This window comes from Chiloscyllium punctatum, chromosome 8 (genome assembly GCF_047496795.1).
Source record: "Chiloscyllium punctatum isolate Juve2018m chromosome 8, sChiPun1.3, whole genome shotgun sequence".
NCBI lineage: Eukaryota > Metazoa > Chordata > Chondrichthyes > Orectolobiformes > Hemiscylliidae > Chiloscyllium > Chiloscyllium punctatum.
This window is the reverse complement of record NC_092746.1, coordinates 69,878,357-69,989,664: the sequence shown is the minus strand read 5'-3', so window position 1 is coordinate 69,989,664 and position 111,308 is coordinate 69,878,357. Positions and strand designations below refer to the sequence as shown.

At 40.6% G+C, this 111,308-nt stretch overlaps 2 protein-coding genes across 4 annotated transcripts; one reads left to right on the top strand and one right to left on the bottom strand.

Moving 5' to 3' along the window:
- Positions 1 to 1,027: 1,027 nt before the first annotated feature.
- Positions 1,028 to 85,240, bottom strand: kat2b (K(lysine) acetyltransferase 2B). 2 transcript variants are annotated; one of them, XM_072575731.1, is made up of 20 exons: positions 85,144 to 85,240; positions 74,035 to 74,564; positions 68,324 to 68,450; positions 63,115 to 63,260; positions 56,457 to 56,546; positions 53,120 to 53,301; positions 35,737 to 35,928; positions 33,046 to 33,149; positions 32,675 to 32,803; positions 31,480 to 31,616; positions 29,739 to 29,947; positions 28,287 to 28,413; positions 27,056 to 27,166; positions 24,917 to 25,060; positions 20,635 to 20,767; positions 20,479 to 20,515; positions 16,023 to 16,086; positions 15,846 to 15,930; positions 11,472 to 11,661; positions 1,028 to 1,593 (listed from the first exon to the last, which is right to left on the bottom strand). In XM_072575731.1, the coding sequence occupies exons 2-20, from the start codon at positions 74,332 to 74,334 to the stop codon at positions 1,542 to 1,544; spliced, it is 2,559 nt and encodes an 852-aa protein (XP_072431832.1). In that variant the 5' UTR covers positions 74,335 to 74,564; positions 85,144 to 85,240; the 3' UTR covers positions 1,028 to 1,541. The 2 variants fall into 2 exon arrangements, with proteins under 2 accessions (XP_072431832.1, XP_072431833.1); XM_072575732.1 differs by lacking the exon at positions 1,028 to 1,593 and having other exon boundaries at positions 1,606 to 11,661; positions 20,653 to 20,767.
- LOC140480618 (protein phosphatase 2C-like domain-containing protein 1) lies at positions 85,135 to 107,023 on the top strand. 2 transcript variants are annotated; one of them, XM_072575733.1, is made up of 3 exons: positions 85,135 to 85,258; positions 96,576 to 97,530; positions 105,334 to 107,023. In XM_072575733.1, exons 2-3 carry the CDS (start codon positions 96,585 to 96,587, stop codon positions 106,539 to 106,541), a joined length of 2,154 nt encoding a protein of 717 aa, XP_072431834.1. In that variant the 5' UTR covers positions 85,135 to 85,258; positions 96,576 to 96,584; the 3' UTR covers positions 106,542 to 107,023. The 2 variants fall into 2 exon arrangements, with proteins under 2 accessions (XP_072431834.1, XP_072431835.1); XM_072575734.1 differs by lacking the exon at positions 85,135 to 85,258 and adding an exon at positions 85,272 to 85,428.
- The last annotated feature ends 4,285 nt before the right edge of the window (positions 107,024 to 111,308 follow it).

Genomic DNA, 111,308 nt, shown 5'->3' with positions numbered 1-111,308 from the left:
GCTTGTGGAAAATACATGATCAGTAAGCTTTGCATGGTCAGGAAGGAGGGGTTACAGCCCAAGTGAGGACATATTTCAGGGAATTTGGAGGCAGTGTGGGAAGTTGGTGCAGAGGGGAAGAGGTGCTTTTTTGCTTTTTTTTTGGGTTCATTTACAATAATTTGTTTAAAAGAATAAATTGACGTCTAGGATCAGGAGTCCAGCACAAAGAGTGCTCAGGTCCAGGATATTTCATCTGGGCTGCAGATGAACTTGGAGAGAGAGGGGAAAGATCCATTTGTTGTGATCCACGTGGATACCAGTAATATAGGTAGAAAGAGGTTCTACTGAGGGAATATGAGCAGCTAGGGGTTAAAAGCAGATTTAAGTGTAATAATCTGTGAACCATCACATTAAACCAAGAGCAAATTGGCAACAGGTTAATAAGATTAAAAGAGATAAATGTGTGGCTCAAAGATTATGGGACATTGGCATCAGTATTGGAGAAAGAAGGAGCTGTTTCAATGAGATGGGTTCGACCTGAATCATGCTGGGACCAGAGGCCTGCTGAATCACATAACTAGGGCTGTAGGAAGCTTTAAACAAAATAGTAGGGGTGGATTCAGTTGCATGGAAAAAGTTAAAGCGGTTGGGGTGGGGTGAGGGCTCAGCAGAGGTTATTGAAGTTTCCAAAACAAGGACAGTATGGAAAAAGTCAGAATTCAGTGTTATGGATTCACTCATTCAAGTATATGTTAAGTATTGTATTATGTCAATTTGCTAACTAAATGTATTTGTTTTGAGGGGTCAGATGAGTGACTCAAGAATATTGCTATGTGAAAACACAATCTCTAAGATCGGGAAGCTACCATTTGCTATATAAGCAAACAGAATGGAATGTAATACTGAGTTTTCTGTCACTGACATTGAGATATGCCACATTTCAATGGATAGAAAACGAAATGCTGGATGCTTACATCAGATACCGTCTCCACTCATGAGCAGAATCTGAATTATACAAGCACTTAATCTGCTAAAGGACAATCAATGTGGTGAATGCTTATGTAATATGTTTTAGTAAGTTTTGAGAGTAAGAAAATTGTGACTTCAGTTTGTCTGGAGCTCTTTTATTGTTTCTCCTTGAATCTTCTTAAAAAAATGCAGATTAACTCAATGGATTTCATTAGAAGACAAGCTGTAAATTAAATCTACTATATATATTCCTAAAACTTGGCAGCACCAACAGCTGGAAATTATGGCAGACAACAATTTCTGTCCATGTGTCGTCTTGTAAAGCAAGAGTTTAGCATGTTACTTAAGTTACATTTAATACCCATGCCTTAAATTCTAATGTCCAGAGCTAACATGAATTGCAAATTTTACATTCTTCGTTGAGTTTTGGATAACTGCAGGGAAGTGTGAAAATCTGTGTTTAGGTAGTCTGAAGCTTCCGTACTCTGTTTCGACACCCTTATAAACTCACCACTTCATTATTCTTAGTACAAATTAAATCTTGTCTGCAGTCCATTTTAGCAGATGCCATCAGTGTCATCTTATAGTATCTATTTGGATATTGTCCTGCCCTGTGATAGCTGACATAATAATACCAGTTTGCTGGAAAATAAGAGAGATAATATTACATAATGGCTGAATTTAAAAAATCAAAGTTGAAAAAGTAATATGCCATCCTGTTAAATTGGATGTTTGAGTGGGGGGAGATAGTGATCCAAATTAAGAGAACCAATATTGGAAACTAATTCTATGACTGTACAGCACTTACTGCACAACTCCAAATGCATATGGCAACAATAATATTAACAACCAATTTAAGGTAGTCAGTATGCATTGCAATGTGTTTCAGTTACATGCTTGCCATATTCACATCGAGGGTAATATCATCTGTGAGAAGACCAAATCCAGGAACTGCACCTTTTTCAATTAAACAAAAGCAGTGACTGTTCCCTGCTGCACTCCCCATACTATTGCCTCAACCAATCAGTGGTAACTTCCTGTTTCTAAATTTAAACAAAAGCATAAGAGATGGCTATTCTTTGGTGCATTCTCAAGGTTAACACTAATCAGTGTGAACCATCCTGACCTGCTGTACTTTTCCAGCAACACATTTTTCAGCTCTGATCTCCAGCATCTGCAGTTCTCACTTTCTCCTAACACTAATCAGAGTCCACTTACCAACAAATCAACACCCTCTTCTCATGTGGTACAAGTTATTATTCTCTTTGAAATTTGGTATTGTTGCATCTGTCCTGATAAGTGTGTTTTTAACATGTCTTTTTGTTTCAGCAATATTCAGGTTCTGTACTACAAAGCACCTATATATATAGCAATATCTAGTACTCAAGTATATAATTTGAAAGTTACACCATTTATTTTTATCGTGGTACAATATATTAATTTTACAAAGGACATTTGTTTTACCGGCAGCAAGTACAAAAGTTTACAAAAATCACAAAAGTGAAGTTTACAATATTGCACAAAATCTACTACCTCCTCCTCAAAATGAATGAAGGAAACATTTAGAAAACCTCTATGTTAGTCTCTTAGTTTTAATATTCTAATTTTGTATTACTGATGATTTTATGAAAAATAAAATAAACATTTCAAATTACTTTGTTTTAACTACTAAATAAAAGCATTGATGTCAAATGATCTGACTTATTTATGTTCAATATTTTCCACCAATTAAGGCTGGCATTCATAATATTCGTGGAAAACACAACCTATGCAGGCATATCATAGCATCTTAAGTCTTAGTTTGCTTTGGAATCTGACTGAATTACATTCAAATTATGAACGTTAACACCAGATCTTGAATGAACTTGAAATGTTCCACTAGTCCAACTGGGTATCCAATATATAATTTAACAATACGATTCAAATGCTATTTCAATAGCAAAGTGCTATCAGAAATTCTACCCATAAAAAATATATAAAAGAAAATGAGAATAATTTTTACCAAGTTTACCATAGCGAATATAGGTGATCCACAAATGCAATCACCAGTTGAAACTTAAAGATTCTGAAGACAATTCCATGTTCATGGAAAAGCTCCACAAAAGGAGAAAAAATGGATTGTGAGTTAGACTACATGTACACAATCATCCTTGCACAATTTCTCCAGAGTAGGTCTTCTACTTATAGAACAAGTTAAAATGGCTTTGGATTTTAAAAGCTAGAAAATCTCTTCATAATATATAGCACAGTAAAATGAAACAGGGGATACCTTTTACAACATTTTGTAATAATTTTGTAAAACAAATGCTGTTGACAGCACTTTAAGTTTCTAAATTGAATTTTGCAAACCAACCTGGAAAGAAATAAAGCAATTTATAGAAATGGTATGAAATTGAATAGAAGTCTTTAACAAATAAGGATATATGTAGATACAATTAGATCACAGTATTTTAACTACAATATGTCAGTAGTTAATGTTATAGTGCAATATTTAAGAAAATAAATCTTAATGAGTTCTTTTATAAACGTAGTCATTGCAATATCTTTAAATTTAGGACAAATTGCTTTAAATAAAGCTAAGCACAATTTTCAGTCAGCAGTTTATATCATTTCTATAAAGAGGTACTTACTTGAATACACATTAAAGATTTGCAGACCATAATAATAAATGAAATATGTGGACAGCTTATGCTATCCCAACTCAGCATTGTAAGGATATGAATCTTCAAATAAATCACAGCAAATACCTACACTTTTGTCTACATTTGTTCTCATAAATTAAGATATCCTTCAAAAACAAATCATTTGGGCAGACTGTTGCTCATGACCACTTAGCTACTATCACACATTAATATTCAGTCACTTAAATATTTACTGCTTGAGTTATCAGGGGAAAGCATAATTACATTAATATATTTCCCAAGTAAATGGGTTTTGGTATTGTCTAGCATTACGTTATAGTTGTATTAGCATTTTGTCTACTTATATATAAATCAAGCAGTGTCAGCTGTATAGTCTTCATTCTCCACTTAGTGAACAGCTCATTGCTCATTTGGAAGATGGCACAGACTCAATGAGCAAATGCTCTCCTTCCACACTATGAGAATTTTGCGATTCTGTAATTTACTTGGGACAAACAATCTTGACTTGTGAAGTGTTATGTAATACAGGTGACCTACCCACTCTTTCCTTTCTCTCCTCACTGAGTCAATCTGGCAAGAATTCTACAGAACATAAATGCCAGCATTATCCACATGAATGGAAATTATAGAAATAAAGTTTCTACAAGACTGAATCTTTGTATTGTGTTGCCCAAAGCTATAAAAATTTGTTCTTTTGAGTACACACCTCTGTGAATTATTATTTTTTTTCAACCATAATTACAACAGGCATTAATACAAGGAGGAGTTGTTGGAAATGCTAGAATGCATAAAGATTGATAAATATCCAGGACCTGATTAGTGTATTCCAGGTTGTTGTGGGAAGATTGGGATGAAGTTGCCAGGCCCCGATCAGAAATATTTTTATCAGCTATACCAATTTATCATCAGGTGAAGTATCAGAGCGTGGCTAATGTTGTGCCATTGTAAAGAATGGAGAAGCCTGGAAATGATAGACATGAGTCTGACATTGGTGGTAGGTACATTGTTGGAAGTGATTCTGAAAGGTAGGATTGACATGCATTTGGAAAGGCAAGGATTGATTAGGAATAATTAGCATGGTTTTGTACGAGGAAAATTGTGTCTAACAAACTAGATTGAGTTTTTAATGAAGGAACTAAAAAATGTGAGTGCATGTGGATGTAAAGTCATCTGTATAATGAGGAGTTTGAATAAGATCACCTCTCCTTCTTTTAAACATTTAGGATACTGAAGGGAACAAATACGGCAGATGGTGTGAAGATGTTTCCACTTGCAGGAGTAGTTAGAATCAGGCAACACCATTTAGAATTAAATTATTTCCCATTTAAGCTGGAAGAGAACAATTTTATTCTCTCAATATTGTTAGACTTTGGAATTGTCTTCTCTAGAATGGTGGAAACAGAATATTGAAAGTTTAATTTAAGGTTGAATTAGATATATTGTTGGCCGACAATGAAGTCAGAAGGTAGAGGAATTGGATAGGAGAATGGAGCTCATTGAACTATCAGATCGCTGTTTAAGAAAGAAAGCATTGGAGACAGTTCAAAGGGATTCACTTGGCTTAATCCTGGAATATACAGGGTTGACTCAGAACTAAATAGGTTAGGTCTTTGTCATTAGAGTTAGAAGAATGAGAAGTGATCTTACTGAAACATACAAGATTCTGAAGAGGCCTGACAGAGTAGGTGTTGAGAAGATGTTTCCACGTGTGGGGAATTTCAAACTAGATTAAGGGGCCACTCATTAAAACTGAGATGCAAAGGAGTGGAGAGGGTAGTGAATAACTGGAATTATATACCCCAGAGGGTGTGGAGGTTAGATCACTATAAGTATTTAAAGAGGAGGTAGATAGATTTTTGAAATTACAAGGAGTTGAGTGCAATAAGGAGCTGACACTGGAAAGGAATTGAGACCTGGGGCAGATAAGCCATCATGTAGAATAGCAGGGCAGACTTGAGGAGCTGATCCTAACTTGTATGATTGTATGTATGCAAGATTTTGTTTTTGATGAAAATGCCAAGAACTTATTGAAATGATTTAAGACACAGACATTGTATGTGGTTTCTCCTTTCCCTCACTGTTTGGGATATAAGAAATTGTTGTGGGGAAAATCTATTAATGAGATAAAAATGTAATGTGATGGCTTACCTTCTAGAAATCATGTACTGAATTAAATAATCCTCCAGTTCAGGTGAGCATCAATAAAAATATGAAAGGACTGGTTTAAAAATAATTGATTCCTCATTAAACAAATTTATTTTAATCCCAAATTATGAAACCAAAACTTTTTTCTCTTAAGAAATGCATCTGAATGGACACAAAAAAAAGTTGATTTTAGGAATTTTATGTCAAAATATTTGCAGTTCATGGGGGAATATGACTTTTAAAGTATTATCTAAATTCTGGAGTTTGGCTGCAGAACTCCAGAATGCTGCTTTGGTTTAATCAAATGAGAACAAAGAAGCTCATCTTTGTGATACTTAAAATTTTAAACTGCTTGGGCATTTCAAAATTTGACATTTCTTAACAAATAGTACAATACATATTGGGAAGCATTTAGATCCAAAATGGGGGCAGGAATGGAACAATTCATCAGTTCGCTGGAACTGAACAAGTCAGATGTCCCCTTAATGTGGACTTTGCCACTCAACAGCCCCAGTGAAAGCTGAACCTGATTAACCTGTGTCTAAAATATTGTGACAGATGCCAGGCATTTTTGGCCAAGCTGTTACCTCTGCATATTTCAGCCATAAGACAATAGATCTGTTATAGGCCAACAATGGTAACTGAGTGGCAAAAACACAAGCTTATTCTTTACATCTTGCGTGAGCATCCCTGACCTCACAGAAATATAGGAAAATTTAGCCTGGGCTGCTCTTTGTTTAGAATAAACTGCCAATCTAACTAAACTACAGACTGCCCTAACATAGAAAATAGGGTCTTTTGTAAATCAAAGATTCTTATTTATACATTAAGTAATCCTACTGCCTGCCTTGACAGGACATTCTGATTACTTAGTGATACATTTGAGGTGGGGGAGGGTTAAATTCTCAGTGGTCAGGATGTTACGTCCTTTCCTATCCTAGTCTGGGGGTGATCTCAAAGAAGCAGCATGATGGCTCAATGGTTAGCATTGTGCCAGGGACCTGGGTTTGATTCCAGCCTTGGGTAACTGTGTGGAGTTTGCAAGTTCTCCCTGTGTCTACATGGCTTCCGCCGGGTTCTCCAGTTTCCTCCCACAGTCCAAAATCGTGCAGGTTAGATGGATTAGTCATGATAAAATGTGGGGTTACAGGATGTGGGTGGGGCTGCATCTGGATGGATGCTCTTTGGAGGGTCGATGCAAACTCAATGGGCTGAATGGCACCTTTTTGCACTGTAGAGATTCTTTGGTCCACTGGATATGGGGCTTCAAAATCCATCTTCCACATCATTGCATTTTTTTAATTCTGCAAATAGATTAGTTTTACATTATCTAAACATTCTCCTTTAGTTGTTTGAAATCTCCCTCCATTTATAGAAAGCGCAAGACAGTCCAGTCTCTGTGTTCATAAAAGTCAACTAAAAGCAGGATGACAGTTCTTCTTTGAAGATGAAGGAAAGCTAGGCTAAATCGTTTTACTTAGGAATATGAATTAGTTATTATTATGGTTTTTAATTCAACATTTTAGATTGAATGTTTGCAGCAATAAAGCAAATACAGTCTCGCTTGGGAACTCAAACTGCCATAAGCAAGTATAAGCTATTAATTCTGTAGTCAAATACCTAGTCTGGATATAAATGTACATCCCTGGATAAAATATTACTATCTTATCTGAGGATACAAATTGCTAGGCAAATATTGGTAATATGGAATTGACTACATGCATTTCTAATCAAATATTAATTAGAACAGTCAAATGGTTCTTAAATAATCTAGCTAGTTTCATACTTATGCTTTAGTGAGCTGATTAATCTAAGATGCAAAGCTTAACAGCAGAATTTGGGCAGTTCCAACCTTAACAGCACAGAAAACTATTTGAATCAAATAATCTCATCCCTTAAAAGAAGGCAAGTAATCAAGCTGAAATACAAAATGACCCCCTCTATGTATATAGTGAGAGAACTAGATTTCACCCCACAGTAGCTGGATATTAAATAGCTTGAATTATTTTAAATTGTATATTCTTTCAAATACAAAACTTGCAATTACATTATATAGAATGCCTGTTTTAAAGAATTGATTTGACTTTGGTCCAGCTGGTGACTGACACTTTCAGAAAATTCAAGCTTTAGATCTAAATTATTGAGAAACTCACAGACTATTTATTTGGATGTGAAGTAGGAATATTACAAAACCTGGCTGTGTAGAGCCCATATTTTCCATGCTATGCTGCTGTTCTGGATCCAAAATAGCACTTGTACTGTGGGCACCATGCCTACAGCTGTAATGCACACCATTTGGTGAAATTGTTAGCACATTAGCTGGAAGTGTGTTCCTGAAGTATGCAGAGTAAGCAGAACTGTACCTTGGTCAGCACATAACTCTGACTTGACACTTGTGTGCCATTTTCAAGCTGATTGCTCCAGCGCTTTTTTCCCCAAGTTAATTTACATTTCTAATCAATCTGTTCAGAGATGTTATTTCACACCTTTGGGAGCAGGTGGGACTTGAACTTGGGTCACTCGGTCCAGAGGTAGGAATGCTACCACTGCACTACAAGAACCCCAGTACTCCAGCTCTTAATCTTGCACAGCTGAACATGTTCATCAGGGCATCTCCCCGGATGCTACTTAAGAGCATTGTCATCTACTTTCAAGTTGACTGCTGCTTGATTGTGTTTTGCTAGCTGTTGCTGACTTAGTATTGTTCTGTGAGTTAAATTTAGTAGAATCTGCAGGGCTTGAAGTAGTAAATGGGGAACAAACTTGGTCCTCACTTCAAGGTTCTGTTCACTCTGCATGCTCCTTAGCTATAGGTGTTGTTGTTTCTAATTCTACTGGCACACAGGAAAACCCAAGGAAACATGGATGAAGACAAGCTGCTCAACCAATGAGGAACAGAACAGACTTAACCTACTCAACCTCATCTGGGAATTGTGTGTGTGTGTGTGTGTGGTTGCTATTTTACTAAGGAGATACTCATCTTTTACTGCAGACAGGGCAGAGCACTGGGGTTGTACTGATTAACTTGTTTACATGGGTCTGCTTTCAGGCTGGAGCAAGGACACCCTTGCTAACATGGCTGCATGGTCATTGTCAGCAGTTTATATGGTAAGGATGGGCAGAATGAGAAAGGAGACACTCCCTTTATCCATGCTATCTTTAACAGCTTATCTGACTGCACAATCACTAAATACAGCCCCAATTCACCATTTTGACAACAGTGTAATACCTGAATTATTACAGTATTACCCCCACTGCTGAAATAAATTCTGACATGAAAAAACTTTATCAAACATTTCGTCTAATATTCCACATAGAAAAGTCAATTAATTAACTTTGTGCAATATCTTAGTGCCTGTTGTCCTTGTGCTTTTGCCTGACCTAATGTCCCTGTGCTGTGCTGCGCCAGTGGCTGTGGCATGCCTGGCAGAAGATAGCTGACTTTTACTGGGGTGGCTTTGAAGGACGACTTTGCACACCTCGAGGTGTCAAAGGCCTGACCTCAGCCAGAATCAGCTTGGCATGATGACAGCATACTGGCTAGCTGACAGGCAAAAGCATGGAGCAGCAGAGGAGGGAAGACAATTACAATAATCTGGAGAGGACAACATGGTTAATGTTCCACAGTATCAGTGCATTCCCCTACCATCGTACCTCATCAGTCTTATTAGTTTGCTGTTACACAGAGATCCTACAAGCTACTTTGAGCATAGATATCCTCAGCCTCATGCAGCTTACATGATAATAAACAGAGATACCCTGCAGTACTCAGAGTAATTGCAGAGCCCCTCTGCTTTTGTAGCTATGGAAGCTGAAACATTAGCCACGGCTGGCTGCACCATGATTTGCTCTTTAAGTGACTGCATGCCGGTGACCACCACTTCCCAACTTGGCCAGGGCCACTCCTATTCATTTCTCATTGGATACAAATGTTTTTAAGCTTGCCTCGCAAATAGATACTTTCTGTATTGGAGCAAGCGATGCATGGTGGTAATGGTGGTGGTGAGTTTGATGAGAGGAAAAAGCACATAATTAGATGGGGTGGTGGCTTACCAAAACATCACCTCCTTCTCATCTATACCAGAATTAAGTTCTGGACAAGACGTTTCATCTTCCTGATGCCAATTAATGTGAGATTTGAGTTATGATTGACACAGATTTGCTGGCAGGTGATATTAAATTCACTGGTCTTGACCACACATATGAGATCATTAGAATTCCTTCATGGCTTCAAGGTTCTCAAGCCACAATGTCTACTGGCATCAGTGGCTATCTGCTCCCATTGCTTTCACACAGCTTTCCAGGAAGGCTTCCTGTTGCCCCCATCACCCTCTCCCTCCCCTGGCTAGGGGTAGGAGGCCTTGTTTGGTTGGTTCACCTCGAAGTTTCAGGGTCAGTGAACCTTGCAGTACATTTTACATCCTGTTGTGACAAATTTGTTTTCTTACAGACCAGATGCTATTCCTCTACCACTGACAGCAGCCACAAGTCATCTCCTCTTGATGATGGCTTTACATTATGTTAACCCCATGAAACCTCAGACCCTCTGTACAGACCTGCAACCACTTGGACAAGTGGCCACTCAGCACTGTGTTTACTACTAAGTTGCAAGTTACAATCATTTGAAGCTCAGAAGTACATCAATGTCCCCACTCCTGTTTCTTTTGGGGCTATCAGATATTATCTCATTAGGGTCATGCTTAAGAAGCAATGTTTAAGAACCTTCATACGTGTGTGGAGTTTTACTCAGTAAAACCATGTAGCCCTTCTGCAAAGTGCACTAGGAAGATTTGAACAGCTTATCTTGCCAATTACACTGTAACTGTGAGGATCTTGCATGTAATGATAGAGAGGTCACTGAGAAGAATTCACAACCTGAATAAATGATCTACTCATATCAGGTTCCTTCAGCAAGCTGGGTTAATCATTGACAGCATGAAGGGAGCTCAGACTTGTCTGGATTGGAATTGCCTCATTGAATTCGCCACAGAAACAGACAAATTTGTCGTCATTGTGGTTAATTACAACCTCCCCAAAAAGTAAGATAATCAACTGATTGATAAACAACTGAAAAGTGTGGGTTTGAACACTCCCTAAGCAGTCACCAGAAGCTCACTCAAAAACTTATGAGGACATTGTCATTAAACTCCTGAGCCAGCATTGAAACACACAGTACCCTATTCAGGTGATCGGACATGTGGAGTTTCACATTAAATCAAGGTAATCACTGAACTATGGATATGTGGGCATGTGTTCACATGCCTACGCTCTAAATACTTGGTAAAGATAATGACTGCAGATGCTGGAAACCAGATTCTGGATTAGTAGTGCTGGAAGAGCACAGCAGTTCAGGCAGCATCCGAGGAGCAGTAAAATCAACGCTTCGGGCAAAAGCTTTCACCCGAAACGTTGATTTTACTGCTCCTCGGATGCTGCCTGAACTGCTGTGCCCTATGCTCTAAATACTGCCTGTTTAGAGCAGATAGCGTCCCAGATCTCACTGCTCTTTCATTCCATGAAAGGATTGTTTTGCAGAAAAGCTCCATGTGCAAAACTAATCCAACCCCTGTCTCAAATCGCAACTGGCTACATGAAGAATCTTCCACAAAATCTCAAGCAGCCAGTTTTTGGAGCTACTGGAAGCATTGTGATAGACCTTCTATAGACTATACAGTACATTAAACTAGCATAAACTAGTCAGAGCACCACAAAAAAATAAAATTATGAATTTACTTGTCTATCAGTCCAGCTTCTTTAATTTTACTGTAAAAATTTTTTTCCAAGATGTTGGCACATTTGAAGTATTCGCTTTCTGGAGGATTATATTCACGACAATTGGTGAAGATTCGTTGCATGTCGGCCATGAACAACTTTTTGGTCACATAATAGCGGTTCTTCACACGTTCACTCATTGTTTTCAAATCTGTGAATCAATTGTACCCAAAAAAATGTTAAAGGAAGACATTCTTATTGCTTGAAGATATATGTGAAATGAATACAAAATTACAATAATTGCTGCCCATTTTAATTACCTATGAGTTTAAGAGAAGCAGGCTACAGGGGAATCTTCAACACATTCCACCATTCAATAAGATCATGGTTGAACCTCTTTACCAACCTCAATTTCCCATCCTATCTCCAAAACCTTTGATTCCTTTTACACCAAAAATACATCAATTTAAATTTTGAACATATTCAATGAATAAGCCTCCTTACCCTTCTTGGATAAATAATTTCAGAAGTTCACATCCTCTGATTACTCAGAGGATGTTCATCTGTGACTTAAATGTCCGACCCCTGATCCCAGGTCTACAGCCTCTTCACATCCAGCCTGTTATACTTCCTAAAAATTTGATGTTTCAACGAAATCATCTCACAGTCTTCTTGATGCCAGATTGATTTAATATCATCTCAACCTACTCAAGACTCTCATTATAGGATAACCTTGTCATTCCAACCATCAATCTACTAAACCTTTGTTGAATTCCTCTCAGGAACAAATTCTTTGTACGGCAAGGTAAGCAAACCTGTGCAGTACTCCAGGGGCTGAATTACATGCCAAAAGCTGGGTTCCCACATCACAGTACAACCGTTCAGAGGTGAACCCACCTTCACTTTGAAACATGAGGGGGAACATCTTTCTATCTCCAGGAGGAAGTCCTGTCTCATTGCAGGAAGTGAGCTAAATGGAAACTGGCTGCGTGAGATTTTGTGGAAGCAAGCAGCTCTGCACCACACCATGAGTGTCTCTGAGTGAGAGTGGGTGTGCGCGTGTGCATATGGCAGTCACTTCTGATTGGCACAGGAGTTGCTATCCTACCTTAATTAACCAGCAGCACAAGGATTTGGAGATAGCATGAATAATTGTGGTTGGTAAAGAGGTTCGACCATGATCTTACTGAATGGTGAAATGTGTTGAAGATTCCCTTTAGCCTGATCCACTTAAAAGTATCTATTAATAGGTTATGTAGTATTGCAATAAGATGGAAAAAAACAGAATTAGGGCTAAAAGATGTAATCTCAGGAAGCAAGAGGAGAAACCGAGACATTGAAATATAGACAAAAGGAGCTGGACAAGCTGGAAAATTTGGCCATTTGAGCTTGTTCTTTAGCCCTAAGAAATATAGCTAACTCCTTCTTGAAACCATTCAATGTTTTGGCTTTCTGTGACAGTGAATTCCACAGGCTGACCATTCTCTGGGTAAAGAAAGTTCTCCTAATCTCTGCAAAAATGGCCTACTCCATGTCCTTAAACTGCGACACTTGGTTCTGGACTCCCCAGTGACTGGGAACATCCTTCCTGTGTTTATCCTGTCTCATCCTTTGAGAATTTTATAGATTTTGATGAGATTACCCCTCATTCTTCTAAATTCCAGTGAATATAATCCTAACAAATCCACAATCTCGCTTCATACGCTAATCCAGCCAACCCAAGAATCAAATGTTGTTGTACTCCCTCTATAGTCAAAGCATCGTTCCTCAGATAAGGTGACCAAAACTGCACACAATAGTGCATGTGTGGTCTCACCAAGATTGTGTATAATTGCAGTAAGAATTTCCTGCTCTTGTACTTGAATCCTCTTGCTATGAAGACCAATATACCATTTGCCTTTTCCACGACCTGTTGCACCTTCACGTTTACTTGCAAAGTCACCCAGGTTTCATTGCACCTCCCCTTTTCCCAAACTATTTCCACTCAGATAATAATCTGCCTTTCTGTTTTTGCTACCAAAGTGGATAACCTCACATACATGCATATTATACTTTGTTCCTGTCATACAGGGTACATGTGTCTGTGGTAAATGTTTGACGTTCAAGCAGCCTCAGATCAGATTACAAACTGGTGGCTTAACTACTGACAATGTGACACATCAAGAAGGGGAAAGGTTTCCTGCAATCTTTTACCAGGAGGGTCATACTGTTGAGAACAGTGTCTTCTGATTTGTCAGTATTCAGGGACAGGAAATATGACTACGAGTCATGAAGGAAATGAGACTCAGAGAGCAGTAACTGTCCCACAGATCAGAGGTTCTTTCAGGTTTGCATGAATAAGAATGAGGACTGCATGGTTCAGGATGCCATTTAGGTTGGCGGAGTAAGTAGCAATGTGGTGATGGTAAAGAACATCAGATTAAGAGGGACTGACACCATTCTTTGCAGCATAGAGCAAAAGGTCCAGATTAGATTAGATTCCCTACGATATGGAAACAGGTCCTTTGACTCAACAAATCCACAAAGACCCTCCTAAGAGTAACTCACCCAGACCCATTCCCCTACCCTATATTTACTCCTGACTTGGCAATTTAGCACAGCCAATTCATCTGACCTGCACATCTTTTAGATTGTGGGAGGAAACCAGAGCACTCAGAGGAAACCCACGCAGACACAGGGAGAATGTGCAAACTCCACACAGACAGTCGCCCGAGACGGGAATCAAACCCAGGTCCCTGATGCTGTGAGGCTGCATTGCAAACCACTGAGCAACCGTGCCACCCCACATGGCTGTGTTGCCTGCCTGCTGCCAGGATTTGGGATTTCTGATCAGGACTGGAAATGAGCTTGCAATGGGACGATGAAGATCCAGTCATCAAGTCCCTTGTAGAGGCTTTGTGCTGCCTGCATTGTTGGTAAGTGGTCCTGCATAGTCAGTATGCGGAGCGATGCAGCAAATTACTCTGACTCTGACTCAAAAACTGTTTTAGGAGAAGTGTATTCCACTTGACAGACCACTGGCAGTACTGGGGAAAGTGGCATCTGTAGTGGGGATGGGGGTGTGTAGGATGTGGCTCTGGTAGTTAATTATGGCATTGGCACAATTGAAAGGGATGATCTAAGATCAAGAAACCTTTTAGCGTTTGGCATGTGGGTTGTCCAGTTTTGTAGTTTCACCAGATTGACAACTCATTTTTAGGCATGCCTGCTGCTGTTTCAGGCATGCCCTGCTGCACTCTTCATTGAATCAGAGTTGATCTTTTGGTCTACTGGAAATGGTCAAGTGAGGAATATACCAGGCCCTAAGGCTGCAGATTGTGTTGGAGTATAATTCTACTGCTGATGATGACCCACAGCTCCTCACGGATACCTAGGATGTATTGAGTTGCTAGATCTGTTCAAAGGTGATCCCAACCACCATGGTGATAGTGCCACATGATATGATGTAACAGGAATGTATTCTCAATTGAAGATGGGACTTTGTCTCCAGAAAGTCTGTGTGGTGGTTACTTTTACCAGTACTGTCATGGACAAATGCACCTGTGGCAGGAACATTGGTGAGGATGAACTCAAATATGCTTTTCCCTCTAACTAATTTCCTTATTAACTTCTGCAGATCCAACCAGGCAGCAATGTACTTGAGGACAGTAAAGTAAACCTCCTGCTGATTACCACTTACTACCTATCACTTGGCCGATGAATCAGCACTCGTTTTGAAAATGGGTAGAAAGCACAGAGGGTGGCAAGGGTGCAGAAAGTACTCTGGGTGGAGGACTTCAGCGTTCAATACCTAAGGTGGCTTGGCAGCAGCACTACTACCTGGGTGTCGCTGGCTGGCTAGCAGGTTTTGCCCAATCCCTAGCTACCATTGAGAAGGTGGTAGTGAGCAGCCTTCTTGAACCACTGCAATCCACCTACTGTAGGTTGACCCACAATGCTATTAAGAAGGGATTTATCAGGATTTTGACCCAGTCACAGTGAAGGAACAGTAACATATTTCCAAGTCAGGATGGCAGGTGGCTTGGAGGGGAATTTGAAGGTGGTGGTGTACCCATGTAGCTTTTCTTTTTATTCACAGGATGAGGGCATTGCTGGCTGGGACAATACTTATTGCCCATTTGTAAATTCCCATCCAGAGGCCAACCACATTGCTGTGGGTGTGGAATCGCATGTCGACCAGTCCAGGTAAGGATAGCAGTCTTTTTTCCTTCCCTAAATGCCATTAATGAACTGTCTGCTGTTGTCCTTCTAGATGGAAATGGTTGTGGGCTTGGAAGCTGCTGTCTTCCACAAGGAAGTTTTCAATGCAAATCTGTAACATTTTAAAAATTTAACGCAAAAGTCATTTTTAGGTTAGATTCATCATTGAAGCTTAATGATATAGATCTTACATACCCATTGGAAAACGAATTACTTCATAATAACCAGGGGCTTCAGTTTTTTTAACTGGTTCCATAAATGGCCAAGCACTTTGGTGACTCTATTAATTGAAAACAATTCGGAATTTTAGTTTCTGAGTGGAGAAAATCGATATGATAAGTAACAGCTGTAAAGATCAAAGTCACTGTTTACCTTTACTTGTTGTAGGATGTTTTTTAAGATATTGTAAAGCTGGTCAGGGTCTCTGGAGTCTTTACTGAAACAAAAGAGTCAAATTTTAGTTTTTAAATAACCTGCATTAGAATCTCTTAATTCAACTGTTCAGAGTTACTGGACCAAAAGTAAAAGAAAAATGGCTGTAAATATTCAAAATAATTTCAAAACAACACACTTGCTGCTTTTGTAATTATAGTTCATGTTTACGGACTTACCCTCTTAAAAAAAGTCACAAAAATACTGAATGCACAGCATTATGTTTTTCTTTTGAAGGTATTAATAACCCCACATACAAGATTTCACCTATTGAAAATTAAAATTTATACATTCTAACAGTAGTAAGTCTAATATTTGAACATATACTGAAAGTCCAAATGACCTATCCTGCAAGATGATCGTGTACCCAGTTCTGCATTTCATCTTGTAGAATACAACTGGCTTATTTTGCAATGACAAGCCGATGGACATTATTAAAATGACTTGCATTATATTTGACACAACACTCAGAAACCATTTGTTTCTTGTCAGCATGCATGTTAAAAAGTGCAACTCTGAACCAAATAGCAAGTTAGGGCTATACTGACCAATGTAACTACACTGGAGCAAACAATTTAGCATCACTGACTTGACATTGGAGAATATCACAGTTTTGTCAGTGACTGAAAAATGTCACCACAGACCATCTTTTTTGTCAAAGCACATTGTAGGATCTGCTGCAAGGAGAGCTCTGATAGTGTAGAACAGGAAAGAAAAATGAATTTGGCAGTCCACTCATCCACATCACGGGGCGCAACTGCTATTACCAGTGATATTCTTTTATGATGTCAACAGTGGATGCTGCCAAAATATAGCAAACTAGTGCCTTCCAGTGAATCAAGGTTTGCTCAAAAGAATGAATTCTGATATTATTCTTAAAAGATAGAAAGATAAATACTCAGGACGACTGTAATAAATTACTGGTGGATATTGAAAAACTTTCAGTCTGGACAAATAATTCACATGAAACTCAACACAGAAAACAGGAGGTGGAATTTTCCCACGAAGCTCAAACGGCAGGACAATTTCCAGGAGGGAAGCCCATGGCCTACTAAGGTGAAGAGCTCACCTCATTTTCCAGCAATTAGATGGCTAATTAGTAATGAGTCGCCTTCTTCTGGAATTAAAACTCTAGACCAGTGACCACCTTCTTATGCTTGGTCCAAACCCTTGACCGCGAACAGATTAATGTAGATTATTCTGAGTGCCTGGTAGGTTAAGAATAACGTCCCACACCCACTTTTCCACTGTTTGATGTCTGTTTTGACAGGAATAGAGTCTGAAATGTTAACCATATATTTTCACATTGGAGATGGGGATTCATACCAGCATCATGCCTTCCAAATCTATGGTGCTGAATCTTGGACAGCTGTAGAACAACATCAATAATGCTGTCTTAGAAGGATCTTGTGGAACAAGTGAGAGGACAAAAAAAAACATGTTTTCCAAGGTACAGACACACCAAACATGGAGATCATCATAATCTCACATCAATTGAGATGGAAGGGCATATTGGCAGAATGCTCGACTCAAGACTGCCCTAACAGGTGCTCTACTCAAAGCAATGTCAGGGAAGGAGTTCACATCTGGGGCAAAGGAAATGTTCAAAGACATTCTCCAAACCTCCATTAGGACTACACTATCAACATCAGTGCATAAGACCATAAGACATAGGAGCGGAAGTAAGGCCATTTGGCCCATCGAGTCCACTCTGCCATTACCCGCATTCTCCCCGTAGCCCTTAATTCCTTGTGACATCAAGAATTTATCAATTTCTGCCTTGAAGACCCATTTAACGCCCCAGCCTCCACTGCACTGTGCGGCAATGAATTCCACAGGCCCACCACTCTCTGGCTGAAGAAATGTCTCTGCATTTCTGTTCTGAATTTACCCCCTCTAATTCTAAGGCTGTGTCCACGGGTCCTAGTCTCCTCACCTAACGGAAACAATTTCCTAGCGTCCACCTCTCCAAGCCATGTATTATCTTGTAAGTTTCTATTAGATCTCCCCTTAATCTTCTAAACTCCAATGGATACAATCCCAGGATCCTCAGCCGTTCCTCGTATGTTAGACCTACCATTCCAGGGATCATGCGTGTGAATCTCCGCTGGACACGTTCCAGTGCCAGTATGTCCTTCCTGAGGTGTGGGGACCAAAACTGGACACAGTACTCCAAATGGGGCCTAACCAGAGCTTTATAAAGTCTCAGTAGCACAACGTTGCTTTTATATTCCAACCCTCTTGAGATAATTGACAACATTGCATTCGCTTTCTTAATCACGGACTCAACGTGCATGTTTACCTTTAGAGAATCCTCAACTAGCACTCCCAGATCCCTCCATACTTTGGCTTTACGAATTTTCTCACTGTTTAGAAAGTAGTCCATGCTTGTATTCTTTTTACCAAAGTGCAAAACCTCGCATTTGCTCACATTGAATTCCATCAGCCATTTCCTGGACCACTCTTCCAAACTGTCTAGGTCCTTATGCAGCCTCCCCACTTCCTCAGTACTACCTGCCTGTCCACCTAACTTTGTATCATTGGCAAACTTCGCTAGAATGCCCCCAGTCCCTTCATCCAGATCATTAATATATAATGTGAACAGCTGCGGCCCCAACACTGAACCCTGCGGGACACCGCTTGTCACCGGCTGCCATTCCAAAAAAGAACCTTTTAATCCCAATTCTCTGCCTTCTGTCAGACAGCCAATCCTCAATCCATACCAGTAGCTCACCTCGAACACCATGGGCCCTCACCTTGCTCAGCAGCCTCCCGTGTGGCACCTTATCAAAGGCCTTTTGGAAGTCTAGGTAGACCACATCCACTGGGTTTCCCCGGTCTAACCTACTAGTCATCTCTTCAAAGAACTCCAACAGGTTTGTCAGGCACGACCTCCCCTGCATAGGAAGTAGGTACCAATTGTGTCACTGGACTCGAAATACCAACTTCACTTTTCAGTTCTGAAGAAGGGTCACTAAGACTTGAAACAGTAACACTGCTTTCTATCCACAGATGCTGCTGGACCTGCTGAGTTTTGACAGTGATTTTGGTTTCTGCTTCAGATCTGCAGCAGCTACAGTTCATTTAAGTGACCTAAACAGCAATGTATCATCAAAACTAAGATCAATGTCAACCAATTTCACTGGGTGGTCCAGTTTCCTCCCAGATTACAAAGATGCAAAAATAGAAAAGGTTTGGAGAGATATCAGCAAGGTGCGAGCAAGTGGGACTACTTTAGTTTGGGATTATGTTCGGCATGGACTGAAGGGTCTGTTTCTGTGTTGTATACTCTATGTGTGGGTTAGATGGATTGGCCATGCTAAATTGCCCTGGGGTGTCCAGGGATGTGCAGGCTAGATGGATTTGCCACAGAGTCAGAGAGCTTGGAAACAGACCTGCTGATCTAATTAGTCCATAGAATCCCTACAGTGTGGAAACAGGCCCTTTGGCCCAACAGGTCCACACTGAGCCTCTGTAGGGTAACCTACCCAGACCCATTCCTCTACTGTACAGTTTACCCCTGAATAACGTACCTAATCCACACATTGCTGAACACTATGGGCAATTTACCTAACCTGCACATCTTTGAATTGTGGGAGGAAGCCCACACAGACACAGGGAGAATGTGCAAACTCCATACAGACAGTCGTCCGAGGCTGGTATAAACCCAGGTCTCTGGTGCTGTGAGGCAGCAGTACTAACCACTGAGCCACCGTGCTGCCCATGTTTCCAAACTAAAGTAGTCCCACTTGCCTGCATTTGGTCCATATCCCTCCAAACCTTCCCTATTCATGGACTTGCCCAAATGTCTTTTGCGGTGGGGAGTGGGATGCTCTTCGAAGGGCCGGTGCAGAGTTGATGGGCCGTATGGCCTCTTTCTGCACTTTTCAGATCCTTTGTTCCAAGAATAGGAACAGCCAGTGAAAGAAAATGGCACGTCAGAGAAGGTTTGAACCAATGAACTGCTACCACTTCTACCAGCGGTCAATCAATGTTTTCACTATAGGGAACCTTGTGAGGAAAACAAAGGGTTCAAAAGGATTCTATAAACCCAATCATCTGCAAGGATGGATCATCATGGATATAAAGAATTACTAATAAGGCTTGAAGTCAATTGTGGGTCAAATTGAGGACAAAAGATTTATATAATTTTGTTCAATTGAATGACTGAGAGAACAGATTAGTGGAAAGGAGCAGAATTTATGCAGTGGACCAAAAACTTTGTTCTTCACAGTGGTCACCTGGAGGGAATTTTTGCTCATTCGACGTTTGTCTGATCTTAAATACAATTAATATATTCAATCACACCTTAAAATGATCCTGCTTTTGCACAATCTACATAAACACCTTCCTCCTGTATAATTATACCAATTTATTTTTTCCAGAACAGACTTACCCTCTTTCTTTTCCACTCGACTTCCAACCAGATTCCCCTGTAGATAAATTAAATCAGCCTTTTAGCTCTACTCCATAAAACTCATATTAAATTTTAAATACTAGCACAGGTCGTGGAAGGCGAACTGTTATAAAGATTAGTGTAAATATTTCAAACCTGTGTTAGGTTGCTTACTTATTCCAGGTATACTTTCAATAGGAATCTGTGGCACTCCTTCTTTAAAGCAAGAGAGTCCTGGGTACACCTTTCGAATCTGTGCTTGTTTTCTTTCTATCAACTTCTTTATAATCTTAAAACAAAAAGAGAAGCAGCACGATAATTAGGAACAAGAAATAAATTAAACCGCTTCTTTATTTACTGTACCACACCTGGACAACTAGGAAAATAATTAGGACATAATAAAGAGGAAGCACTAGACCAGGTCCATCAAGGTTTATATGGAGAAAAGTTAATATTAGAGTTCTGATTCTGAATGTTATTAATATTATGATTACTATTATGATTTTAATTTGAAGCATTAACTCAGTTTCCCTGTCCACAAATGCAGCCAGGCCTTCTGAGTTTCTCATATATAGTGAGAGAAATGAGAATTTTGAATTCTGATGAAGGGTCTCTGGTACTGAAACATTAACTCCATATATGCTGACAGACCCTGCTCAGTTTCTCCAACAATTTCAGTTTTGTTTCAGATTTCCAGCATCTGTAGTTCTTTGTTTCATATTACTGCTGAGTTTCTCTGTCTTCTACAATAATAAGGGTGCTGCCTTAGTTTAAGGGCAGTACGGTGGCTCAGTGATTAGCACTGCTGCCTCACAGTGCCAGGGTTCCAGGTTCGATTCCAGCCTCGGGTGACTGTAGGTGTGGAGTTTGGACGTTCTCCTCGTGTCTGCGTGAGTTTCCTCCGGATGCTCTGGTGTCCTCCCCCAGTCCAAAGATATGCAGTTCAGGTGAACTGGCCATGTTAAATTGCCCATAGTGTTAGGTGCATTAGTCAGAGGGAAATGGGTTTGGGTGGGTTACTCTTCGGAGAGTTGGTGTGGACTGGTTGGCCCCAAAGGGCCTGTTTCCACACTGTAGGGAATCTAATCTAAAAATTGAAAATAAAATACAAATGAGTCCTTTGGCAGGGTGGCAAAAGACAAAAAGGTAGAAGCTGGGGAAGATAAACAGAAATACAGATCATGGACAGGAAATTGATTAAATTACTTGCCATCTCCTTAATAGAGAAGCAGGGACCTGATGAAATATCATTACAGTGAGGCAAAGAAAGAAAATTAGCATATGCAAAAAGTAAAATCCTGCAAAGTCTCTTGTCTAAGTGGGAACACAGAAGTCAGGGAACATGCAGCAAAACAGATCAAGATGAGCAGAGAACCCCAATGCTGATTCCAATAAAGCTTTAACCGCACGTATTTCCTTCCAACCACCTCATCCATATCTCCGCTAAAGAAAAAAAACGTCAACATTGTTGGGTCTGAATTTAAGAATAGAGTGCTCAGCAGAAATGAGAGATGCTGTTCAGTTAGACGATGAAAGACAGAATGGTAAGACAGAAAATGAAAAAGGGGGATTTAAAGTCACAGGAGAACAGGATCATACACAGTGAGAAAAATGAGAACCTTGATATTCACTTGGCAACAGTCGGCATGGACAAGTTGGACTGAAGGGTCTGTTTCCGTGCTGTACATCTCTATGACTCTATAACTTGGGGAACTTAAACAAAAATAAAGGGGACAATTCCCCAATCTAACATGTACACTTTTTGCCATTAAGAGACCAGGGCATTTCAATATATTTACATTGAACTCACATGGTTTCTGAGTGATCATGAAACTAAACAACAAAATAGAGATGGGGGCAACTGCTTGCAGAAGCTAAACGCTTTTTTATAGCACACATGGGTAGGGATCAGAAGTTCTCTCTAGGTTCATCCAGCAAATCATTGGACTCTCTTCTGCTGCTAACAGCCTCCCTTTAGCACTGGCCATGATTTCTAATCTCTGCAACACGCCCCAGGCCTGATCTGAAATCTGATATTAACATTGCACTGAAGATGGCAAGGATGCTAACTGTACTCTGAGTGGGGGATTTCAATGTCCACCACAAGAGTGGCTCAGCAGCAGCATCACTGATGACCAGGTCAAGTCCTAAAGGATATAGCTGCTAGACTGGGTCTGTGACAGCTGGTGAGTGAACCAACAAAAGGGAAAAACATACTTGACCCCATCCTTACCGATCTGCCTGCTCCAGATGCATCTGACCACGACCATATTAGTAAGACTGACTACCAAACAGACCTAGTGGAACTGAAGTTCTGTCTTCACATTGAGAGCACCTTACATCATGTTATGTGGCTCTATCACTGTGCTATATCGGACAGACTGAACAGATCGAGCAATTCAAGACTGGGCGTCGATGAGACAATGTGAGACATTAGTAGCAGCAGCAGAATTATACTCCAACACAATTGTAGCCTCATGACCCAGCGTATCCCTACTCCACCATGAGCAGCAAGCCAGGGAATCAACCCTGGTTCAATGGAGAGTGTAGAAGAGCATACCAGGAGCAGCACCAGCAATGTCTAAAAATGAGCTGTCAAGCTAGTGAAGTTACCAAACAGGACTACTTGGGTGCCATACTGCTGAAGCAACCAATGAGTCAAATCTAATTCTGTAGTCCTACAAAATCCAGTCATGAATGGTGATTGACAATTAAACAACTCACTGGAAAAGAAAGGCAACTCAAATATCCCCACCCTCAATGATAAGATAGCCCAGCACATCAGTGCAAGAGATAAGGTTGAAGCATTCGCAACATTTTTCTGATAGAATAGCTGAAGGATCCTACATGTCAACTTCTTCCAGAGGTCCTCAGCATCACAGATGCCAGTGTTCAGCCAATGTCATTCACTCATTGCGTTATGAAGAAACAATTGAAGACACAATACTGAAAAGGCTATGGGCCCTGACAACATCCTGACAATAATACTGAAGATTTGAGTTCCAGAACTTGCCAGACCCTTAGCCAATCAGTTCCAGTACAGCTAAAACCTGGTCATTTACCCAACACCATGGAAAATTGTTCAGGTATTTCCTTCACACAAAAACAGGATAAATCCACCTCAGCTAATTACCATCCCCATCGGTTTACTCTTGATCATCAATAAATTGATGGATGGCGTCCGGCGTCATCAACAGTGCTATCAAGCAGCACTCATTCAGCAATAATCTGCTTACTGACACCCAGTAGGTACCTCACTGCTCCTGAGAAAAAAGGGGCACCTCGAGTGAGATAGCGGACTGTGACCACCTCTCACCATGGTACTGGTGCAGACCATCCATGGCTACAATGATTGAGTATAGATCCCTGTGTGTATCCAGTTGGACACTGAATGTGCTGGACCTTGCTATCCATATTCAACCTGTCCATGGAGGCAGCCAGACGCGGACAAGCTACAGCCAGCATGATAATGATATTGTTGATGGACTACTCCATCCTTTGATTAAAGTCACTGACTGACTCTGACAAACCCGACCACTGTTCCTGTGTCTGTCTCTGCAGTTTATAAGTCATTAATGGCTGAAAACAGAGGCTCATCTTGTGCCTGGACCTGAATTGCTGTCTGGTCTCAGGCAATCCTCTACATGTTAGAGTCCTGAGGTGTTGCTTCTTGAATTTGCTGCGGAGACATATCAGTGATATGCTCACTGGATCATGCTCCCAGGTCCAACCCAGAAACAGTGCCTGCCCAGGTGAAGGTCTCTGATTTGGTGAAAGTGCAAACCTTCAAGGGTTCATTGGCTTCCTCCTCCAAGGTGGAGGCGAAGTTGAGGATTTCCAACAGTTTCCTCTTTCAGATGCTATTAGCAACTGTGTAAGACGGAAAATGAATAAAAGTGTTTTCTGATAGGTGAAGAACACTTGGCACAATTTCAGTCCAGGCTGGTTGGGTCGGGTAGCATTGATTCTTTTGGAGGTTGGCTAGAGAAAGTATTGTTCACCACCCTGCATAGCAACACCTCCAGGTTCCTGTCCCCGAAGTGGGGAGCGATCTTTTATTTCCTTTTGGACATGTGCTCTGTAATAATGGTTCAGCACCACAGTGTAAAGGCAAGTTCCTGGCTTGCTGCATCTGAAGTGGGGTGCAGCTGGGCTTCAAATGAGGTGCCAGAGGTGCGAATGTTGAAAGCTCCTGGCAGTGACGTGCACTTGGACCACTCCAACTGCAAAATTCTCCCCAAAAAAGGTGCCCAAGAGGTCTGCAATATAATTAATGAGGTGATGAGCAGAAGATGGCATAATAAAAGTGCTTCTGGGCCATTGTGGATCAGGCATCATAAATGTCACGCAACAAAAAACTTTAACTGCAAATTGAAAATTGCATTTTTTTTACTAACTGATCAGAAGTAAAATATCAGCAAAAATAGGCACGCAGTACCTCTTTCTGTTTCTTTATGATCACTGAGAACTCGGTGTATGGGATCCTTGGATTCAATTCACAGCCCATCAGAGTGGCACCTTCATAGTCTTTAATGTAACCAACATATTTGACTTTTGGAACTTTTATATCCTTAGAGAATCCCTGAAATAATACAGAATATCAGAAAACAACAAAATAAATATCAAACTGCTCAAAAACAACATGTTGACAATTACTTTGTAGTAATTTAAAACTTTTCTGAGATTTTTTTATTTGCAAAAATATACTTTATACACAAAAATAAACTTTATGTTCATACACAGTTACTGAAACAGTTCTGTAGTCTTTGCACATGAAGACCAAACAAACATTGGAATTTGGCATTCCCTGTAATTGCAAAAAACCCAAGGCATTCCTTACTTGTACAGGACAGTATTTACATACATTTGAGGCACTGAGAGGGTCGGATAACTGAACGGCTCCCCATTGTACTTTGGCAGAAAGATCTTAAATGGTGGTCATTGTTCACTGCTCCTTGGTGACAGCTACCCCCAAATAAAACTTGTCGACAAAATTGATGCACTATATAATAACAACAGGAAGTAATAATGTCTCAGATTTGTAACATAATTAAATTGGTTGGAATTTTAAGTCCAGTTATTTAATTAAATAGCTTCAGATTTAAACATTTTTCAAGTGGCAAAATCGACAAACTTTGAGAGATAGTAAGACGTACTGGTATTTGCAAGTGCAGTTAAACTCTATTACAGTGGCTACCTTTAGGTCTACTGGAGTATAAATTGTGAACAATCCAATTAGTTTGCAGCATAATGCAATCAGTCAATTTAGAAAAATTATTTCTTGAAATTGGAATGTAATTTTCATTTCATTATAAAGATAGTGAACTTACAATATTTACATGTCTAAGACATTGTAAACTTGATAATAATATGTAGTGAGCAAGAAAGCTATTATTCTTGATTAGGCGGAGGAGGCAATGGCCTAGTTATACGTTAATCCAGAAACTCAGCTAATGCCTGGGGACCCAGTTTGAATCTCACCATGGCAGATGGTGGAATTCGAATTCAATAAAAATCTGAAATTAAGAGTCTAATGATGACCACATCCCATTAATGATTCTTTTTCAGAAGTGAGACAGTTATGCTTAAACTTTCTTTTGCACTAAATACATCAATATCCCTGAATTTCTTAAGTGAACTGGATACACTGAATATTTTCTTGTACTTTAAGATTCCCAGGTATGAACTTCCCGAGGGGTCCTGCTCAATAGCCAGAATATCTGGACAACTGTGGAAAATACCATAAATTTTTAAATAACACTTCTTTTAGTTTTTCCCCATTGTTTATAGAAATTCCAGTGTAGATGTGTTATGACAAATCATATTCTCCTGAAGTATGGAAATTAAAATGTGAGAGCAAGGAATGGACATTAACTTCAGGCACTGGAATGCGCAGACTGCAGTTCGACCAGTTGTTCTTGCCAGCAGGAGATCCAAAGTATCAGAGGTAGACTACCTTAATATGCCACTGGTAAATTAAATGCCCTGCTGCAGTTGACTTGCTTCAGGCTGGTGTATTATCATGCGAAGTGGAACACAAGCCATTGTAATGGGTGTTGACACGTCTCAGTAATGACTGCAGAAAACTGATGTAGGTGCTATGGGCAATGGACATGGAGTGGGGTGGGGGGGGTTAGGGAGTGACGGGAGGTGGAGCATGTGTGGAAAAGCAAATGATCACTGTTCTGGAAAGCCTACGCTGGCAGCAGCCTACAATATTCCTGTGGATTGTCGGGGATCATATCTATTTCTCCTGGACTCACTATAACAATTCTGCATGCAACCATGACGATTCCACCTTTTTACTACCTTTAAAAGCCCAGGAAATACAACGGCAGATCAAAAAAAAATGTGGGATTGGGACAGTACATTCCCAATATTTTTCTTTCTGCAGCTGCAGTTTTGTTCATGGTGCTGTGAATCTAAGATCCAGGAGTAAATTGTTACATTGTATGAAAATTAGAACATCTTGTTAAAACATTTCATTTAGATTTCTCATCAGTAACTATGCGCGAACTGTTCCATTGTAATATACAACTCTTTGAAGAGCATAGAATCAACAGCCTAAATGACATACCTGCTTTTTGAAGTAGCCAATTGCATATTCATCTGCATAAGTTAGAAAGTTCAGAATGTTATGTTTGATGTGATATTCTTTCAGATGATTCATTAGATGGGTTCCATAGCCCTAAAGAACAAGCATTTCACTGTTGGTAACCTCTCCATTAATACTTTTTATTAACAAAATAAAACTATACCACTGCTTATTTGCAGAAGCACACCTCAATAATTTTTACAGGAGAAATACTTTAATTAGCCCATAATTTATCTTTCAAGTGTTTCAGTATAACAGAGTTTGACAGTGAAGAATGTGACTCATGAATTCAACTCTGCTGTGTATCAATGATTTGCGTCTTTGTTTGCAGCTTCACAGGTGGCTCAATGGATAAAATTAACTTTTAACTTAGCCACACAAACTGAGTTCAAATCTCAGTCTGTGGTTAGTTAGTTGTTGTTTGCTAAGCTAATAAACAACAGTAAACTAGATTCAGCAACTAACATTACTAATTAGATGGTGGAAAAGAGTAGAGCTCCTTCAGAAAGGATTCTAACACAATATGGCATCAAGGATGGATAGCCTGTATAGCTGCAATTACAAATGCAGTTGATCAGACAAGAGATGCTATAAAGTGGCAATATTTGTACAAATGTGACCTTTTTCCAATGAACTGTCACTCCTGTCACCAATGTGCCCTCAGAAGTGTTCCTTTTTCAATTCCCTCCCACTATGTGTACAGTGAAGGGCTATTTCCGGCTGACAATGCTCGACCTGGTGCATAGCCAGGCTTTAAACATGGCACAGACAGCGTGAATCTCAGAACTTACTGGCAGAGGCAAGAAAGTTCACCACTGCTGTGCACATGATAGTGTGGTACCACAGAAGTAAACGTAATGAGATAAACAGCGGAGAACTCCATGAGAAAACTCTCTAGAGATCATGGAGGAAACGTCCTGAAATTGACACAAATAGAGTAGAGAGAGAAGAGTAGCTTTTATTTGTCATTTCTACCATATACACCAGATAAATTACCCATTCCAGATTGCTCTCAGGAGGGTGGTTGTGAGCCACCTTCTTAAGCTGCTGCAATGTGGGGGTGATATGCATCTCTGCAGCGCTGTTAGGAAGGAACTTCAGGATTTATCACCTCCATAATTTATAATGAAATTAAACTTTAATGTAATTAGATTTTAAATAAATACATGTTGATGAATACAGGTTACTAATTATCTTTTAAATTCAAGCTTACCTTCACTTGTTCATTAGAGGTTACAGCACAAAACACAATCTCTGTAAAGCCTTGCGTTGGAAACATCCGGAAACAAATACCGCCAATCACACGGCCATCTTTGATCAAAGCAAGGGTCTTGTGTTTACTATGATAAAATTAAACAAAATGACTTCAAACTTCACTAATCTTTTCGTGGGCCTCTATTTAAGCTTCGCAAATATTTCTCATGGTAAATGATTGAGATTTAAAAATTGCTCTTGTGCACTGATATTAATCTCTGAAGGTTGAGACGCTGATCAAAGGAGATTACATGTTACCTTCAGTGATGTTTTCTTCAGCCAGAGAGTGGTGGGCCTGTGGAATTCATTGCCACGGCGTGTGATGGATGCCAGGCGTTGGGTGTCTTCAAGGCAGAAATTATAAATTCTTGATCTCGCAAGGAATTAATGGCTATGGGTACAGTGTGGGTAAGTGGAATTGAAGCGCCCATCACCCATGATTAAATGGCGGAGTGGACTCAATGGGCCAAATGGCCTTGCTTCCACTCCTATGTCTTAATGGTCATGTGCACGCAGGGTTCAGATGGCAAACCATCAAGTATGCCGTCCAAAAATAAGTTTATTTAATTCGAAACTCAGGAATACTTATCACAATGTTTAGAATGCTTATTTTGTTTGTGAACTTAGCTGAAGTTCAGACAAACTGGCCTTGCCACTGATTTAAGCAAATTGCACATTTTCAGCTAAAGTAAATAGAAGTATAGAAGTTTCCAATTTTTTTTGTACTTCTGTTCCAAATAGCGTCATTAATTAAAAGGATGAATACATCATACCATTCAGTCTGTTGACTTTACTACAAATCAGGCATTAACGTTAAATTATTTTTGGTTCATTATATTCCTGTTATTTCTCTAATTCTGTTTTTATTCAAACCTCACTATACAGTTCAAGAATAGATAGATTATCACGAAGCAGTTCTGAAAGAGTTCACAGAGATGCCTATGATCTCTTGATTTATGAAATTGGATCTGAAAAGTTAACTTCTGTGCTGAATCATGCTGTACGCTGGTAACCGAGTATGTTACAACAGAATAAGTTAGAGACTAAAATAGGATCCACTCAACCTTCAAAGCTAATTAAAGTCAACAAACTTTATGTGACTGAATGTATTACGATCATCATTAAGTAAAATACAGCAATTCTTAAAAAATAAACAAAAGTTGGATAATGGAATGATATGGATCTTTGATATCAATGAAAAAGAAATTTAGGTGTAAAATGGATTAACATTCCCTGTCATCCAATATGTGCTATCACACAAGATTAATTTATTCCTCATTAAGGTTAAAGATTTGAGCCTTATCACATGATAAGCAAATGTTTTTCAGTTCAATTAACAAACCAATACAAGAGATTAACCAAATTGAGATACTATTTTTACATTAGCAGCAGTCGCAAGCCATGTACTCACGGATCAAAAACAAGCCGAGTGATGTATTCCTTGGGCATTCTGGGTAATTGATGGGAGAAAACATTCTGTAATCCAACTAACCACATCATCATTTTCTTGTTTGGTTTTTGGCTCAGTGAGTTTCCCACAACATGGAACTCGATTACACCCCTTCTTTCTTCAAGCCTTGCTGCTTCATCTCTGGCTGCATGTGCTGATAGTAAGCTAGTCTTGTAATGAACAAGATAAACAACATTTTTCAATTGCATCTTTATACTTTAATCAAATTGCAATTAATATCATGAATACCTGAGCAACACAGATTGAGAAGTGGCAGATGGAGTTTAATTCGGATAAATGCGAGGTGCTGTATTTTGGGAAAGCAAATCTTAGTAGGACTTATACACTTCATGGTAAGGTCCTAGGGACTGTTGCTGAACAAAGAGACCTTGGAGTGCAGGTTCATAGCTCCTTGAAAGTGGAGTCACAGGTAGATAGGATAGTGAAGAAGGCGTTTGGAATGCTTTCCTTTATTGGTCAGAGTATTGAGTACAGGAGTTGGGAGGTCATGTTGTGACTGAACAGGACATTGGTTAGGCCACTATTGGAATATTGCATGCAATTCTGGTCTCCTTCCTATCGGAAAGATGTTGTGAAACTTGAAAGGGTTCAGAAAAGGTTTACAAGGATATTGCCAGGGTTGGAGGATTTGAGCTTTCTGGAGAGGCTGAACAGGCTGGGGCTGTTTTCCCCTGGAGTGTCAGAGGCTGAGGGGTGACCTTATAGAGGTTTACAAAATTATGAGGGGCATGGATAGGATAAATAGACAAAGTATTTTCCCTGGGGTCGGGGAGTCCAGAACTAGAGGGCATAGGTTTAGGGTGAGAGGGGAAAGATATAAAAGAGACCTAAGGGGCAACTTTTTCACGCAGAGGGTGGTACGTGTATGGAATGAGCTGCCAGAGGATGTGGTGGAAGCTGGTACAATTACAACATTTAAGAGGCATTTGGATGGGTATATGAATAGGAAGGATTTGGAGGGATATGGGCCGGGTGCTGACAGGTGGGACTAGATTGAGTTGGGATAGCTGGTCAGCATGGACAGGTTGGACCGAAGGGTCTGCTTTCATGCTGTACATCTCTATGACTCAACTTTTTCTGCATGCAAGGAGTGCAAAATAGTGAAACATCATTTTAAAATATCAAACATTGAATAAGGAGGAAGTTATAACTAAATCAGGAACCTAAATGTTATAGATAAAGTATTCATGCTATCTTAAACTCAAGACTTAATTCTTATTTAACTTCCCTACTTTTGATAAAATATAATGTAGAAATTGTGCTTCAAAGGTTTGCAAATTTTGACAAGTAACCAATTTTGAATAAATGCTTCTTCATAAGCTATTAGGTTAATTCTTAACACACGGAAATCAATTTATTCACTTTCACTCAAACATTAAAAGCAAAATGAGGAACTTTAGTTTGGCATTACAGAATACATCTCAACTGTATTGTAATAAAGCTACACAGAAATATAAACCTTTCATTTTTATGTTGAAATCTCATATTCATCAAAACTTTGACAACTAGGGTTTTTGGTGGGGGATCGAAAGTGAAGGAAGAGGAAGACAGATAAAGGGATAATGGATTCCTTTATTTAAAACTGACATACGAAAATAACTTCCAGTAACAAAACTGAACTTTGCTCAATGTGGTTCCTGGCAAGTAAACTTCAATAGAAAATAAGATGTGGAATACTTACCTCTGGACCCAACATAGCAGCTGTATCTGTGATAGTTGACATTACTTCATTCACTAACTCCATTGGGATATCTCCCAAAACTCTTTGTCTCTTGGCGTCTTCCATAGTAAGTGGTTCTGTAGGTTTTCTTTTCTCTCCTATTGAAACATAACAATTCTATCACAAATTCCATCTAGCTCAATGATAGGCCTTTTAACATTTTGAAACAAAAAAAATTGACAAAGTAAATTTAATTCAGGTAACAAATGACCAGACTATCATGACACAGTTAGAAGGCTGAATACTGAAACCCAGTGGTTCATGTAATGGCACTTGTTCCCAGCCTAGAGAAATGGGAAAGGTTGGAATCAGGAAAGAAAGTCAGCTGTAAATCACCCATCAAATCTTTAGAATTGATGGCTGACATGAAGGAATGATCAACCAGCATTGTCGTGACTCCATGTAACATTGGAAAAGTTGAAAGAGCAACCAACTAACCAAAATGGTGAACACTGCCATCTTCCTTGTGGTGGCACAAATATCAATTTCCTCTCTAACATCTAAAATGGCTGGTGTTGACCTGCTCCTTAAGCAGCATGATGCCATTTTAGTGCTGACTTCTGGGAGGCATAAAACAGTAGATCCAATGTGGGTATTTCCTAACAATCCCTCTGAAAGTAGCATAGCTGATGGTGGTAACTAAATGCCACAGATAAATCAAACACAGCCCATGCAAAATTGTTAAACAACCAGCTTTACAAAAATACCTCGAAAATAAGGTACATTTCAAATACATGAAGTATTGGCATATAAAGAAGGAATATTGTATCACATCAAAATATGCACTCTAACTTGGGATCAAACCCAAGTTCTATAACTTTATGGCAATGTGAAGTGATGATCTGGCTATGCCTACAAGTGCAGTATCAGTAACAGACGCTAAGATTGTGTTTGATCCCTTTTCGAAGCAGAAAATTGAATTATACAGGAAGATAGCTTTAATGAGTTAAATATGAAATGCAATAAATTAATGTCGGAGTACTGTTTTGAGTAATGTCTGAATAGATAACAGTCACAAGGTGTTCGACAGTGATTCATACAAAATTTCAAAGTTTGCTTCCAGGAAGGATTTGGATCAATAGGTTCTGTACTATTAAAAGCCTTTTCCAAGCTTCTGCAATAACCTCTCAATTTTTAAGAATTAACAGTCTCATACCTAATATTTGCTCTGAGCTCAGAGCTGCTTTGTTCCTCCAGACAGGACTCAAACTTCCAATGTTGGTTTGATCAGAAGCTGGGCTCGAGCCATACCCATATGGTTTTGTGTTTGGCAGAATCCCAGGAACTGTAGGAGAGTTTACAACTAACAACTAACATACATAAGTCAAAATAATGTAATAATTGAATATATTAATTTTAGCTCAGGTATTATAATGTACTTGTGTAATATATTCATATTAGTTATAAAAAGCACTGTAGAAAAATCAGTGCTAAAAGAAAAAAAACTGTTTTGAAAGTTTAATATACCCTTTTTGGAAACTTTATATCAAGTTCCCAACTCTGTTTCAGAATTGAAAGGTTGCTGACCTTGTTGTATTCCTAGTTGGATGTTGCCACAGGACACCATGAAGTCTAAATCCCATATAGGAGAGTTGTGGCTATACACTTCTTCCTCTAACATTGAAAGGAATCTATAACATTAAAAAAATGCATTACTATCTTTTGTGCAAACTTTTGTGACTTTCTATTTGGAGATGTTTATAACCGTAATGATTTTCTAATATCTTAACAAACTTTTAAAAAATAGTTGTTTGTGATTCACTCGGGTCTCTTTGTTCCCGTATTGCATTTAAATAGTATAAACTAAATGAAACCATCTCCTGCCTGTTCCCCTAACAAAATGTATTATTTCACACTTCTCAGCACTAGATTTCATTGACATGCATCTATCTACTCATTTCATCGGTCTGTCCCCTCCTGAAAACTGTTCCTATTCTCCTCATTGTTTAAACACATTTCTAAGCATATGCATCATCTAAAATCTTTGGAATGATGCTCTCTACCCATGTGCCTTTATAACTTCCAGATGCAATATTCTCTGGACCAATTCCCATTCTTTATCAGCAACTCCCGTAAATCCCATCCTCAACCCCTCTTCTAATATCATAACAGGATGGATTTAATTCCTGTACTGGCTAAAGTCACCTTGAAAGCTCTACCTTCTCAAACACTCCTTTCACCAGATGTGTGATAACCCTTAGATTAAATTCAGCACCAGTCATCTCTCTCTAATGAGAAAGAAGTTATCACCGTCTACGATTATGGCGACTTCTACTTTCATGCTCTTATCCCTTTGAGTGGTTTAAAATGAGCTACCCCACTGTTTAAAATGTGTCCAGCAGAAATGAGCTCTGCCCCAAATCCTACCTCCCTGCCAAATTAAGTCCAGTTCATGCATATTGTGGTACTTCTAGTAAACTAACAGATCTACACCTGCAATGCAAATGTCTAGTAAGATTGAGTGATCTTAAGGTGAAATTTAATAAACATCTACGTAAGCCTGAGAAAAGGGACTGGAGTATTCAAACTCAATAAACATGACTACATTATCAAAAGGAGAAAGTCGGGACTGCAGATGCTGGAGATCTGAGTCAAAAGGTGTGGCGCTGGAAAAGCATAGCAGGTCAGTCATCTGAGGAGCAGGAGAGTCGGTGTTTTGAGCATGCAAGTCCTGGGCCTCCTCCACCGGCAAATCCTAACTACCCGATGCCTGGAGGAAGAACACCTCATCTTTCACCTTGGCACTCTCCAACCACATGGAATCAATGTCGATTTCACTAGTTTCCTCATCTCCCCTCCCTTTCCCTTATCCCAGATCCAACCCTCCGACTTGGCAATGCCCTCTTGAACTTCTCCTACCTGTCCAAGTTCTTTTCCACCTATCTGTTCCATCCTCCCCTCCGACCTATCACCATCACCCTCCACCTCCATCTACCTATTGCATTCCTAACTACTATCTCCCCAGCGCCACATCCCTCCCATTTATCTCTCAGCCCCCCCGGCCCTGCCAGCTGCCACGCTCCCCTCCCCCCACCATTCCTGATGAAGAGCTCAAAACGTCGACTATCCTTTTCCTCGAATGCTGCCTGATTGGTTATGCTTTACCAGCTCCACACTTTTTGACTCTACATTAACAAAATGCATGCTGTGCTTAACAATGGTTCTATATAGAATTTATTTGGGGGACAAATTGCATTATCATTATGTCTCTTCAATGGAGATGTGTTATCCATATTGAAATCTATTTTGAATGATTTCATGTGCTTAGCAACTTGTGCAGTGCAGTTCAGTTTCAACATCAATTTCACGTAAATAGGTGGTGTCTCCATGGGATTTGTGAAGCATGTCCTCAATGAAATAACTATTAAGTTTCTACCTTTTGCATACTTCTAGTATGTAGAAAACACATTTGTGATAATTTGAATCCACAGAGGCATCAAAGAATTTCTTAGCGTAGTAACTGTCATCCTGTGCTCAAATTTACCATTTTGACAAAATGTGCCATAGGAGCAATTAAACTACCTTCCTCTACTCCATTTATTAGTTGAGAAATCTGACAATGGATTCACTACTACAATCTACCAAAAGAAATGTTCACTGAGTGATATACATGTGGGATTCTTATTGTTTCACATGCTACAAGACCCAACTTTATTAGCAACCTCATGAATAGCATCCTAGCCATTTTCTCATATGTAAACTTGCACATATCAAAATTTTACTGTTGATGATGGCCCTGCAAATCAGCACCCTCTTTTCACGCTGTGTAAATTGATGTTCTATTCCCAAGTCTGATTTCTTGCAACCTAGTACCAACGATTGTAAGACTTTAGCAATATTTAAATTAAGTTTTATTTAAATCTTACTGAGTGCAGAAATGTCAAGGCCATGCTCTTTCATTTTTCTACTCACTTTACCATAACTACATTTCAGAACTACTTCATGGCTCAGCCTAAGGTCAAGTTCTATGCTCTATAAATGGGAATTCTTTCTTTCTGTTTTATGTTTATAAAATTGCAAACTATCTAAATTAGTGATGCCAAGACTTGCCTTGTGTCCAAGATGATATGGTACTTTTCTTAATGCAATATTTAAATGGAACAAAATGTCTAATAAGAACGTTAATTTATTTTCTAATTCACATACAGAGACACGACATAAAACAACATGATGGAAGAACATTCAACACATTAGAGTGTAGGTGTTTTAAATACTTACTTTGGAAAATGGGTAAGGATCAATGTTTGTTTTTCTAATGGTAGCTTATCTTTCTCCTGCCTGGATTTCTCCAGTAACTGGCGCCTCATGACAGTAAAAACAGAGCGGAGCAACGTCCTGCCAAAAACCTGGGTGGTTTCATGTCGTGGGAGACTATCACAGAACTGAGGAACATTACAATAACACAACCATCTGAAAAGAATTAACAGATTTATAATTGAGTTCAAGTAAGTATGTAATAGAAATACAAGTCTTATTTTTCCATGTTCAAATACTTAAAATATGATATGATCTAAGCATTGGCATTCTTGGTAAAGTAGTGATATATCTGAATCTGTGTTCGAATTCAATATGGTTCGCTTATAAGTCATGCTTTCTTTATGCATTTCTGTTGCTTAAATGGCTTGACTGAGGCCAAAATCTAGGTGGAACGGTTGGGCTGAATTATCTATTTTTGTGTCATTTATTCTTTGAAATTTATTCAATGCTGAAAGTTCCTTTCATAAAGCAAAATACAACCCATGTAAAATGAATCTCCCTGTTTACTCTAGATGGAAGATCATTTCTGGAACATTGATTTTACCATTAACTCTGAAGTTTACGAGTTTCTCTGGTAATTTGGGGGAGATGGTTCAGGAAGACCACTTGGCACATTGTAACTTATCAATCCAAAAAATCCCATTTTCATTATTTAAGGACCATGTCTTATAGGGGTCTGAGCGATATGGGATATGCATCAGGCGACAAGGCCTATCTTGATGTCAGCAACTCATATCATCTTTTATTCTTTTCACAAGCGGAGTGGCAGGATTTCCCCTCAGCAGAACTGAGCTGTCAAATGATGGTCATAATTGCTTGCTAAATACTTGTTGATGGCTAAATTTGCCTCATTAGTATTCAGCCTTCCATCTCACTAAACACACTAAACAAGCTCAAGTCAAGGAAACCTAATAAGGAAGTCACATGGAGCAGCCAGCAGATTCAGCTCACCCCTTACTCCAAACGACTTCTACATTGGACATTAGGCATCAAATTCTCAGGGTGTGGTCCATGAACACTAGCAACATGCACATTATGTGTCCATGGATGTAGGTGATGGACATGTGCCAGCCTCTAAGAACCCTCATTGGACACCTCTGATCCACTTCAGTATGTTTCTGCACTTTAATACTATACCAGCAACTATCATTGTAATGGTACAATGGGAAACACTTTGCAATCAGTGACATGCATCCAATTCATGTACTGGGCTTGACTGCATCTCTGGACTCTGCTCGCTATCATAGTACTCATTTACTTTGAAGCTCCCTGAAAGCTCACAACATTCCTGTTTTGCATTGCCTTGCCTTTGTGCACTTTGCTCCCTCAACCAGAGGCTCATATTACTTCTGTCTTGCCAAAAGTCGAAACTTGTGGTGCTGGAAAAAGCACAGTGGATCAGACAGCATCCAATGAGCAGGAGAGTTGATGTTTCGGGAATTAAACCCTTCATTAGGAATGTGGAGGAGGAAGGGGGCTGAGAAATAAATGAGGGAGAGTGGGGGTGGGTTAAGGGAAAGGTAGGTGTGATGGTGATAGGTGGATGCAGGTAGGAAGTAATTGTGATAGGTCAGTGGGGAGGGTGGAGCGGATAGGTGGGAAGGAAGATGGACAGGCAGGTCAGGTTAAGACGGCGGTGCAGAGTTGGAGGGTTGCATCTGGGATGAGGTGGGGGGTAGGTAGAATTGGAAACTGGTGAAGTCAACGTTGATGCCATGTGGTTGTAGTCCCGAGAGTGTACAACCAGGGTCCTGAGGTGGAAGATGAGGTGGTGGGTGGCTTTGATTTGGCAGTGGAGGGGCAGGATTTGCATGTTGTTAGGGCAGTATGAGGGGGTGTTGAAGTGGTCGGCCACAGGAGATGGGGTTGTTTGTTGTGTGCGGACCAGAGATGTTCCCTAAACCTCTCAACAAGTTGGCATCCCGTCTCCCCGATGTAGAGGAGACCACATCGAGAGCAATGGATGCAGTAAATGAGGTGGGAGGATGTGCAGGAGAATCCCTGTCTTCCCATGTCATTCGATGCAGACACAAAGCCAGGGAGCTTGTCATTGTTGTCAGCTGGCCTCAGTCAAGTCAAGGAGGATAGCCTTCGCTCAATAAGTCAAATGAAGCATCAGATGCAGTTCAGCTCCTGCTCAGGGCAGTCAAAGTCAAGATCCTGTTCTCAAAAGGGGTGAGAAGCCAAATGACAGGCAGCACACCACCCAATTTGACTCTTTCTGCACCATTGTGGGCTGTTTTTCTTGCGGAATGAAAGAGGTATGCTTTATGTGAAAGTGAGGGGGGGCACCACTGTTGCTGCAGATGGGTGTGTGACTGAATAGGCAATGCAGAGGGAATGCAGGATTAGTGGTGCCAAGGATTGGGGTGGTTGATAGCAAGTGGGGAAGATGTTGTAGGTAATTGTGAGTGTGGTGGAGCACGAGGCATGGTGGAAAGTTTGTACTGTAGAATGTGAGGAATCAGGAGAGAAAAAATGTGAAACATCCTGGTGGAGTAGTCATTGATTTCCTTCCTACACCTCTAGGCATTCCTCCAGACTTCTTTAACCTGGATCACAGCCTCAGACCAGACTGGCATGTTGGTGTTATGGCCCCCACTGGTGGTCCTGAGAGAGGAGTAAGTACCATGTCTGCACCACCTGATCTAGCGGAGTTCCAAGATACTGCATGCTTTTAAAAATGACATGGGCACAAGCGATGCTGGTAAGCATGGGGATAACCACTGATGGCGAGTTTTCCGAAATGGAACGTGGCAAGGGGTCGATTGTGCAGAAATCACTTGTGAAAGACTCCATGGGGCATGATCAGTAATTAATAAGGCAAGCTTAGTCAGATACGTTGAGAAATCTTGCTTGACCCTATGTTTGACAAAGCCTTGAAAAACATGTACAACTCAGACTTAGTCAAAATAAAAATAAGATTCAGGCTGAATTGTTGTTTTTAAGATTTTAGGCTTTTGTCTTGGCTACACCAAACCACAGATTTATCAGTCTTTACTTGCAGAATAAATTTGTGATATCAACCCTGAATTTATCTTTTATTAGATTCAATGTGTATCATAAGCTCACAATTTAATTGAAACCCATAATTTAAATTTTTCTTTTCCAATCCTTGGTCTATCCTGAAAATTTTGTAAGATCACCCTTCATACAGTTTTTTTCAAGTCTGAAAATTCTAAATTGTTGTGTACATTGTCATTTTTCTTCAAAAATTTCAAACATCCCAAAACGTCTTCCCCCACAGGATTTCTTCTTTATCCAGAGAAATACAAAGGGGAGCAATAAACATATGCCATTGAACCACTGCTAGCCCCATATTACAATCTATGAGCAGAGATGGATAGAACTCCATCTGTGCAAGAGAATTATGGATAACATCATGACAGACTTATGTTACATGCTCCAACCATATCTGCAGTCAAGCTCCTTCACAGACCTTAGCTTTCATAGTTAGAGATGATTCTATACTCACAATACAGACAATGCTACAAACCAAACAGCCATCCTTGCTATGTAAATGTGTACAGGAATTAATCAAATTCTTTTGTTTGCATGAGCCAGTTCATCTCCTTCACTACAAAAACTGGTAACAGCATGATAGGACCAAGACATGTATGGAGTGGCTAGATTGCTAAATGTTCAAAATTTGCAGGTTGCAACCATGAGGTCTTTCCAATCTCTATTTCAATACAATTCTATAAGCAAATAGGAAAAGATTCCAACCTCAGTGTTCTCCTCATTTGCAACCAGAACACTATTATGCAAGACTTGCTTTTCAGCGATTGTTGCAGAATTTGTCATTTCATAACATCAAATTTCAGAGTGGATCCTAGCTGTTGGAAACTTTGCAGTCTTTCAGACACTAGCTGTGCAAAAATGGGTATAATAATAGGTATAATAATGCGTTCTCCAGATAAGAGTAATCATCTTGTAATCTATGTGCATGCTGAAACAGCACTTCAAATACTTGGTTATATGTAGGCAAAGACAGCTGAACACAGTATGCAATTCCCCATTGTTCATTTTTGCTTGGTGATATTATATGATACAAGTACTTGTTAACCTCAGTGGCAGCAGTCTTGAGTTGGTTGGCTGTTTCGCTGTGCATGGAAGACGCTTGGGGCTGTGCTCATACTCACATTCATTTCCTAAGACACAACAGTTTATCTTCAACACTGCAACCAAATGTATTTTGATCCAGGGGATGAGGTTTGCCAAACTACCACTAGAGTTGGAAAAAGGAGCTATCAAATGGTACTTGCTGAGCAACAGCCTACTCAAAGATACTCACTTGAGTTCAGCAGAGCCACTCAGTTCTTGATCACCTTATAGTCTTGTTTAAACATGGACAAAAGAACTGAACCCCAGAGATGAGAAGGGAGTGACTGCCTTTGACATAAACGAAGCAGTTTATTCAATCACAATATGATGATAGGATTGAGAAGCTTTGGGTAGGTTAACTACCACCAACCCTCTGTGCTTAAGTTTAGGAAAAGGTGAGGTGCAATGAGACCAGGTGTCATGGTGGAACTGTCATTGAAGATGTGCATGCAGATGCAGCAGGCAAGGAGGAAAGCTAATGGCATGCGCTCCTGCATAGCGAGAGAATTTGCGCATCAGAGTAAGGATGTCTTGCTGCAGTTATACAGGGCCTTGGTGAGGCCACACCTTGAGTATTGAGTGCAGTTTTGGTCATTCTTGCTATTAAGCGAGTCCAGTGAAGATTCCCAAGATAGCAGCTCTGACATATGAGGAAAGACTAGACTGACTGAGTTATATTTACTGGAATTTAGAAGAATGAGAGGGAATATAAAATTCTGATGGGACTAGACAGGAAAGAAGTGGGAAGAATGTCACCAGTGTTGCCAAAGTCCAGAAGCCTCTGTGTGAAGCCGCAGGAGATGGGAGAGATACTAAACAAGTATTTTGCATCAGTGTTCACTGAGGAGAAGAACATGGAGAGATGTGGAATGTGGGAAATAGATGGTGACATCTTGAAAAATATCCATATTAGGGAGGAGTGTTGGACGTTTTGAAACGCATAAAAGCGGATAAATCTCCAGGATCTGATCAGGTGTATCCTAGAACTCTGTGGGAAGCTAGGGAAGTGCTGGGCCCCTTGCTAAGATATTTGTATCATCAATAATCACAGGTGAGGTGCTGGAAAACTGGAGGTTGGTTACCGTGGTGCCATTATTTAAGAAAGGTGATAAGGAAAAGACAGGGAACGATGGACCAATGAGCCTGACCTCAGTGATGGACAAGTTGTTGGATGGAATCCTGGGGGACAGGATTTACATGCATTTGAAAGGGCAAGGACCGATGAAGGAAAGTCAACATGGCTTTTTGTGTGGGAAATCATGAAATTAACTGAGCTTTTTGAGGAAAGAACAAAGAGGATTGATGAGGACAGAGCAGTAAACGTGATCTATAGAGACTTCACTAAGGCATTTGACAAGATTCTTCATGGGAGATTGGTTAGCAAGGTTACATCTCATGGAATACAGGAAGAACTAGTCATGTGATACAGAACTGGCTCTTCTGAACCATTTCAAGTTTCACAAGTAGAGTTGCAGGTAGATAGGATACTGAAGAAGGCATTTGGTATGCTTTCCTTTACTGGTCACAGTGCATTGAATATAGGAGTTGGGAAGTCATGTTGCGGCTGTACGGGACATTAGTTAGGCCACTTTTGGAATATTGTGTGCAATTCTGGTCTCCTTCTTATTGGAAGGATGTTGTGAAACTTGAAAGGGTTCAGAAACAATTTACAAGAATGCTGCAAGGCTGGAGGATTTGAGCTATAGGGAGATGTGAATAGGCTGGGGCTGTTTTCCCTGGAGCATCGGAGGATGTGCGGTGACCTTATTCAGAACTAGAGGGCATATGTTTAGGGTGAGAGGGGAAAGATATAAAAGGGACTTAAGGGGCAAATGTTTCACGCAGAGGGTGGTGCGTGTATGGAATGAGCTACCAGAGGAAGTGGTGAAGGCTGGTACAATTACAACGTTTAAAAGGCATCTGCATGGGTATATGAATAGGAAGGCTTTACAGGGATATGGGCCAAGTGCTGGCAAATGGGACTAGATTAGGTTAGAATATCTGGTTGGCATGGAACGAAGGGTCTGTTTCCGTGCTGTACATCTCTCTGACTCTATGACTAACAAGGGGGTCACAGTCTAAGAATAAGCGGTGAGCCATTCAGGACTGAGATGAGGAAGACTTTCTTCACTCAAGAGATTTGTGAACCTGTGGAATTCTCTCCCACAGCAAGCTGTTGAGACCAGTCTGTTAGAAAAATTCAAGGTGGAGGTGGATATGGCCCTTGCAGCTAAAGAGATCAAGGGGTAGAGGGAGAAGGTGGGAATGGGATACTGAAATTGCAAGATCAGCCATAATTGTATTGAATGGTGGTGCACCTTTTTCTATGTCTACACCTAAGCTTTGCCACGTTGTATGATTTTTCTTTCAGTTTGATGCTATCCTTAACTTCCCTTGTTAACCATAGTTGGCTTATCCCCTTACTTAAATTCTTCTTTCTCACTGGAATATATCTTTGCTATTAGCCATGAAATATTTTCTTTAATGCCTCCCATTTTTTATCAACCACCTTCACTGCTAAACTCCTTCCCATTCCACTCTGGCCAGCTTTGCCTGCGTTCCTTTGAAATTATCCTTAAGTTTAGCACAGCTGTTTCTGACTCACATTCCTCTCTCTCAAACTGAATGCTAAATTCTACCATATTATGGTCATATTTCCTTGGTGATCTTTTACTTTGACATCATTCATTTATCTTTCCTCATTAAATATCACCAGATCCAAAATAATTTAATCCCTGGTTGCATTCCCAACATATTATTCTAGGAAATTGTCCAAAACACATACTATGAATTCTTTCTTGTGGCTATTCTGCCAATCTGAAAATCCGAATCTACCCGAAAATTAAAGTCACCCATAGATTAGATTACTTACAGTTGTGGAAACAGGCCCTTCGGCCCACCAAGTGCACACCGACCCGCCGAGACCCATTCCCCTACACCTAACATTATGGGTAATTTAACTTGGCCAATTCACCTAACCTGCACATTTTTGGACAGTGGGAGGAAACCCACGCAGACACGGGGAGAACATGCAAACTCCACACAGAGTCACCTGAGCCACCTGAGGCGGGAATTGAACCTGGGTCTCTGGTGCTGTGAGGCAGCAGTGCTAACCACTGTGCCACCGTGCCACCCATAGTTAATGTACTATTTTAATGTACTATTATCTCCTGATTTATTCTCTGTCCTACTGAATAGCTACTGTTAGGAATTCTGTAGACTATTCTTACCAAAGTCGTCTTCCCCTTGTTAGTTCTTACATCCACCTATACACATTTCTTTCCATGGTATTTAATCCATCCTGTTCTAACAATGTTACTCCACCATGCTTTGCTTCCTGCCTGTCCTTTCAAAACTTTCATACACCTGAATATTTATTTAACTTATGTCTATATTTAGTAATGTTTAGACAAGTCAAATCAGACTTGAAATGTTAACTCCATTTCTCTCTCCACAGATGCTGCCAGACTTGCTCAGTTCCTCCAGCATTTTCTGTGTTTTGTTTCAGATTTCCAGCATCCTTGCTTTTATTTAAAGCACAGAGGAGTCTGTTTGTGTCTGATACCATGGGTTTTAGCAGTCAATCTGCATAGTTTAGCCCTCTACCTCTCAGTCATAGAAGGATGTCTCTAAATTGAGTCAGCAAAACTGCATACTGTGGCCAGTAAATTTTACAGAAGGCTATTGGTGGGAAAAGAACAAATTCAATTACAATCAATGTATCTCAGGATGTTTAACATTTAACAAACAAGAACTCCTTGACACTGGAATACCTCTACACCACAACTGATTAATACTTCTGAGTGTCCTCAAAAGTTCATGCAAAGTCATTTGGTGTCAAATCTAGTTACGATCAAATTCTCATGGGAGTTAATCAAGAGGTACTACTCTATGCCCTATCCATTTCTCCAAATCCCTACGCATGAGTCCACTATTTGAAACCTAAACAGGGACTTGTATAAATACAAGTCTTTTTAATGAACTGTATTTCAAATACACTCTGGAACGTTTTGGCTATAACTTCATGGCCACACAGAGCGAGCAATAATCAAATCTAAATTCCAGTCTTGCATTACTGGTTTTATGTTTGTTTTCTATTGGGGTTTATTCCCCAAAATATTGGGATTAATGTTCTGCAGCCAAGCCATTCTTTACAATCGTATCATTTGCACATGTGCTAGTGTCATACACAAGCTTGCTGAGATCATTCCCCAATACTTATATCTGAATAATTAACAAAAAAAAGCAAAAGTCTAACAACAAAAAAGTTCTGCTTACAGTTATAAATAAAATATAAATTCTTATGATTCAGGTGGATTTTAATACTGGACAAGTTACATCGCAGGGTGAAACATGTTTAATAGACCATAAGTTTTGTTATTACAATTCAGTCAGTCGCTGTTCATATTCACTAAAGGCTGTCAATATACATGATCAAGACACGGCATTTTCCCCACTCTACCATTACCATCAAGCCAGAGGACTAGAAGCAGCACTGGGTAGACCTAAAACTGAGGCATTAACCTGGAGAAGCTACAGCACAGGACTACTTCTGCACTAAACACCATATGCAGCAAGTGAAATGGTGAGTTAAGCGATTCCACAAATAACAGTTCAGATCCAAGCTCTGCAATCACATCACATCCAGTTATGAATGGTGGTTAAAAAAAAACCTCTGACGAAATGAGGATGCTCCACAAATATTCCCAAACTGAAAAATTCTCCCCTTGACAGACACTTAATCCTAGTGAAGTATCACTCTAATTTTGAAAATTTTAATGGATTTCTGTATATTCATAGGGGTGATTCTTTGTGTCTCTCCCAAAATACAGAAGCAAAGGATAACTCACTGACGTCTCTCACTGATTTTAAGAATTGAAGTGTTTCCCAGTTATTTTTATTACTTTGAGGCAACTAAACAGCACATCTACTGGTTTAGATGTTTTTTCTGAAGTTAATCTGGTTCTGACCTTTGGCCTCTCTTTCTCTGGGCCATGAAAACTTAACAATAAATACTTTAACAACTATCTCACTAGATAGCTTATCTAGTCATTAAGCACAAGTCACAGAAATGAAAGCTACAAAAAATCTGAACTTTTGAACTCAAGGTTCCAAATAAAACCTTCTAAACCACAGATGGGGAACTTTTTCATGTTGGAAGGCTGCATTATGTTAGTTGTAATCTAATAAGGCCGCATCCAAGAAACTTCAAATATATATTCTTCAAAATACACATTATTTTGTAAAAATCTAACTACTATGTACTAACAAACTAAAGAAAAGAAAAAAAAATGTTAATTCTAAAGTTAACTAACCTTTTAATGACTTTGTTGTAACTGCTTTTTGTAGGAAAGCATTTGAATATTTGGTTGCAGCATGGAGGTCTGCAGTTTTAGCTGATCCCCTAGATGGGTATCTGTCATTTGTGACCTTAAGGGCATCTTGATTTTGGTTAAGTAGGAGAATGTAGATTCGCAGCAATAAATGGTTGAAAAGCAAGAAAGCATTTTTCGAGCATGTTGTAAAATTTGGATTCATTCAAAAGGCCACACACAATGGCCAGAAGGCCGCAGATCCCCACCCCTGTTCTAAATCTTCATTGTGAAATTCTATGGCCAATAGAGAATCCTCTTGAGTGACACCAGAGGAAGGGCTTTCTGAAAGTTCTATCAATTTATCCCAAGTTACCAAACCTGCTAGAAGGGTGATCTGTTTTTCTGAAAGCTCTTCAGGTATTCAAATATGGTTTCAATGCTCATAGAGGGCATTCCTAATGACAACTTTGAGCATCTTAGCTTATAACCAAAGTGAAGAGGCCAGATCTGCACTGTCACCCTTTCTAAAAATTGGAATTATGGTTGTATCCGTCTTGTCTGATGGAACAGTTGTGTCTCCAGGGAGATACTAAAGATGGCAGCATATCATCTGAACCTCAATTTAAGCACCTTCAGATTGAATACAACTGGGCCAACAGCCCAAATCATTTTAAGGCTCATTATTCTTGTCCCAGCAGATTGAAAGGTAGCAAATTTAACTCCACTATTTTTAAAAGGAGAGAAGGAAAAAACCAGAAACAACAAAGCAGTTAGCCTAACATCAAGTAGAAAGGATGTCGGAATCTACTATAAAGGACATGAAAAAACTCAGAAAATATCTACGGGGAACTTGGATTTGTGAAAGAGAAATCATGTTTGACAAAACTACTGAAGTTTTTTGAGGACATAACTAGTAGATGAAAGAGAATGGGAGAATGTGGTGTCTTTGAATTTTCAACTAAGTTTCACAAGAAGTTAAGGCACGAAGTCAAAGCACATGTCATTAGTGGTAATCCACTGGAATAGGAAACAGAGTTGGAGTGAATGGGTTATTTTGAAGTGGAAGACTTTGATAAGTGGGGCAAAACAGAGATCAACACATGAACACTAGCTTTCAAAATTTATATCAACAATTTGGATGAGAGAATCAAATGTAATATTTCCAAGCTTACTGACAACATGAAACTAGATGAGACTAAGAATGGTATGGAGGATGTAAAGAGGCTTTGTGACAATTTAGACAAGTTGAATCAGTGGGCAAATGCAAGACAGATGCAGTATAACATGGACGATGCAGTATAACATTATCAACTTCAGTAGCAAATACAGAATGGTACACTATTATTTTAATGGCAATATTTTGGGAAATGTTGATGTATAAAGGAACCTGGTTGTCCTTGTAAGTCAGTCACTGAAAACAAACATATGGGTGCAGCAACTAGGAAGGCAAATTAAATGTTGGTTTTCACTCGTGGTTAGCACTGCTGCCTCACAGCGCCAGAGACCCGGGTTCAATTCCCATCTCAGGCAACTGTCTGTGTGGAGTTTGCACATTCTCCTCATGTCTACATGGGTTTCCTCCAGGTGCTCCGGTTTCCTCCCACAGTCCAAAAATGTGCAGGTTAGGTGAATTGACCATGCTAAATTGCCCATGGTGTTAGGTGAAGGGGTGGATGTGAGGGAATGGGTCTGGGTGGGTTGCTCTTCGGAGGGTCGGTGTGGGCTTGTTGGGCCGAAGGAACTGTTTCCACACTGTAAATAATCTAATCTAAAAAAAAGTTTGAGTAAATGAGTAAGGAAGTTTTACTGCAGCTATAGAGGGGCCTTGGTTAGACCATACCTGGAATATTGTTTGTAGTTTTAGCGTTCTAAGAAAAGACATACTTGCCATTGAGGAAGTGCAGTGAAGGTTGACCAGACTACTCCCTGGGCTTGTATTTCCTGGACTTTAGATGGATGAGATGCCCGCGTGTTCAGAACAAGGGGTTATGATCTCAGGATTCATGGCACATTTTTAGACTGAGGAGACATTTCTTGACTCATAGGGTAGTGAACTTGTGGAATTCTCTAGCTTGGAAGGCTGTGGAGGCGAAGTTGTGGATTATATTTAAGAAAGAAAAAGATAAATTTCTAGTGGCTAAGAGTGTCAAAGAGTAGGGGGAGCAAACAGGAGCTACTGTGTTAAGATAAAGCTTAGTCCTGATCACGCCGAATGTCAGAGTTGGATCAATGGGCTGAATGGATCTCTCTTGCTCCTATTTTCTGTGTTTCTAAATAGTGTGTTTCATCCTTTAATTTGCTTACTGTCTTATCACGGTGTTCAACATGCACCATCTACACATTTTATTTTAAGACCTGAGTTGATTATTTGCCATTTTGAATTTCTGTCATATGTTGGAATGTTTCTGACAGAATGCCTCATGAATGTGAGATTCTTTGATCTGCTGCAAAACTAAAAAAGCCATGCTAACTAGTTAAAGAGAAATGCCATGTTAAATGGCTATTGGAAGAGTTGAAAGGCAATTTACAGATATGACTATGGGAAGTTAGTATGAATTTGAGGCACAAAACAGTCACTATAGTAAAGGGACTGGGACCGAACATGTGTTTGATTAATAGAAAAGTGGAGATGTGAGTGTGTTAGGGAACTACATGGAGGTCTGGATATTTTGGTTTTAAAAAGAACTTCCTGAAAAAGCAATGAAGTTCAAACAGCTCTTATGGGACCTGCGTTTTGCTTTGGACGATTGTTCATGTTGAGAAGTCTTCAGCTAGGCGAAAGAGGGTAACTTTAATCTTGAAGCAGTGTCATTACCACCAATCGTAATTCTGGATCATGAATGGACATTTTAATTACTATATGTGGCTTATCTGAAAAAAGAATATACAATCAGAAAAATAACTGAAAATTCAAAATTCTTAGCAATGTAATTCAGTGACTGTTTTGAAGGAATGAGTGGATTATCCTCAACCTCAAGAGTTAATGTGCAAAGTCACACATGATAGTTTGAAAAAGCTTCAGAGACAAGGATAAAGGGTGAAATATGTTCCAAATCAAACTGTAAACCCTTGAGATATTTCAGATTGTGAACATGATTGGAGAAAAGAGAATATAGGTGAAACATATTTATGGCCTGGAATGGGGAAGGCACAAGAATGAAAAGTCAGTTTCATCATGGTATGTGTTTGCTAGAGTGTGTAGGTGAGTGCTGTGAGGATCAAAGCTCAGAAAACTCCTCATTATCCATGTGCTGTTAACAACAATCAAAGGACATCTCTCTCTCCCTCCCCTTTGCTGAAAGCCAGAAAACACTGTCAAGAAGGGGAGGTCTTATGAGGAAAGGCTGAGGGACTTGAGGCTTTTTTCGTTGGAGAGAAGAAGGTTGAGAGGTGACTTAATAGAGACATATAAGATAATCAGACAGTTAGATAGGGTGGATAGGGAGAGCCTTTTTCCAAGTATGGTGACGGCGAGCACAAGGAGGCATAGCTTTAACTTGAGGGGTGATAGATATAGGACAGATGTCAGAGGTAGTTTCTTTACTCAGAGAGTAGTAAGGGTATGGAATGCTTTGCCTGCAACGGTAGTAGATTCACCAACTTTAAGTGCATTCAAGTTGTTATTGGACAAACATATGGACGTACATGGAATAGTGTAGGTTAGATGGGTTTCAGGTTGGCGCAACATCGAGGGCTGAAGGGCCTGCACTGCGCTATAATGTTCTACGTTCTATGAAAGAAGGCCTTTCAGCTGACCATCTCAAAATCAACTCCTCACTTACCAACATCAGTCGTCCTGTTATCACCCAATGCAACATTCACAACTTCCCATTGTCTACTCTTCATGGAAGTTGAAGACAGATGCTATATCTTTTCATAACATTTTTTTAGCGTCACCTTTCCTTTCTAAGCTATATATATTTTGTTACATATAGATGATATAGGTTCCATGGAAAGAACCTATATAGGAGAGATGATATAAGTTCTGTGGAGAATGAGGTTGAATCCATTTGCGTAAAAGTGAGAAATTCTAAGATGAAAACATCACTGATAAGCGTAGTCTATAAGCCACCAAATAATAACATCACATCGGGGCAGGCACTAAATAAAGAAATAGCTAATGCCGATAAAAATGGCCTGCCAATTATCATGGAGGATTTTAATTTACATGTAGATTGGTCGAACCAGCTCAGTCAGGGTAGCCTTGAGGAGGGGTTTGTCGAGTGTATCCGTGATAGTTTTCTTGAACAGTACGTACCGGAACCAACAAGGCAGCAAGCTATCCTAGATCTGGTCCTGTGTAATGAGACAGGAATAACTAATGACCTCAGTCAGGGATCCTCTTGGAAGGCGTGACCACAGATGGTTGAATTTAGAATACAGATGGAGAGTGTGAAGATAAAATCCAATTCTAGGGTCCTGTGCTTGAACAAGGGGGACTACAATAGAATGAGGAGGACTTGGCTAAAGTAGACTGGAAACAAAGATTTTATGGTGGGACAGTTGACAAGCAGTGGAGGACTTTCAAAGCAATTTTTCAAAATGCTCAGCAAAAGTATATTCCAGTAAAAAGGAAGGACTATAAGAAAAGGGACAATCTGCCATGAGTGTCTAAGGAAATAAGGCAGGCTATCAAAGTGAAAGAGAAGGCATACATAGTGGCCAAAAACTGCAGGAATCTAGAAGATTAGGAAAACTTTAAAGGTCGACTTAAAGCCACAAAAAGAGCTATAAAGTAAGGTAGAACATGAGAAAAAAAACTAGCACAGAATATAAAGTCAGAGCAAAAGTTTCCATAAATATATAAAGCAAAAAAAAAGTGGCTAAAGTAAACACTGGTCCTTTAGAGGATGAGCAGGGGAGTTTCGTAATGGGATATGATGAAGTGGCCTAGGCATTAAACAGGTATATTTGTACCAGTCTTCACAGTGGAGGACACTAATAACATGGCAGCAATTGACAAAGAGACAAAGGTAGATGGAGACCTGGAAACGATCATTATTACGGAATAGGTAGTGTTGGACACGCTAATGGAGCTAAGGATAAGTCTTCTGGCCATAATGGAATGCATTCCAGGATGCTAAAAGAGATGGTGTGAAAAATAGCAGGGGCACTGGTGGTAGTTTTCCAAAATTCGCTGGACTCTGGTGCAGTCCCAGCAGATTAGAAAACAGCAAATGTGACGCCACTGTTTAAAAAGGGAGGTAGACAAAAGATGGAGAATTATAGACCGGTTTGCTTAATCTCTGTAATAGGGAAGATGCTAGAGTCTATTATCAAGGATGAAATAGCAAGGCATCTCGATATAAATTGTCCCGCTGGGCAAACGCAGCAAGGGTTCATGCTTGACAAATCTTTTGGAATTCTAAGAAGATATTACGAGCAAGGTGAACAATGGGGACCCCGTGGATGTGGTGTACCTAGATTTCTAAAAGGCCTTTGACAAGGTGCTGCACAAGAGGCTGCTACATAAGATAAGGATGTGTGGCATTACGGGTAAAGTATTGGCATGGATAGAGGATTGGTTGACTAACAGGAAGCAAAGAATGGGGGTAAATGAGTGCAATTCTGGCTTGCAATAAGTGACTAGTGGTGTGCCTCAGGATCGGTGTTGGGACCGCAATTCTTTACAATTTATATAGATGATTTGGAGTGTACGGTGGCAAGATTTGCCGATGACACTAAGATGAGTGGCAGAGCAAAATGTGAAGAGGACTGTGAAACTTTGCAGAGAGACACAGATATATTGAGTGAGTGGGCAAAGGGCTGGCAGGTGGAATACAATGTAAATAAATGTGAAGTTATACATTTTGGTAGGAGTAATAGTAAAAAGAATTATTACTTGAACGGTAAAACGTTGCAGCATGCTGCTGTGCAGAGGGGCCTGGGTGTCCTTCTGCATGAATCACAGAAGGTTGATCTGCTGGTACAACAATAATTAGGAAGGTAAATGGAATTTTGTCCTTCATTACTAAAGGGGTTGAGTTTATAAGCAGGGAGGTTATATTGCAGCTGTACAAGATGCTGGTGAGACCACATCTGGAATACTGTGCAGTTTTGGTCTCCTTACTTGAGAAAGGGTGTACTGGCACTGGAGATGGTGCATAGAAGGTTCACCAGATTGATTCCAGAGTTGAGGGGATTGGCTTCTGAGGAGACACTGAGTAGATTGGGATTATATTAATGATAATTCAGAAGATTGAGGGGGGATCTTATTGAAACATATACAATTATGAAGGAGATAGATAAGATAGAAGTAGAGAAGATGTTTCCACTGGCAGGTGAAGCTAGGACAAAAGGGCATAGCCTCAAAGTTAGAGGAAGCAGATTCAGGACTGAATTGAGAAGGAACTTCTTCACTCAGAGGGTTGTTAATCTATGGAATTCCTTGTCCAGTGAAGTAGTTGACGCTACTTCAATAAACATTTTTAAAGCTAAAGTAGATTTTTTTTTGAACAATAAAGGAATTGAGGGATACAGTGAGAGCACGCGTCAGTGGATCTGAGTGCGCGACAAGATCAGCCATGATCTTATTGAATGGCGGAGCAGGCTCTAATGGCCTGACGGGCTACTCTTGCTCCTAGTTCTTATGTACATTATAATTTCCTCTCATGTTTCGTAACTAATAAACTCGGCTGTTTTTAAAACAAGATTAAATTGTCTCCTTTTAAAATAAATCAATTTCGTCTGGGTGAAAAACATCCACATGGGAAGGGATCCTTTCTAAATTAAGCTTATTGTGAATTAAGCAAGGGAATGGATGAACAAAGAAAGGAAAACTTCATCCAGGAGCTTATTAGTTTGAGCAATCCCTTGTGGAAAAATCCTTAATTGGGAAAACTTGCCAAGGGACTGGTCATTAGGCATCCTTGCAAGCTTCCTTCATCTTCAGTTAAGGTGGATTAGAGGATTTGAGCTACAGGGAGAGGCTGAATAGGCTGGGGCTATTTTCTCTAAAGTGTCGGAGGTTAGGGGCGACCTTATAGAGTTTCATAAAACCTCCACAGATGCTACCAGGCCTGCTGAGTTTCTCCAGCATTTTCTTTTCCTAATGCAATTTCCAGCATCCACAGTATTATTTCTTTAATTATGATGACTGTGATATTCCCGCTCTATAGTAACTTTATACTGGGGGAGTGGTAATCCTTAGTGGTCATTCATTGTGATCTAGTTAATGCATGTTTGTAAATAATCCAGTGAGAAATTTCAATGCATGGAAATGTTTCATCCTATTACCTTTAGTTTTCAAAGAACAGATGAACTAAAATTTGGAATCTCTGTTGGTCAGATGCATAGTTATCTGCTCATGTGTACTAAACTTGGCCTAGTCCATAACCCAGCTTTTATGCCTATCAAAAAGCTGTGGTATCTCCAAGCCCCAACAGCAATAAGTTCTAACATTACAGCATTCTCAATTTGTCTAGTCCAAGTAATTCCACTTCCTGCATGCCATTAAACTGGTAGATAACAAAAACAAAAAATTGCAGATGCTGTAAATCTGAAACTAAAACAAAGTGCTGGAGGAACTCCAACATCTGTAGAGGGAAAAAACAGGGTTAATGTTTTGAATCTTCGTGCTGACGATAGATCACTGAAAGAAAAACGTTAATTCTGTTTTCTCCCTTAAACTTATGGAACTTCAGTGAACTGAATTTAAATGCATCTTGAAATGAGATACATTCATTCCCTCATGGCTTTTTGTAATCCTTGACCTCACCCACAGTCTCAGACTCATCGCTAAACTATCCCACTTAATAAATCTTACTCAAAAAAAAGTTTATGATACAATACAAATGATGTATCTACAGAATAAATGCAACAAAAAGGACACAAAAGGTTTAAAAGAATTAAAAGTTGGAGCATTGTTGAAATCAAGTCTCACTTCAGTCAGGTGTTTTATGCTCAGTGAATGGCCTGTCTAATACCTTGTATAATTAACTTTGTATCCAGCACCATCATCATTTGGTGAACGAAGCCTCCGTTGTGAGGGAGTTTCCAGCTGCCAGTAGTTGATTCGATTCAGAAACATTTTGGACAGTTCACAAATAGTTTGCCTTTCTTTTGATGGAAGGTGACTAAACTTGTACTGCACAAAGTTATTAACTCCCTAAATTAGAAAGAAAAGCAAATGTAAAGTGCATATTAAAAATAAACTGATACAGCTCCGTATAGCATGCAAGAACATGTAGAAATAAATACTACACCTTTAACTGACATGTCAACTCAAGCCAGCTCATAAATTCACATTAGGGAACAGCATGTTTGTGTGCTGGAACTGATCTCAAAGAAAGGACAATAAAGGTGAATTAGCCATACTAAATTGCCCATAGTGTTAGGTGCATTAGTCAGGGGTAAATATAGGGTAGGGGAATGGGTCTGGCTGGGTTACTGTTTGGAGGGTCGATGTGGAATTGTTGGGCCAAATGGCCTGTTCCCATATGTAGAGAATCTAATCCAAAAAAAAGGACAGCTTCACTATTTTATATTCAGAAAGAAGAATGCAAACAATGTGGAAAATCCAGTCCTTCCTCAAACCTTGTAGAAACTAAATACCTATTTGCTTAGACTATACAAACATTAACATATCCATCTGAAAATCAGCTCTCCTCTGCATTAGAGAAGGAATTAATCAGCTTAAAATAAATGGGTTAATTCCTCTGTTAAAACAGCAGAGGAAATGTTTCAGACAAGTACTCTAATGCTTATATTGCTAGTATCAATATAATTGTAAGACTCAAGAGAAAGTTTTGCAATAAATAATTTCTGATTCCTAACTATAGCAATACAAAACTCTAGAAATTTCATTTATCTACATTATTAAAATTTATTTCTCATCTCAATTTTTAGTTTCAAATCTCCACCTCATATTAGATTAGAACCCCTACAGTATGGAAACAGGCCATTTGGCCCAACAAGTCCACACTGACCCTCCAAAGGGTAATCCACCCAGACCCATTCCCCTACCCTACATTTACCTCTGACTAATGCACCTGACACTGTGGGCAATTTAGCACAGCCAATTCACCTGACCTGCACAGCTTTGGATTGTGGGAGGAAACCCACGCAGACACGAGGAGAATGTGCAAACTCCACACAGACAGTTGCCTGAGGTGGGAATTGAACCTGGTTCCCTGGCACTGTGAGGCGGTAGTGCTAACCACTGAGCCACCGCGACACCCCAGTAAAAGGGGCAAGGAGGTTAGAGAAAGTGAAACAAAAACAGACATTGCTGGAAAAGCTCAGTGGATCTGGCAACATCTGAGAAGAGAAATCTGAGTTAGTGTTTCCAATCCGGTTCTGAGGAAGGGTCACTGGACCCAAAATGTCAACTCTGATTTCCCTTCACAGATACTACTAGACCTGAGCTTTTCCAACAATTTCTGGTTTCATTTTTGATTTACAACATCTGCAGTTCTTTCAGTTTTTATATAGCAAAAATGAAGACTGATGTAATTTAGAAACTAAACTTCCTAGGTATGTACTTCTGCTCAGACAGTTTGAGACACACAATATGAACCTATATTTATAAAACAAGTCAATTATGTGCACATTTTAGGGCCACTTTTTTTTACATTCTAATGTGAATTCTTCACTACCATAATCTCCCGAGGAACATCTTTACAAATATATTCGCTTATTGCCAAAGGTAATCACAGGGACTAAGCACCTGAAACAAATAGGAGCTGATCAATAAGCATCAATACAGCCGCGATCTGAGACTGTCTACCAAAAGACTGTAGATCAATTGAAATTTTCAAAATGGAAAAAATAGATTTTGTTAGGCAAGGGTATTGTGTGCAATGGAGTCACAGCATGTCAATATAATTGGACTCCAACTCATCCTTTATCAGAGTAAATGACAGAACAAGGGAGGAATAGTCTACTCCTGGTCTGACATATTTTTGTACTCCATTGCCACTTTTCGACTCTGATCTACTCTGGAACATGATTACCTTCCTTACTTGTCCTGCTGGTTCAAGAGACAGATGAAACATTGTGCTCAGGAATTTTATTTCTCACAGCTTCCAAAAAACATGTGACAATGTTAACATGTTTCTTATCATCTCTTTTATAAAATTGTAAAATTGATTGTAGGTATTACTGCCAAACCCAGGGTTTGTTGTCCTTCCTTAATCATTCTTGAAATGCATAATCTGCAGGCAGTCAGTACATGTAATATTTTGTAAATTCTACTTTGGAAATTGAACCAATCTGACTCAAGATTGGGATACAGACAGACTCTGACCTCACACCTTTAATGCATTGTCTGAGCTGAGATGTCACCTTTTGTTATAAAACCTTAAGTTATCACAAGAAGGTGACTTAGAAGTAGCTCTGGGATGTACATATTAATGAAAACCTGTAACCCATTCAAAAAGAAGAAATAATTGACAACAATCCAGGTTTGTTTAATATATCATTCCAGTTACATGGCACTGTAAGCTTTTGCTATAAATTCTGCATCTTATGATCTTATACTCCACAACCAGCTGATGAAGGAGCAGTGCACCAAAAGCTTGTTCTTCCAAATAAACCTGTTGGACTATAACCTAGTGTTGTGTGATTGTTAATTTTGTCCACCCCACTCCAACACATTATCCTCATCATGTCCTTGAAATGAATGGCTTGCTGAGTTGTTTCAGAGGGCAATTAAATGTCAAACATTACTGTGGGTCTAGCGTACCTAGTCCTACTGAGTAAACAGACTTCCTTCTCTAAACAGCATTGAATGAGTTTTTAGACCACACAAGCGGTGATAGTTTCATGATCATCACTTGTGAAAGGAGTTTTGTATTATAGATTTATTAATTGACTTTAAATTCGACCAGGTGTTATGCTGGGATTTGTGACCAGAATATCAGCTTTTACCTTTAGACTACTAGCACAGTGACATTATCACAATGCCATTATCTCCCCCATGCTTATACAGCCGAGGAAGAAGGCATGAATTAAATATTGAGGAGCAAATGGTAACATCAGAAGAATTTAAGGTAACACATTTAAAGAACAAAAAGTTCAAAAGAAACATCCAACAGACTTTTAGATTAAATTTTAAAGTCTCAGCACAAATTGTCTCTCCCATCCCACAGTTCTTTGTGTAAATTGTTGTTTTAGAACCAAACTTTTAACAATGCCCATTGCTGCAGGGTTTCTGCTGTGGATAGCACAAGAATGTTGGCTTTGCACTTCAACCATGCAGAATCAATATCAGTGGATTTGTAAAGCTCAATGTAAGATTGGAGATAAATTTATTCACTTTACCTGTTCAATGCTGGGTTTCTCAAAAGGTGGACTTCCTAATGGTCCTTCCACCACAGGATTCCCCATTTGTAAAATACATTTTCTCAAAAGCTGTAAATGTAATTAAAAATAAAATGAATCTAGAGAGGAAAAAGAAGTATGAATTGGTATGAAGACAGCTTATCCCTTTAGGTTAAAAATCACACAACACCAGTTTATAGTCCAACAGGTTTAGTTGGAAGCACACTAGCTTTTGGAGCGGCGCTCCAAAAGCTAGTGTGCTTCCAATTAAATCTGTTGGACTATAACCTGGTGTTGTGTGATTTTTAACTTTGTATACCCCAGTCCAACACCAGCATCTCCAAATCATATCCCTTTCAGAGGGTACTTTAGTGTCAGAGCAAATGTTAGATGTTCTGGGAAAATGTTATCAAAGGCCAGGGTGCAGCAAGAATGGGAAGGAAATAAATTGAAAAACACAACAGAACTTTAACTGGATGCAAATATCAAACAATGTTAAACACAGAGCCTTATACAATTGCAAATTCCATACAGTTACAAAAACTAGACAGTTCTAGGTATATCTAATCGCTCAGTTGATAACTACACTATTTATAGTCATACTGAAACAGGAAGATCCTTAGGTTTGATCTCAGGCCGTACAGCAGAAAGCAGGCATGACGTGAAAGTAACAACATGTTTGGCTATAAATCCAGCTTGTAGCAACTGAAATAGAAATGTTTTTAAACTAGCCACCCTATCTCATATAGGGAATGAAATGTTATTTTTCCTGAAGAAGGGCTCATGCCCGAAACGTCGATTCTCCTGTTCCTTGGATGCTGCCTGACCTGCTGCGCTTTTCCAGCAACACATTTTCAGCTCCGATCTCCAGCATCTGCAGTCCTCACTTTCTCCCAATGAAATGTTATTACATGCTACATATAATTCTAATGTTATGGCAAAAGTGCAACAACTTCATTTTTGGTTGTTTACATGTCAATTCAAACTTAATTATTCATAGCTGAAAAATGTGTTGTTGGAAAAGCGCAGCAGGTCAGGCAGCATCCAAGAAGCAGGAGAATTATTCATAGTCAACTTTTGAAAAATAAACAACTTATTGAACATATGGAACATTTTATATAGATTTACAATGTAAACTAGTTGAAAAAAAGTAAACATTATCCATGCTACCTTTGAACCAGTCTTTGCTCCCTGTTCCTATCTAAGCATGCTTACCTGTCCCCACTTCAAATTCCACATTTCTATCTCTCAATTACTTCTACCTCAATCACATCCTCTTGGCTCATTCAAGCTGCACCACCTCACAGGCAACATAGAGACGCATTTCAATTTTAGTACAGTTTTGTTCATCAATTGGGACAGTATGCAGCGTTCCAGAGGACAATAATGCATTTGCAAACTGTATGGTAATAGTCATGTGCACATAGGCCAGCTCTGCAGGTAAAAACATCAGGGGTAAATAAGGATGCCATAAGAGACAAGACAATTCTAAAAATAAATAAACATTTCAAGGAAGTTCAGCAAACTTTATTTTAACTGATACCTTATGAACCCAAAAACTTGATAAACAAGCAAATCTTATATGTAAAATAATGGAAGTTTGTGATGTCTGAGCAGTCAGTTGAGGATAGAAGTGAGAAGGCTCTCTGCTGGTGAGTTTTATTTAAGACAAAGTTGCATTATTATTTAAGTGATTTATGCTGTAAGTAAAGTATAACAATGATGTGTATACCCTCTGCATTACATTTCTAGTACTGAGTGCATATTTTACATTGGTTATGTGGACCTCTTGATCAACCGGAATATTTGATTAACCAGCACACTCCTGGTCCCATAGGGGCTGGTTAATAAAAGGTTTGCTGCTATTTTAAAGGACTCATTTTCAGAGAATCATACCTTACAGACAAATATTAAATATAACCAACAAGTTTTATCACATAGGAGCAATCTGAATCTTCACAACTACGTCCAGAAAAACTGTAGTGAAATTAAAATCTTTTTATAAATATACAAATGGAAAACCCATAACAAAACAGTAGAGATAACATGGCTACTTGCTATTCATATGGCATATGGGGAGGCGGCAGCATTGTAGCATTGTCAATTAACTAGCAGTTTGCTCTGGGGGCACAGGTAGATTCTAACCATGGCAGATGGTGAAATTTGAATTCAATTAATAAATTTGGAATTAAAAGCTAAAAAATGGTGATTATGAAACCACTGTTGTAACAACCCATCTGGTCCCTTTAAGGAAGGACTCTTAAGTGACCTAGCAAGTCACCTAAGTCTGATAAAAAAAATGAAACTGGACAGACCACCTGGCATTTATTATTGTTACATGTATGGACATACAGTGAAAAATATGGGTTTGCATACTATCCAGACAAATCATACTTACATATTTACATCAGCTTAATAGAACAGAATGCAGAATATAGTATTACAGCTATAAAGAAGGTACAGAGAAAGATCAACTCTAATATATGAGAGGTTCGTTCATAAGTCTGATAACAGCAGGAAAGTAACGTTTTCAAACTTTTGTATCTTCTGCCTGACAGAAGAGAGTGGAAGAAAGTATAACCAGGGTGGGAAGGCTCTTTGATTACGTTGGCTGCTTTGCTGAATCAAGTTGGAGTCAATGGAAGGAAGGTTGGTCTCATGATGGACTGGGTTGCATTCACAACTCTCTGTACTTTCTTGCAGTCTTGGGCAGAGAAGTTGCAATCCCAGCTGTATGCATCCAGATAGGATGCTTTCTATAGTGCATCTATAAAAATTGGTAAGAGTCCTTATGGACATGCTGAATTTCCTTATCCTTTTGAGGAAATAGAAGCGTTGGTGTGCTTTCTTGACTTTTGACATGAATGGACCAGGATGGATTGTTGGTGATATTTACTCCTAGGAACTCGATCACCTCCACCTCAGCACTAGTGATACAGACAAGGGTGTGTCCACCACTCCTCTTCCAGAAGTCAATCACCAGTTCGGTGGCTCAGTGGTTAGCACTGCTGCCTCACAGCACCTGGGACTCGGGTTTGATTCCAGCCTCAGGCAGCTGTCTGTGTGGAGTTTACACATTCTCCCCGTGTCTGTGTGGGTTTCCTCCGGGTGCTCTGGTTTCCTCCCACAATCCAAAAGATGTGTAGGTTAGGTGAACTGGCCATGCTAAATTGCCCATGCTTTAGGTGCATTAGTCAGGGGTAAATAGATCTGGGTGGGCTACTCTTCAGAGGGTCGGTGTGGACTTGTTAGGCCGAAGGGCATATTTCCACACTGTAGGGAATCTAATCATTTTGCTGACATTGAGGGAGAGATTGTTGTCATTACCACTAAGCTTTCCTGTACTCTGCTTCGTCGTTGTTTGAGATCCGATCCACTATAGTGGTATCATTGGCAAATCTGTAAATGGAGTTAGACCTGAATTTGGCCACACATCATCATGAATATATAAAGGAGTTATAGTAAGGAGTTGGGTACACAGTCTTGCAGAGTACCGGTATTGAGAATTATTGTGAAGGAATTGTTGTCACCTCGCTTTACTGATTGTGGACTGTGGGTCAAGAAGTTGAGGATGCTGTTGCAGAGGGTGGAGCAGAGTCCTAGGTCTTAGAGTTTGGGGAGGAGTTTTGTTGGAATTATAGTGTTGAAGGTGGAGCAAAAATCAATAAATAGGCATCTGATGTAAATGTCCTTGTTATCCAGATATTCCTGGGTTGAGTGTAGGGCCAGAGAGATGGCATCTGCCATGGATCTATTGTGATGGTAGGTGAATGGTAGCGGATCAAGGCAATCTGGGAGGTATTTATCTCGGCATTGTAAATAACAATGGTACACAAGGCCCAATCAACCCTGCAAAATTGTCCTTATTAATATCTGGTGTTTGTGCCAATATTGGGGTATTTGTCTCACAAATCAGTCAAGCAACTGTCATTTTCACAGAATCATACCTTGCAGACACCACCATCACCATCCCTGGACAGGTCAGACAACCCAGAGATAGTGGCACAACAATATGCAGTGAGGAAGAAGTTGTCCTGGGAGTCTTTAACATTGACTCATGACTCATGGCACGTTTCACCCAACACGTCAAACCTCATGTTGATTACGACATATCACATACCTATCAACTGTTGAATTAATTCTCCTCCATGGTGGAAGACGTATTGAGGTTGGAAAGGACACAAAATGTGCTCCGAGTAGGAGATTTCAATCTCCATCATCAACAGTGATTCATTACCACCACGACTGAGACATAAAGGACATAGATAACAGATTGGGCCTTTCGTAAGCAATGGGGGGAACCAAAAAGAGAAAGGAAACTTCCATTGTGTGGCACCATGCTGAATGGGATAGTTTTCAAATAATTTAAACAACTCAAAACGTGACGCCCATGAGGTGCTGTGAGCCACCAGCAGCATATATATATTCAAACCATAATGTGCAAACTCATCGCTCATCATATTTCCACTCTACTATTACCACCAAGCAAGGGGACCAATAATGGATGAATAAAGTATGGAGGAGCCAGGAGTAGCAACATGCATACCTAAAAATGAGGTGCTATCCTGGTCAAACTATATGTATGATAAGGAGTGTAAGCAGCACTGCATGGATTAAATTAAGGGATCCAATAACCAATGAATCAGAGCTAAGCTCTCCAGCCTTGCCATATTCAATGACAAATGGTGGTAGACAAGAAGAGAAAGCTTAACAAATAGCCCCATTCTCAATGATTGCGGAGCCCAGCATGAGTGCAATGGGCAAGGCTGAAGCATATGCTGCCACCTTCAGCCAGAAGTGTCAAGCTAACAGTGCATTTCAGCTTCCTCCTATGATCCCTGGCATCACAGATTCTAGTTTTCAGACAATTCAACTCACTCCACATGAAATCACGGAACAGCTAAAGGCACTGGATATTGCAAATGCTACAGGAACTGACATTATCCCAACAATAATTCTGAAGGCTAGAGCTCCAGTTACAATACTAGCATTTACCCAGTAACGTGGAAGGCTGACCCGGTGTGTCCTGGATACAAAACGCAGGACAATTAATACTCCATCAGTCCACTTTCAATGATCAGCAAAGTGACAGCTGGGATCACTGACAATTCTGTCAAGAAGCTAACTATACCTGCTCACTGATGTTCCATTGTGTTCTGTCCATTGGTTTAACGAATAGCTACTGATGATTTCCATGAATTTTCATCCTGAAATCTAGCCTGACCCACAAAGCTTGTCACAACGCCAGAGTCAAAGAGGTCAGTAAATTAATAGTTATCTTTGATGTGGGTTATGGATACAAATCTGTATGTTTTATAAGGGATTGGGTACTTGAGGGATTTCATTTCAAAGATTTTGACCAGCCTTTCATACATGGGGAGACTTTTTTCATGATGTACAAAAGCTATAATATTTAGTTATTTATTTATTATCATCTCCATGCTGCTCTTGAAGCCTGCAGATAATGGATACTATGTATGTTGACATAAATGATGAAAGGGCAAGAAGTGGATGGGAAAGGTCATTTTGGCATTAAGTTGGCATGAAAGTGATAAGTGCCATGGGCTGGACGGAGGCAAGAGCTGACATGAATGAGGTATGGGGAGTGATGGCAAAGGTTACTTCTAAGCTGCACAGCTATTCTGAGGTCCTGTGCACACGGGTCATATTGCTGTAGGAACACCTTGACTTCCAAGTGCACAAGTTGCTGTGTACTCAGAGGTGTACGCACCAAAGAAATTTTGAAGGACAACTGGTGTTGGGGGGTTGGTGATATGATGTGAGAGGTAAGATTAGAAGACATAACACTGAACAAAAAACTGTGATCAAATTCCAGAGAACAACATGGGCCTTTTTAGCAACCCGTCTTGGCACCCAGCAACCTTTCCAAACTGCATCTCAAGGGAAGTGGGCTCAACTCAATCCTGTACCTGCACCACAGAGCAAACATCAGGTCTGAAGGGGCATTTTCTCCAAACCTGGGTTTAGCAAGTTGAGAAGTTTCCCAACCTTCACTGCCTTTCTTTACAGCAAACATCTGACACCAAGTACCAAGGATTTCTTTTTTAAAAGGCAAAGAAAAATAATGTTCTGAAATGCTACCTGATTGCACCAGTCATAGAAGATTTTACATTTGGTGATCACAAATGAAATCAATTCAAAAGTTGGTGCAATTTTGAATGCAATTTACATCTGATTTGATGACTGCATCCGAAGTGGAAAGCCTAACCCATGCACTCTGACTTTAAGTTAGAGTTATGGATGACAGGTCATAAATACATTTAACCATTCTGCAGATAACCATGTATTTTCTACTAATACTGTGACTAATTACAGTGTACTGCAATTGATTTCAAGTTTAATTTGTGAATATTTGGTTCCATGAAGCTAGGGCAGAGCTGGCAATAACTGAAGGAGAAATTAAATAAATGTCACAAAGACCAGTACCAAATACATATTGATGGTGGGCATGTTGCTTGCCCTCAAGCACCTCTAAGAGTTCTATTTAGTGGAGACTATTTGACAATTTGTACTGAAACATTTTTAAAATCAATAACGGTTATCTGAGTAAAGGTTTCATTAGAATGTGGTACCTTTTAAATTGTCAAAGATTTAAAAAGATTAGGACTATTGGAAAATTATCTACCCTTATACTTACTTTGAACAGGTAAAAATAAACTTGCTTTGTGTCTGCATCTTCTTCTTTGTGGACACAGGTAAATAAGTACTCCACATCTAGTACTATTCCAAGCAGCCTGTTCATTTCTTCTTCGGATACATTTTCCAAATTGGAAACATGATCAGCTGATAAACACAACAGAACAACATTTGTTTTTGGTTCCTCATTTCCATTTTAACAGGATTTCACTTCCCTTTGGGTAAACAAAGAAATTGCAGCATTGGGTTCAAAAATCCCACACAACACCATTAAGAAAAGAAGTCACAAGGCCAACCAACCCAATAAGGAATATGAAGCAGCTCACAATAATTTCCTGGTCACACAACTTTGAAACATAGATTTGCAAACACATGACACACTGAAACTCTTGAGTTTCCTGCCAAATGACTTCACCAATGTAAGTCAAGTAGGCTCACAAATATAATTTGCAAGGTGCAAACAAATGAGAAAAATCAGCAATAATAGGATTTTCCCCTCAACAAAAGTGCTAAAAAAGAAACAGTTGGTGAGTGATCGAAACAGGCTAGAAAACAGTCTGAATTAAGTTATGAAATCAACAGCAGGTATTTGTCATTCCATTGCCACCCGGAGTTTTGTTGGTAGCAGGAGCAAAAATCTGACAGGATAGAGAACCTTTGAATTCTTTGTAACACTCAAAAGCTGGTGAAAGCAGAGTCCTTGAATATTTTTAAAAGAGTTAAATTCTTGTTAAGGAAGGGGACGCAAACTCATTGAGGTAGGCATGAGTATGGAGTAATCAGATTGGATATGACCTTATTGGATGATACAGCAGGCTTGAGGAGCAAGTACCTTACTTCTGTTGCTAATTTATCAGCTTGTACACAAACTCTAACTTGGCAGGCCTATGATAATTATCCAAATCTGGTGCTGGAAACAGATAGAAGGTTTATTACTTTTTAAAGGGAGCATATGGACAAACTTTAGGAGAATTCTGAACGTTGAATCTCTAGCATGCCGATGGAAACTGAGGGAGGATAGGACTTCAGGTGAACTTGTAGATAGACGAGCATTTTGAGGGCCTACATATTTTCAAGATAAACCCCATTAGACCTTTTATTTTCCCTTCTTGTAGTTTTCTTTTTGTTCCCAGCTCGTGTTTAAGCTTTCATCAGCCTTAATCAGGATAAATATTTTTTGAATTGATTTAATATTGTCACATACTGAAATACAGTATTTTGTGTACTATCCAGACAAAATATATCCTATATAAATATGTAAAGGTAATAAAACAGAATGCAAAATAAGGGACTGCTATCTTTACTGGCATCGGATTTGCTATTCTGAACATTTTGAGGTGTTTAGAGGAAGAGAGGACTTGTGCAAGGAAGTCCATCAGGTAGGATGACCACAACATTTTCTTAGGTAAAAACAATAACTGCAGATGCTGGAAACCAAATTCTGGATTAGTGGTGCTGGAAGAGCACAGCAGTTCAGGCAGCATCCAACGAGCACCGAAATCAACGTTTCGGGCAAAAGCACTTCATCAGGAATAAAGGCAGTGAGCCTGAAGCGTGGAGAGATAAGCTAGAGGAGGGTGGGGGTGGGGAGAGAGTAGCATAGAGTACAATGGGTGAGTGGGGGAGGAGATGAAGGCGATAGGTCAGAGAGGGGAGGGTGGAGTGGATAGGTGGAAAAGGAGCTAGGCAGGTCGGACAGGTCCGGACAAGTCATGGGGACAGTGCTGAGCTGGAAGTTTGAAACTAGGATGAGGTGGGGGAAGGGGAAATGAGGAAGCTGTTGAAGTCCACATTAATGCCCTGGGGTTGAAGTGTTCCGAGGCGGAAGATGAGGCGTTCTTCCTCCAGGCGTCTGGTGGTGAGGGAGCGGCGGTGAAGGAGGTCCAGGACCTCCATGTCCTCGGCAGAGTGGGAGAGGGAGTTGAAATGCTGGGCCACGGGGCGGTTTGGTTGATTGGTGCGGGTGTCTCGGAGATGTTCCGTAAAGCGCTCTGCTAGGAGGTGCCCAGTCTTCACAATGTAGAGGAGACCACATCGGGAGCAACGGATACAATAAATGATATTAGTGGATGTGCAGGTAAAACGTTGATGGATGTGGAAGGCTCCTTTAGGGCTTTGGATAGAGGTGAGGGAGGAGGTGTGGGCACAGGTTTTACAGTTCCTGCGGTGGCAGGGGTATTTGCCAGAATGGGAGGGTGGGTCGTAGGGGGGTGTGGACCTGACCAGGTAGTCACGGAGGGAACGGTCTTTGCGGAAGGTGGAAAGGGGTGGGGAGGGAAATATATCCCTGGTGGTGGGGTCTTTTTGGAGGTGGCGGAAATGTAGTCGGATGATTTGGTTTATGCGAAGGTTGGTAGGGTGGAAGGTGAGCACCAGGGGCGTTCTGTCCTTGTTACTGTTGGAGGGGTGGGGTCTGAGGGCGGAGGTGCGGGATGCGGACGAGATGCGTTGGAGGGCATCTTTAACCACGTGGGAAGGGAAATTGCGGTCTCTAAAGAAGGAGGCCATCTGGTGTGTTCTATGGTGGAACTGGTCCTCCTGGGAGCAGATACGGCGGAGGCGGAGAAATTGGGAATACGGGATGGCATTTTTGCAAGAGATAGGATGGAAAGAGGTGTAATCCAGGTAGTTGTGGGAGTCGGTGGGTTTGTAAAAATTGTCAGTGTCAAGTCGGTCGTCACTAATGGAGATGGAGAGGTCCAGGAAGGGGAGGGAGGTGTCAGAGATGGTCCAGGTAAATTTAAGGTCAGGGTGGAATGTGTTGGTGAAGTTGATGAATTGCTCAACCTCCACGCGGGAGCACGAGGTGGGGCCAATGCAGTCATCAATGTAGCGGAGGAAGAGGTAGGGGGTGGTGCCAGTGTAATTACGGAAGATCAACTGTTCTACATAGCCAACAAAGAGACAGGCATAGATGGGGCCCATATGTGTGCCCATGGCTACCCCTTTGGTCTGGAGGAAGTGGGAGGATTCAAAGGAGAAATTGTTAAGGGTGAGGACCAGTTCGGCCAAACGAATGAGAGTGTCAGTGGAAGGGTACTGTTGGAGATGTCTGGAGAGGAAAAAACGGAGGGCTTGGAGGCCCTGGTCATGGCGGATGGAGGTGTAGAGGGATTGGATATCCATGGTGAAGATGAGGCGTTGGGGACCGAGGAAACGGAAGTCTTGGAGGAGGTAGAGGGCATGGGTGGTGTCTCGAACGTATGTGGGGAGTCATCTTCCGCCTCCGAACACTTCAACCCCAGGGCATCAATGTGGACTTCAACAGCTTCCTCATTTCCCCTTCCCCCACCTCATCCTAGTTTCAAACTTCCAGTTCAGTATTGTCCCCTTGACTTGTCCGGACTTGTCCGACCTGCCTAGCTCCTTTTCCACCTATCCACTCCACCCTCCCCTCCCTGACCTATCGCCTTCATCTCCTCCCCCACTCACCCATTGTACTCTATGCTACTCTCTCCCCACCCCCACCCTCCTCTAGCTTATCTCTCCACGCTTCAGGCTCACTGCCTTTATTCCTGATGAAGGGCTTTTGCCCGAAACGTTGATTTCGGTGCTCGTTGGATGCTGCCTGAACTGCTGTGCTCTTCCAGCACCACTAATCCAGAACAACATTTTCTTAGCCTTGTCACTAAGGCAGAAGACTGAGGCAGAAGACTCCTCTTCACAATGTGATGTGTGACAGCAGACGGACTGCTTAACTGCACACCTTGAGCTACAAATGCTCATCTAAATTGTATGCTGGATAATTCTTATTTTTTTCCCACAGAGGCCTACTAATTACAATTATATGGTCCGACATTCCAGAGTAAATAGGATCCAATGTTGCCTATTTGCCCATGCCTACCAAATGCCACTGTACATTAATGTTAGTTTTAGTGGACCTAACAGGACACAAGCCTTTTCAGAAAAAGATCGGTAGAGAGTAAGAAGCCATCTGCGACAGGATACCAGCAGCTACCACGGATTTGTGTATGTGCAGATACAATAAGTCAAATGTAACCTCTGAACTTACTCGGCACTCTTGCATATTCTGCAGTACTAACTCAAGGGTTAGTGCTGTTTAATGACAAAGAGAAAAATTTTTCTTGCAATGGGCATAGGATCAGCTTAGTTTTAGCAGACACCTGGGCTCCATTATCATTCATCTAGATATTCATAGCTGTCCCTACAGATGTCCTCCTTATGTCCTTGCTGATCATTTCTCAATGCTAGTAGTAGTAAAGGATGCTGATAAGCTAAGACGAATTTTAACACTCTTGATTTAAAATGTATGCTTGTTCCTTGTGATTCTTCACATCAAATGTGAATTGCAACTAAATTATGTCTCAGATTTTGCAAATAAAATTAGATAAGAAGACATCTGTAGGCACTTGAGATCTTGGGGTCTTCAATGAGTGAGTTCTCTGATTATTTATCTGCCTTTCTTCTCCTATCCCAGATTAAGTATTCTGTTATTACAAGAATGTCATATAGCGAAGAACAAACATAAAAGACGGAGTTTCTCTCAATATTAGAGGAAGCAACAATTTCAACCTAGTAACTCTCCAGTAGTTGGAGTCAGATCTCAACAAAAGAAAGTGGTTGTGATTGTTGACAGTCAGTCATCTCAGCTCTGGAATATTCTGGAGTTCCTTAGGGTAGTGGCTCAACCATCTTCAGCTGCTTTACTAATAACCTTCCCTCAATCATAAGGTCAAATGTGGGAAGGTTTGCTTACTTTTGAGAAACAATTAATTTACAGGGCCCCATTCTCTGGGGGAAGTAGTACCTATGGCCGTACTAGTGTAAAACACTTAATCTTGTTTGATCTTGGAACATAAGCAGTCTCAGAAATTGTTCATACTTGAATGGGAGACCACCTGGGAATACCAGGTAACTGTTGTGATGGTGTCCCTACCTCTGGGCCAGTTTCAAGTCCTATCTCTTTCAGAGGTGTATAATAGTATCTCTGAAAGGGTTAGTTGGAAAATATCTAGTAATTTGCCCACTGAATAAAAGTATGGCAAAATGTCTACGAAGATAGCTGGACAGTGAAGTAAATTTTCCCTTTGTGAGTAACATTGCGAAAACTTTCTCTTGGTATTAATGAATGAAGCAGTGATAAGTTGAATTCTCAGACTATTTGAATTAAACAACTTTGAATTAAAATGGTAATCTGTGTTTTTCACCTTGAACCAGAAAGTGAGTGGGGGAAAGCTCTATATACTTACTGAGTGTATGGTTACAGCTCCGACACAGTTCTGTAAGACTGACAGTTGTCTGCTGGAGGCTTATTCTTGGAGGAGTTGGAGGGGGCTTTGGATTTTTCCAGCCATTGCACTTGCATGATTCTTCAGCCTAATGGGATTAGGAGCACATGACAATCACATGATAAACACAGCACATCCTTTGTAGTGAATAACTTTCACATATATCATTAATATTCGCTGATTCAAGTTCTGCAGTCCTGTCATAAATTGATGAATGGTCGTGGGCAACTGAATAATTCACTGGAGGAGACATCCAGAACACCCCCATCCTTAATGATGGGGAACTTAGGCTGCAAAAGGTAAAAGACAAGGCTAAAACATTTGCAACAATTTTCAGCCAGAAGTGTCAAGAGAATGATCTAAATTGGCCTCGTCTGGAGGTCCCCTGCATCACAGATGGCAATCTTCAACCACATTGATTCTCTACACGTGGTACTAAGAAATAACTGAAGGCACCGGATTCTGCAAAGGCTTTGGGAATAGACAACAGTCCAGATATAGTATTGAAACTTTGAGCTCTAGAACACCCCTAGTGAATATGTCCCTGTATAGCAATAACATTGGCATCTACCTGTCAACCTAGAAACCTGCCCAGATATTACTATGCATAGAAAACAAGACAAATCCAACCCAAACAACTGTCATTCCATCAGTCTACTCTTGATCATCAGTAGAGGGACAGAAGAGATCATCAACAGTGCAGCATAACTTGGGAATTACTTGCTCACTGACACTGTTTAGGTTCCTCCTGGACAACTCAACTCCCAACCTCATTACAGGCTTGTTTTAAACATGAACAAAACAGCTGAACACCAGGGAAGTGTAAGCAACTGCCCTTGACATCAAGGCAGCATTTCACTGATGTGGTATCAAGAAGCCCTAGCAAACTTAAGAACCAATGGAAATCAGGGAAAATTCTCCAGTAGTTAGAGTTAGACCTGAACAAAAGAAAATGCTGTGATTGTTGACGGTCAGTCATCTCAGCTCCAGAGTATTCTGGAGCTCTTCAGGGTAGTGGTCCACCTGTCTTTAGTTGCTTCAGCAATGACCTCCCCTCCATCATAAAGGTCAAACATGGGAAGGTTTGCTTATTTTTGGGAAACAATGAATTTACAGTTAGTGAATGGCAACTTCACTCAACTCAGATCTATTGAAAGCAGGTACAACAGTTCCTGTCTGGGTTGTTGTGTCTGAGGCTGTGCAACTTTATCATGCTGAAGGTGATGTTCCTCCCACTCAATGTCCTCAGTTTCCTCCTTGAAAGACTGCTTTCATTCTTCCAGCTCCTTAGCATCCAAGATATTGCCTCACTATCTGTTTTGGTTGTGCAAGGCACAACATTCAAGCATTAAGGCCAATCAAAACTGATCCAAGCAACGGAACTTCATCTTTATCTGGCCTACCACCTGCAGCACAATGGCCCTGGTTGAAAAAAAGGGTACACTGTGTCTACGTTTGGCCTCAGAGGGTGGCATAACCAAATCATCAACAATGCTTGCAAAGGGTAGCCCTCATCTTTCACCAGTCTTTCTCATGAGGCACCAGACTTTTAAAGTCAAGCAGAAATCCAAGAATTATCAAGGAAACAGACATTATGACAAATTCCAGGATGCCTGCTACTACGTGCTACCAATGAAACAGACAGAGTGTACATTGGCTGAATGAAATTCTTTTCTAATAATGAAGTCTGCCACATTGAGATGGTGCTCTTAAAATGGCAGACTGCACGTGGGGAAGCCAGCTAAGTTGGCAAAGTCGACTGCCCAGGTTGCAACACTGACCTCATCATGAGGAAACAAGAAGGGTGTGTTCTTGAAAAAATAACATCAGTAACATCACTAACACATCTGTGGTTTCAGATTTGAGATTCCATACAAGCAGTGGCTGCTTCAAAGAAGTCAGTAGCATGACAGCCACTGGGCTAGGGTGGCCACACAATCTATCAGCAGCATGTCTTGATCCAGCATAATTCTGTGATAGTGACTTTGAACATTCTTATCCAATGTTGGCACCACCCCTTGTTTATCTGGAGGAAACAGCACAGACAACTGTGAACCCTTTCAAGTTTCACAACATCCTACCTATAGGAGGGAGACCTGAATTACAAAAGTGGCCTAATTAATATCCTGCAACATGACCTCCCAACTCCTGTACTCGATGCTCTGATGACCAATAAAAAGAAACGCATACCAAACATCTTCTTCACTATCATACCTACCAGTGACATCACTTGAAGGAACTGTGAACCCACACTCCAAAGTTTCTTTGTGCAGCAACATTCCCGAGGACCTTACCATTAAGTGTACAAGTCCTGGCTTGATTTGCATTTTCAAAATGCAGCACCTCACATTTATCTAAATTAAACTCCATCTGCCACTCCTTGGCCCATTGGTCCATCTGATCAAGATCCCCTTGTAATCTGAGGCAACCTTCTTCACTGTCCACTACAGCTCCAATTTTGCTGTCATCTACAAACTTGCTAACTTTACCTCCTATGTTCACATCAATCATTTATATAAATGAAGAAAAGCAGCAGACCTAGCACCAATCCTTGCGGCACACCACTGGTCACAAGCCTCCAGTCTGAAAAGCAATCCTCCACCATGACCCTCTGTCTTCTACCTTTGAGCCAGTTCTGTATCCAAAGAGCTAGTTCTCTCTGTATCCCATGTGCTCTAACCTTGCAAACCAGTCTACCATGAGGAACCTTGTCAAATGCCTTACTGAAGTCAATATAGATCACATCTACCTCTCTGCCCTCATTAATCCTCTTTGTTACTTCAAAAAACTCAGTCAAGTTCGTGAGACATGATTTCTCTTCCACAAAGCCATGTTGACTATCCTTAATCAGTCCTTGCCTTTCCAAATACATATAAATCCTGTCCCTCAGGATTCCCTCCAACAATTTGACATCCACTAATGCCAGGCTCACTGGTGTATAGCTCACTGGTTTTTCCTTACTACCTTTCTTAAACAGAGGCATCACATTAGCCAACCTCCAGTTTTCCAGCACCTCACCTGTTGGTAACACAAATATCTCATCTCGGGGCCCAGAAATCACTTCTCTACTTTCCCACAGAGTTCCAGGGCACACCTGATGAGGTCCTGGGGGTTATCCACCCTAATACGTTTTAAGATATCCAGCACCTCCTCCTTTGTAATTTGGATACCTTTCAAGATGTCATCATCTATTTCCCACATTCTATATTTTCCATGTCCTTCTCCATAGTAAACACTGACACAAAATACTCGTTTAGTATCACCTCCATCTTCTGCAGTTCCACACACAGGCTGTCTTGCTGATCCTGGAGAGGCCCTATTCCCTCCCTAGTTACCCATTTGTCATTAGTGAACAGTAGTCTCCCTGTACCAACGGGCAATACATTCCAAGTCCTACCGTGAAAGCCCGAAACCATGGATAGGTGCGAACCTATTCATTTAAATGGGAAACACAACTTACCGGCAGCCTCCTGGTCGCTGGTCTGGAACATTTCCTTTTATATGTTAAGGCCGCGGTGAACTGTGGGTAACTAAAACTGCAGTAACCGGACCTGCAGATATGGGGGTCGCCCTGTATTTACAAATTCCCTTAGCATTCTCCATAACCTTATTATCTCATGTCTCTTTTTTGCCTTCCCTATTTCCCTCTTAAATATATTCCTACTGTTTTATACTTGAAGAATTCACTTGATCTCTGCTATCTATGCTTATCATCAGCTTCCTTCTTTTTCTTGACCAAAACCTCAATTTCGCTAATAATCCAGCATTCCCTGCACCTATCAGTCTTGCCTTTCACCCTAACAGGAATATAATGTTTCTGGACTCTCATTACCTCATTTTTGAAGGCTTCCCATTTTCCAGCTGTCCCTTTACCTACGAACATCTGCATAATACCGTCAAATTCAAATTTTGAATTTGAACTCTTAGATTCGGTCTATCCTTTTCCATCATTATTTTAAAACTAATAGAATTATGGTCGCTGGCCCCAAAGTGCTCCCCTACTGACACCTCAGTCACTTGCTCCACTTTATTTCCCAAGAGTAGGTGAAGTTTTGCACCTTCTACAGTAGGTACATCCATAGACTGAATCAGAAAATGTTCTTGTACACACTTAACAAATTCCTCCCCATCTAAACCCTAAACAGTGGGGCAGTCCCAGTCTATGCTCAGAAAGTTAAATTCCCCTACCATAATCACCCTAATAGTGAGTTTCGAGAAGATCCATAAGCACCCTATTATTCTTATAAATAACTGACATTGAATTACAAATAATTGACATCACCTTACAAATTTGTTTCTCAGTTTCCCGCTGACTATTGAGGGGTTTACCATACAATCTCAATAAGGTGATCGTCCTTTTCTTATTTCTCAGTTCCACCCAAATAACTTTCCTGGATGTATTCTGCCCTAGATAAAGCCATAATATTATCCCTGATCAAAAACGCCACTCCCCTTCCTCTCTTGCCCCCCACTTTCCATCCCTCCTGTAGCATTTGTATCCTGGATCATTAAGCTGCCAGTCCTGTCCATCCCTGAGCCGCGTTTCTGTAATCGCTATGATATCCCAATCCCATGTTCCTAACCATGTCCTGTGTTCACCCACCTTCCCTGTTAGGCCTCTTGCATTGAAATAAATGCAGTTTAATTTGTCAGTCCTACTTTGTTGAAGAACATTGTTTGCCACACAAGCTGTAGGCACAAAATCAATGTGGCAATGTGCTATAACAGCAAAGTGTCCATCCCTGTTCTGAACATGGCTCTGAATACTTGTCCTCAGCACAACATGCCAAGGTTACCCATTCCTATCAGTTTTTAAAAAAATTATTCATTTTTGTGGGATGTGGGCATCACCGGCCAGCATTTTTTGCCCGTCTCTAACTTTTGACTGTTAGGATCTTTGTGGAAACATGACTGTTGTCCTTTCCATCCCCTGAACTAACGTCTCCATCATTCCACGGGTGAACCTGGGACCTCACTCTCAGGACTGCTGCTCCTTTGGTACTTTTTAAAGAATATATGCAGGCAGGCTGTAACGTGCACTAGCCTCGCCTGTAATTGGACCTAGTGCTGTACGTGCAGCTACTCAGTTGGGCTTGGCTACATGCCACAATCGTTCAGATGAGCATTTAGCCTGAAGTTTGCATCACTTCAACTGAGTTCCTGAACCAAAGGAAGGATCACATTAAGTTATTTGACCAGAGTTCAGTGTTTAGTTCCATTTGTCTTTTGAGGGGAAATTTGCAATGTTGCAACTATACCATTGGCAGTTCATTGGTACTAAAAGTCAAACACAACTTTAAGAAAAAACTCAATGTGTACTGTAAATATTATCAATCTAACACCAAGACTTCGCACATCAGCATGTGAGAAAATTACAGGAATGTCACATTACAACCATAAAACCTGTCATTGAATTTTAGAAAGTGACACAGCATGTAGCGATCCTAACATTGTTTACAACACACAAGTGCCAGATACCGAAACAAACCCGCCCCCTATTGCAAAACAAGCCGACCTGACACGAATACAGTCAAAACAAAATTAATTCTGACATGTCACTACATCGGAGAGGAGCCTGTTTGAAAGGCACTTTAGTTTGTTTGCTGGGGATTCCCGGCCCCGCTTCCCCCCCCCCCCCCCCCCAGCTCAGATCAGCAGGTTGCCCTCAGTACCTTGCAGGCGGAATAAACGCCGAGTTTTTCCAGTTTCTTTGTCCGGGGGTAGTTGCGGAGCTGCGCCTTCCTCAGCGCAATCCTCTCCCGCTGCTGCTGCTGTTGTTGCTGCTGACTCCCCGCGGCGGCGGCGACGGCGGATCGGCCGCTCTCTGCAACCGCGGCGGAGCTGACAACCGGCAAAGCCAGCGACACCGGCACAGGAGGCACCGAGTCCGAGGAGGCGACACACACCGCCGGCGATCCCTGCTGCAACCCGCCTAGCCCTCCACCTCCGCCGCCGCCGCCGCTCTCCGCCATGGCTCCCAGCAGCTCTGTACGTGCACAGCACTGTTGTGCTGTTTTTTAAGGAAGTGATCCGGGCTGGAATGGTGACCACAGCGGTGGTGATGGTGGTGGCAGCTCACTCATTGCCCTGCCTCCCTGTAACACTCTGTAGTCCAGAGCGTTGAGCAGCACCCCGCCAGGGGCGGTACAGAGCATAAACTGACACAGTTGTTGGCTGATTTTTTTTTGTTCAATTCAATTCACTTCAAATGAGAAAAAAAAGCAACATGTCGAAAGAAAATTTATGGCTGCATACTGGAAACACCAATGCAATGACAATCAAAGGATAAGTTAACAAGCAATGCAATTAAACATTTCTTCACACACACCTCCAAGCGATCAACCTGCGTAAAACTGGTAAAATTCCCAGGAGTGAATATAACTTTGCTGGAAAGGGTTTTATTTTGTTTTGCTTGTATTAGTTCAATATAAGGCGCTTTCTTGAGGCTGTTTATACCAAACATGTTAAGCTACTGCGTTCAATTGGCATCGTTCAGTAGTGCATCAGGATTAAACGAACAATAACACAAAAGCAAAGGACGGTGGACGCTGCAGATTTGACTTTTAGAAAACAGGAAGTGCTGGGTAAACTCAGGAGGTTTTGCAGCGTTGTGGGGAGAGAAACAGAGTTAACGTTTAGACATGTAAAATTTTTCCAGCAAAAAAAAATCAAACTGGAAGTTTTGTGAGACTACGGAACAACTGGACATAATGCAAAATGGAATTCAAAATGTACCCCAGCAGTTCAACTGAATGCCTGGATCATTTTTAATCTTTAATTTCTATAATATCAGGACGGTACCAACTGCCTAGTTTGTTTTTCACTATCACTAAATGTTATTTAGTTTCCGATTTCCAATGGAATTGTTTCCGAATGTATGTGTTCTCTAGTCCAATAATGTGGAGCAGCAATATATATATATTTAAAAATTGAAAATGACATTGATAAAGCTACATTTTGAGCCCTGTCCCAGTTATCTCAATAAGTAGCTTTTATTGCTGAGTAATGTGCTCAGCAATGAAAATCAACTATGAAGGCACATGTAAATTAAACCAGACGGGAATTCTACTTTAGTGGCTGGGTTATTAGTGGGATGGAGATAGATTAGGAGGCAAGAATATCAGCAATTTCTCATATTAATCTCACAAAGAGGGATCTACAACCATGACTACATGCCATCATATCTAGCACCTGCACCTCCACAATGATGACCCAGTAGCTGTAGTCGCACTTATTTCTAAACGTTTTTAAGTTTACAGAGGATGCTTTCATTTTGAGGCATTCTGGTGGTCCCTGCATGCATTGGAAAGCTACCTCTAGCAGTGGTGGCCAGATAATGGTACAGGTGAGCAGGCCTCATATATTCTTCAGTTCAAGACTCCCATGTAGTCCCTACGTCAATACCCAACATCTATTTTATTCAATTGAGTGAATCAGTTGGAACTCTGCAGCAATCAGCAGTTTTCAGAATTTTCTGTCACTAGTTCACCATAGAATGAATTTAATTCACAATTCACCATAGTGCACATGTATAAGTTAGGCAAAAGTGAGGACTGCAGATGCTGGAACCCAGAGTTTAGATCAGAATGGTGCTGGAAAAGCACAGTAGGTCAGACAGCATCAGAGGAGCAGGAAAATTGACGTTTTGGGCAAAAGCCCTTCATCAGGAAAAGAGGCAGGGAGCCTCCAGGATGGAGAGATAAATGGGGGAGCTGGGGCTGGGGATAAGGTAGCAAAGAGTACAATAGGTGAATGTGGGTGGGCAGTGCCATAACCTTGGCTCATAATAATCTTTCTGTATCACTCTATTTTGTCACAATTTTTTCATTTGACAATAATCTTTTATTTTTCAGCCATCTAGCATTGATATTCTCTCCCCTTACTCTTTTCTGCTGTGATATTTTCCCTCCATAATACCTCGTACAAGTCTGTTTCTTCCTAAAATATGTTTTACCCTGCCTTTTCCTAATTACATTCTATAACTTATTTGTTGATTCATTCTGCAGACAAACTTAGCATTTGCTTTTTCTATGCAATGGATCCTTTCCTTTCTTCTCTAAACCACAACTTTAAAGCTATTTGTCAAGTAGCGTCTCCTCCTTCCATAAAGTCTATGTTTTGCATTGATAAAAGCAACATTCCAAATAAAACTCTCAAAAGTTTTTTTTGAGTAATTTGTTCTTTTCCAGTTACCAATTGTCTCTCCTAATAAAATATAGCCTTTTCCAGTGATACCCTTATTCTGATTTCTTTGTTGCATTTGCCATCTGCAGATATCATGTTCCTAAATACTTGAATCCTTTCAGTTATTCTACGAATACTGTACATAAAAAATTCTTGGTTATTTTGAAATATGTATTTCTTTTGTTTACCAATGTTCATTTTCATTCCAATGTTACTGTCTCCTGTTAGCAGTCTCTAAGTTCTTGTAATGGTTCTTCTTCTCTTGCTGCAAGTGTTTTGTCATCTCTAAGCGTAACAAATGTTATCATTCACACCACACACCCCAATCATAACACCAGATCTTGTGTCTTCAATGATTTTTTGATCATTGAATAGAACATAGAACAGTGCAACACAGGAAGACGCCCTTCGGCCCATGCAAACGTGATGCCAAATTAAACTAATCTGTTCTGCCTGCCCATGGTCCACATCCCTCATTCCTTGCTTATCATGTGCTTATCTAAAAGCTCCTTAAATATCTGCCTTTACAACTACCCAGCAGAGCATTCCAGACTCCTACCACTCTCTGTTTAAAGAAATTGCCCCGCAAATCTCCTTTAAATTTTTTCCCTCTTACCTTAAATGCATGCTCTTTAGCGTTAGACATTTCAATTCTGGGAAAAAGATTCTGACTGTCAACCTTATATATGCCTCTCCTAATTTAATAAACTTTATAACTTCCAAGAATTTGCATTGACATTGAATAGGACTATCGCTATGTCTATATACTTCTGTGATAATCTCATTTAAGAATCATTTGGATTCCTGGAACTTGGGATGGTTACTGGAAGAAATAACCATGTTTTATATCGTCTGCATTTTCAGTTACTGTATACCACTTTACTCCAATTTATCCAGTTCTGCTTCAACTTTCTTCCATATAGAAAATGATTTGTTGTGAAGAAATTGAGCAACAATAAAGTGAATTTACAAATACTGGAAAAATAATACTGTGAAAGTAATTTGCATAAATGAGAAAGTTGCAAGATTTTGTTCTGAATGTTTGGCAATGGAAAACAGAAACTATGGCCCTGCAATTCCTGAACTCAAAGGCACAAAAAAATTCAGTGTTCACTGGGAAAGAAGATGGGAGATTACAGATTGACAGGAACTTGTAGCCTACAAGGATTCAATCCCATTTAATTCAATTTTTAAAATTCCAGATGTGGGGCCATAGTTGGATACTTTTTCCATTTCTGATATAGCAGTGAAGCAGAATTCCTGCATGTCACTAAGATAAGTCAACAGCTACAACACTGGCATCTACTCATCAATATGGAAAATTTCCCAGGTATATTCTGTCCACAAAAAGTTGCACAAATCCAACCTAGCCAATTATCACCCCATCAGTCTACTCTCACCATCAGGAAAGTGATTGAAAGTGTCATTAACAAGGCTATCAAGCAGCACATGCTCAGCAATAACCTGCACAGTGGTGCCCGGTTTGGGTTCTGCTAGGGCCACTAAACTCCTGACTTCATTACAGCCTTGGTTTGAAAATGAAAAAAAAGAGTTGAATTTTCGAGGTGAGGTGTGAGTGACAACCCAAGACATTAAAGTGCCCTCAGAAAACCAAAATCAATGGGAATTGGGGGAAAAGTCTATGCTGACTGGAGTTACACCTGGCCACACAGGAAGAAGCGAAAACAGACATTGCTGGAAAAGGTCAGCAGATCTGGTAGCATCTGTGGAGAGAAAGCAGAGTTAATGTCTCAGGTTCAATAACCTTTCTTCAGAACTGATGTCATGTCATGCCTAAAATTCATTAAGGTGGGGACACAGAGGATAAAACAGAGACCTTTGCTGAGTACAAAACATTCAGCATTGGACAGCGGAAGGTCAGGAGGGATAATAAATACATGATTGGAGGTGGGGTTGGGACAGAGGATGGAGTTCGAGGGAAGGAAGATTCCGGAGGGCTGTGGTTATCTCTGAGTTGTATCTTGTGTTCACAGGAAGAAGGTTGTGGTTATTGGAGGTCAGTTATCTCAACTCCAGGACATCTCTGCAGGAGTTCCTCAGGGTAGTATCCTAAGCCCAACCATCTTCAGCTGCTTCATTAATGACCTACCCTCCATTATCAGATCAGAGGTGGGGATGTTTGCTGACGATTGCACATTTTTCAGCATCATTTGTGACTCCGCAGATATTGAGGCAGTCCTTGTCCAAATGTAACAGGCGTGGGCTTAAAAGTGGCAAGTAATATTTGCTCCACACAAATGGCAGGCAATGACTATCTCCAGTAAGAGAAAATTCATCCACCACCCCTTGTCATTTAATAATGTTACTATCACTGAATCCCTCACTATCCAAATCCTGGGAGATACCGTTGACCAGAATTTCAACTGGACTCGCCATATACTATAGTGGCTACAAGAGCAGTCCAGAGCCTAGCAAATAGCTCGTCTCCTGATTCGACTAAGCCTGTCCACCATCTACAAGGCACAAATCAGAAGTGTGATGAAATACTCCCATTTGTCCAAATGAGTCCAACTTCAAGAAGCAGCCCATTTGATTGATATCATATCCGCAAAAATCCATCCCCTCCACCACCAACAGCAGCATTACTATCTCCAAGATGAACTGCAAAAATTCACCAAAGATCCAAAAGCAGCAACTTCCAAATACACAACCACTTCCATTTAGAAGGACAATGACAGCAAATATGTGAGAACACCACTACCATCTGCAAATTCCCCTCCAAGCCACTCACCATCTGACTTGGAAATATTTCACCATTCCTTCAATGTCACTGGGTCAAAACCCTGGAACTCCATCCCTAACAACATTGTGGGTTTACCATAGCACATGGACTGCAGCAATTCAAGAAGGCAGCTCATCAGTACCTGCTCAAAGGCAACTAGGGACAGGCAATAAATGCTGGCCCAGCTAGTGATGCCCATACCCCACAAATGAATGAAAAACCTCTCCATACATAGGCCTGAATGAAGAGCTAAACCAGGTAATACTGAAGCCCTGAGAAAGAGACAATCAGACCTCAAGAGGCTCAATTACATTATCTTTGGGTTGGACCGAAGGGTCTGTTTCCATGCTGTACATCTCGATGACTCTATGGTAGGTGGCTCCTTTTCAAAGTGGCATTTTAAACTGCTTTCTCTTTGGTTCTTGAATGATTCTCAGGAATTGGCCTAGGCAAGCAGCTTTCAGTTGCTCATGTTAGTAAAGGATTCAGGTTGCCATTTTAAGTGCAGACATCTATCCTATTCTCTGGCACAGATTAGGATAAGACTGTGTTCCGTGGAAGTTATTACAGAAATTCCAGGCCCTACCTAATACTGCATTTGTATTTCCTTCTCCAAAATTAGATGATAATAACAAGAGAATACAGTCTGAGAAGGTCTTGTTTCACATATGTAGTGTCCTTTACCGACAGTGGCAGATTTGTCTGGATTTGTGGTGTTCCAGAGCCATGGTTTGTTCACGCTCCTACTACAGTTACACAGAACTGTGAGGCGGGGGGTGGGGGGAAGACAAGACAGACAGAGAGAGAAAGAATGAAAGAGAGAGACAGAGAGAAAAGAAACTTCATAAACTGACTGGGGAAGAGAAAAGAAACTGTGACCCGCACAGCTCAAGAGAAGATGGTGGGAGGAATGTTTTAGAAGGGGCAGGAAGCTTGTACCAATGTTTTAAGAACGCTGCAAGAAAATAGAGATGAAACAAGACACAATTAAGTTAAATATAGTGCATCCTTCTTGATAACAGCATAGTTATAGACATTATCAAGGCTATTCAGCATTCATTAATTACACAATTCAGAAACACCAGCTTTTGCCCTCAATGACAATTTAAAAGTCATGTAAGTTTCAAAATCATAAAAATGTCAAGTTATTTTTGTAAAATATAAATTAACAATATTTGTAAATGAACTGTGAACTATGTGCTTCACCATATCATTAAGCATAAATATTTTGGAGACTGACTAAAATGTAACATTATTAATTCTAAAATTTAATTTTGCATAATGTGCTATGATTGGTATACTGCAGTAGTTCGATGCAATGTATTCATTTTATATCTATAGCAATGGTTATTATCAAGACACTTCAATATGCATCCTGACATTATGCATGGAATATATACATATCTCCCTGACCTAACGTTGTTAAGAGTACAAAAATGTCATTTTTCAATAACTCAATTTGAAGAACAATCAATTCCGCCAGTTTGCTTCCCACCAACCTCAAACACCTCTCCTTCACTCCTCCCTCCCCCCACCCTCCTCACACACACACACATGGAAAGGATCACCCACAATGCCCTCAAGCAGCATTTAGCAATAACCTACTCACTGATGTTCACAATGTGGAGGTACTGATATTGGACTGGATGGACAAAGTCAGAAGTCACATGACACCAGGTTATAGTCCAACAGGTTTATTTGGAATCACAAGTTTTATGAGCATAGCCCCTCGTTAGGTGGTGAGGGAAAAGAACACACATACACAGAATTAAGAGGCAGAGAGATCAAAAGATCATACAACTGCTGCGATTGTAGTGTCGAATAATAAGTTTCTGCAGGTGACCAACAGTGTTAGCCACAAGGATCAGTATTGGGTCCACTGCTTTTCATCATTTATATAAATGATTTGGATGTGAACATAGGAGGTATAGTTAATAAGTTTGCAGATGACACCAAATTGGATGTGTAGCGGACAGCAAAGAAGGGACTTTCACCAGATGGGCCAATGGGCTGAGGAGTGGCAGATGGAAGTTTAATTTTGCATTTTGGAAAGGCAAATCAAGACAGGACTTATTCACTTAATGGTAAGGTCCTGGGGAGTGTTGCTGAACAAATAGACCTTGGAGTGCAGGTTCACAGTTCCTTCAAAGTGGAGTCATAGGTAGATAGGATAGTGAAGAAGGCATTTGGTATGTTTGCCTTTATTGGTCAGTGCACTGAGTATAGGCATTGGGAGGTTATGTTGCAGTTGTACGAGTCATTGGTTAGGCCACTTTTGGAATACCACATGCAATTCTCATCTTCCTGCTGTAGGAAAGATGTTGTGAAACTTGAAAGGGTTCAGAAAAGATTTACAAGGATGTTGTCAGGGTTGGAGGGTTTGAACTAGAGGGTGAGGCTGAATAGACCAGGGCTATTTTTCCTGGAGTGTGGAGGCTGAGGGATAATATTTTAGAGGTTTAAGAAATCATGAGGGGCATGGATAGATGAACAGTCAAGGTCTTTTCCCCAGGGTGGGGGAATCCAAAACTACAGGGCATCGGTTTAAGGAGAGAGGGAAATATTTAAGACAGACCTAAGGGCAACTAAGGTGGTGCATGTATGGAATGAGCTGCCAGAGACAGTGGTGGAGGGTGGTACAATTACAACATTTAAAATGCATCTGGATAGGTATTTGTATGGGAAGGGTTTAGCAGGATATGGGCCAAATGCTGACAAACAGAATTTGATTAACAACACCTGATGAAGGAGCAGCGCTCCAAAAGCTAGTGCTTCCAAATAAACCTGTTGGACTATAACCTGGTATTGTGTGATTTTTAACTTGGTACACCCCAGTCCAACATCGGCATCTCCAAATCTTGATTAATTTAGGATATCTGGTCGGCTTGGATGAGTTGGACCTAAGGGGCTATTTCCATGCTGGACAGCTCTATGACTATGACTAATTGAGAATGGACAATAACTGCTATCCAGTCAGCAAAGCACACATACCATGAACTAATAAAGAAAATCAGGCAGGTAGTTTTTATTTAAATCACAAATTGGGAATGTCCCATTAGAATCGCAAAGTGTAATCACTACCTTGAGATTTCATTGTCGATGATCCTTAGGCTCCTGCGCAAAGTTTCTGATCATAGTAAATTCTGTTCTTAATTTAATAAAAGAAAATTACTGCGGATGCTGGAATCTGAAACCAAAAGAGAAAATGCTGGAAAATCTCAGCAGGTCTGGCAGCATCTGAGAAGTGATTGCTGGGCCTCTTGCTGAGATATTTGTATCATCGATAGTCATAGGTGAGGTGCCGGAAGACTCGAGGTTGGCAAATGTGGTGCCACTGTTTAAGAAGGGCGGCAAAGACAAGCCAGGGAACTATAGACCAGTGAGCCTGACTTCAATGGTGGACAGGTTGTTGGAGGGAATCCTGAGGGACAGGATGTACATGTATTTGGAAAGGCAAGGACTAATTAGGGATAGTCAACATGACTTTATGCATGGGAAATCATATCTCACAAACTTGATTGAGTTTTTTGAAGAAGTAACAAAGAGGATTGATGAGGGCAGAGCAGTAGATGTGATCTATATGGACATCAGTAAGGCGTTCGATAAGATTCCCCATGGGAGACTGATTAGCAAGGTTAGATCTCATGGAATACAGGGAGAACTAGCTATTTGGATACGGAACTGGCTGAAAGGTAGAAGACAAAGGGTGGTGTTTTTCAGACTGCAGGCCTGTGACCAGTGGAGTGCCACAAGGATCGGTGCTGGGCCCTCTACTTTTTGTCATTTACATAAATGATTTGGATGCAAACATGCGAACAGTTAGTAAGTTTGCAGATGACACCAAAATTGTAGGTGTAGTGGACAGCGAAGAGGGTCACCTCAGATTACAACAGGATCTGGACCAGATAAGCCAATGGGCTGAGAAGTGGCAGATGGATTTTAATTCAGATAAATTTGCTGCATTTTGGGAAAGCAAATCTTAGCAGGACTTATACACTTAATGATAAGGTCCTAGAGAGTGTTGCTGAACAAAGAGACCTTGGAGTGCAGGTTCATGGTTCCTTAAAAGTGGAGTGACAGGTAGATAGGATTTACAAAATGTTGCCAGGGTTGGAGGATTTGAGGTATTGGGAGAGGCTGTACAGGCTGGGGCTGTTTTCCCTGGAGTGTCGGAGGCTGAGGGGTGACCTTATAGAGGTTTACAAAATTATGAGGGGCATGGATAGGATAAATAGGCAAAGTATTTTCCCTGTGGTCAGGGAGTCCAGAACTAGAGGGCATAGGTTTAGGGTGAGAGGGGAAAGATATAAAAGAGACCTAAGGGGCAACTTTTTCACGCAGATGGTGGTACGTGTATGGAATAAGCTGCCAGAGGATGTGGTGGAGGCTGGTAGAATTGCAACATTTAAGAGGCATTTGGATGGGTATATGAATAGGAAGTGTTTGGAGGGATATGGGCTGGGTGCTGGCAGGTGGGACTAGATTAGGTTGGGATATCTGGTTGGCATGGACTAGTTGGACCGAAGGGTTTGTTTCCATGCTGTAAATCTCTATGACTCTATGAGAGAAAAGAGTTGACGTTTCGAGTTAGACTCGAAACGTCAGCTCTTTTCTCTCCTTACAGATGCTGCCAGACCTTCTGAGATTTTCCAGCATTTTCTCTTTTGGTTTCAGATTCCAGCATCCGCAGTAATTTGCTTTTACCCAGCAATTCTTTAACGTGATTTTTCAGATTGAATACAAGTTGCTACTATGAAAAGTTGAGTAAATACATATCCTTTTCCGTGGCGTTAGTTTAGCGCGATTACAATTATTTGAAATAATTTTAAACTCGTGCTCACGTCACTTTTTGAAATCAAAACGCTGTTGCGGCATTTAGTTATGTACGTGTTTTTTCCCCCTGACATTCCAACATTGCATTAGCAAGGTACATGAAAAGTGGCTGTTCCCTTATAGATCTCTGCTGTCTCCACACTCATGTTACACGGCAGTAGGTCCATTTCAAAATTACAGCAGCTCGCTTTATATTTTTTTTTGCAGTTTGCTGCCCCAAATCTCTGCACCTTGTTCCGCTCAGTCCTAAACGCGCTTGCAACCCCGGTCAGATGGTCAGCATGTGTTGGGACTTTGTGAGCACGGCGGCGTGGCCCGGATCCGTGCAGCTCCGCCGACTGACCGCCCTTTCCAAAATATTGCAATCCGAGAGACAGAAAACCCGCTGCGGAAGATCCCGCACTGATGCGGGCGCTGGAAAGTCGGGAGTTGTCGTGTGAACGTGAGAGGAAGCCGAGTTGAGAAACACTGACCGACGTTGGAACAGGGCGACATCAAACCTTGAGGGGCATCTTGACAGGACACCAATGTGCATTACTCTTGGATATTGCGGATGGAGAGCTGTTTGTATCCCCCTCTGCGTCGTTAACTCAGCCGGAGCAGTACGTGGAAGCTCGAGCAGGTTCAGATTCCCGGGCAAACAATGGGCGCGCGCTGCACCCCATTGTCCCTCCCACGCTCCATGGTCCCTCCCGCGCTCCACCCCATTGTCCCACCCGCGCTCCACCCCATTGTCCCTCCCGCGCGCCATGGTCCCTCCCGCGCTCCACCCCATTGTCCCTCCCGCGCTCCATGGTCCCTCTCGCGTTCCACCCCATTGTCCCTCTCGCGCTCCACCCCATTGTCCCTCCCACGCTCCATGGTCCCTCTCGCGCTCCACCCCATTGTCCCTCCCGCGCTCCACCCCATTGTCCCTCCCACGCTCCATGGTCCCTCTCGCGCTCCACCCCATTGTCCGTCCCGCGTCCCAACCGCCATCTTGCATTTGCACTTTTCGAAAGCCCCCCCGCCCCATTCTCACCGTCGACACACACTCAGCGAAGGCACTGCGCCATCATTTATGTGGCTGTTGCTGAAGCCTTTGGAGAAATAAAAACGAGCACTCGACACTTGCCGCGGTGTCCACGCGGAATAAGGTAACTCCGGAGATGCCGATCGAGCGGCTGTCTGTCTGCTAGAAGCCTCCAGTCTTCCTCGCTCCCTCTAGCCCTCGCATTATAACTCAGCCACAACAAGTTAGTTCGTCTCGCCGGCCAGAGCGTGTGAAATCGGAACGCCGTAGTTCACTCGTTTCATAACAGAGCCGGTACGGCGAATTCAGTGTCTTCCGTTAACCAACATCAAAACATTGTGAATGGCTGGAGATCTGACATAAAATCAAAGTCAGCAGAAACTCAGCTGATGGTCTCCGGAACCTCTGTGGGACTCTCCTGTCTCCCCTCCCAGAAGCTCTTTTAAAATGAACGCAAAGCTCGCTCTCTCTACTACTTTCCAGTGAAAGTGAAGCTCTCCTGCAACACTGTCCCTGCCAAACATAGCATGGGGTTAGGTACAGAGTAAAGCTCTCTCTTTGAGCACAACCGGTACACTGTCTCCTTGAATCCGTCCCATCACTGGTACAGCAGCAGTTAGATACGAAGTGATGCTCACTCTATTGCAAATTGAAAGTAAAGTTCCCTCGACAATCCGTCCATCAAACAAGTCCCAGGATGGGGACAAAATGGGGTCAAATCTCCTTTCTTTCTTTGACCTATTCACACCTTGCACTTGTAGCATTTCGAAGTTTTCTGGTTCTGATTAAATGTTCTTTACTCGCTACATAAACACAGCTATTCCATACAAAATACTACCTTACCATCTAAGTATTTCCAGCATTTTCAGTTTTTATTTCAATTTTCCAATATCCAGACTCTTACACTTTGCAATCTAATTGGCTTCTACTTCTGCAGAAAACCTACCTTGAAAAAATTCATTCTGACAGAATTCTAGTTGGTTTCTTCTACTCTGTTTCCCCTTGCTTTTTATTTCTCTTGTTTGTATGATCAGGAAACAAAAAAAAATCCACAATCACATTTCCATTCTTAACAACTGACTCTGGCTTCAATTTACTCTTAACTGGATTCCAACTGAAATCCTATCTTCCATGTTTTGAATCCACTCTTGATTATAAATTGTCTCTTACGTTTCCCTCATTGCTCTTTTCACCACATTCTGAATGGCAATACATTGCCACATCCTGAGAAGTATCAGATGAGCAATCTGAACCTTTCCAGCACCATTGACTCATACTATCTCAAACCTGCTCACAGTTTCATTTTGCTTTTATCCAGTATTTTAACAAATACTTATTACCCATCTATCAAGTGTTAAGGATAGCAAGCTCTCACACCTTATTGGTACTATTATCCATCCATAGAGTCAAAGAAATGTACAGCATGGAAACAGACCCTTCTGTCCAACCTGTCCATGCCGACCAGATATCCCAACCCAATCTAGTCCCACCTGCCAGCACCCAGCCCATATCCCTCCAAACCCTTCCAATTCATATACCCATCCAAATGCCTCTTAAATGTTGCAATTGTACCAGCCTTCACTATATCCTCTGGCAGCTCATTTCATACACGTTCCACCCTCTGTGTGAAAATGTTGCCCCTTAGGTCTTTTTTATATCTTTCCCCTCTCACCCTAAACCTATGCCCTCTAGTTCTGGACTCCCTGACCCCAGGGAAAAGACTTTGTCTGTTTATCCTATCCATGCCCCTCATAATTTTGTAAACCTTTATAAAGTCACCCCTATTCTCTCCCTAGTTACCCTTTAGTCCTTAATATATTTGTAAAATCCCTTTGGATTCTCCATAATTCTATTTGCCAAAGCTATCTCATGTCCCCTTTTTGCCCTCCTGATTTCCCTCTTAAGCATACTCCTACTTCCTTTGTACTCTTCTCAGGATTCACTCGATCTATCCTGTCTATACCTGACATATGCTTCGTTCTTTTTCTTAACCAAACCCTCAATTTCTTTAGTCATCCAGCATTCCCTATACCTACCAGCCTTTCACCTAACAGGAATATACTTTCTCTGGATTCTTGTTATCTCATTTCTGAACTCTTCCCATTTTCCAGCCGTCCCTTTACCTGTGAACATCTGCCCCCAATCAGCTTTTGAAAGTTCTTGCCTAATACCGTCAAAATTGGCCAGATTATCCAGATTATCCTCTAACCTTTATACAAATTTCACCCCTTGCCACATATTCATGATTCCTCTAGACCTTTCACTCTCTGATGTTGACTTACCTGTCTTGAAAGATCTCAGTTCTACTCACTTATACATCCCTGTTAATGAATTTTGAGCTTTGCATGACATTAATTTCCTCATCCGTAATCTTCACCTCTATTTTTACTTCTTTGGCCAGGAATCCAATTCCACTCACCAGATCTTTTCACCCATCTCTAGTACACTCCCTCCACTTGTACATCTACCTCTGGCCTATTACCTTCTATTGATCTTTTCATTGAGAGTTAACAACATAACATTGGTCATCTTAATTCTTTTCTTCCTTTCTCTCCAACCTGTCTCCCCATGAAATTACTGCACTGTGTTCTCTCATCGCTAAGCCCAATAATGTCATCATATCTGGTGAAAAGTGTGGTTTTGTTGATGCCTAAGAACTGGCTTATACCTTGCAGAGGTTATATACAACTCAATAGTACTGCCTCCTACCCACTCAGGATTGTGATCACACAATCGATTGACAAGTCATTGTTTCCAGAAGAATCACTTACCTCATCTCTTCCAGTGACCTTCCTCGAAGTCCCACCTCATATTTCGTAAACCTCTTAGAACGTGTTGGTCGATCTGTCATTTCAGCTTATCCCTGCGTCACTGACCCAATGGTTTCCTACACTAACTCAATTTATTTATTTTTTTTGTCCAGCCTCTATCCACTTATTTCCAGAACTCTCTAATGTTTGCTATCGTTCTCAAAAGTTTCCAAATTCCTGTCCCTTCACTGTCAAATCCCAGTACCGTCTCCGCTTCCTCCTCCTAGCTCAGCCTCAACTCCACTTTTCTACCCACCCTCCATAACTCTCTGTCCCATTACTAATTAAAATTCTGTCTGTCTCCTTCTTAAATTTACTCAGTATGCTGGGGTCCACCAAGTCTGGAAGACCTAATACAAGACTTAAATTTATCTTATCCCAGGTTAGATTCAACACACACTATTCTGGGAAAAATGTCTCAAATTAATTATTGCATTATTTTTGTATACTCTCCTATTATTTCTTGATTAATATTCTGTGCAACATTATGACTATTGTTAGGTGCTCACCTGTTCTGTTCTCACTCTTATTCCCTAATTCCACATCCACTGAGCCAAAATCCTGTCTCATTAATGCCATTTAGCCATCTTTTAATGTCAGAACTACCACCCTCCTATAACCTCTCACCTACAGCAACTACTACTCCAGCTTTGACCCATTCAAAAGTCGTAACCATGCCTGGAAATTCTTTGCTGATGCATTGTAATTATTAAATTCACTTTCCTTTCTTCTGTGTGGTTACCTTTACCCAAATTGTTACACTGCTTTGTTGTTTCAAATGTTCCCTTTAGCTTTCTAGATTTTCCCTTATCTCTCCCCTAGCACTCTTAGCTTTAAACTGTATCTACAACCCTAATTATTAATCCTCCAGGAAACTGATCCAGGTCAGTTTAAGTGGTGCCCATTCCCAAAAAAAAAGTTCCCATTTTCCCCAGTACTGATGGCAGTGCATATTGAACTGAAACGCCCGACACCATTCTTTGAGACAAGCATTTAACTCTTTGATCCACATGCAGCTCAGCTACTAATCCAAAGTTATTAGCCCCATATTGAGGTTCTGCTTATTAATTTGGGAGAATACTCCTCAAACATCCTCCACAGAATCTAATTCCCAGTTATTTCTATATGTTTTTAATTTTGTTAATTGGATGCAGGCATCACATTGACTCCAGCTTTGTTAGGGTTCTTTGATGATATAATCATATTCAACATGTTTGGCTGGAGACTGTAATGCGGAGAGGTACTAAGTGGACAGCTGAGAGGCTCTGACGAAACCCAAACTGTCAAAGAGTGGGCTATTGCTGAGCATGTGTTCTTGATGCTTCTCTTTCCTTCTTAGTCAGTCCCTTGAGACAAGATTTGGAGATACCGGTGTTGGACTGAGGTGTACAAAGTTAAAAATCACACAACACCAGTTATTGTCCAACATGTATAATTAGAAGCACTAGCTTTCAGAGCGCTACTCCATCAGGTGGTTGTGGAGTACATGATTGTAAAACACGGAATTTAAAGCAAAAGTTTACAGTGTGATGTAACTGAAATTATACATTGAAAAATATCTTGATTGCTTGTTAAGTCTCTCATCTGTGAGAATGACCATGTTAGTTTCAGTTTTTTCATATGTAAATTGCAAAACTTTAAAAAAGTTACATTCTCGTGAACTTTAACAATTGGTGTCAGCCCAGATAATGTATTAAAGGTGTTAGCACCCCCATGTGCTGCTGTCTGTGCCATAACGTTTAGACTGATTCTAATCTAAAAAATGAATTAACAGAATCATACATGGATTCATGCAGTTTTTGAGCAAAGTATAATGTAAGTCTGCAAGGACAAATTCACACCACACAGGTGTGTGTAGTGGGGGGGGGGGGGGAGTGTTGGGGTGGCATGGGGCGGGTTGTAAGTGCCTGTGAGAGAGTGTATATTTGTCTGTGTGTGAGTTTAAAGGGGTATAAGTCTGTGAGAGGGTACATGTGTGAGAGTGTACAGGGGATCCCCAGCTTCTGTCGCAACACTACGGATTTCTTACAGAAACTCAGCACCCACAGACCAGTCAAACTGGGAACATTCCTTGTCACAATGGACGTTTCAGCATTCTACACTAGCATCCCCCACCATGACGGCATCATGGCGATAGCCTCAGTACTCAACACCAACATCTGCCAATCTCCAAGCACCATCCTACAACTCATCCACTTTATCCTCGATCACAATGTCTTCACCTTTGACAACTAGTTCTTCGTCCAGACACACGGAACAGCCATGGGGACCAAATTTGCACCCCAATATGCCAATATTTTCCTGCGCAAATTTGAACAAGACTTCTTCTCTATGCAGGACTTCCAACCAACACTAGATACCAGGTACATTGACAACATTTTCTTCCTCTGGACCCATGGCGAGGAGTCACTGATACTACACAGTGGTATCAACAAGTTTCATCCCACCATCAAACTCACCATGGACAGCTCTACTATCTGTCTCATTCTTGGACACATACATCTCCATCAAGAATGGCACCTCAGCACCACTCTACTGCAAACCCACGGATAACCTCACAATGCTACACTTCCATCCAAAACGTATTTAAACAGCCATGCTCTATGGACAGGCCTTATGCATACACAACAATCTGTTAAGATGAAGAGGAACGTGACGGACACCTGGAAATACTCAAGGATGCCCTCATAAGAACGGGGTATGATGCTCAACTCATCGACTGCCAGTTTGAACATGCCACAGCAAGGAACTGTAAGGACCTCCTCAGGAGACAGATACGTGCTGTACCCAACAGGGTACACTTCGTTGCTCAGTACTTCCCAGGAGCTGAAAAACTACGCCATGTTCTTCACAGCCTGTAGCACATTATCAATGAGGATAATCACCTCGCCAAGACCTTCCCCACACCTCTACTTCTCACCTTTAAACAACCACTAAACCTCAAACAGATCATTGTTCATTGCAGACTGCCTGGCTTTCAAGACAACTCCATACAACCATGTCACGGTAGACGCTGCAAGGCGTGTCAGAGTGTGGACATGGATACCACCATTACGCGTGGGGAATACCTCCCACCATGTGCATGGCAGGTACTCATGCAACTCAGCCAACGTTGTTTATCTCATACACTGCAGGCAAGGATGCCCTGAGGCATGGTACATTGGTGAAACCAAACAGAGACTATGGCAACAGATGAATGGGCACCACACAACAATCAACAGACAGGAGTGATCTCTCCCAGTTGGAGAACACTTCAGTGGTCTGGGACATCCAACCTCGGATATTCGGATGACCACCCTCCAAGGCAGACTTCGGGACAGGCAACAGCGAAAAGTGGCCGAGCAGAGGCTGATAGCCAAATTCGGTACCCATGGAGATGGCCTTAACCGGGACCTTGGGTTCATGTCACACTACAGGTGACCCCATTACACTATACGCACACAAACAAACAGACATACATACACACACACAGACAAACTCCTACACACACATATACACTCTCTCACAGGCACTTACAACCCCCTGCCCCCCCACATGCACACACACCCTCACACATCCACATGCACACATATATGAGTTTGTGGTGTGAATTTGTACTTGCAGAGTTACATTGTACTTTGCTCAAAAACTGCATGAATCATGTAAGACTCTGTTAATTCATTTTTTTCAATTAGAATCAGTCTAAACATTATGGCACAGACAGCAGCACACAGGGATGCTTACACCTTCAATACATTATCTGGGCTGACACCAATTGTTAAAGATCACTTGAGAATGTAACTATTTTAAAAAGTTTTACGATTTACATATGAAAGAAGCAAAACTAACATGGTCATTCTAACAGATGAGAGACTTAACAAGCAATCAAGGTATTTTACAATGTATAATTTCAGTTACATCACACTGTAAACGTTTACTATAAATTCTGTGCCTTACAATCATGTGCTCAACAACCACCTGATGAAGGAGCAGTGCTCTGAAAGCTAGTGCTTCCAATTAAACCTGTTGGACTACAACCTGGTGTTGTATGATTCTCAACCTTGAGACAAAGGATAACTTTCCTCCATTCTGGAATTGTGGATCCTGAGGTAACCAATGCCTGATTTGTATACTGCCACAGGTGGGGCAGGTGGTGCTGAAGAGGTGGGTAAGTTTGATTCCATGAGTTTTTGCATGCTCCTTCTACTGTTTATACTTGGTCTCCCGCAGGGCCTGTCCAAGATACTCGTGATGATTGATGCCTTCTAGAATGCTTTTTTTTTCATTTTGGGAAGTCTTAGACAAGACATTATCACTGGTCATTGATGATATTGCACTTTTTTTGGGAGGCTTTGAGGACACTTCAACTCTTGAAGAGTTTTCTCTGCCATCCTACCAACAGCTTGCCATGTTGGAACTTTGATTTCAGACGTAATTTTGGAAGTGCATGCAGACGATGTGGCCTGCCCAGTGTAGCTGATTAACAGTGACCAGTGTCTTGATATTGGGAATGTTAGCCTGAGAGAGGACATTGATATTGAATTCTGGATTAGTGGTGCTGGAAGAGCACAGCAGTTCAGGCAGCATCCAACGAGCAGCGAAATCAACGTTTTGGGCAAAAGCCCTTCATCAGGAATAAAGGCAGTGAGCCTGCAGCATGGAGAGATAAGCTAGAGGAGGGTGGGGGTGGGGAGAGAGTAGCATAGAGTACAATGGGTGAGTGGGGGAGGAGATGAAGGTGATTGGTCAAAGAGAAGAGGGTGGAGTGGATAGGTGGAAAAGAAGATGGGCAGGTCGGACAAGTCAAGGAGACAGTAAGTGAGCTGGAAGTTTGAAACTAGGATGAGGTGGGGGAAGGGGAAATGAGGAAGCTGTTGAATTGCCTATTCCATGGTTAGATTTGCAAGGTTTTGCAGAATCATTGCTGGTAATATTTCTCTAAGGTTTTGATGTGTTCACTGTATATTGTCCATATCTCTAACAGATACGAGTAAACTATTGTCCTGTAAACCATGAGCTTTGAGCCAGATTTTGAGGTCAGTATCATCAAACACTCTGTTACAGCCAAAGGCTACACTGGCACGCTGAATTGGATGTTGAATTTCACCCTCGATGATATGAAACGCCCAAGGTTTGAAAACTGATCTACATTGTTCATTGGGTCGCTATGGAGCTTGACAGTTGGGCGACAGTGTTACGTGTTGGAAGCAGATTGGTTTAAAACAAAAGCTTAATATCATGTCAGTGACTCCCTCCATAAGTTTGCTGATGAACGAGAGTAGATTGATAGGGTAGGTATTGGTTGGGTTGGATTTGTTCTGTCTTTAGTGGACAGAACGTAACGATTTTCCACATAGCTTTGTCTTTTGTATGGCTCTTTTGCTGTTTGGCATGCAAATCCTGTGTTGTAGCTTAACAAGAATAGAGTCATAGAGATGTACAGCATGGAAACAGACCCTTCGGTCCAACCCGTCCATTCCAACCAGATATCCAAACCAAATCTAATCCCACCTGCCAGCACCCGGCCCATATCCCTCCAAACCCTTCCTATTCATATACCCATCCAAATGCCTCTTAAATGTTGCAATTGTACCGGCCTCCACCACTTCCTCTGGCAGCACATTCCGTACACGTACCATCCTCTGCGTGAAAAAGTTGCCCGTTAGGTTTCTTTTGTATCTTTCCCCTCTCACCCTAAACCTATGCCCTCTAGTTCTGGACTCCCCGACCCCAGGGAAAAGACTTTGCCTATTTATCCTATCCATGCCCCACATAATTTTGTAAACTTCTATAAGGTCACCCATTAGCTTCCGACACTTTAGGGAAAACAGCCACAGCCTGTTCAGCCTCTCCCTATGGCTCAAATCCTCCAACCCTGGCAACATCCTTGTAAATCTTTTCTGAACCCTTTCAAGTTTCACAATATCTTTCCGATAGGAAGGAGACCAGAATTGCACGCAATTTTCCAACAGTGGCCTAACCAATGTCCTGTACAGCCACAACATGACCTCCCAACTCCTGTACTCAATACTCTGACCAATAAAGGAAAGCATACCAACGCCTTCTTCACTATCCTATCTACCTGTGACTCCACTTTCAAGGAGCTATGAACCTGCACTCCAAGGTCTCTTTGTTCAGCAACACTCCCTAGGACCTTACCATTAAGTGTATAAGTCCTGCTAAGATTTGCTTTCCCAAAATGCAGCAGCTCACATTTATCTGAATTAAACTCCATCTGCCATTCTCAGCCCATTGGCCCATCTGGTCCAGATGCTGTTGTAATCTGAGGTAACCCTCTTCGCTGTCCACTACACCTCCAATTTTGGTGTCATCTGCAAACTTAATAACTGTACCTCTTATACTTGCATCCAAATCATTTATGTAAATGACAAAAAGTAGAGGACCCAGCACCAATCCTTGTGGCACTCCCTGGTCACAGGCCTGCAGTCTGAAAAACAACCCTCCACCACCACCCTCTGTCTTCTACCTTTGAGCCAGTTCTGTATCCAAATGGCTGGTTTTCTCTGTATTCCATGAGATCTAACCTTGCTAATGAGGCTCCCATGGGAACATTGTCAAATGCCTTACTGAAGTCCATATAGATCACATCTACTGCTCTGCCCTCATCAATCCTCTTTGTTACTTTTTCAAAAAACTCAATCAAGTTTGTGAGACATGATTTCCCACCCACAAAACCATGTTGACTATCCCTAATCAGTCCTTGCTTTTCCAAATACATGTACATCCTGTCCCTCAGGATTCCCTCTAACAACTTGCCCATCCCCGAGGTCAGGCTCACTGGTCAGAATGACACCTAATTTTTAGCTGTGCCAGGTACTGCTCCTAGCATGCCCTCCTGCACTCTTCATTGAACCGGGGATGATCTTGCTTGATGGTAATGGTAAAATGGGGGATATGCTGAGCATTTAGATTATAAATTGTGGTTGAATACAGTTCTGTTGCTACTGATGATTAACAGTGTTTCATTGATGGCTGGTTTTCTATTACTAGTTTTGTCAGAAATTGATGAAGGGTAACCTCGAAGTGAAAGTAGAACTTTGTCTCCACAAAGAATGGGCATTGGTCATTAGATAATACTGAGTGGCTTACTAGGAACATTTAACATTAGATAATACTGAGTGGCTTCAGAGAACATTTAAGAATCAAGCACATTGCTCTAATCATCTGGAGCCAGATTAGAAAGGTCAGCAAATTTCTTCCTCAAAGAGCATTAGTGAGCCAAATGTTTATTTTCCTCTAGAATCAACTGGAGTTCATGGTTACATTGGATTAGCTTTTTCAAAGGAAATTCATTAATTTTATTTCTACCATGGTGAGATTTGAGCCTATTTCTTCAGAGCATTAGCCTGAGGTTTTATTAGTTCAGTGGTATTACTGCAATACCACCACCTCCCAATAAGCAATAACAGCTGTATTTTCTACTCTAAATTCTTTTCCAGCCCCAGAAAACATCTATTTCTGACATAGGGCAGACACCAGAATCTTTGGAACTCTCAGTCTTGGCTACAGGAATCAGTAGCTTTTCCTTTATACTATGCCCTACTACAACCGCATTTCCCCCACCTCTGTCACAGCACAATAGTCATTTAGCCCATCCTGTCTGCAGTCTTTGTCCTCAGTAATACAGGACATTGAAGGATCAAGACTCCTCCATTATCTGAATGATTCATAATCACACCCAATTGTCCTTGACTGCTGACTAACTTTAGAGACTAACTTTATCAAAGACATGTGACTTTTTAATGTAACAATGTGTGCAGGTTGCCCTCATTCTCTGATCCCCTGCAATCTCTTCCATTTAAAAAGAAAGCAACCGAACAACTCAACACTGAATTTCCTCAAGTTGTAGAAACTTTGGTAAGCGAAGACTGATCTCGTTGAAGTATACACAATATCTCACACGCGCAACAGGATAGATGCTGAGAGGCTGATTCCCTTGACTGCAGTATCCAGGTCTAGAGAAAATAGATTCAAAAATAAGTCTCATTATTTAGGACTGAGGTGAGGGGAAACTTCCATAAGTTGTGAATCATTGGAAATTTGTACTTCAGAGGGTTCTGAGCACTCAATCTGAGTATATTCAAGGCTGAGATTGATAGATATTTGGACATGCAGAAAATTGGGAGAGAATTGGATGGGAAAATGGAACTGGGATGAAATGGTTACTGTTGCTCAGATTCCAAGAGCTGAATGGTCCAATCCTGTTCCTATTTCTTCTGCTTAGAACAATTTAAAGTAAATTGCTATTCTAAAACATAGATAAACATAAGTTATATTTTTCTTGGTACTGGTTTGATTAGGTTATCGATATTTTTAAATGTTTAGGATTTGGCTCCCATTTTTCTTTCTAAATCCTTGTGCGAAACTTTAGTGCTTGTTGTTCTACAGATAGGTTTCTAGAATTCTCTTTTGTGATTACATGCCAATTGTGTTGATGGTGCATGTTTTACATTATTTATTACTAATCAAAATATGAAGTTTATTTTTCACGTCATGGTTCTATTTTATGTAATGTTTTGCATTTCGTTTCAGTTTGTGCTAATGACTATATATGACAACAGCGTGATGCCATTGCAGCAACTCACTTTGCTTTTGCACTTATCTGCCAACATCTGCTTATACTTCATACAGGAAACGAAAATGCTTTCGAAATCAACAGAAAACACAATCCTGGGAACCGCAAATGTGCTGGATGTGTCTCAATGTAATGTCCTGACAGTGCCGTGCTTTACATGCAAGAAGAAACTTAGTGCAACGACAGCTCGCCACCACAAGATCCTGCATCGCACACTGGCCATGCTGCAGTACCGTGCAGGCAGCCAGCCTGTCAGCCTCCTTTCTCTCCGGATCCGCCGGCGGAGCATCATTGCTAAGAGGATGCGAGGTAAGAAATTCAGCGCCTTAGAACTGCAGAAGATCAACTTTGCATATGAGATAGTGAAGTCAAGTCGTTTGTTAACATGGCCATTCCTCGTCGAAAGTCCCATTGTGTGCCATGAAGAATTCCCGCTGCGTGTAACACTGCCCAACGAACCCTGTGTAAAATCATTTGGGATCTGGCAGGATAGGAATGTCCTTTGGAAAGCTGAGATGGAAGATGTCTATGTTTTCATGGATTGTTACGGTGGTCAAAGCGATGTATGCTTCATTGGACTCTTTGATGGCTTTCATGGTACGACTGCAGCACAGGTCACTTCCAAAGATCTGCCATTCCTGATTATTGAGGAGCTGAGAAAAGCTGGCCATCCTTATGTTCTGTCTGACGAAGAGCATGAATCTCTCTTGAGCTATAGTGCACTGTTCGTGCACAGCCCCACCGAGGAGTCATATGTCATTTTCCCTGTCAACAGCCAAGGCAACAAAACGTCCCAGTATGAATCAATCCATTTAGCTTTTGCTAAAGCCTTTTGGAAAATGGACAGAATTCTGGGGCTAGGTCGTAATGAAAGTTCGAAGGTCCGTTGGAGCGGTTGTACAGCTGTCACCTGCCTTCTAGAAACCCACCCCCTTAGCACCAGCAGCAGCACTGAAAGCCTCTCGGAAGATGATGTGTATGAAATTGGAATGTTGCATATTGCTAATGCAGGTAACATGCTGACTGGAGATACTAGTGGCTTTGGAAGTTGTAGTTGATGAGGATGATTTGCGATACATGTGGTCATGGTTTCTGTTTCAAGGTTAAATAATTTGTGTTTTAATCCAGTGATATTTAAAATGAAAAGACTAAGGGTTCTATTTGCTGTGACTCCTTGGAGCATGGTTGATATAAAACAGATATTTTTTAACTAGTCTATTCAGAGATGTTATTACACACATCTGGAGCAGATGGGACTTGAAGATGCTATAGAAAGGGGCCAGCCATCTTACCATATCTTGAAAAGGAGTGAAACTATCATGGTATTCTAACAGATGAAAGGCTTAACAATCAATTTTTCAATGTATAATTTCAGTTATATCACACTGTAAACTTTTGCTATAAATTCTCTGTGTTAGGATTGAGCCCTCCACTACTACCTGATGAAGGAGCAACGCTCTGAAAGCTGGTGTGCTTCCAATTAAACCTGTTGGACTATGACCTGGTGTTGTGTGATTTTTAACTTTGTACACCCCAGTCCAACACCGGCATGTCCAAATCATTGTTCTGAAGTTGTGTCGTTGTTTTCGTGATTATGAATTTGGCTGGAAGCATGTTCTTAGAATGTAACCCTGTCAAGTCACTTAACGTTTTATACGATTCAAATGGATGACCTTATTCTCATAGACTCCAGGAAATACAGGCATCGTCTACTCAATTGCTCCTCTTAGGACAATCATTCTGGGAAGCAGTCTAATTAACTTTTGTTGCACTCTCCTGAGGGCAAGACTGCCCTTCCTTAGGTAAGGATACCAAAAGCTACATCCACTGCTCTAAACATAGATTCTCATGCATTTATCCCTGGCCACACTCCCCAGAGGAATCATCATGCTCACCATATTCAAAACTGAATCCTGGCTGAAAAGCAAGATGCACCCAGTGAACTCTTGCACTAAATGCCTCGTCCTCTTTAACTGCCTAACCATTGTCTGGCTACACACCCTAAAGCTGTGAGGTGACTACATCCAGAGGTTTTGTTTTTCACAAAACTCAATCTTGCAGATTCAGCACAGTGATCCCTACTGCTGAAACCTGGAGATCGTCAAACAGTCCAGCTGAAGCTATTTCATTACCACATTATTATCTTGGACTCAAAGCATCTGGGAGTTCCCAGATTGTACAAGATGATTTCATATGACTGAGCTGTCTTGTGAAATCTATTAGACTGTTCATAGAAAAACTTACAAATTAAATAAGTATGAAAACTCCAGCTACCTACCAACCCAGCTGCTTCCCTTGTGCTGACATTATTTTATTTGTAAAATCATCAGTAAAAGCTTGCAATTATACAGTGCTTTTCCCCTTTAAAGTCTTATAAAGTGGTTGCATTTCAACCTCTGGGAGAGAAGGTCCATGTTCAAGTCCCACCTGTCCTGTGAATGTGTCTTAACACGTCTGAACAGATTGTTTATAAATAATTTGCTGTGATTCTATAGTATAATGAATGCAAAGGGTAACTAATTTGAAACTAGCAAACAACGTCGGTGAATTCTTTAGTGTCTTGTGGTAAAGTGGTAGTGTCCAAATTCAAATCCTACCTCCCCAAGGGGTGCATCATAACATGTCTGCACAGGTTTTACAGCATTTTCCACCTATTGGTACCTCACAGCGTGTTACAGAACTGAAACACTGTTAAAGAACACTCATTGTTGTAATGTAGGAAATGTGGTTACTAATAGGCATACAGCAAGCTCCACATACTCCAACGTGATAATCTGTCTTTGTGACATCGATTGAGGGACAAATAATGGCCAGCACATAGGGGCTAACTTCCCTGCTCTCATTTTAGAATGTGAACTGCACAGAAGGAGGCAGTTTGGCTTGTCATGTTTGCTCAGCTGGCTAAGCAAAAGTGAATCGACTATGATTCTTCTGCCTTTTCCCTAGGAATCTGCAGCTTTTTTTTCAAGTAATTCACTTTTACTTTGTTTCCTGTCACTCAGTCAATTTCATATTCATGCTATTGTTTTTACTTCATGAGCTCTAACTTGGCTGAAAAGCCCATGAAGTGGCACTTTATCAAAACTCCATGTATAACACACCAACTACATTGCCCTCATCAATCCTCTCTGATACATTGTCAAAACCCAAACCATGTTAGTTCAGCACAATTTGCCCTTAACAAACCTGTGCTCTATTCCATAATTAAATCACATTTACTCAAGTGACTGTTGATATTTATCTTAAAGTAATGCATTGGAAAATTTTGTATCTATTGAAACAAGAGATGAATCCTCAATTTAACATTTCCTCCAAAAGACAGCATTCCATTGATATTGCACAGGAAATTAAACCTTGACTGGAATGAACTTAAATCTACAATCTTGTGACTTCTGTCTTTCTCTTTCACTCTGCTTCCTGTCTTTAACTCATCTCTCTCTCATTTATCTGCCTAATAGGCCTAGTGTAAAGGCTAATATTAATGCAATATATAAAGAAATCAATAAGAGTACACTTAATCCTCATCGTTTGCAGTGAAAAGGGGCATGAACTTGCCCGCAGAAAACAAAATGAGGATTCTTCTAGTATAAATCTTGTCTATACCATGAAGGACAGCAAGGTCAATCGGGCCAGTTAATGAGGAAAAAAGAAAGATTGGATCTAGGGCTGATCTCACACAGATCTGTAGGCAGCGAATCTGTAGATGAGTGAGGAGTGAGTGTGAATAGATGCAGCCTCTTCTGCTTTAGGTAAGGTGGTAGCATTGTGGTAATGTTAGTAAACTGTTGATCCATTGGCTTATGCTAGCGTTTTGGGATATAGGCTTGGCTTGGATTGGCCATGCTAAACTGTTGGGATATGCCGGCTAGCAGGGTTAGCCATGGGAAATGTTAGATAATGGGTGGTGGGTCTGGGTGGGATGCTCCTTGGCAGATTCGATGGGCCAATTGGCCTCTGTCTGAAGTGTAGGAATTCTATGATTCTGTGAGTATTAAAAAAAACAGGCAGGCAGTGCTTAATTCTCCATCTTCAACCACCTTAGATAAGGTAAATGAGATGGCAGAAGGAACGTATATTAGAAACATTTAAAAAGCTGTAAACTTCAATCTTTGAATGCCTATGTCACTCATCCACTTCATCATGAACTAGCATAGCACAACATGAAGACAGGAAGACACTACCCTCACCAGAACTTCAAATCGCATAAATGGGACTGATGGAATTTAAATTCAATTAATAAACGCGAATTGAAAGCTAGTCTCATAATGGTGATCATGAAAATATTGTCAATTGTCATAAAAAAACTCATCTGGTTGGTTAATGACCTTTAGGAAAGGACATCTGCTGTTCTTAATTGGTCTGACCTATATGTGATTGCAGATCTAGAGCAGTGTGTTTGACTCTGAACTGCTCTCTGAAATTGCCTAGTGGGCAAGTCAGCTCAAAGGCAATTAGAGATAGGCAACAAATGCTGGCTTTGCCAGTGACACACATTCCATGAAAGAATAAAGAAAATTATGCTGTACTTAATGGTTAGTTTCTGCTTTATCATTTTAGCCTGGAGTTTGATTTCTTGATGTTCGTTCATGGGTTTTATCATTCAAGAAAGATTGGTGTGTTTAAACAAGGAATTATTTTATTCAGTATGGCACTTGTTGTTTGGTTATGTTATTAAATAAAAGTAAACAAAAACATTGTAATTCATTTTCAGAGGGTCAGAATTCAAAAGAAGAGAAATTATTTTAAACCTCGGTAGAGTGTTGATCAGACCACACTGGTCTGTACAAGGTCAACAAAATGATTGATAGACACTGCACTGGGTGCAAATATTTTTGAGAAAAAAAATATATAAATGGTTTAGAGGAGAGAACTAAATCTAATACCTCCAAGTTTGCAAGCAACACAAAGCTGGGTGGCACGTTGGGCTGAGAAGAGAATGCAGAAATACTTCATTTTCATTTGGCCAACTTGTGTAAGTGGACAGATGCATGGGATATAAAATGAATTGGGAGGTTATCCACTTGGGCAGCAGAAACATAGATTAGCTGATGGCTACAGATTGGGAAAGAAGGAGGTGCAATGAGAGCTGGGTGTTCATGTACACCAGTCACTGAAAGTAAGCTTGTGGGTGTAGCATGTGATGAAGAAGGCAAATAAGATATCATTGTCTTCATTTCAAGAGGATTCAACCACAGGAGTAGATTTTGATGCAGTTGTTCAGGGTTGTGCATCGAAGCATCATGTCCAATTTTAATCTCCTTATCTGTGGAAGGATGTTCCAGCTATGAGAAGAAAAGGTAAAATCACCATTGTCCTGTCAGACCATAGGGCTGCTGTCACTTTAGAGAGAGATGACTGTTCGTGGTTTAACCTGAGGGTCACCATGTCTTACGTGAGTAGAAAGGTTGACTTGGGGAGTGCTTCATAGTAACCTCAGTCAGTTGAGGAATTGAACATATGCTGCTGGCATTGCTCTGCCTTGCAAATAAGCCATCTAATCAACTGAGCTAACTGACCCAATGGTTATGAAGGAAGTGGGACTTAGATTTACCAGACTGATTCTTGGGATGGTAGAACCAACGTATAATGGAAGACAGGGTTGGTTGGGACTATATTCACTGGAATTTAGAAAAATGGGGGTTGGGGGATGGTTGTCATGGAATGGTTCTGTCTCATAGAAACCTACAAAATTCTAACAACACTTGACAGGATAAATGCAAGAAAGATGCTCCCAGAGACTGCAGAGTCCTGAACCATGGGTCACAATATAAGGATACAGGAGAGACTATTTAGGAATAAGATTCGGAGACCTTCTTTCACCCAGAAAGTGATGACCCTGTAGAATTCTCTGCCACTGAAAATGGTTGAGGCCAAAACATTGAACGTTTTCAAGGGGCAGTTAGATATAGAGTTATAGAGATGTACAGCACGGAAACAGACACTTCGGTCCAACCTGCCCACGCCAACCAGATATCCCAACCCAATCTAGTCCCATCTGCCAGCACTCAGCCCATATCCTTCCAAACCCTTCCTATTCATATACCCATCCAAATGCCTCTTAAATGTTGCAATTGTACCAGCATCCACCACATCCTCTGGCAGCTCATTCCGTACATGTACCACCCTCTGCGTGAAAAAGTTGCCCCTTAGGTTTTTTTTATATCTTTCCCTTCTCACCCTAAACCTATGCCCTCTAGTTTTGGACTCCTCGACCCCAGGGAAAAGCCTTTGCCTATTTATCCTATCCATGCCCATCATAATTTTGTAAACCTCTAAAAGGTCACCCCTCAGCCTCCGACACTCCAGGGAAAACAGCTCCAGCCTGTTCAGCCTCTCCCTGTAGCTCAAATCCTCCAACCCTGGCAACATCCTTGTAAATCTTTTCTGAGCCCTTTCAAGTTTCATAACATCTTTCCGATAGGAAGGAGACCAGAATTGCATGCAATATTCCAATAGTGTCCTAACCAATGTCCTGTACAGCCGCAACATGACCTCCCAACTCCTGTACTCAATACTCTGACCAATAAAGGAAAGCATACCAAACACCTTCTTCACTATCCTATCTATCTGTGACTCCACTTTCAAGGAGCTATGAACCTGCACTCCAAGGTCTCTGTTCAGCAACAGTCCCTAGGACCTTACCATTAAGTGTATAAGTCCTGCTAAGATTTGCTTTCCCAAAATGCAGCACCTCGCATTTATCTGAATTAAATTCCATCTGCCACTTCTCAGTCCAAAAGCCCATCTGGTCCAGATCCTGTTGTAATCTGAGGTAATCCTCTTCGCTGTCCACTACACCTCCAATTTTGGTGTCATCTGCAAACTTACTAACTGTACCTCTTATGCTCGCATCCAAATCATTTATGTAAATGACAAAAAGTAGAGGACCCAGCACCGTTCCTTGTGGCACTCCACTGGTCACAGGCCTGCAGTCTGAAAAACAACCCTCTATCACCACCCTCTGTCTTCTACCTTTGAGTCAGTTCTGTATCCAAATGGCTCGTTCTCCCTGTATTCCATGAGATCTAACCCTGCTAATCAGTCTCCCATGGGGAACATTGTCGAACACCCTACTGAAGACCATATAGATCACATCTACTACTTTGCTCTCATCAATCTTCTTTGTTCTTGGACTAAAAGGATTGAAGGGTATGGGGAGAAAGCAAGATAACAGTAATAAGTTAGATGATCAGCCATGATCATTTTGACTGGTGGAGCAGACTTGAATGACCTACTCCTGCTCCTAGTTTCTGTGTTTGCCCAGTCCTGGTTTTTAATATTATTCGTGTAATAGGGATCTTTGCCATTCTTATCCAATGGTTGGTTCCTGTACTTCTGAAATAATGTTTGACTCACACACCAACTGTGATGTTGCAACATCTTCCAAGTCCCCGTTTGCTGTTGAAACTACTGTTTATACTTCTTAAAAATTATCCACACTGAGCATCAATTTTGCTAATACCATTTAGAATCATAGAGTCATAGATTGCATGTTATCTTCATGTCTCCTTTTTGATATATCCTTTTCCTGCCAGCAGTGATGGAGTTTTTCATGTTTAACTTCTACATGTATTAAACTTTTTCTGGAACTGGTAAGAAAATGTTACAAATGTTTTCAGGTAATCACGAAGGGTTGCTTTTTTTGTGCAAGTGGATCCTCTGCTCCACCTAGTGGTGGCGTTGGCCGTAAGTGCTGCCTTACTTTCAATTTGCATCGTTGTTACCAATGCTTCTGACACTGAACTTCTTATTTATTCAAAAAGCTGCATCATTTTGAAAACCTTTATGAACTGTCTCTCTAATTGTCTCTAAGGAGAACTACACAAGTTTCTAGTTTGTCTCCACATAACTTTGATTAAATCTAGTTTCTGAAGTCTGAATAATGCCAGTACCTGCGATGAAACGTGAGAGTCAGATCAAGTGCTGGTACATCTTCAAGAAGGTTAAGATCCTTGCCTTAAAAGACTCATGAGTTTCCACATTAATAAAAGCTGAAATGGAAGCTCTGAAAGGCTGGATTAAAACTCTAGTCCAACATCTGAATGGACATGTATCTGGCATTAACTTTGCAGTTCCATTCTCAGTGTCATCTTAGGTTCAGGGGAAATTAGTTGCTTTTATTTTCTGATCCATCCATTTAAAGACAAGTAATTCCAACTGTCATGTTCCATGCAAATATTCTTTACTTTTACCCTCAGGTCATATCAAATCTTAATTAATTTATTACAGTTAATTAGGTGGCTCAAGCAACCTAATTTGTGCATAATTTAACCATTGGTGCATTGCGGGGCAATGTATCTAAATTCCTAATTATTGTTGTGGTTGTTGCTCACAGTCATTTTGATTTTATAAAAATTATTGCTTAAGTAACTGATCAGAATTGAACATGAAACTTGACAGTGTTTGTACAGGACTATATTTAATGCCCATCTTGGGCATTTTGTAAAGCTTTCAAGAATTAATTCAAAAGTATTGTCTGCACCCATCCATAAAGTATTACCGTATACAGAAATTGTTGGAAAGACTCAACAGGTCTGCAACATCTATGGAGAGAAAGCAGGGTTAACGTTTTGCGTCCAGTGACCCTTCTTCAGAACAAAGGGTCACTGAACCTGAAACATTCACTCTGCTTTCTCTCCACAGATGCTGTCAGGTTTGCTGAGTTTTTCCAACAATTTTTGTTTTTGTTTGATTTCTGGCATCTGCAGTTCTTTGTTTTTTTAAATAAGTGTTAAAACGTAGTTAGGTATTTCTATGTTCAGGACATAATAAATAAACCAATTTTGTTTAAACTATAAGTGCAATTTTCTGCAGGTGATGTGCATGCTGTCTTGTGCAAAAATGGAAAAGGATATCGTTTAACTGAAAACCACAGCACCTCCAACCGTAAAGAACGTAAACGTATACATCGAAGTGGTGGAACAATCAGTAAAAATGAACAACATGGACTTGTGGAAGGATTCATTCAATCAACACGAGGGCTTGGATATCATGGAGATCCCAAGCTTAAAACATCCATTGTGCCAATACCATATACTGTTTCTGTGCCTATTGATTCCACATGCCAGTTCCTTATTCTAGCTTCAAGTGGATTTTGGAAAGTTCTGAGTAGACATGAAGTCATTTCAATCTCATTGGAAATGCTTTCTTTTTATTTTAGATCTTTGCACACTGAATCTAAACAAATTAGTTCAGTAATTCATTCATTACATGTTAGGGACCTACACCCTGACAAAGATTTCTCTATTGTACATTTGCTTGAGGAGTTTTCACAGCAGGGACACAAAGATGCTTTGATGTCACTTGAGCGTTTATTTGAGGAGCTACTATTACGCAATGAAAATGATCTGGACAGTAAAACCATGAAATATGTACTCAGACATTATTCAGTTATGAAGAAACATGATCATCTTTGGCAGACCATGCATCAACTACTAGAAAACATTGCAGAAAAGGAGGAATCCATGGCAATTGCGAAAAACAAATTGGATATCAAGTTGGATCACGACAGCAACATATTTCTGCGGACTTTACATAGGGAACAGAGGAAGCACAGGATAACGGTGGACAGTTTTCTGGAGGAACCTCTATTGGACAAGGAAGTTTTGAACAACAGGAATCCCAAAAAACAATACAGAAGACCAGACACTGATGTTGCTGAGAACCCTTTACACCCTGAGACACAAAAAGGTCACCATAAACAAGAGAATACAAACAAAGAGTCAAAGATTAAAAAATCAGTGACCGTGACTTCTGAGCAATTTCAGTCTTCTTCATCATCCGAATTTGAAGTTTCAAAACCATATGAAGAAAATTTTATAAATCTGGAACTAAAGAGAGAAGAATCAGATCTGGAAACAGGTGGGCAACGACAAGAAATTCAGTATGAAACTTTAGCAAATACCATTAGCAAATGCTTAGTTGAAACTGCTAAACAAGCAGGAGCTTGTGACAACATAACAGTGCTCATGTTGTTGTTTCCTGGTTGTGCTAAATCACATTTGATAAAACAGAAGAAATGATGTAAACTCACACATTCCAGGAATAATACTTTGATGAAAAGTTTAACTTAATCTTTAAGTTTGAAGTGGGTCACAGCCAGATCTGATATATTTGTTCATTTCAAAGAAAACAACTGGCTAAGTATATAATCGTTCAGAATCATCAATTGTATCTAGAGAACTCACTATTATAAGTGACTAGGGTGGATTTTATGAATATGATTTGTATGCAACTATTCTCCACTCACTGAATTTTAGTGGATCAATCACTTTATTTGGAAAGGTTACTGTAGTTTACTTCATGAATTTGCATTGTTGTTGTTGGTAGAGGCATTTATAGACTCTGTAGATTTTTTGCTGTAGTGTGCTGTTTATATAGACTTTTCTGAAAAAATAAACTTTGCTGTAAAATACATTGTTTCTGGGAGTCTTGCTGCAAGTCTCAGTTTTCCTCCAACAAATTGATTTAACAATCTGGTGTAACATGCTCTGTTTAGGGCAATGGTGAGCAGTCAAGATTAAGCACATTCAATGCTTGTCTTAGTTAAGTGAGCTGATTCCATCTAGCTCAACAGCAGAAATGTAACACAAGATCTCCTTGTCTCTGAGATCGAGAGAAAAATAAACAGCCAGGACTGTGGCTAAGTTTTAATCAGACTGAGAAATGCATTACTGAGTCCAATTCTTATTTAGCCTGCAGTGCCTTCCTGATAAACAGCCCACATGTGGATCCTGATATGAACCTGAAACTCTGGAGGAAGCCTATTGTCAATGAAGTGTCTGGCAAAATTGAAAACATGGTGGCCTAATAATATTAACAATTATTTGAACATTGCTGGGTTGCTTTCTGTTTGGCAACAGAAAAACCAACAACATAGTTAACAAGATGCATGGAAGCTAACATTGGAGGTCACTGACAGAGACAAGGAGTGTCAGCTCGAAGCCACAATTCAGACCAGAAGAGAATTGGGCTGGCTGGGATGAGGGTAGGACCAGAGGCTAGGCAGTGACGAAGGTGTAGATGTTGTGGAGAAAGCTGAGAAAGGTTGCCTTGAGGGAGGCTAAAGGCCTCCTTTTGAAAGTTTGGATGTGCAATTGTGTTATGTCTGGCTCATAATGAATGCTAAAGGAGATGTTTTCTATATCCGGGATTTGGCGTTTTCCACCTGAGATCAACTACAAGGTTGCCTTTTCACTTCCAGGTAAATTTAAGTTGTGAAGCTGATAATTAACATCAAACTATAGGCTCCCCAAGCACCGGAATTTTTTGTGGGATCTTCCCAAATGGCCAGATTATGTTAAATCTTAGAGTGCTCCAAATGGGGTTCTACTGAGTTTTGTTTTTATTTCAAAAATATACTTGATACACAAAAGAAAACATCTTTGTACATACACAGTCACAAACAGAGTTTTGTTTTGTACAGTAGCATATCAAGGAAACAAACAAACATTGGAGTTTGACTCTATCCAACCAAACCAAAGACATCTCTTACACATACAAGATTATATTTACATATATTTGAGGCACTAGGAGGGTCCGCTAACTGAATGGACCCTCATTTACCTTCAGCTGGGAGACCTCAGACCATGGTCTTTCCCCACTGTGCCTTTGCAGCAGCTGCTCAATTGTTAGTGGTCCCTCAGCACGTAGTCCTGGACCTTGGAACATGCCAGTTGGGGGTCAATTCCTTGTTCTGGAGACCAGTAAGTTTGAAGCAGACCAATAAGCATCTTTCACCAAGTTGACGGTCTTCCAGGCACAATCGATGTTTTATTTTAACCCCTTGGATTCTTAATCTAATTTCATGTGTCAATTGGCCGCTCGAAGGAAGTATCAGAAGACTGGTTGCACTATGAAACCTATGAAAGTTATGATCTTGAAAATAGGATTAACTTATGAAAAAAGTGCAAAGTATATAAATTTGCGTAGTAAGTGGCTAACCTATACTAATTACTTCAATGTATAGAACTCTGCTTCAAAATTAGTTTGAAGAATTTGATCAAATGTTTTATTTAAATGGAGTTATTAATCTTTAGAATATTTTATTGGGATTATTTATCTTTTTGAATGTCCTGTTTAGTTTTCAGTTCATGAGAAAGTAGTTCAAGTATGGTCTGTGATGGGCAGCCAATCTGGACCTTCAACTGAAGTGAAAATTATCTGCTATAATTTATGTACTAAGTATCTAAGCCCTTTCCTACCCTCTTTGGCCAAACATTTATTCATTAATGGAAGTCTTTACCCCATTGCACCTGCTTTGCTTCATTCAATTCTTTTACAGCATGGAAATGGACCCTTCGGTACAAATCATCTGCACACACCAAACATCCCAATCTGATCTAGTCCTGTTTGCTAGCATTTGGCCCATGTCTCTGTAAAACCTTCCTATTCATATACTCATCCAGATCTCGTTGTACCATTATCCACCACTTCCAATGGTTGACCTAATTATGGTGTCATTCTTGCCTCAGTGGTAGAACTCATGCTGTGTCAGAAAGTTGCAATAGTTGCTCTGTGGAACGTGCAATCTAGACTCCATCATTCTGAGCCATACTGAGAGTATGATGGACTTTCTTCGAAATACAATCTTTTGGAAAAGACCTAACTCTAAGTCTGTCTCTCCTCTTAGAGCAATGTTAACAATTTCATTTCACTGATCTAAGAGGAGCAAGGTAATGGTACCTGGTAATTTGACAATTCTTCATCCCTGAAACAGTATTTTTTTTAAAAATGAACTTTATTGCTATTTGTGGAATTTTGCTATGCAAATTAGATGCTTTCCATAAAACAATACTTCAAAAACATTTCTTTGGCTGGGAAACATTTCAGAATTCCTGAGGTCTTAAAAGATTCTATGGAAATGCAAACCTGGCTTTTTCTTGATTGATCCCTTACAGGGGAGTTAATTTGATAATTGCCATCTGTTAGTTATCTATCCAGAAAGGGCTTATGTGCTGTTGTGGCACAGAATTAAAGTCCCTAATCCTGGGCTGGGTGACCTGGGTTCAAGTCCCACCTGTTCCAAATTTATGTAATAACATCTTTGAACAGGTTGATTAGAAAAGCAGGATTTTAAAATAAAAGGGCCTGCAGCTGAGTTTGAAACTTATTAGACAGCTTTAAAGCTTGTATATCAGAATGCAAATTGTTTTAAAGACTGAAAAATTATAAAGGGTGAAATGATCAACCTAAAATATATTACAACAGTTTATTATCAGAGCAGACAGAATGTGACAGTGGAAAATTATGTATGTAGTATTAGCTTAAGTTATTTTGAACAAAGTCAGTTGACAAGAAGTTGAGACTATTATCTTCTTGTATCCCATGAGTTCACAGCAAAGGATGTGCATATTTGATTCATTATGTGTACATACATGTTTCTTCTGCAATCCAACATTTCTTTGCAGCTTTTCTATTTCTTAGTAGCAGTTACTTCTAACATTTTTTAGATTTTACCTAAAGGGATTGGTGTCTGCTTGCACTATGCCCTGTGGCAAAGCATTTCACACTCTAATAAACCTTTGCAAAAAGAATTTTACTTAATTGCTCTAATTTAGTAATAATTTTCAATCACAACTCATTATCCTCGACTCCCCAATGACATGACAAGGAAAATACTATTGAAATGCTTCATAATTTTAAAAAGTCAGTAATATTCTTGCTTGTCACTGCCAAAATTAATTTTGAGTGCCAACTAAGTGAATCTAGGTTATTGTGCTACAAACAGTTGAATATATGATTTAAACATTAATATTTAATCATATTCAATCATGGTCCACATAGGCACCAATGACATAGGTAGGAAAAGGCATGGAGATGTAAGGTAGGAATTCGGGGTGCTAGGATGGAAGCTTAGAGCTAGAACAAACCAAATTGTTATCTCTGGTATGTTACCCATGCTACATGCTAGTGAGGCAAAGAATAGGGAGAGACAGCAATTGAACATGTGGCTACAGGGATGGTGCAGGAGAGAGGGATTCAGATACTTAGATAATTGGGGTTCATTCTGGAATAGGTGGTACCTCTACAAACAGGATGGTCCACACCTGAACCAGAGGGGTACCAATATCCTGGAGGGGGGAAAGGAATTTGCTTTTTGGGAGTGTTTAAACTAATTCAGCAAGGGAATGCGAACCTGAATTGTAGCTCCAGTGTATAGGAGGTTGAAGTAATGAGGTCATGAAGAAGATTTCAAGTTTGTGGGAGTGTACTGGCAGGCAGGAAAGTGGTTTGAAGTGTGTCTACTTCAACACTAGGAGCATCCAAATTAAAGTGGATGAACTTGCAGTATGGGTTGATGCCTGGGACTTCGATGTTGTGGTCATTTCAGAGACATGGATAAAGCAGGGATAGGAATGTTTGTTGCAGGTTCCAGGGTTTAGATGTTTCAGTAAGATCAGGGAAGGTGGTAAAAGAGGGGGAGGTATGGAATTGTTAGTCAAGGACAGTATTATGGTAGCAGAAGGGATATTTGATGAGGACATGTCTCCTGAGATAGTATGAGCTGAGGTTAGAATCAGGAAAGGAGAAGCCACCCTGTTGGGAGATATAAAGGAAAGGATTGCAAAGATGATTCTGGATAGGAACAAATGTAACAGGATAGTTGTTATGAGGTCTTTAACTTTCCAAATATTGACTGGAAATACTACAGTTGAAGTACTTCAGATGGCCAGTTTTTGTCCAGTGTGTGCAGGAGGATTTCCTGACACCGTATGTAGATAGGCCAACACGAGGCAAGGCCACATTGGAATTGTTACTGGATAATGAACCAGGCCAGGTGTTGGATT

Bases quoted from the DNA above. Each gene is read 5' to 3' on its own strand.
- kat2b (XM_072575731.1), bottom strand. From the start codon at position 74,334: ATGGCGGAGAGCGGCGGCGGCGGCGGAGGTGGAGGGCTAGGCGGGTTG. The intron at 31,617-32,674 runs GTATGAGACTGT...ATGTTTCAATAG, and splicing joins GAGCTCAGAGCAAATATTAG to GAGAGAAAAGAAAACCTACA. The intron at 20,768-24,916 runs GTACTGCGTGCC...TTTTGTTTTAAG, and splicing joins TCATAAAGAAACAGAAAGAG to ATTATAAAGAAGTTGATAGA.
- LOC140480618 (XM_072575733.1), top strand. From the start codon at position 96,585: ATGCTTTCGAAATCAACAGAAAACACAATCCTGGGAACCGCAAATGTG. The intron at 97,531-105,333 runs GTAACATGCTGA...AATTTTCTGCAG, and splicing joins GTTGCATATTGCTAATGCAG to GTGATGTGCATGCTGTCTTG.